The 144,179-nt window shown below is 46.3% G+C and overlaps 1 protein-coding gene across 1 annotated transcript; it reads right to left on the reverse strand.

Annotated features, from left to right (window-relative positions):
• Window positions 1–2,649: 2,649 nt before the first annotated feature.
• LOC134908898 (cytochrome P450 2K4-like) lies at window positions 2,650–95,432 on the reverse strand. The gene is made up of 9 exons (XM_063915123.1): window positions 95,256–95,432; window positions 76,914–77,076; window positions 61,695–61,844; window positions 56,162–56,322; window positions 46,563–46,736; window positions 22,985–23,126; window positions 19,600–19,784; window positions 4,775–4,916; window positions 2,650–2,985 (listed from the first exon to the last, which is right to left on the reverse strand). Exons 1-9 carry the CDS (start codon window positions 95,430–95,432, stop codon window positions 2,804–2,806), a joined length of 1,476 nt encoding a protein of 491 aa, XP_063771193.1. The 3' UTR covers window positions 2,650–2,803.
• Between the last annotated feature and the right edge of the window lie 48,747 nt (window positions 95,433–144,179).

Here is a 144,179-nt window from a genome sequence, read left to right on the forward strand (position 1 = left end):
AGGTGAGGAGGTTAGGGTTAGGCCAGAGATGGGGAACCTTCGGCCCTCCAGCTGTTGTTGAACTACACATACCAGCATGCCTTGCTACAGTTTTGCTATTTGGCCATGCTAAAACTGTTGCAGGGCATGCTGGGATGTTTAGTTCAACAACAGCTGAAGGGCCGAAGATTCCCCATCCCTGTTTTAGGCTATGTGAGGGGAGGATTAGGAGTTAGACTGTAGGAGTAAAGGTTAGGGTTAGGTTGCAGGAGGGGAGGTTAGCCTTAGACTAGGGGACAGGAGGGTTAGGTTTAGGCTATGGGATGGGAGGTTTAGGGTTAGGCTATGGGAGGGGAGGATAAGGAGTTAGGCTGTAGGAGTAAAGGTTAGGGTTAGGTTGCAGGAGGGGAGGTTAGAATTAGGCTACAGGAGGGCAGGTTAGCCTTAGTCTAGGGGACAGGAGGGTTAGGATTAGGCTATGGGATGGGAGGGTTAGGGTTAGGCTATGGGAGGGGTGGGTTAGGGTTAGGCTATGGGGGTGGTCAGTTAGGGTTAGGCTACAGGAGGGGAGGCAGGATTAGGCACTAGGGAGAGGGTTATATGTTAGGGATCCCCACCGACAAAAGCATTGCAGGGTCATCCAGAAGTCCTCATAAGCTGACAGCCAGATCAAGAAGACACTACTGGAGCCACCGGACCTGCCAAATGAAGTAACTTGAAAAAAGTGTAAGGCGCCCTCTGATCAAATACCCGTTAATAAGCTTATTTTGCTGCTCTCAATAAAGGGGCCTTAGCAAACCCCTAATTGACCAGAAAAAAGAAAGAAATAGAAAGCACAAAACAGACTTATATTTAATATTTCAAATATATTTATTTGATAACACTCTTATAAAACCATTCATGAAGTTAAAACCATAGCATACTTCAAATTGGAAACAATCAGCATATAAATGTAACACTTGTTAATATATAACAAACTGTTAGGAAACAACTGGATAGTGTATCATGTAGATATCTATCACAATTTGGTATTTTATTGTGCATTGAATTATCGATGTATCTTCCAATTCTGATATATATATCCAGTAAGTTGATAAATGCACTGGTTAGCAAAATTGAGCTGTAATCACTTACTGCACTAATCATCAGGCTACACAGACACATAAGTATAGGTAATGTTTCCCAGATGGTTAGATTTATCCTATATCATGAAAAAGTTTCTTAATGCCGGCCAGCAATATAAACTGATTCATGATATAGGATAAATCCAACCAAACTTACTGGATATATATATATATATATATATATATCAAAATTGGAAGATACAGTACATCGATAATTCAATGCACAATAAAATACCAAATTGTGACTGATATCTACATGATACACTATCCACTTGTTTCATAACAGTTTGTTATATATTGGGGGTAATTCCAAGTTGATCGCAGCAGGAAATTTTTTAGCAGTTGGGCAAAACCATGTGCACTGCAGGGGGGTTAGATATAACATTTGCAGAGAGAGTTAGATTTGGGTGGGTTATTTTGTTTCTGTGCAGGGTAAATACTGGATGCTTTATTGTTACACTGCAAATTAAATTGCAGATTGAACACACCACACCCAAATCTAACTCTCTCTGCACGTTATATCTGCCTCCACTGCAGTGCACATGGGCCCTCATTCCGAGTTGTTCGCTCGCAAGCTACTTTTAGCAGCATTGCACACGCTAAGCCGCCGCCTACTGGGAGTGAATCTTAGCTTCTTAAAATTGCGAACGAAAGATTCGCAATATTGCGAAAAGACATCTCTGTGCAGTTTCTGAGTATCTCGAGACTTACTCTGCCAGTGCGATCAGTTCAGTGCTTGTCGTTCCTGGTTTGACGTCACAAACACACCCAGCGTTCGCCCAGACACTCCTCTGTTTCTCCAGCCACTCCCGCGTTTTTCCCAGAAACGGTAGCGTTTTTTCCCACATGCCCATAAAACGGACTGTTTCCGCCCAGAAACACCCACTTCCTGTCATCACATTACGAACACCAGAACGATGAAAAAACCATGAGTAAAATACCTAACTGCATAGCAAATTTACTTGGCGCAGTCGCAGTGCGGACATTGCGCATGAGCACTAAGCGGAAAATCGCTGCGATGCGAAAAAATTTACAGAGCGAACAACTCGGAATGACCACCCTGGTTTTGCCCAACTGCTAAAAAATTTCCTGCTGCGATCAACTTGGAATTACCCCCATTAACAAGTGTTACATTTATATGCTGATTGTTTCCAATTTGAAGTATGCTATTGTTTTAACTACATGAATGGTTTTATCAGAGTATTACCAAATAAATATATTAGAAATATAAAATATAAGTCAAGTCTGTTTTGCACTCTCTATTTCTTTCTTTTTTCAAATTAAGGAACTACTAGCCAATAGGAACATTTTTGTCCACGTGCTAATCATGTCAACAAGATGAATATTGATGAGGTTAATGCCAATCATGATGACATGCTGCATGTCGGCATTACAACCATTTTCTTATGTTGACATAATGAATGCCATGAAAGTATGCAGAACCCCACAGAATACAGCATTAGTAATATCAGTACTATTAGAGGTAATACAACTTTCAAATGCTATGAAACTGACTCAGTCAGGCATTGCATAGGCCCGATGGGTGCGATTCTCTCGGAGATAGATGGGAATGATTATGCAGCTATTGATGTGATGGGGAAGATGTAAAGTGTCAGTGATCAGTGATGTCATGGTACTGTAACATTATATCTGATGTCATGAAACATGTGACTTAGTGTTTGGTGCACATGTAATGGATTTTAGAAGCGAGGCACAGCGCATATCATCTGCTTCTTTGGTACGTTTGTAAATCCAACTACAGAGGTCAGATCCACATGACTGGCGCCAGGGGGTAAGCGGAATGTGAATCTCTGTAACAGGCTTGTAAAGAAGATGAAGAGCTCCATCCTTGCGAGATTCTCCCCAGCACAGGCTCTGCGGCCTAAAACACAGAAGACAAATATATGTCATAGGGGGAGATTTATATGAGGCAGCGCAATCTCTGTAATGAATCCTGCAGATTTAAAGCGGCAATATTTTAAAAGGCAAAACCAGGCTGGTAATTAGTAGCTGTGGATGTTTACACCGCTACGGTTTCTAACTGCTATTGCTGGTGCAGGGCTGGAGAGGGTGGCTCCTAAGAAGGAGTGGGGCCCCGGGAACCAACTCCTTCTGAAGGTACCATTGAGTGAGGTCCCTTAACTAGGTAATGGGGACTGTGGCCAATATCTGGGCTGCAAGGTTAGCAGCATTTATCCATGATATCTCATGTTGTACCTGTATAGTGAGGATCCAGTCAGGATACCAGTGTTCCGGATACCGGCAGTGAGAATACTGACCCCAGAATGCCGACAATCCCGAATGAGGAGCTGCCGGGACAGCACTCTGATATGCAGGGGGGAGGATTAGGTATAGGCTATGGGCAGGGCCGTTTCTTGGGGCAGGCGAGCAGTGCAACCACACTGGGTGCCCGCCGCGGCACTAACTGTGGCTCCCTGCTTCCCCCTCCTATTTCTACCCTAGTAACCCGCTCGGGGGGCGGAGTTTCATGGAATGATGCGGTTGTGTCGTTACATCACGACGCAACCCCGTCACTCCGCGAAACCCCCCCCCCTCCGAGCGGAGTAGAGAGGGGGATCCAAGTTAGGAAGAGGGAAAGGCCGGCGCGAGGAGCGACTGGTGAGGCGGCCCGAGGAGCGGTAATCGCCTCTGTAAGTATTCTCTCTCTCTCTCTCAATGTGTAAAATGGGGACACCTGCCGTAATGTGTGAAATGGGGACTCTTGCCTGCCGTAGTGTGGGGATTTAATGTATCAAGGGCATTGCGGTGTGTGGCATAATATGGTGCAGGGTGCATTACTGTGTGGGGCTTAATATGGTAGAATTTTTTTCCCCTGTGGTGGTCGTGATCTGTTGGAGCAGGGTCACAAACTGGATTGTGAGGTAGTCTTTTCAGACGAGGCCACACCCATTTAGATGAGGCCACGCCCCCTCGGTGGGTGCGCGCGCAAGTTTTTTTTTTTTATCTAGGTGTGTGTGTGTGGGGGGGGGGGCACATTTTTTTTATGTCATGGGGGGGCGCATTTTTAAATCTCGCACTGGGAGCCAAATTGGCTAGAAACAGCCCTGGCTATGGGAGAGGGAAAGTTAGTTTTAGGCTGCTAGGGGAGGGGTTAGGGTTAGGCACCACTGGGGAGGGTTATGGTCAGGCTGCCAGCAAGGAGGGTTAGGGTTAGTGGGTTGGGTATTAGGGCTGGTATACTAACCAAGTTGGTGTCAGGATCCTGTGCAGTGTCGGTCTGGGGCATGGAGGAACCACCGTGGGAACGCAGTGGTAGAGTCCCATGCTTAGGGGTGTAGATACCACAGAGGCTTGGCTAGCCATGGTATGGGCTCCATGATAAATATATATAGTAAATACTGCTAGTGCATGCATGATAATGTACCAGATGAATAACTGCAATGCACTGTAGATAGTATGTATAATGTACAATTCAAGTGCACAGTCTGGAACCTGATCCCTAGAGGAGGAAGTGGGCCCCCTGGCAGTGGGGCCCACCGGTGGTTTCCCCTGTTCCCCTGTGGGCCAGTCCAACCCTGATCCTGTGCACCGGGATACCCCTGTTGATATTCTGAGTCTGACTGCCGGCACCCAAAGCACCGTGATCCCAATACCAGCGGGATCAGCAAGTAATTTTTATACGTCACAAAGGCCGGGCACACAGTACATACCTGCAGAGAATGGCAGAAACGCATCTTTCTTGATAAAATTTCCTTTGGCATCAAGGAAATGATTTGGGTAGAACTCATCAGGTTTCTCAAATTGCGTCTTGTCTCTCAGTACAGATGACAGTAATGGGATTATATAGGTTCCCTAGGATGAGAGACACTTGTGTATAAAGGCTGCACAGCCGGGACAGTGAGATATCAGCCAGTAACTATCCTGAAAGCTTCTAGTTATTAGTTGGACTATTTCCTGCAAGTCACATGACAGATGTTATTATTGTGTATTTATATAGCACCACCATATTACACAGCGCTGTACAGAGACTGACTAATCAGTCACATGACAGATGTTATTATTGTGTATTTATATAGCACCACCATATTACTCAGCGCTGTACAGAGACTGACTAATCAGTCACATCAGTCCCTGATCCACTTGTGCTTACAGTCCATATTACCTAGAGTGCCGTTTCTTGCGGCGGGCGAGCAGTGCAAACAGCACGAGGCACCCGCAGCGGCACTTTGCGAGGCCTTGTTTCCCCCTTCTCCCTCTTCCCGAGTACTCCTGCTCAGGGGGCGGAGTTTCATGGAATGACGTGGTTGCATTATGACGTCACGACGCAATCGCGTTATTTCATGAAACTCCGTCCCCAAGCAGGCGTACTGATGACAAGAGGAGGGGGAGCCAAGCTAGAAGGAGGAGGCGGCCGTCGCGAGGAAGGAGAGGCAGCCCGAAGAGTGGGAAGATCCTCTTCAAATGTAAGTAGTCTCTCTCTCTCCCCTCCTTCTCCCTACCCTTTCCCCCACTTGACACGTACCTGCCGTACTGTATAAAATGGGGACAATTGCCTGCCGCACTGTGTAAAACGGGGACACTTGCCTGCCGTACTGCGTAAAATGGGGACTCTTTCCTGCCATACAGTGTAAAATGGGTCTCTTGCCTTCTGTAATGTGTAAAATCAGGACTCTTGCCTGCGTAATGTGTAAAATGGGGACTTTTTTTTTTCCTGTGGTGACCGTGATGATGAGATCAGATGAGACCACGCCCATTTTAACAAGGCCACACACCCTTGCCGGGAGCGTGCGCATGCTTTTTCTTTTTCTATCTATGGAGGGGGGGGGGGGGTTAATGTCAATGGGGGGGGGGGGCGTATTTTGAAATCTCGCACTGGGAGCCAAATTGGCTAGAAACAGCCCTGATTACCTACCACATAAACATACACACACGGGATCCATTGTATTAACACCAAAGTAAAACACAGGGAGATTTTAAAAATTAGTACATAAGAGTATAAAGAAAAGCCATCAATGAGGTATACAACCACATTTCCAAAAATGGTATTTAACAGATTTTCATAAATAACCATGGGACAGATTTACAGTATTTGGGGGCTAATTCAGGTTGGATCGCAAATCGCCTTCAGGACGAAATTTTTGCAGTGGTGGGGCCGCAGAAAATGTGTTCGCCTTTTGCCTGCCTGTCAATCAGGCAGAGGCGGTAGCAGGGCGGGAGGGGGGCGGCAATGTCTCATTTTCAGGGAGGAAACGGAGCATTGCGGGGGCGGGGAAACCCGAACGGTGGGCAGTGCGGCGCGAATGGGGGCGTGTCGGGGGCCGCGACAGGTAAGATGGCGCCGGGACTTCTGCGGCTGCAGCTAAGTTGCGCCGGCAGGAGTCATCCATAGTTTCTGCTGCCAAGCAGAAATTGTGAGGCGTTCGCAATTTCTGCTTGTTGCAGGGGGGGGGGGGGGGGAGGCGCCGGTCAGCATGCCGGGCGGCCTTTTCCAGTGCTGGACGGCCCCCAGCATGCGTGCAAAAGGATAGCAAATTCTGCTGATTAGCAGCAACCGCTAACCTTACTGAATTAGGGGGTCATTTCCGAGCTATGGATTTTCGCAGTGCAGCAATCATGGCAGAACGGGGCTAATCTGCACATGCGTATGCGCTGCAATGCGCACGTGCGTCGTACGGGTACAAAGAGCATTGTGGTTTTGCACAGGTTCTAGCGAGGCTTCCATTCGCACTGTCAAGCACAAGGAGATTGACAGGAAGTGGGAGTTTATGGTTGGCAACTGACCGTTTTCTGGGAGTGTTTGGGAAAATGCAGGCGTGGCCGGGCGTTTGCAGGGCGGGTATCTGACGTCAATTCCGGGACCTTTATCGCAGAAATCATCGCACAGAATAAGTAACTACAGGGCTGGTCTTTTTCTGCACAAAATGTGTTTGCTGCCGCGCGGCTGCACAGGCGTTCGCACTCCTGCAAAGTAAAAATACACTCCCCTGTGGGAGGGGACTATGCGTTTGCACGGCTGCTAAAAGTATCTAGCGAGCGATCAACTCGGACTGAGGGCCTAGCCCCTTAGCCTGGAGAAGTGATACAGCAGTGATAAGAGCAAGGTGATAATGCACCAGCCAATCAGCTCCAATATGTAAATTGACAGTTAGGAGCTGATTGGCTGGTGCTTTATCACCTTCCACTTATCACTGCTTTATCACTTCTCTAGGCTTAATACATCTGCCCCCATATTATTTACCGTTATAAAAGAAGGAAAGGAGAATGAAAAAAGAGAGAGAAAGAAAAGGTGAAAGCCCCAATCTGTAGGGAGGGAATAAGATAATAATTAAAGAATGTTAATTTAAGGGCTTGGAAAGGAGCCTAACACAAGAGTGAACCAAGGGTCCCAGACCTGGTCAAACCTATCTACTTTACTATGGAGAGAGGCAATAATTTTTTCCATATTAGCAATAAACTAGACTTTTGCTTTAACCTTCTGCAGAGATGGAAGAGAGGGCTGTTTCCACAATCTGTATGGCTAGGGAGCATCTAGCAGCTTGAAGAACATAAAAATTAGTTTGTTTGAAGTACTGCTACACCCTATAACCGGGAGACCTAATAGAGCTACCCACAGACTCACAGTTACTGACATTTGTAAAATGTCACTCAAAGGGTTCCCTATCTTAGGACAGGTCCACTAGATGTGTACAAAGTCACCCACTAGACCACATCCTCGCCAACAAAGTGAAAAGGAAGAGGAGGGAGAAATGTTCCGAAATCTAGTCAGTAGAAGATACCATCTAGACTACATTTTATGAGTTCTCTTTGATCAAAGAGGACATACAGTAGATGACTTTGCCCGTTTTTCTCTAATAATACTCTATGGATCCTTACCTGGAGGTGGGCCCAAATCCTCCTCTCAGCTATGTTCATGTTTAAGAACAAAGGGGGTCATTCCGAGTTGTTCACTCGTTGCCGATTTTCGCAACGGAGCAATTAATGCGAAATGCGCATGGTACGCAGTGCGCATGCGCTAAGTATTTTAGCTCAAAATTTAGTAGATTTACTCACGTCAGAACGAAGATTTTTCATTGTTGAAGTGATCGGAGTGTGATTGACAGGAAGTTGGTGTTTCTGGGTGTAAACTGACCGTTTTCAGGGAGTGTGCTAAAAAACGCAGGCGTGCCAGGATAAAACGCGGGAGTGTCTGGAGAAACGGGGGAGTGGCTGTCCGAACGCAGGGCGTGTTTGTGACGTCAAACCAGGAACGAAACGGGCTGAGCTGATCGCAGTGTAGGAGTAAGTCTCGAGCTACTCAGAAACTGCTAAGAATTTTCTATTCGCAATTCTGCTAATCTTTCATTCGCAATTCTGCTAAGCTAAGATATACTCCCAGAGGGCGGCGGCCTAGCGTGTGCAATGCTGCTAAAATCTGCTAGCGAGCGAACAACTCGGAATGACCCCCATTATACAAAACCAATATAATGCCGTTCTTACAGGAGACAAATAACATAATTTTTCATAAGGAGTCAATAGCCAAATAAAAACTCTGGGTAACGAGTGCGGATAAGATCGAATTTGCAGATACTCATAGAATATAGGTCTAGGCAGGGCCGGTGCTAGGGTGCTCGGCGCTCCCTAGCAAACTATAAATTTATGCCCTCCCATACTTTACAAAGGGACAGCACACGCCTTTGGACCACACCAAAAAAGGGGTGTGGTCTTACAAGAAAGAGGAAAGGCCACACAATAGTATCACTATTTCAAATTCTGCCACACTGTAGCACAATCTTATTCACATTACACCACACGTAGTAGTGATGCTTATATATAAAAGGGATATTGGGCCGTATGATCCTGGGAGGGAAAGATCCCTCTCAGGCTTGGGAAGGACTTTAAGAATAGCAGTGTTGAAGTGAATGGGGAGGGTGTCAGAAGCCAATATTGCATTCAAGACTCGAACTAGGGTATCCCCCAAGCGAGGGAGGAATAGTTTGTAAAAATCAGCACTGAAGCCGTCCGGGTCTAGTGCCTGTCAAAGTCAGAAAAATGTCTCTATACACGTTGCCATATTTGCACCGCACACTGGTCCGCGCTGCGCATGCGTACGATCTCCCGTGAAGGCGCATACCCGCAATAGCGTGCACCCGCGGGCGCACGGTATGCGTATTTACGGTAGAGTTTATGTAGTCGTAGCGTGCGACTCATTCGTTACACATTTTCATAATTAATGTAGTTTATAGATCATGATCCCTTTAATAGTTCCTGAAAGTTTGGTTAATATAGAACGTCCCTGAACGGAGGGATCCCTCTTTGTATTATAGGAAGGGTCTAACAGGAGTCATACAGAAGTGTTTGGTACCCATCGGAAGAGTATTTAAATAGCAATATTCCGGTGTTGGTTTGGAGCGTATTAATCGCTCGTGCGAATAGTTATGGACATAAGAAGTTTATGTCCATTACTATTATTTACTCTTACTCAGGTATGCGGCGGGAAACCCAGTTTCCCACCCACCTGAGCTGTTTGAAATCGTCACAGCCCACCTGTATGAATTACCCAATGACCTTTTGTTATGATGCGAAGCCGAATTCCTGTGTCCAATGGACGACAAGATTGTAGGGACCATTAGATTGCATTGTGTGTGGGGCATAAATAGGCAGGCCGACCACATCCAGCTCTCACTCTTCAACGGTTCTCATTGCTGAAAATCGGGTGCTGGATGTCCAGGCGCATGCGATCGTTTCCCCTTATGCGTAAGTTTTTCTCCGTGATCATATTGTCTTACTCTGAGCCATCTCTCTCATCTCATCTCTCTCTCTCTCTCTCTCGCTCTCTCTACTCTTTCTCCCATATTTTTCCTTAAAGTATCTCTAATTGTATTGTATTGTATTTTATAGTGTAGTTATTTGGTTAGGAAGTCTCTGTTATATTGTAGTGTATCATTTGTACTGTGATTCCTTTTTACAAGTATATTAGTTATAATACAGTTAATAGGCTTTGGACCCTAAACCAGTATCTGTGTATTTCCTATAGTGTTGTGTTCACTTGAGCGTCGGTGACGCTCAAGCAGCTTTGTAGTTAGTCAGGTTACACAAGGTTGCACTTACACCCTGTATTCACATTAAGGTATTCTGTGTATCTCATTGTTAAAGGCATAGATATCAAGGTATAGCGTTGTGAGCGTCTGCGCCGCTGGTGATCTCCTCGTGGTCTCTAGTGTCCGCTACGCCATAGCGAATCATTACGTTTGTCTGTAGCCACTAGTGTGTCAGTCTGGTGATCTCTGGGCCGTGAGCGAACGCGACGCTTGAGCGTCTCGCCTACGGCTGAGCGATCGTTACGCAACTTACGTACCCTTACGGTACTTCTTAAGTAAACAGCGTATAGTGTTCTTAGACCTCATAAAGGGTTGTTTATACGACAAAAGAATTTAGTATTGTCAATTGGAGGCTCGTCCTGTCCTTCACATATCTGCACTAGGTAGATCAGCAGACATTATCCCCCAGCAAAGGGTGGGAGGTTGTCTCGCAGTGCTGACGGGATAAGCGTCTGCTTCACTTAGATAAAGAGTGCTGAAGGAATCCGGGAACCGGAGGTAAGAACAAAACGTTTGTGTCTTTAAAAAAAAAAAAAACTGTTTATTTGTCTTCTGTCTTGCGTACACACGCACGCATACATATATCTGCATTTCTTTTTCATTTTCGTATATCACTATCCTGTTTGCCAATTTTATAGTTGATAGAAAAGTGCTAAAAGAGACTTGCTGTTATTTTATAGTTTAAGAATAGAGGTAATAGTTAAAAGTGTAGAGAAACACACAGGTTTGCCTGGGAGATAAGGCAAAGCCAGTGGGGTACGCGGTAGATGATCAGGGATCGTCTACATTGATAAAAGTATATTGTGTTACGGTGGATCTTTGCATTGCGTACACGTGTCTCTAACAAAGACTAGCGTACGCAATCCAAAGGCCGACGCACGCAGCGTGCATTACGCAACGGAGCGTCCGGTTACGCCCACGTAGCTCAAATCACGAAAAGTTGAAATTTTAGCGCAAAGCGATAATTAACGCAAAGGCGATAGTTAGCGCTAAGCGGTAAATAGCGCAAGAGGCGGTAAATAACGCAAATCTATTTTTGGAAAATCTGAAATTTAGTTTAATAGATCCTGCTCCTAATTGGTAACACAGCTGGGCTGAAGAAAAATTTCTGCGCAGAAATAGATATATAAATGAAAGTGTACATGTGTTGAGTGAGTGTGTTTTTGTATACAAGTTTATACAACTTAGAGGTTGAACCAAAAGAAATCGGGTAGGACATACGTGTAAGTGACATACACGGTGGCTAGGGAGGCATCCCTGGTTAAACATAATATTTGAGCATTAGAGTATAGCGGACCAGTACAAGACCAGGAGGTCAGACCAGGAGGTCGTACAGACAAGACCAGGAGGTCATAAGGAGACAAAGAGGTCCGCTATAAAGGTAAGAGGCACAACCCCGGGGGTTGGTGCAGAACCCATATAGGCCATAAGCTCTTGCTGAAGGAATCGCGGCCGGAAACATCGATTCCACTGATCTCTCAGTACATAACAGGTAGTGCTTATGTACTGAACGATTGTACCGCACGTAATTGTGTGCAGTAGTTAGTAATCTGACCTAATACCATTAGAGTAAAGTGGTCACAAACGCTATTTGTACATTCTGACGTGATTTGTGTAATTTTTTATTTTTAAAGGGAAGTTCGCTGGTCACTCAGGAACTATCTAACAGCCCCACCTTTACTGGAAAGAGTAAGTGTCCTGCGGGTAACCCTCATATGTTCCAGTAAACAGAAGGTTCTTTCTGGTAGGGCCCTGTATCGAGTACGCCAGCACCATGTCGGTGTGATCAGGTCGTATTGGTCGAGGTGGGCGAGTGAGTGGGGTACTCGGTAAACCGCCACCGCCGGCCTATTCTGAATAATTTGGTTTGCTGTAAGGGTTCGCTGAAGACCGTGATATAAAGATCAAAGGAGTAGTAAGCAACACCTGCAGATTATGGGGGCCAGTTGTTCAGGTAGGGGGCGATCAACCTCGGTTCGGGTTGATTCAGAGAACCGACCAGTTGGGTCGGCAAGGTACATCATGTGTGAGAAATATGGAAGTCACACAGAGGTTTTATGTGATGAATGGGAGAGAATGACTGTACGAGACAGGGAGAAATTCCCAAGAATAGGTAGCTTCAGTCCAGAAGTGTTACAAAATTTAAGGAGGAGGATATGTCTCATAAAATCAACAAAGAGACGAATTCAGCATCATGATTATTTACAGTTATGGCAACAGGAAGGTGAGATACAGAGAGGTTTGGCTCTGGCGGCGGGATCTGGGGCAGTCAGGAAACTGATAGCCACAGCCCCGCCTCCACCATACATTGCAGGAGAGAAGTTGATTGCGGAGAAAAACGCACTGGGGCGTAAAACACAAACTCTTAGCAACCATATAAATGTTAATGATGTTAACCAAGTAACCCATGCAATTATTGACCCGTGCAAGTTGTACCCTGTTCTGAACTTTCCTCAGGAGTGTGATCAAGAAGACGATTCGGCAACAATTTCAGCGCTCTCTCTAGCGGCCACCATATCAGAAACCACAGTAGGAACTGCACCACTCACGAGATTAGTGAAGGCCCCTAGCGGAGGGATAGGTGAGGTCGTGTCAACGGGTAAGTACGGCACCATGCATTATACCGAAACAATTTCACCACAAGCTGTAGAATCTACACAGAATGAGGTTGTTAGAGTTAACCCTGTTAGAGTAATAGCAGTCCCCAATGGGAAAACAGATGCATCAGGAGCCACTCCCATAAGGAACATTGCCATGTACACTCCATTTTCCCGAATGGAATTAAGAACCATAGTGTCCGAATTTCCTGACCCCAGGAAAGACTTAGTTGCTAGCCAAAAATACATCAGGGATCTAGGGAACACTGTAGAACCCAACCACAAAGATTGGCAGATACTGCTAAGAGCTTGTTTACCTTCAAATGTCGACTCAGTTCAATTCTTGGCTGATTGTGGACTAGATAAAGATGTACCGCTTTCAGATGTGTACAACAAAGATAACGTAAAAAGGATAAATTTACAGCTAAAGGAGTATTTCCCAGCCGTTGTTAAATGGAACAAAATATTCTCCATTAGACAAAAAGAGTCCGAAACGGCAACAGAATATTTTCACCGGGCACTATTAGAAATGGCAAAATACACTGGTATAGAAGACATTAAGACCAACCCAAACCACCAAGAAGTAGCAGTATCTGTACTGATGGATGGTTTAAAGGAAACATTAAAGGCTAGGGTTCAGACCACGCAACCATGTTGGCGAGGTCTGTCGGTGTCCACATTGAGAGAGGCTGCTATTGATCACGACAGAAACATCACTAGGCACAGGGAGTAGCAAAGTGATAAGTTGATGTCAGTAAGTATACAGGCGCTGACCACAAGGCAGCCTGCGTATGTACCACCGAATCCTGTGGATAACAAGACCCCCTTGGACGAGGAAGTTGACGAGACGCTATACTGACAACGGATGGACCAAAGAAAGAGTTTTGACCACTTGAGAAATGGACACTTGATGAACTTTGCCATGGATCCCCAGTTTCCCTAGTATTTTTAAACTCACGCTAGCCCAACATTTTTTGTAAATCTGATGGCACTGACAAAGCTTGTTGCTCATGCCTAAGGAGCAAAACAGCGCAAAGAAGACGACTTTCAACTGATACCGAACAAAACTTCGACGACAGATGTACATTTACCTGACATAGAATATCATTGCATTTTCCATAAGTGTTCTTCATCTTCATCCCTACAACCCTCAGGTAATAACACACATAGTATAGGGAATACAGGCACAGATATCAGCAATCACATATTCCCCCATTCATGTATCATCAACTAAAATGTGCTCCCCATTTTGTTCAAAAATCCGAAAAGAGCTCGGTAAAGTTTGACAGCCCATCCACAGACCTGTACCACAGGATAAGAAGGAATTCAAATGTATACTTCGCAATACCTCGAAGCTTGATTTACCACACGTACGGCACGATGATACATGACCCTCCAAACATGGACTCATACACACATGCTTCTGCTTTCTCACTAGGTCATACCCTCTTCACACCTACTCCACTCTTCTTCCTTACCCCACCATGAAAATCAATTAACCCCTGACTTACATTTTTCTCCTTTTGAAATGTTTTAGAAGGTGGCAGTTATTATTGACTGCCAAAGGGTGGACTGTCAAAGTCAGAAAAATGTCTCTATACACGTTGCCATATTTGCACCGCACACTGGTCCGCGCTGCGCATGCGTACGCTCTCCCGTGAAGGCGCATACCCGCAATAGCGTGCACCCGCGGGCGCACGGTATGCGTATTTACGGTAGAGTTTATGTAGTCGTAGCGTGCGACTCATTCGTTACACATTTTCATAATTAATGTAGTTTATAGATCATGATCCCTTTAATAGTTCCTGAAAGTTTGGTTAATATAGAACGTCCCTGAACGGAGGGATCCCTCTTTGTATTGTAGGAAGGGTCTAACAGGAGTCATACAGAAGTGTTTGGTACCCATCGGAAGAGTATTTAAATAGCAATATTCCGGTGTTGGTTTGGAGCGTATTAATCGCTCGTGCGAATAGTTATGGACATAAGAAGTTTATGTCCATTACTATTATTTACTCTTACTCAGGTATGCGGCGGGAAACCCAGTTTCCCACCCACCTGAGCTGTTTGAAATCGTCACAGCCCACCTGTATGAATTACCCAATGACCTTTTGTTATGATGCGAAGCCGAATTCCTGTGTCCAATGGACGACAAGATTGTAGGGACCATTAGATTGCATTGTGTGTGGGGCATAAATAGGCAGGCCGACCACATCCAGCTCTCACTCTTCAACGGTTCTCATTGCTGAAAATCGGGTGCTGGATGTCCAGGCGCATGCGATCGTTTCCCCTTATGCGTAAGTTTTTCTCCGTGATCATATTGTCTTACTCTGAGCCATCTCTCTCATCTCATCTCTCTCTCTCTCTCGCTCTCTCTACTCTTTCTCCCATATTTTTCCTTAAAGTATCTCTAATTGTATTGTATTGTATTTTATAGTGTAGTTATTTGGTTAGGAAGTCTCTGTTATATTGTAGTGTATCATTTGTACTGTGATTCCTTTTTACAAGTATATTAGTTATAATACAGTTAATAGGCTTTGGACCCTAAACCAGTATCTGTGTATTTCCTATAGTGTTGTGTTCACTTGAGCGTCGGTGACGCTCAAGCAGCTTTGTAGTTAGTCAGGTTACACAAGGTTGCACTTACACCCTGTATTCACATTAAGGTATTCTGTGTATCTCATTGTTAAAGGCATAGATATCAAGGTATAGCGTTGTGAGCGTCTGCGCCGCTGGTGATCTCCTCGTGGTCTCGAGTGTCCGCTACGCCATAGCGAATCATTACGTTTGTCTGTAGCCACTAGTGTGTCAGTCTGGTGATCTCTGGGCCGTGAGCGAACGCGACGCTTGAGCGTCTCGCCTACGGCTGAGCGATCGTTACGCAACTTACGTACCCTTACGGTACTTCTTAAGTAAACAGCGTATAGTGTTCTTAGACCTCATAAAGGGTTGTTTATACGACAAAAGAATTTAGTATTGTCATGCCTTATCCCTACTAAACTGACCAATTATGCGTTGAACTTCTTCCAACGAGACACGGTCAAGCAGTGTTTGGGCCATGGAGGGTTGAAGTTGAGGAGTAGAAAGGTTGTCCCAGAACGTAGCTGGCCAGGGTGAAGAAATGGGGTCAGTAGAGGATGACGAGTGTGAAACCTTGGAATATAGATCTTGATAAAAGGATTTCATTACATTGGATATCTCTATATTACTGGTAGTTAAGGTGCCGGAGGAGGTTCGCAATGGGCAGGTGACCATAGGAGGGCGTGAACCGTTAAGTAAGTTTGTTAATAATTTCCCGGTCTTATTACCAAATTTATAAAATCTATAGTTCACTGAGAAAGAAAATCTGTTGCCCATGGAGGACATGAACTCATCAAAGTGCTTCTTAGTGTGAATATATAAAAGACGATTATGATGGGTGGGATGAGATTTGTATTGCTGATAGGCTGCCGACAGGGGTCTTTGAAATTCCAGATATTGAGAGGCATATTTCTTATTAGTGGCCGAAACATATGATATAATATCATCTCGGGGAACCGATTTCGCGGTCATCCAGAATAATATGGGGTCTTCATCTAGATGGGGCTCATTATGAACTTTGAAGGTCTCCCAAGAAGCATCTAGTCTCTGTTGGAATTTTAACGATTTTGCAAGATATGAGGGGAATCTCCACAACTTAGGGGAGGAGGAGGTGTCTGGAAAGAGAAGGGTCGCGGTCACTAGGACATGGTCCGAGAGGGCAATCGCCTCGATATGGTAATCCGATACCTGTGGCAGTAGGGAATGGGACAATAAGATATAGTCTATCCTGGAAAGCATATGGTGAGCCGCAGAGAGACACGTGTATTTTTTATCCGTGGCGTGTAAGGCTCTCCAAATATCTACTGCCTGCAACCTCTCTGCCAGGAGGGGGATTCCTAATTTGGGTAATGTGAGAGGTCTCCCTGGTATGTGGGATCTGTCTAGATAAGAGGATGAAATAAGATTTAAATCACCACAGAAGATCAAAGGGTTAGTGAGTAATGGGCTCAGTTTAGCCAGCAAGGTCTGAAAGAAAACTTTAGAATAAACATTAGGAGCATATGCATTGCATAATGAATAAGTTCGACCATTAATTTTTGCAGACATAATCACATAGCGGCCGTTAGGGTCAGTCACAGTAGACAATACCTCCGTAGGTATATGACGTTTGTTCAATATGACAACACCCCTGGCTTTCGAGTTATAGGAACTAAAACCCAAAACCCGCCAATGGTATTCAATTTTGCAATCTCCTCAGGAGTCAGGTGTGTTTCCTGCAAAAACGCCAAGTCGACATGTTGTTTACTGTGGTAGAGGAGTATCTTCCGCCTCTTTGCCGGGGAATTGAAGCCCCCGACATTCCATGATCCCACTATCAGATCAGGCATACTTCAGAGGAGAATGTAAAAAGAAGGTACCAACTAAAAGTTTACTCAAGAATTTTTATTACAAATTTTGACAACCCATAAACAGTTTTCATGTTTTTTGTAATATATTTTTTGTGAGGCTGTTTTGCAGTGTGCACAGTTTGGTCTACGCTTTTGGTAGCTCACCAATGAAGGGTACACACTGTCTAATTTTTTGGTCATCTCAACAAACGGGGCAGTACGGATGGTGTAATGGTTAGCATTACTGCCTCACAGTACTGAGGTTATGGGTTCGATTCCCACCATGGCTCTACCTGTGTGGAGTTTGTATATTCTCCCCATACTTGCGTGGGTTTCCTCCGGGTACTCTGGTTTCCTCCCACAATCCAAAAATATACTGGTAGGTTAATTGGCTCCCAACAATATTAACCCTAGCGTGAATGTGTGTACATGTGATAGGGAATATAGATTGTAAGCTCCACTGGGGCAGGGACCGATGTGAATGGGCAAATAGTCTCTGTAAAGCACTGCGGAATATGTGTGCGCTATATAAATAACTGGTAATAATAATTTTCCAGCAAATTGATGGTCCCAATACCTGAGCTACAAACTAAGTGAATTTTCTCTCTGTAAGTAACCGATTTCCTGCCACGCCACACTAAATCTGCATATGTCCGGCCATAGAAGGATGACACGGAAAAATGTGGTAAATATGTTTATCAAGAATTCCCACACACTGCACAATGGGGGTCATTCCGAGTTGATCGCTAGCTGCATTCTTTCACTGTGCAGCAATGAGGCAAAAAAAAAGGCACTTCTGCACATGTGTATGCGGCGCAATGCGCACGCGCGATGTACTATTACAACGAACGATGTTGTTTCACACAAGGTCTAGCGAAGCATTTCAATCGCACTGCTGTCCGCAGAGTGATTGACAGGAAGTGGGAGTTTCTGGGTGTCAACTGGCCATTTTCAGGGAGTGTTCGAAAAAACGCAGGCGTGCCAGGAAAAACGCAGGCGTGGCTGGGCGAACGCAGGGCGTGTTCGTGACGTCAAAACAGGAACTGAACAGTCTGAAGTGATCGCAAGCGCTGAGTGGGTATTGAGCTACTCTAAAACTGCACAAAAAAACTTTGTAGCCGCTCTGTGATCCTTTCGTTCGCACTTCTGCTAAGCTAAAATACACTCCCAGTGGGAGGCGGCATAGCGTTTGCATGGCTGCTACAAACTGCTAGCGAGCGAACAACTCGGAATGACCACCAATATCAGGAAACTGAGGCTGATATTTTCTGCCTTGACTGAATGATGTGGCATGTTTGTCACCATGAATTCCCTGGTTTATTGGTGTAGTGTGTACATACTGTAGCTTAAAGGTGCATACACACTAGTAGATTTCTGAGCTCAAAGCAGCTCACTTTTGGCGTTTAGAGCTACTTTGAGCTCAAAGCCTCCTACGGCCGGGTGGTGAGCCTGTTTTACCGGCCGAGTGAACCACTTTCCACAGTCTCCTACTGTGGAAAGGGATTCACCCCTGTGAACATCGCTGGGTCGGGAAAAAATCGCTCAGTGTGTATGCACTGAGCGATTTTCCTGCCAACAATGTTCACTGATCATGCATACGATTATTGCTGCGCATACAGATGGGTCCATGTTTATCTTGGCCTTTAATAGGATTAATTGAGTCAGGTCAGTCAGACTTAATCCCCTGCTGTAATGACTTAATCCCCTGCTGTATTGTTCTCTGTATTGTATTGCAGCTGAGAACCATAGATGAAGGGTTTATGTAAATAAACCTTGGTGTGCCTAGGCGCAGAAAACTAGTCAAGATAACTGTGGATCTATCTGCACACACTGGGCAAAAATACCCAGTGTGGATGCACCTTTACAGTAATATATTGCCTCTGGCAGTTTAATCTTAATTAGGATAAGAAATCTACACTCCATGAATGAAGAAACTGATGATAAAAAAAGTTAATATTATTACAGTAATTTAAAAAAAAAATTCTATTATATTTGCTACACAATGAAAATGAATGAATAGATTTAGTTATTTATCTATGTAGATTAAAGTTCAATTTATCATTTTCTTTCCTTTTCGAGTCTTTTTTTTTGTATTTATTGTTATGTTAGATTTTTCTTTTCTGGAGCATATTTTCTTGAACATTATATTTTAATTACTGCATCAGGGAAATTTCCCCTTAAATAAATTGCTTAAATGATTCAATCATTTCATACTGAAATCACATTTCCCATTATTAACAATAATCCATAAAATATTGGAAATGAAAGTTGTCCTCACATTATTAGCTATCACAGGAAAGCACAAAGATTATTTGTATAATAATAAATAGAATAATAAGGATTAATTGAGCATTGCAACACTTTTGACATAAAAGGCTGCAATTATACATATAATATAAACTGTGCAGATGATGCAAATGTAAACGCAACACAGAAGAACATATAAAATACTCACTTTCGGAATAAAATATCCCTTGAAGGTCACATCTGTAGATGTCTCATGGGTCAAATTGAGAGGGAGAATGTCAGAAAACCTCTGGATCTCATGTATGACTGCGTATGTAAAAGGCATCTGCCCCCGGTGGCTGTACAAAGGTTGTGCGGATCCAACAACTCTGGAGATCTCCTCTTGGACCTTTTCTAATTAGTATAAATGATAGATAGACATGTATGAGATAATATAGATTTTTTTATATTGTCATCATAACCCAATGGTTCTGAGTGATCGGTAACAACCAGTGGTGGGACTGCAGGACTGCAGCCACCCAATGTAAAACCCACCACCTCAGCTCAATGAGCCAGATGCAGTCTGTGAGACCACACTGGCTTCACTGTGTCAGGTAGTGCTTGACTACCTATTGGAACCAGGCCCGGCGACAGGGGGGGTCAAAGGGGACACCCATCCCGGGCCCCAACATTGTGAGGGGCCCCAAGGTCCTGCTGCGGCAGTGCGGCAGCTGTAGCATGGATGTAATTGTAAATAGGTTGCTCGTACAGGCTGCGCCCACTCCCCTGTGGTAACCCCACACTGCTCCCAGCCCCTCAGGTCAGCTGTCCGGCACTCTTGATGTGCAGTGACGTCGCGCTCTACTACGCACGACGCCGCTGCATTCTCCCCTTCATTCCTCCCGCCCACCCTGTGTCTCTGGCATCTCTGCTCTGTGAGGAGCCACCGAGCAGGAGAGGGGACTGCAGTACGGCTATAGAAACCGCAAGGCCGGCCAGCGCGCAAACATATTGAGAAATAAAACAGCCTCAGGCAGGCTGTCATCTTGTGGGGACTCGGAGCCTGGTCTGGAGATCGTCGGGCGCCTGTGTATATTGGTAAGTGTGCGCTCTTTAATCGATAAAATAAATCCCACATAACACACCCTGGATAAGCAGTGTCTTATGCAATTTCGGACAGCATTAGTAGAGGAGTGTCCATTCCTATGATTGCCATAAGCTACTGGACTTGTGCTATTGATACAGGAATACATATCCATTAACTGCTAAACCTCATTTCTAATAAGTGGCAGTCATAGGAATGGACACTCCTCTACTAACGCTGTCTGAAATTGCATAAGACACTGCTTATCCAGGGTGTGTTATGTGGGATTTATTTTAATCATTAATGCCATTGATGTTTTTACAATGTTTTGTATATTAAACAAACCTGTATAATTCTTTTAATATTATTCTATCTAGTCAAGAAATCATTTATCAGCGCCACCATCTCTTTGGTTTTATATATTGTTTATTGTGGGTCTGACTACCCCCTTTTTTATTGTGGCAGCTTTAAAGCGCCTGGACTGTATTAATTTACCATTTTGGCTTCTAAAAGTAGCTGTATAAATATGGACTGTTTCCCACAGAATGTACTTGTGATCCCGGCATTTGGGATCCCAGCAGTCAGAATGCCGGCGCTGAAATTCCGACATCTGTCAGAATGCCAATGCCGGCATCCAAGCTGTCGGAATACTGAACGTAAGTATGACAGGGAGGATTAGGGTTAGGCTGTGGGGGAGGGTTAGGTTTAGGCTGTGGGGGAGGGTTAGGTTTGCATGGAAGGATGTGTGGGTCTCAGGTCAAGGGGGGTGGGGGGCCCCGCAGAGATATCAGTGTACCGGGCCCCACAATTTCTGTTGCCGGCCCTGATTGGAACTGTCATTCACCCGCAGGTCAGGCAGTCCCATTCGGAGGTGTTTCCTTCCTCTAGGATGGCCAGACCGGGCTGTGATTAGCAGAGAGCTGACTTCCTGTAGGAATAGCAAGCCACTCCCTGCCCCATCAGCCCTAGCTGGCTTCTATGACCCGCAGCTGATGCAGTCCATAGAAGCCGGGGGTTTGTACATGCGCAGTACCGCTGCCGCTACTGTGCGTGTGCCGGTCCTGGAACCTGTCAGCTACGTTGCACAGGTGCCAGGACCTAGACGGCAGCGGAAGCAGGCATCGTGGACAAAGCAGCAGGGACCCCGCAACACAGCCAGCTGCAGCCCACTTCCTCTATCAAGGTAGGAGAAACGTTGGTAACAACGCTATGAGAGGGACATAAACTGTAAAGTGGTCTGTGTGTGAAATGGGACAGGATTCCAGAGCACTGCAAAAGTGTGTCTCTACTCTTTAAATGCATAACCAACATGGCCCCCACAACACTGGCATAATGCAACTTCAGCACGGTGTTTGGTTAGCATCACTGTCTCACAGCACAGAGGTCTTGGTCTTGATTCCCACTAGGGCCCAACTGTGTGGAGTTTATATATTCTTCCCGTGTTTGCGTGGGTTTCCGCTGGGTGCCCAGGTTTCCTCCCACAATCAAAAAATATACTGCTAGGTTAATTGGCTTCCGACAAAATAAACCCTAGTGAGAGAATGCAGGGCCGGTAGGAACCGAAACAGCTACAAATTCCACAGTTTTATCTCTTTTTGACCATATTTAATGAAACCTAAAACAAGAACGCAACGCTTACTAAACCTCCTAATGCTAATGTGTGGACCTCCATTCTAAAAGGAAAACATTCTATACCCTTAATACCAAGAAATAATGACACGGAGACTTGAATTTGGCAGAAAATTGTTAGCTATTTATTGTACCCTAACCACTAGAAAAACCTGTTAAGGAAATATTAAGTTAGCATGTCGTATCAACCGAAATATGGTGGCAGAAAAAAGAACGGCTACAACCCACTGAAGATAACCTCAGAAACATTAAAACTCAAACAATCCTAATCTACCACAAAAACCATACATAGGTAATAGGTGCTCGACTCATACCTCCACACTGACTACCCACCCTGATGGGTGATGACGCTGCCCCCTGTTGGGTGATCTAGCGGCCTTAAAAGTCAATGGACGTGAGTGCACCTAAACCACACCAATACTGTAAAAACTGTGACTAACAAGTCAAACTAGAACCTGCCGTTCTTTTCCGCCAACAAATAGCCAACAAGAAACCACAACTAACAACCTAAAGCCAAAACACTCTGTGTCAAACAATCTACATATTGGGGTGGGAGGGCGGGAAGGCAAACTAACAGAGACCCCTAGATGACCTATACATCCCTATATATGCTGATCCCTCCCCTATATACCATTGGCTGTAACCTTTCATAACAATTTGGTCCACACCCATCACAGGAGGTTTAACTCTCTCCATTCCCATGCCTGTCATTTCGTTCTCCATATAATGTATCTCTGTGTTTGCAGTGAATGAGATATGCACCGATTCTCAGCATTACCCAATAATAATATAATAATAAGTCGCACCATGTGTATACAATTTTTACTTCCCATATTTCACACATAGATCATGGCTGGAACATGTTATTCATTGTGCTAAAGGTAATAAAGAATTGCTGTACCTTGGATATTTGGATATTTTACCATCAGCAGAATAGCCCAGGAAAGTGTTGTTGATGTTGTCTCCATTCCTGCTGTAAACAGGTTTCTCACCAGTGTTCTTAGATTGTCATCATGGTAATATGTCTGAGAGTTCTCTGCCTCCTGCAAATCACAGTCATAGGGGTAAATTTACTAAGCTACGTGTTTGCTCAAGTTGGAAAACATGGGAGTGTTAGGGCTTTTTTTAAATCACGGAAATTTATTAAAGAACAAACATGGGGCTATATTTACTAAAATTCGTATTTTCCCGACTGAGGTTAAAGTTCAATCACGAATGACATCAAAAGTGTAAAGTTGCAACTTTTGAATTTATTACGACTAATTTACTAAGCTGTCGTAATCTGCATTTTCGTATTTACCGATGTCGATGTCATTCGTTTTTTTTTTTTGCAGTGTTTTACGTGAGTGACTTGTAAAACACTGCCGACTTTAACACAATGAATCTCGGCCGGATCGGAGAGATCCGTGCTGGGCTTCATTGTGCACCTTTATTAAAATAGAAATCATTGTTAAAATCTAAAAAAAAAAAATGCGTGGGGTCCCCCCTCCTAAGCCAAACCAACCTCTGGCTCTTTGAGCTGGTCCTGGTTGAAAAAATATGGGGGGAAAAATGACAGGGGTTCCCCCATATTTAAACAACCAGCACCGGGCTCTTCGCCTGGTCCTGGTTCCAAAAATATGGGGGACAAAAAGCGTAGGGGTCCCCCGTATTTCTGAAACCAGCACCGGGCTCCACTAGCCAGATACATAATGCCACAGCCGGGGGACACTTTTATATTGGTCCCTGCGGCCCTGGCATTACATATCCAACTAGTCGCCCCTGGCCGGGGTACCCTGGAGGAGTAGGGGCCCCTTCAATCAAGGGGTCCCCCCCTCCAGCCACCCAAGGGCCAGGGGTGAAGCCCGAGGCTGTCCCCCCCATCCAAGGGCTGCGGATGGGGGGCTGATAGCCTTTTTGTCAAAAGTTGAATATTGGTTTTAGTAGCAGTACTACAAGTCCCAGCAAGCCTCCCCCGCAAGCTGGTACTTGGAGAACCACAAGTACCAGCATGCGGTGGAAAACCGGGCCCGCTGGTACCTGTAGTACTACTACTAAAAAAATACCCCAATAAAAACAGAAGACACACACCTTGAAAGTAAAAGTTTAATACATACATCCACACCTCCATACACACATACTTACCTATGTTCATACGAGGGTCGGTCCTCTTCTCCATGTAGAATCCATGGGGTACCTGTTGGAAAAATTATACTCACATAATCCAGTGTAGATGGCTCCTCTTCTTTTCTATTTGTAATCCAGGTACTTTGCAAAATAACAAAACGGACACCCGACCTCGCACTGAAAGGGGCCCCATGTTTTCACATGGGACCCCTTTCCCCGAATGCCAGGAACACCCCCTGACTTCTGTATAAGAGGGTTCCATCAGCCAATCAGGGAGCGCCACGTTGTGGCACCCTCCTGATTGGCTGTGTGCTCCTGTAGTGTATGACAGGCAGCACACGGCAGTGATACAATGTAGCGCCTATGCGCTCCATTGTAACCAATGGTGGGAACTTTGTGGTCAGCAGTTGACCGAAAGTAACCTCACCGCTGACCACAAAGTTCCCACCATTGGTTACAATGGAGCGCATAGGCGCTACATTGTAACACTGCCGTGTGCTACCTAACATACACTACAGGAGCACACAGCCAATCAGGAGGGTGCCACAACGTGCCGCTCCCTGATTGGCTGATGGAACCCTCTTAGACAGAAGTCAGGGGGGTTCCTGGCATTCGGGGAAAGGGGTCCCATGTGAGAAAACATGGGGGCCCTTTCAGTGCGAGGTCGGGTGTCCGTTTTGTTATTTTGCAAAGTACCTGGTGCTTGCAATCAAAGTACCTAGGTGCTTGCAATCAATGGTTAGGGGGGTAAGTCACACCATAATGTATGTTCACCAGACGGGTTCACAAGCTGCTAACAACACAATCAAACCTGCTATTTCTTCCTTATCAGGGCCAGACTGGCACACAGAGGCCCCACTGCCCGAGTATAATGAAAATTTTGTACAGTGGTTTTTAAAGGATAACCATAAGGCAGTGGCATCACAAGGTGGGTGCGGCCCGCACCCCGGTGTCACCCGCCGAGGGATGACACCAAAGTGCCGGCTCTTGCTCAGTGACAGGAGCCGGGTGCTGCACTGTAACATTACGTACAGCAACCTGGCTCCTGTCACCATGTAGGAGCTGGCTGTGCAGACACGCGAGTCTCCAGGGGCAGGCCACAACTCCCGGGCCCCCGGAGTGATGAAAATGCGGGTCGGAGCGCTTAGCCACACCCCTTCTGTGAAGCCACGACCCTCCCGTGGGTTCACCCCGTGAAGCCACTCCCCCCCACCACCACGAAGCTACGCCCCCTGCCACACCGGGTACAAAAGAGGTGAGTGACGCCTCTGCCATAAGGCAGTTATTGTGTTTTTTATAGACCGGTGGTGTTTATCTGTTAAGCCCAGGGAAACCAGGATAAGCAATGTGTGTCTTACCTGCTTGATTAAATTCAGTATATTTTGTACCGGGCTAATTAACTTTGATATATTTCTCCCCTGCAGTTTGGTGCAACTGAAGACATGTGACTAAACAAACAGAGCAGCTATGAGGAGCTTCCTTTTTTTATCATATAGTTTTTATTGAAAAAATTAGCAAACACAGGGCTGTTCTACAGGGAAGAACCAACAATGACTATGAATCAAAGTAAACAGCGAAAGTGGTTCAACATATATGAGATAATATTTTTTTAAAAACAGCAATTCCATGAATAACATCTCTGGACAAAAAGAAAGTATAATCCCTCCAGTTGGGAAAAGAACTGAAAGCAGTATTGTAAAGAGATCGTAGGCATGGAGTTATGTCAGAGAGGAAAAAGAAGTAGAAGGGGAGGGGTGAAGGGAGAGGGTGAAGGGAAAAGTGCCCCCGACAAGTCAGGATAAAAAACAAACAAAAAATAACATGGGGAAGTAGAATAGGGTAAGAGAGGACATGTGGGTATCTGGATTTTAACTAAGGCCCGGGAGGGGAGTATTGTGAAGCCTATACCAGGGGAGCCATGTGGAGTGGAACTTTAATACCGTATTGTTTTGTAGACTCGTGATATATTCCATCTTTGAGATTAACCAAATTCTATTCAGTAGTTCCTGGTGTATATGGGGATTAATAGCTTTCCAATTACGCGCCATTTGATAAATAGCGGCACACGAAATATGGAGAATTAATTTGTTCGAGTCCTTGGATACGTTTTTGACCGGGGCACAAAGGAGTAGATTTGCGGGAGAAGGGGGGTTTACGAGCTCAGCGAGAGTAGAAAAAAGGGAGCTAACCATACTCCAGTAACGGGTAATCACTGGGCAAGACCACCAAATGTGGTAAAATGAGCCCACTTGTCCACATTGTCTCCAGCATAATCAGAGGTGCTTGGATACATGCGATGTAATTTCTCAGGAACTAAGTACCATCTAGTAAAAACCTTCTAGGAGTTTTCACGTATAGCCACGCTTATAGTGCATTTGGATATCTCTGTACGAATTGAATCCCAGTCCTCTTCGTCGAAATGTGAGCCTAAATCTGTTTCCCAAGCCCGTTCGTGAGGTTTAGTAGGGGGAGGGTGCGGTGTCAAAATAGATAGTGCCTTTATTGGTGGTCCCGTACATACATGTTCTTTCTAGAGGGGTAGGGAGTTGCAGAGGATAGGACAAACGTAGGAACAGAATAAAATGACGGAATTGTAAGTATTGGAAATGTAAGGAGTAAGGGATTCCATATTTGTCTTGCAAGTCAGCAAATGAATGTAGAGCGTGTGTGCCTGTAATATGATGAACTCTAGTGATTCCCGCTGAAATCCAGGGAAGAGCCATCGAGGGAGAAAGTCCTGGTGGAAAAACGGGGTTAGACCAAAGAGTGGTGAGGGGGGAAGGGGAAGTGGTAAGCTTCAATTTCTGATTGAGGGATGCCCAAGTTTGCAGAGTTTACTCCACTGTGGGGGAGGAGGAGAAATCTTGTGTATAATGCTTGCGGGGCAACTATGGTAAATAAGAAACCGAAGAAACACCAGTCAAATCACTTTCCAGGTCAACCCACCTCTTAGTATGTCGAGGGGAAGTAGCGCAAGAGAATGGGCAAGCCAAGACATCCGCTTTGGGCGGTTCTATCTAGGATGTTTCGCCTAATCCTTGCTTTTTTGTGATTGAGGAGCTCCCTTTTAAAGGCAAGGTGGGAGTGCCATCTGCCTGTCAGTCTGGGAAGAGGAGGAGGAGTCTAAGGTATAAAAAGACTATCTGGGGGATTTATCTTGATGAAAAGGCCTTTTGAAAGTTACTGAGAGGAGCTGGGATTTTTGTCAGTGCCTTGTATGAACACTAACTTTATGATGGATAACTTTATCAAATTATCAATGTTTCCCAGTATAAGAACAATGTTGTCAGGGGATGCGGTCAAGAACCCGCCAGATGGAATCCCGGCAGTCGAAATACCGACACCGGGATCCCGACTGGCACAATCCCGACATATTCTCCCTCTGTGGGTGTCCACGACACCCACAGTGAAAGAATAAATTAGTGTGCCGAGCGTAGCGAGCGCAGTGAGACCGCAAGGGGCTGCATTGCGCTCGCTCCCTGTTGGGATTGTGCCAGTCGGGATCCCGGTGTCGGTATTCCAACCGCCGGGATCCCGTCCGGTTGGATTTCGTACTGATCCCGTTGTCAGAACAGAGAAAAGAACAAATAAACTATAATGAAGTCGCATTGATATGGTGATTAAATGCCTGGGTTGAAGTTAATGTCAGACTGACTCTGGCTGTTTTTTTTTTTTTTAAATCACAAAAGTTTATTGACAAGAGGAATACAATGACATATGAAAGCAATGGGCACTCTTGAAGCATAACAAAACTAGTATACATAGCAGGTTGAGTGCAAGAGTGTGTCCTCATGTTATCTGTTCTATTATATTTACTTTATTATTTTATTTTATTTTTTTATTTTTTATTTTAGACAAATCCAAAAACAGTCGAGAGTTAAGAACAAGATTAGGAAATAGTATAGAATATTCCAAAGGGACAAACATTGGGATCCTTGAGAGGATTTGTAGGAGGTTACCGAAAGGGTTATGTGGAAGAAGAAGGAAGAGTAGAGTAAAGAATTAAGGAAGAGAGAGAGTAAGAGGAAGAGAGAAAAAGGAAAAAAAAAAAAAGGGGGTAGAAAAGCAGAAACAAGTCACGAACAGGGGGGGAGGGAGTCGGAAGAAGAGTCTCGTGGGGAAAAAAAAGGGTAAGGCGAGCTAGGAGAGACCTGGGAGAGGTACCTGGAATTTAGTGTACCAAGGTGTCCATACGCCGTGGAATTTATCCACTGTGTTGTTCATCAAGGAGGAAAGATATTCCATTTAAGCCACAAACCAAACGCGGTTCATGAGTTCCAGACGGGTTGGAGGAGTGGAGAGTTTCCATGCTTTAGCAATCTGGAGTTTAGCTGCACAGGCTATATGCATAGCTAGCTTGTTTTCCGGTTTGGATAGCTGGCAGGCCGGGGCACACAGGAGCAACGTCTCAGGGGACAAGAGGGGGCAGTCCGGAATAAGCGACTGGATAAGAGTACGGACCATAAGCCAAAAGGAGGCTAATCTCGGGCAGTTCCACCAGATGTGAAAATACGAGCCTACTTGACCACATTGGCGCCAGCAGAGGTTAGAAGTGTTCGGATATATTTGGTGTAGGCGCTCGGGGACCAGATACCATCGCGTGTAAACTTTGTAGGAGTTCTCCTTAATGGAGACGCTAATAGAACATTTAGAGATATTCAGTCGGATAGATTCCCACGTGTCATCTTCCAGGGGTGTCCCCAAGTCGGTATCCCAAGCAAGTTCATGTGCCATGCGGGGTGACGCAGCTGGAGACAAAATAGAGTGATACAGATTAGATATAGTGCCTCGGTCCGTGGGGCAATACATGCAAAGGCGCTCCATCGGAGTCGGGATATTAGGGATAGGCGTTTTCCTGGTTGAGGACATAACGAAATTTCGAATTTGAAGGTATTGATAGAAATATGACGTCGGGAGAGAGTGCTTTGTTTGAAGGTCTGCGAATGAGTACGGTACATTGTTGTGAAGTAGATGATGATAGCGGGAGACTCCTGCTCTGGTCCATTTGGAGGCAAGTTGGTGGGATCGGCCCGGTGAGAAGGAGGGGTTGTTCCAAATGGGGGTTAGGGGAGAGGGAGTTGTGTGAAGTGAGAGTTTAGATTTTAGCGAGTCCCACACCGATAAAGTTAGGGATATTGTTGGCACTGGCTGAATGGTTTTAGGTCTGTGCGGACGGGGGAGCCATGGAAGGTGAGATACAGAGTCGACCTGAGCCAAATCACTCTCCAGGTCCACCCATCTTCTTGTGTGCCGTGGAGAGTGCCAGGCGACAAGCTGACTGAGTGCCGTGGCGTGGTAGTATCTTGACAGCGAGGGAAGGCCTAGACCTCCACATGAAGAGCTCTGCTGGAGGGTCTCCCTACGCAATCGTGGCTTCTTGTCATTCCATATGAATTTACCATATTGGGTCTGGAGGGAGGATAGAATCCGAGGAGGGACCGGGACAGGGAGAGTCTGGAAGAGGTATAATATCTTGGGAATGACGTTCATCTTAATGGCTTTAATCCTGCCGATCCAAGAAATGAAATGTTTTTTCCATCCTAAGATGTTTTGAGATATTTCCTTAAATAAGGGTGGAAAGTTGGCGTCATAGAGAGAGTGGTAGGATTTGGTGATTTGAACCCCCAAATATTTAATGGAGGTATGACGTCATGCATAAGGGAAGTTGGCCTTCAAAAGGTTTAGGGTATTGAGAGGGATGTGTAGCGGCAGAGCCTCTGACTTGTCGTTATTCACCCTATATCCAGAGAGATCCCCGTAGAGAGTTAATTCCTTGAAAAGATTGGGTAAGGAAATTAACGGGTTAGTGAGGGTGAGGAGGACGTCATCCGCAAAAAGGGAAAGTTTGTATTGTGAGTCTTTGATAGAAAAGCCCGTAATGTCCGGATTAAGACGGATGTGACAGGCGAGAGGCTCAATTATCAGAGCGAAGATGAGAGACGACAGTGGGCATCCCTGTCGCGTACCATTGGTGATGGCGAAGGTGTCCGAAAGAATTCCATTTGTTAGCACAGAAGTGGAGGGGTTGTGATAAAGTGCCGATATTGCTTGGAGAAATTTCCCGCGGACACCAAAGCTGCGGAGTGTTTGATCGAGGAAGGCCCACGAAACCCTATCGAAGGCTTTTTCCGCGTCTAATGCCAATAGAAGAGAGGGGAGCTTGACTGAATTAGCATGATGGATCAAGTTGATGGTGCGTCTGGTATTGTCTAGAGCTTGGCGTGTAGGGACAAATCCGACTTGGTCGGGGTGTATAAGGGACGGGAGAAGAGGGTTCAGGCGTAGGGCTAGAATTTTTGCAAAAAGTTTCAGGTCTGTGTTGAGAAGGGATATAGGGCGATAATTAGAGACCTGCTGGTGATCCTTACCAGGTTTGGGAATAACAGTGATTAGTGCTCTAGTAGTTTCGCTGTGAAATAGTTCCCCGTTAAGGATTTTATTAAAGGTAGACGTCAAGTGGGGGACTAGATCACAATCGAATGTTTTATAGTACGCGAAGGGTAGGCCGTCCGGTCCCGGGGCCTTAGAGGGTTTCTGAAGTTTAAGAGCAGCCGATACTTCCTCGTCGGATATAGGCTTACATAGTGCAGTGGTTGAGGGAGCATCCAACTGTGGGAGAGAGCATGAGGTCAGGAAATCGGAAATTCGCATATTTGAGTCAGGTAGGGAAGACGAACTGCCGGGGGAGTTATATAAACGGGCGTAATAATCTTTAAAAATAGAGTTAATGTCTGAGGGTTTATAGTGGGTGTTGCCATTAGAGTCCTTAAGTGAGACTATGGAGGAGAGGGCTTTTCGTGCTTTTAACCTATTTGCCAAGAGGGCGTCAGCCTTGTTGCTTTTCTCATAAAATCGCTGGTTCAGCCAACGGAGGGATTTATCTATCTTTTCTGTGATTAGTGCATTGAGGGCTGCCCTGGCTGCCATAAGCTGTTTGTAGTTCGAGTCCGTGGGACTGCGCTTATGAAGAGAGTCTAGGTTTTGGACCTGGTCAGTGAGATCCTTGAGTAATGTCTTATGTTCCCTATTGCGATGAGATGCATAGCTGATTACATGGCCTCTGAGGACAGCTTTGTGGGCTTCCCAGACTAATGGGGAACATCCTGATTCAGGATTGTTAAAAGAAAAATATTCCCTGAGCAGCCCGGCCATCTTGGATTTGAAGGAGGGGATTTTAAGAAGTGTCTCGTTTAGGCGCCAAGATGGGCGGGAAGTTGGGGTGTCTAACAGATCAAATGCGGACGCGATGGAGGAGTGGTCCGACCAGACATTGGGGATAATCGAAGAGGACAGAATGTGGTTAGAGGCCGGGGGGCTGCAGAAGAGATAATCTAGTCTGGAATAAGATTGATGGGGGCAGGAAAAAAAAGTATAGTCCTTGGAGGATGGGTTAAGAGCACGCCAAGTGTCGAAGAGAGATGCCTCTTTAATAAGTTTGGAGAAGGTGTCGGATATGTGACAGGTGCGGGGGTGCTTCTGGGGAGCGGATTTATCTAGCAGAGGGTCTAGAACTGCGTTGAAGTCCCCTCCCAGGAATACATAGCCCGCTCTGTGTTTCTGGAGGGCTTTGAAAAATGATCTTAAAAACCGTTGTTGGCCCGTGTTGGGTGCGTATAGGTTGGCTATAGTTACGTCCAGGTGTCCCAGCCTGCCAACCAGAATGATATACCTCCCCTCTGTGTCAACATGAACCGAGCTTTGGGTGAAGGGAAGTTTATTGCTTATCAGGATAGCAACTCCGTTGTGCTTAGATTCACTTGAGGAGTACAACACAGTGGAAAATTGTCTGGAAGATAGATTGGGGTGGCCATTACGCTTAAAATGTGTTTCTTGAAACAGAACTATATCTGCGCGTAGGGTGCGGATTGTACGGAACAAATGAGAGCATTTATGGGGCGTGTTAAGGCCCTGGACATTCATAGAGGCAATGGTGAAGGGCATGGTGCTGGAAGCAGGGAGAGTTTGGGTGAGGTAATGAAAAGGGAGATCAGTAGGAGGCCAACTCGCTCGCTCGGGAGAGTTTAGGAAAAAGAATAAAAAAGGGGAAGAGAAAGAAAAAGAGGAGAGAGGGAGAAAAAGAGGAGGTGGGAAGAAAAAAACCCAAAAGACCCGAGAGAAAAAATTATAGACGGGTAGGAAAGAAAAAAAAAAAAAGTAAGAGTAAAAACAGGTTACTCAATACAGAGGAGATTGGTACTCCTGTAGTTAGGACTTAGTGGTCCGGAGAGGCGAGGGAACCAAGGTTCCGTGTCGCCAAAAAGGAGTAAGAAAAAGTAAATAAAATTGGGGGGTGGTGGAGATCTAAATGAGTAGAGAAATATCACACGTAAGGAGGAGAACAGAGAATATACGCACAATCCGAGAAGAGAGGGGGTAAGGCGACAAACAAAATGTGCACTAGAGTGTAAGAGACACGAGGTGGGGCGGTGTCCCCTGGGTGAGGGGGGGTAGGGGGAGAGAGACGAGGGGGGAGGGGGAGGGAGGGAGAAAAAAAAAAAAAAAGGGGCGAGGGTGTATGGGAGGAGGAGAGAGACAATCAGCACCTGAAAATACATTGAATACTTATTGTCTGGAGATACCAGAAATTTTACGGCATACATCTATACACACTTGTCTTAACCTGCAGGATCGACCAGCACAGGGGGCCCACAGTGCAACTTGTGAAGTCTAGGAGGGAGCCAGCGGTGAAGCTGGTTAAATATGTGAGACCCCTGTGCCCGTGGACCGCACCAGAAACCATAACAGATAAAACTTGAAAACGTGAAAACGTTGGGACTGCAGGAGAAAAGAGACCTAATAATGCATGGTGCTGTCATTATAACCGTGAGCAACTAAGAGAGAGATATTAAGTCCCTGAGCTGAGAACAAACTAACAATAGGAGGCAAAATGGGGCGTAGTGGAGCGGTAGAATCTAACCTCAATTGAAAGTAGCATGAGGGGCCAGGGGCGGTTGCCAAGAACCAGAGATTGGCCACCCAGGCTACTATAAACATATGGGGTCTAGTGAGTTTGAACTGCTTCAAGGAGTGACCTCGAGGTAATTCCAGAAAAAGAACAAAAGGCATCATGGGGTAGGGGTGGGAGAGGGATGAGAAGGGAGGAGAAAGAGAAAAAAAAAAAGGGGTGGGTGGGCGGGGAAAGGGGTATGTGGGGGGAGGTGTGAACACATGCATTACATGAACACAACATTGAAATCCTTGCAGTCATATCATCGTATAACAGTGTAACAGTATAACAAGGGGTGTGATCCCCCAACAACAAACAGTCAATGAAAAGTTATACAGATGTCTGAGGGGGGAAGTATGCATATTGATGTAGACTATTCAAGGGCTGAAGTAGTTATCGACGGATAGGAACAAGGGCTTGTTGGATAACAACCAGCCTAACGCATCTTCCAATTTTAAGTTGAGTGGCCTGCTCCAGCGGGGGGGCCAGCCTCCTCTATATGTGAGAGCAGGTCCCTGCCCTCACGGGGATCTCTGATGATGACCGTCTTTCCCTGGAGGTCGACGATTAGCTTGAAAGGGAAGCCCCATCGGTATCGGATGTTCCGGTCCCGTAGTGCCTTGTGAGATCACGGAGTTCTCTCCGTTTAGCTAAGGTCAGAGGGGCCAGATCTTGGAAGAACTGTAGTTTAGAAGAATTGTAGAGTACATAAGGCTTTCCACGGGTGGAGTTGAGGACCCTTTCCTTATCCTTAAACTTGAGGAAGCGGAGGACCACATCGCGAGGAGGTTCGCCATCCCTAGGCTTAGAACGAAGGGCACGGTGAGCCCTCTCTAGAGGGATCTGTATAGCCCCCAGGTCCGGGATCAGGAAGGAGAAGAGGTCGTGGAGATAAGGTTCGAGGTTATCCATACTGACGGATTCCGGGATGTTGCGAATGCGTATATTGGATCTGCGTTCGCGGTTCTCAAGGTCCTCGTTTTTAGTGCGAAGCTCTGACAGTTCTGAGGCAATGTGGTCCAGATCGCGCCCCGTATCATTTAGAGCTTTTTGGAAATGGTCCTGACGGGTTTCCATTTTTGAGGCTCTGGAAGCAAGGGAAGAGATGTCCGTTTTGATGGAGGCCACCGCCTGGTCAAGTTTGGACTCCAAGGAGTCCTTAAAGTCCGAAATAAGGGAGCGGAGAGCTAAGATATCATCTTTAGTGGAAGGAGCGGAAGGCGGAGTGACGGAGTTATCCATAGAATCGTGAAGGGGGGAGGGGAGACCCCTAGGTTGGGTATTCTTGGTGCCCCTGGTAAAGTGTTGAGAGATATCAGCACCCCCTTGTTTAGGAGTCTTGGACGAAGATTTCTGCATGTGGATCGTACCAGTGTAGGATATTATACTATGAAATGTGATCCGTCAGGGGAGATAGGGAGTCAGATGCGAAACAAAACAACAACAACAAAAAAGGGGGGGGGGAGACACCCAGGGGGGGACCGCGCTCCTCACTTTCAGGCGGTCATAGCGCCGGGGACTGGCAAGGCGGGAATGTCTGCAATAAGGATTCCGCGTCCAAGGTAGTAGGGAGTCCCCTGGTCAAGGACCCCTCCGTCGTTGCGGACCGGGGGGTGTGAGTCCTGAGTAATGAAGCAGACCAGGCAGTGGGGTCTTCAATGCAGGTCAGGTGACAGTGGAGTCCCGCCGGGGACAAGAGTCGGAGTCACCGGGGTCAGGGCGGAGCAGGACGAGGATTCCAGCACCCGGAGTGTGATGTCCGGGGCCACTGGTGGCTCTGCAGTCCCCCGGGAGCAATCAGACCTGTTTATGGGGTCGGTGCGCGCAGAGGTAGGGACCAGCAGTTTACGTCCTGGGACGGGGGGGAAGCAGAGGCTGGACTGTATTATAATGTGGTGGGAGAGTGCCACTGAGGACTTATGGCAGTAGCCGCTCACTAATCTCTTGATGGTATTGTGGCTCCCCGTTGTTCTGCTGCGGACCCACAGCCCCCTCCGTGCGCCCCTGTATCCCAGTGTCGGCAGAGGGTCCCCTCCAAGATGGCCACCGGGCTTCACTAAGCCCCACCAATCCCCGGCGGCCCCAGCCAAGCCAGGTACCCGTAGCAGTGAGCACCGGCAGGAGAAGCCCCTCCAGCTGGCCCTCCGATGGAGAGCTCCAGGGGGCAGGGGAGAGGTGTGTGCTTCCTCCCCGCGGCTCCGGAACTGTGCGTCGGCCCGGGTGTAAAGCTGTCAGTAGGCCTCCCGTCCCCGCTGCAGAGGGGAGCGGGAGGATAGCGGGCCCAGGCGGCCGGCCGTGCGGCTCACTGCGTCCCAGGCTATCAGGCGGATGGAAGAGGCGGGGGAGGGAGGTCGCGTCTGACGGCACGGCGGCCTCCGCAGCTCCGGGGGACAGCGGGCGCGGCGGCTAGCAGGGAAGCTCCGATCACGGAGCAGACTCACCCACTTAGCGGGGCACGATTCTCCGTCCACCGGGGGGATCTCGGAGGGTCCAAACAGGGCGGCAGTATGCTGAGGAGGAACCATCCACGGCAGGGCTCTTCTCTCCAGCGGCCAGTCCAGGCCGTCTCTCAACTCAAGGCCCCGGCTTCACCTTGGGGGGAAAGTGCTCCCCGACTCCGCGGGTCCCCCCAAACAGCAGCAGCAGGATAGGTGTGGCCACCTAGGGGCGCCTGGGGCCGACAGGAACCGGCTAGGAGTGTGAAAAAGTGCTTTTATTAGCTGTGCTTGCAGGAGCTGAGGAGATGCACAGCTACTCTCCACAGCAGCCAGGCCACACACCCCCGACTCTGGCTGTTTTGAGTGGTTTTGTTTATGAACATCCAGTCTATGGCAATTTATATTTGTTATGGATCCACATGGAAATAGAGATGTGCGCCGACCCCTGGGTTTTGGTTTGAAGTCGTCATTGGGTTTTGGTTTTACTGCCCTCACTGATTTTGGATTTCGCTAGGGACCTGTATTTTTTTATTATTTTTATAAAAACAGCTAAAATCACACAATTTGAACCTTTTTTGTTCCTACCATATTATTAACCTCAATACCATTAATTTCTAGTCATTTCCAGTCCATTGTGTCTACTTCACAGCTCACATTTTATTTTTATCACATTCAAGAACTGCTGCCACTGGTGGCTGACTTACACAAACAACATTATTAACATCCTCATCAGTAGTGTCATATAGTATAGAAATATCCCCCTCATTCTGTTTCACATCCACACTAGCCTCCTCAATTTCTATTATGTCATCATCATCATTTTTACTAGTTCTGCTCATCCCCACATTTGCAGATGGGGGGTGATTCTGAGTTATTCGCTCGCTAGCTGATTTTAGGAGCATTGCACACGCTAAGCCGCCGCCTACTGGGAGTGTATCTTAGCATAGCAGAATTGCGAACGAAAGCTTCGCTAATTTTCTCGTAACAATTACCCCGCAGTTTCTGAGTAGCTCCAGACTTACTCTGCCATTGCGACCAGCTCAGTCCTTTTCGTTCCTGGTTTGACGTCACAAACACACCCAGCGTTCGCCCAGCCACTCCCCCGTTTCTCCAGACACTCCTGCGTTTTCAACTAGCACGCCTGCGTTTTTCCGCACACTCCCATAAAGCGGCCAGTTTCCGCCCAGAAACACCCACTTCCTGTCAATCACACTACGATCAGTACAGCGATGAAAAAGCTTCGCTATGCCGTGAGTAAATCTACTAAGTTTTGTGCTAAAATACTTAGTGCATGCGCACTGCGTGCCATGCGCATGCGCATTTTCGCATTAATCGCTCCGTTGCGAAAATCGGCAACGAGCGAACAACTCGGAATGACCCCCATGGTGCAGAAATGGTGGAAGGAGGCTAAGGATGCTTCTCCATGAGCACAGTTTGAGAAATGTCAGACACCCATAAAGTGACTAACGTGGACACCCCATGGCACCTTCCTGTTGAACAAAATCTGGAATTAATGCAACCGGAGGCCTGTGTTGGTGGGCCATTTCTATGCCCACACAGAACTAGAAGGCAATGAGGTTACAGATGCAATGATTTAAGTTAGAATAGTACTAATGGTACTGGAATAGAATAAAGGCCTGTCAATCTTGTACACTGATAGTTGGGTAGTGTTTCAAGGACTGTATGTGTGGATGCCCACCTGTCACAAAAATGACTGGAAAAATCTTGGTCATCTGGGGAGGAACAGCAATGTGGAACACGATTTGGATCTTCTGCAGTGAGCGGCCTGTGTCTGTGGGTCATGTCAATGCCCTCATAGGTTTAGAAGGCAATGATATCACAAATGCATTAGTACAGATTCAAACAATAAAGCTGACCTCCCAGGATAAGATAGGACTATATATTCTTTGTGAATGGGCTCATGCCCAATGTGAACACAGATGAGCAAAAAGAACTGGAATTCCCATGACATAGCAGACGGCAAGAAAAATGGTGTAAATAAGTGAAACATGTCAACTGTTGAATAACAGGAAGAAATTGACTGGAGACCACAGGCGAGAATGCTGGGCAGGTATGGCAGATAGACTTTATTGAACCTTTGTCCACTGGACCTGGGGGGGTTCATTAAGTTTAATGGGAGCCAGCAGCGATGTGAATGGATGTGGCATGTGTGCGTTTGCATTGCGGTCCCACTACATCACACTGCTATTCACAGCAAGGCTGTAGCGGGACACATCTGTATTTATCTGAACGCAGTGGAGTATGGCACCTACAGCACACACAAGCTGTATGAAAAAAAAAATCTTGAAAAACTTTTTCCGTAAATGTCAACTCACACTGCGGAGTCCCAGTGCTTACAGTAATGCAGTAGTGTACAGCCTGCAGAGTCCCAGTGCTTATATTTATCTGAATGCAGTGGGGTACAGCACCTACAGCACTCACAAGTTGTGCCCAATTTTTTTTTCTTTTTTTCGCAAATAACAACTCACACTGTGAAGTCATAGTGATTATATTTTTGTTGTGTATAACCAGCACTGATGCTGTGGACATGTGTATAAGGGGCACTGCTACTGTGGACATTATTATGTGTATAAGGGGCACTGATACCATGAGCATTATTATGTGTATAAATGGCACTGTTACCGTGGGCATTGTGTATAAAAGGGGCACCACTGTGTAGCATAATGCAAATTTGGGGCAGAACTGTGTGTTGTAACTAGTGATGAGCGGGTTCGGTTCCTCGGAATCCGAACCCGCCCGAACTTCAGCTTTTTTTACACGGATCCGAGCGACTCGGATCTTCCCGCCTTGCTCGGTTAACCCGAGCGCGCCCGAACGTCATCATGACGCTGTCGGATTCTCGCGAGGCTCGGATTCTATCGCGAGACTCGGATTCTATATAAGGAGCCGCGCGTCGCCGCCATTTTACACGTGCATTGAGATTGATAGTGAGAGGACGTGGCTGGCGTCCTCTCCGTTTAGAGAAGAAATAGATAGGAGAGTGAGAGTGAGACAGTGACACTTCATTTACTGGAGCTTAGGAGGAGTACTCAGACAGAGAGTGCAGAATTTTGCTGATAGTATTAGTTAGTTATACTAGTGACAGAGTGAGACAGTGACACTTCATTTACTGGAGCTTAGGAGGAGTACTCAGACAGAGAGTGCAGAATTTTGCTGATAGTATTAGTTAGTTATACTAGTGACTGACCAGTGACCACCAGTGCAGTTTTATATTATTTAATATAATCCGTTCTCTGCCTGAAAAAACGATACACAGTGACTCAGTCACATACCATATCTGTGCTCAGCCCAGTGTGCTGCTGCATCATCTATGTATAATATCTGACTGTGCTCACACAGCTTAATTGTGGGGGAGACTGGGGAGCAGTTAGGTTATAGCAGGAGCCAGGAGTACATATTAAAATTAAACAGTGCACACTTTTTTTCTGCAGGAGTGCCACTGCCAGTGTGACTGACCAGTGACCTGACCACCAGTATATAGTATACTATATTGTATTGTGAATGTCTGCCTGTAAAAGTTAAACACACGTCGTGTGACTTGTGTGGTGTTTTTTTATTCTATAAAATAAAAAACTCATTCTGCTGACAGACAGTGTCCAGCAGGTCCGTCATTATATAATATATACCTGTCCGGCTGCAGTAGTGATATATATATATTTTTTATATCATTATTTATCATCCAGTCGCAGCAGACACAGTACGGTAGTTCACGGCTGTAGCTACCTCTGTGTCGGCACTCGGCAGTCCATCCATAATTGTATACCACCTACCCGTGGTTTTTTTTTCTTTCTTCTTTATACATACTACATCTCATTATCATCCAGTCTATATTAGCAGCAGACACAGTACAGTACGGTAGTCCACGGCTGTAGCGACCTCTGTGTCGGCACTCGGCAGTCCGTCCATAATTGTATACCACCTACCCGTGGTTTTTTTTTTCTTTCTTCTTTATACATACTACATCTCATTATCAACCAGTCTATATTAGCAGCAGACACAGTACGGTAGTCCACGGCTGTAGCTACCTCTGTGTCGGCACTCAGCAGTCCATCCATAATTGTATACCACCTACCCGTGGTTTTTTTTTCTTTCTTCTTTATACATAATACATCTCATTATCATCCAGTCTATATTAGCAGCAGACACAGTACAGTACGGTAGTCCACGGCTGTAGCTACCTCTGTGTCGGCACTCGGCAGTCCATCCATAATTGTATACCACCTACCCGTGGTTTTTTTTTCTTTCTTCTTTATACATACATACTACATCTCTTTATCAACCAGTCTATATTAGCAGCAGACACAGTACGGTAGTCCACGGCTGTAGCTACCTCTGTGTCGGCACTCGGCAGACCATCCATAATTGTATACCACCTACCCGTGGTTTTTTTTTCTTTCTTCTTTATACATACATACTACATCTCTTTATCAACCAGTCTATATTAGCAGCAGACACAGTACGGTAGTCCACGGCTGTAGCTACCTCTGTGTCGGCACTCGGCAGTCCATCCTTAATTGTATACCACCTACCCGTGGTTTTTTTTTCTTTCTTCTTTATACATACATACTACATCTCATTATCATCCAGTCTATATTAGCAGCAGACACAGTACAGTACGGTAGTCCACGGCTGTAGCTACCTCTGTGTCGGCACTCGGCAGTCCGTCCATAATTGTATACCACCTACCCGTGGTTTTTTTTTCTTTCTTCTTTATACATACATACTACATCTCTTTATCAACCAGTCTATATTAGCAGCAGACACAGTACGGTAGTCCACGGCTGTAGCTACCTCTGTGTCGGCACTCGGCAGTCCGTCCATAATTGTATACCACCTACCCGTGGTTTTTTTTTCTTTCTTCTTTATACATACATACTACATCTCTTTATCAACCAGTCTATATTAGCAGCAGACACAGTACGGTAGTCCACGGCTGTAGCTACCTCTGTGTCGGCACTCGGCAGTCCGTCCATAATTGTATACCACCTACCCGTGGTTTTTTTTTCTTTATTCTTTATACATACATACTACATCTCATTATCAACCAGTCTATATTAGCAGCAGACACAGTACGGTAGTCCACGGCTGTAGCTACCTCTGTGTCAGCACTCGGCAGTCCGTCCATAATTGTATACCACCTACCCGTGGTTTTTTTTTCTTTCTTCTTTATACATACATACTACATCTCATTATCATCCAGTCTATATTAGCAGCAGACACAGTACAGTACAATAGTCCACGGCTGTAGCTACCTCTGTGTCGGCACTCGGCAGTCCATCCATAATTGTATACTAGTATCCATCCATCTCCATTGTTTACCTGGGGTGCCTTTTAGTTGTGCCTATTAAAATATGGAGAACAAAAATGTTGAGGTTCCAAAATTAGGGAAAGATCAAGATCCACTTCCACCTCGTGCTGAAGCTGCTGCCACTAGTCATGGCCGAGACGATGAAATGCCAGCAACGTCGTCTGCCAAGGCCGATGCCCAATGTCATAGTACAGAGCATGTCAAATCCAAAACACCAAATATCAGTAAAAAAAGGACTCCAAAACCTAAAATAAAATTGTCGGAGGAGAAGCGTAAACTTGCCAATATGCCATTTACCACACGGAGTGGCAAGGAACGGCTGAGGCCCTGGCCTATGTTCATGGCTAGTGGTTCAGCTTCACATGAGGATGGAGGCACTCAGCCTCTCGCTAGAAAAATGAAAAGACTCAAGCTGGCAAAAGCAGTAGCACCGCAAAGAACTGTGCGTTCTTCGAAATCCCAAATCCACAAGGAGAGTCCAATTGTGTCGGTTGCGATGCCTGACCTTCCCAACACTGGACGTGAAGAGCATGCGCCTTCCACCATTTGCACGCCCCCTGCAAGTGCTGGAAGGAGCACCCGCAGTCCAGTTCCTGATAGTCAGATTGAAGATGTCAGTGTTGAAGTACACCAGGATGAGGAGGATATGGGTGTTGCTGGCGCTGGGGAGGAAATTGACCAGGAGGATTCTGATGGTGAGGTGGTTTGTTTAAGTCAGGCACCCGGGGAGACACCTGTTGTCCGTGGGAGGAATATGGCCGTTGACATGCCTGGTGAAAATACCAAAAAAATCAGCTCTTCGGTGTGGAACTATATCAACAGAAATGCGGACAACAGGTGTCAAGCCGTGTGTTCCCTTTGTCAAGCTGTAATAAGTAGGGGTAAGGACGTTAACCACCTCGGAACATCCTCCCTTATACGTCACCTGCAGCGCATTCATAATAAGTCAGTGACAAGTTCAAAAACTTTGGGTGACAGCGGAAGCAGTCCACTGACCAGTAAATCCCTTCCTCTTGTAACCAAGCTCACGCAAACCACCCCACCAACTCCCTCAGTGTCAATTTCCTCCTTCCCCAGGAATGCCAATAGTCCTGCAGGCCATGTCACTGGCAATTCTGACGATTCCTCTCCTGCCTGGGATTCCTCCGATGCATCCTTGCGTGTAACGCCTACTGCTGCTGGCGCTGCTGTTGTTGCTGCTGGGAGTCGATGGTCATCCCAGAGGGGAAGTCGTAAGACCACTTTTACTACTTCCACCAAGCAATTGACTGTCCAACAGTCCTTTGCGAGGAAGATGAAATATCACAGCAGTCATCCTACAGCAAAGCGGATAACTGAGGCCTTGGCATCCTGGGTGGTGAGAAACGTGGTTCCGGTATCCATCATTACTGCAGAGCCAACTAGAGACTTGTTGGAGGTACTGTGTCCCCGGTACCAAATACCATCTAGGTTCCATTTCTCTAGGCAGGTGATACCGAAAATGTGCACAGACCTCAGAAAAAGAGTCACCAGTGTCCTAAAAAATGCAGCTGTACCCAATGTCCACTTAACCACGGACATGTGGACAAGTGGAGCAGGGCAGGGTCAGGACTATATGACTGTGACAGCCCACTGGGTAGATGTATGGACTCCCGCCGCAAGAACAGCAGCGGCGGCACCAGTAGCAGCATCTCGCAAACGCCAACTCTTTCCTAGGCAGGCTACGCTTTGTATCACCGGTTTCCAGAATACGCACACAGCTGAAAACCTCTTACGGCAACTGAGGAAGATCATCGCGGAATGGCTTACCCCAATTGGACTCTCCTGTGGATTTGTGGCATCGGACAACGCCAGCAATATTGTGTGTGCATTAAATATGGGCAAATTCCAGCACGTCCCATGTTTTGCACATACCTTGAATTTGGTGGTGCAGAATTTTTTAAAAAACGACAGGGGCGTGCAAGAGATGCTGTCGGTGGCCAGAAGAATTGCGGGACACTTTCGGCGTACAGGCACCACGTACAGAAGACTGGAGCACCACCAAAAACTACTGAACCTGCCCTGCCATCATCTGAAGCAAGAAGTGGTAACGAGGTGGAATTCAACCCTCTATATGCTTCAGAGGTTGGAGGAGCAGCAAAAGGCCATTCAAGCCTATACAATTGAGCACGATATAGGAGGTGGAATGCACCTGTCTCAAGCGCAGTGGAGAATGATTTCAACGTTGTGCAAGGTTCTGATGCCCTTTGAACTTGCCACACGTGAAGTCAGTTCAGACACTGCCAGCCTGAGTCAGGTCATTCCCCTCATCAGGCTTTTGCAGAAGAAGCTGGAGACATTGAAGGAGGAGCTAACACGGAGCGATTCCGCTAGGCATGTGGGACTTGTGGATGAGCCCTTAATTCGCTTAACAAGGATTCACGGGTGGTCAATCTGTTGAAATCAGAGCACTACATTTTGGCCACCATGCTCGATCCTAGATTTAAAGCCTACCTTGGATCTCTCTTTCCGGCAGACACAAGTCTGCTGGGGTTGAAAGACCTGCTGGTGAGAAAATTGTCAAGTCAAGCGGAACGCGACCTGTCAACATCTCCTCCTTCACATTCTCCCGCAACTGGGGGTGCGAGGAAAAGGCTCAGAATTCCGAGCCCACCCGCTGGCGGTGATGCAGGGCAGTCTGGAGCGACTGCTGATGCTGACATCTGGTCCGGACTGAAGGACCTGACAACGATTACGGACATGTCGTCTACTGTCACTGCATATGATTCTCTCAACATTGAAAGAATGGTGGAGGATTATATGAGTGACCGCATCCAAGTAGGCACGTCACACAGTCCGTACTTATACTGGCAGGAAAAAGAGGCAATTTGGAGGCCCTTGCACAAACTGGCTTTATTCTACCTAAGTTGCCCTCCCACAAGTGTGTACTCCGAAAGAGTGTTTAGTGCCGCCGCTCACCTTGTCAGCAATCGGCGTACGAGGTTACATCCAGAAAATGTGGAGAAGATGATGTTCATTAAAATGAATTATAATCAATTCCTCCGCGGAGACATTGACCAGCAGCAATTGCCTCCACAAAGTACACAGGGAGCTGAGATGGTGGATTCCAGTGGGGACGAATTGATAATCTGTGAGGAGGGGGATGTACACGGTGATATATCGGAGGATGATGATGAGGTGGACATCTTGCCTCTGTAGAGCCAGTTTGTGCAAGGAGAGATTAATTGCTTCTTTTTGGGGGGGGGTCCAAACCAACCCGTCATATCAGTCACAGTCGTGTGGCAGACCCTGTCACTGAAATGATGAGTTGGTTAAAGTGTGCATGTCCTGTTTATACAACATAAGGGTGGGTGGGAGGGCCCAAGGACAATTCCATCTTGCACCTCTTTTTTCTTTTATTTTTCTTTGCGTCATGTGCTGTTTGGGGAGGGTTTTTTGGAAGGGCCATCCTGCGTGACACTGCAGTGCCACTCCTAGATGGGCCCGGTGTTTGTGTCGGCCACTAGGGTCGCTTATCTTACTCACACAGTCAGCTACCTCATTGCGCCTCTTTTTTTCTTTGCGTCATGTGCTGTTTGGGGAGGGTTTTTTGGAAGGGCCATCCTGCGTGACACTGCAGTGCCACTCCTAGATGGGCCCGGTGTTTGTGTCGGCCACTAGGGTCGCTTATCTTACTCACACAGTCAGCTACCTCATTGCGCCTCTTTTTTTCTTTGCGTCATGTGCTGTTTGGGGAGGGTTTTTTGGAAGGGACATCCTGCGTGACACTGCAGTGCCACTCCTAGATGGGCCCGGTGTTTGTGTCGGCCACTAGGGTCGCTTATCTTACTCACACAGTCAGCTACCTCATTGCGCCTCTTTTTTTCTTTGCGTCATGTGCTGTTTGGGGAGGGTTTTTTGGAAGGGCCATCCTGCGTGACACTGCAGTGCCACTCCTAGATGGGCCCGGTGTTTGTGTCGGCCACTAGGGTCGCTTATCTTACTCACACAGTCAGCTACCTCATTGCGCCTCTTTTTTTCTTTGCGTCATGTGCTGTTTGGGGAGGGTTTTTTGGAAGGGACATCCTGCGTGACACTGCAGTGCCACTCCTAGATGGGCCCGGTGTTTGTGTCGGCCACTAGGGTCGCTTATCTTACTCACACAGTCAGCTACCTCATTGCGCCTCTTTTTTTCTTTGCGTCATGTGCTGTTTGGGGAGGGTTTTTTGGAAGGGACATCCTGCGTGACACTGCAGTGCCACTCCTAGATGGGCCCGGTGTTTGTGTCGGCCACTAGGGTCGCTTATCTTACTCACACAGTCAGCTACCTCATTGCGCCTCTTTTTTTCTTTGCGTCATGTGCTGTTTGGGGAGGGTTTTTTGGAAGGGACATCCTGCGTGACACTGCAGTGCCACTCCTAGATGGGCCCGGTGTTTGTGTCGGCCACTAGGGTCGCTTATCTTACTCACACAGTCAGCTACCTCATTGCGCCTCTTTTTTTCTTTGCGTCATGTGCTGTTTGGGGAGGGTTTTTTGGAAGGGCCATCCTGCGTGACACTGCAGTGCCACTCCTAGATGGGCCCGGTGTTTGTGTCGGCCACTAGGGTCGCTTATCTTACTCACACAGTCAGCTACCTCATTGCGCCTCTTTTTTTCTTTGCGTCATGTGCTGTTTGGGGAGGGTTTTTTGGAAGGGACATCCTGCGTGACACTGCAGTGCCACTCCTAGATGGGCCCGGTGTTTGTGTCGGCCACTAGGGTCGCTTATCTTACTCACACAGCGACCTCGGTGCAAATTTTAGGACTAAAAATAATATTGTGAGGTGTGAGGTATTCAGAATAGACTGAAAATGAGTGTAAATTATGGTTTTTGAGGTTAATAATACTTTGGGATCAAAATGACCCCCAAATTCTATGATTTAAGCTGTTTTTTAGGGTTTTTTGAAAAAAACACCCGAATCCAAAACACACCCGAATCCGACAAAAAAAATTCGGAGAGGTTTTGCCAAAACGCGGTCGAACCCAAAACACGGCCGCGGAACCGAACCCAAAACCAAAACACAAAACCCGAAAAATTTCCGGCGCTCATCTCTAGTTGTAACATGAGTACGGGGCACTACTCTGTGGTGTAATATGAAATAGGGGCACGGAGTGCAGTGTAATGATAATAAGACTGCGCTACTGTGTGGGTACTATTGTGTGGCAACATCGCCCCTTCCTTGTGATACCACACCCCTTTTTTGTGATGCACTGTTCCTTTAAACAGTTTGGGGATTAGGCCACAAATTTTTAGTTGGCAGGGGGGCACCGAACACCCCACCATCAGCCCTGGCTCCACCTAATGAGGGGGGGGAGTAGATGGCAGGTGAAGTGAGTTCCACCACCTCTTTAGGACCACTTAAAGCCCTGCAGATAGGTCAGCTCAGCACTGGAGCGGAGTCAGCACAGACCATCAACACACAGCTCTCCGGTGGTCCTGTGTAAAATGTCACCAAAATCACCACTGCTGGGACTTATATAGAATCCAAAACCTGCAAGATCTGACACCGGGATGATGATATTTTGAGTCAATTAGGAATCCGAGTCTGGTGTGAAAACCTGAGCCATGTCAAATTCCCTCCGATCCCGGAAGTTTGGACGGGAAACTCAGTCCATTCAGCTCTACAAATAAAAAACAGATGACAATGTTTGTTACCGTACCTCTTTTTGTCGTACGAGGAATGCATCAATGAAACTTCTCTGATCATTCTCATCTAAGTCCTTTAGATGCTTCACAAATGTCCTTGTTACAAATCTCTGGAGTTCGCCCACATTTTTTCTAATAGTTTTGTGACTGCCAGGGAGGAATCCCAGGATTGGATAAACATTATACATCTGTAAAACAAAGTTCAGACAACTAAATGAATTCACGATATTATAGAATATGGGACTACCCATGTGTCTTTCCATTTCTACATAATTATTTGGCAGATTAGTTTAAGTCACCCAGAATACTTTCTGCAGCTTAGTACACTGGAACATACTGTGGATAGTGGGGGAGATATATCAAAGCTTAGGAAGAGATAAAGTTGAGTGAGATAAAGTACCAACCAGTCAGCTACTAACTGTCATGTTACAGGCTGTTCTATATAATCACTCTTGGCAACATTGCACCCTAGGACTGCAGCTCAGTCACCACTCTGGAGCACCACCCCGCTCAATAAGACCACAATAAGCGAGCCCCCAAGCGCTTTACAGGTATAGGGTGTATTAATCCTGTTATATCTTTCTGAGCATTCCTCCCAAGAGATAAGAGAAAGACAGATTCAATTAAACCACTGTATATTAGGTAGTGATGAGCGGGTTCGGTTCCTCGGTATCCGAACCCCCCCCGAACTTCACCCATTTTACACGGTTCCGAGGCGGACTCGAATCTTCCCGCCTTGCTCGGTTAACCCGAGCGCGCCCGAAATTCATCATCCCGCTGTCGGATTCTCGCGAGATTCGTATTCTATATAAGGAGCCACGCGTCGCCGCCATTTTTCACTCGTGCATTGGAGATGATAGTGAGAGGACGTGGCTGGCGTTCTCTCAGTTTCTGTGTTCAGTGTGCTGCAAATATCTGTGCTCAGTGTGCTGCAAATATCTGTGCTCAGTGTGCTGCAAATATCTGTGCTCAGTGTGCTGCAAATATCTGTGCTCAGTGTGCTGCAAATATCTACGTTCTCTGCCTGAAAAACACTCCATATCTGTGCTGCATTGTAGTATATAGTAGGAGAACAGTGCAGAATTTTGCTGACCAGTGACCATCAGAATTATATCAGTACGGTACAGTAGTCCACTGCTCTACCTACCTCTGTGTCGTCAAGTATACTATCCCATCCATACCTGTGGTGCATTTAAGTTTTGCGCAGTATATATAGTAGGAGGACAGTGCATAATTTTGCTGACCACCAGTATATAATATATAGCAGTACGGTACAGTAGGCCACTGCTCTACCTACCTCTGTGTCGTCAAGTATACTATCCACATCCATACCTGTGGTCCATTTAAGTTTTTGTGCGCAGTATATATATAGTAGTAGGACAGTGCATCATTTTTCTGACCACCGGTATATAATATATAGCAGTACTATATAGCAGTACGATACAGTAGGCCACTGCTCTACCTACCTCTGTGTCGTCAAGTATACTATCCATCCATACCTGTGGTGCATTTAAGTTTTTGTGCGCAGTATATATATAGTAGTAGGACAGTGCATAATTTTGCTGACCACCAGTATATAATATATAGCAGTACGGTACAGTAGGCCACTGCTCTACCTACCTCTGTCGTCAAGTATACTATCCATCCATACCTGTGATGCATTTAAGTTTTTGTGCGCAGTATATATATAGTAGTAGGACAGTGCATAATTTTGCTGACCACCAGTATATAATATATAGCAGTACGGTACAGTAGGCCACTGCTCTACCTACCTCTGTGTCGTCAAGTATACTATCTATCCATACCTGTGGTGCATTTAAGTTTTTGTGCGCAGTATATATAGTAGTATGCCATTGCTATTGATATATTACTGGCATATAATTCCACACATTAAAAAATGGAGAACAAAAATGTGGAGGGTAAAATAGGGAAAGATCAAGATCCACTTCCACCTCGTGCTGAAGCTGCTGCCACTAGTCATGGCCGAGACGATGAAATGCCATCAACGTCGTCTGCCAAGGCCGATGCCCAATGTCATAGTAGAGAGCATGTAAAATCCAAAAAACAAAAGTTCAGTAAAATGACCCAAAAATCAAAATTAAAAGCGTCTGATGAGAAGCGTAAAATTGCCAATATGCCATTTACGACACGGAGTGACAAGGAACGGCTGAGGCCCTGGCCTATGTTCATAGCTAGTGGTTAAGATTCACATGAGAATGGAAGCACTCATCCTCTTGCTAGAAAACTGCAGTGCCACTCCTAGATGGGCCAGGTGTTTGTGTCGGCCACTTGGGTCGCTTAGCTTAGTCACACAGCTACCTCATTGCTCCTCTTTTTTTCTTTGCATCATGTGCTGTTTGGGGACTATTTTTTGAAGTGCCATCCTGTCTGACACTGCAGTGCCACTCCTAGATGGGCCAGGTGTTTGTGTCGGCCGCTTGGGTCGCTTAGCTTAGTCACACAGCTACCTCATTGCTCCTCTTTTTTTCTTTGCATCATGTGCTGTTTGGGGACTATTTTTTGAAGTGCCATCCTGTCTGACACTGCAGTGCCACTCCTAGATGGGCCAGGTGTTTGTGTCGGCCACTTGGGTCGCTTAGCTTAGTCACACAGCTACCTTATTGCACCTCTTTTTTTCTTTGCATCATGTGCTGTTTGGGGACTATTTTTTTTTAAATGCCATCCTGTCTGACACTGCAGTGCCACTCCTAGATGGGCCAGGTGTTTGTGTCGGCCACTTGTGTCGCTTAGCTTAGCCATCCAGCGACCTTGGTGCACCTCTTTTCTTCTTTGCATCATGTGCTGTTTGGGGACTATTTTTTGAAGTGCCATCCTGTCTGACACTTCAGTGTCACTCCTAGATGGGCCAGGTGTTTGTGTCGGCCACTTGGGCCGCTTAGCTTAGTCACACAGCGACCTTGGTGCACCTCTTTTTTTTCTTTGCATCATGTGCTGTTTGTGGACTATTTTTTTAATCTGCCATCCTGTCTGACACTGCAGTGCCACTCCTAGATTGGCCAGGTGTTTGTGTCGGCCACTTGGGTCGCTTAGCTTAGTCACACAGCTACCTCATTGCGCCTCTTTTTTTCTTTGCATCATGTGCTGTTTGGGGACTATTTTTTTAATCTGCCATCCTGTCTGACACTGTAGTGCCACTCCTAGATGGGCCAGGTGTTTGTGTCGGCCACTTGGGTCGCTTAGCTTAGTCACAGAGCGACCTTGGTGCACCTCTTTTTTTCTTTGCATCATGTGCTGTTTGGGGACTATTTTTTAAATCGGCCATCCTGTCTGACACTGCAGTGCCACTCCTAGATGGGCTAGGTGTTTGTGTCGGCCACTTGGGTCGCTTCGCTTAGTCACACAGCTACCTCATTGCACCTCTTTTTTTTCTTTGCATCATGTGCTGTTTGGGGACTATTTTTTAAATCGGCCATCCTGTCTGACACTGCAGTGCCACTCCTAGATGGGCCAGGAGTTTGTGTCGGCCACTTGGGTCGCTTAGCTTAGTCACACAGCTACCTCATTGCACCTCTTTTTTTCTTTGCATCATGTGCTGTTTGGGGACTATTTTTTTTTAAGTGCCATCCTGTCTGACACTGCAGTGCCACTCCTAGATGGGCCAGGTGTTTGTGTCGGCCACTTGGGTCGCTTAGCTTAGCCATCCAGCGACCTTGGTGCACCTCTTTTTTTCTTTGCATCATGTGCTGTTTGGGGACTATTTTTTTTAAGTGCCATCCTGTCTGACACTGCAGTGCCACTCCTAGATGGGCCAGGTGTTTGTGTCGGCCACTTGGGTCGCTTAGCTTAGTCATCCAGCGACCTCGGTGCAAATTTTAGGACTAAAAATAATATTGTGAGGTGTTCAGAATAGACTGGAAATTAGTGGAAATTATGGTTATTAAGGTTAATAATACTATGGGATCAAAATGACCCCCAAATTCTATGTTTTAATCTGTTTTTGAGGGGTTTTTGTAAAAAAACACCCGAATCCAAAACACACACGAATCCGACAAAAAATTTTCAGGGAGGTTTTGCCAAAACGCGCCCGAATCCAAAATACGGCCGCTGAACAGAATCCAAAACCAAAACACAAAACCCAAAAAATGTCCGGTGCACATCACTAATATTAGGCCACACCAATCGTAATGGGACCAGTTCTTAAACTCACCAAATATCAGTGAGAAACGTTCACATAAAGGTATCTTTTGCAATTCAGCCGGCCAACATTGTCATATCGTATTTCATCATTATCCAGTGTAGATGCCTTTTGGTTACTGACTCACCTTGGAACATGTATTAGCATTCCTCAAAAGGTTTCTTTACACCTCCGGTCAGGCTGTTTCAACCAAATTATTCCTCATACCGAGATCACAGAGATAATAATAATAATAATAATAATAATTTTATTTATATAGCGCTCTTTCTCCAATAGGAGTCAAGGCGCTTCACAGATACATAGCATAATATAGTACAGAAAATAATGAAGTACATTTTCATAAAATACAGAAGCATGAAGATACTAAAAGGGACACTATGGAAATGCTTGAGTAAACAGGAAAGTCTTGAGTCTACTTTTGAAGGATTCTATAGTTGGGGCCTCACGCACTGTGCAGGGAAGTGAGTTCCATAGAGTCGGAGCCGCATGACTAAAAGCTCGACCCCCAGATGAATTACGGTAGATTCTAGGTACTGCTAAAAGTCCTTCATCTACAGATCGCAGTAATCGAGTGGGGCAGTATGGGGTCAGAAGCTGTTTCAGGTACCTTGGGCCCTGGTCATGTAATGCTTTGAAACTCAGTAAGCCAATCTTGAAGATGATTCGCCATCTTACAGGCAGCCAGTAAAGGGAGTAGAGGATGGGTGTTATGTGGCTAGAACGGGGCTGGTTGGTTAACAGCCTGGCAGCTGTGTTTTGCACCAGCTGTAAGCGTTGCAATTCTTTTGCTGGGAGACCAAGGTAGAGGGCATTACAGTAGTCCAATCGAGATGATACAAATGCATGTATGACCTTTGGCATATCATCTGAGGGAATTAAGTGCTTGATTCTGGCTATGTTCCTCATGTGAAAGAATGAGGATTTGATTGTGGCTGATATTTGATGTTTAAGTGTCAAGCCACCATCCAGGACAACGCCAAGATTCTGCACACGATCACTGGTCTGTAATTTTGAATCCCCGAGTGTAAGTCCAGTTGATTGGCTATGCTGCAGTCTTGTCTTTTGATGTTGCGGTCGTATCATAAGGACCTCTGTTTTATCCGGGTTTAGTCGCAGCCAACTGGCGCTCATCCACTCCTGTAGCTCAGCTAGACAGCCATTTAGGGTTGCTATTGGGTTATCAGTGCCCGGAGCAAAGGACAAGTACAGTTGTGTATCATCTGCATAGCAGTGGTAGACCAGGCCATGGCGCCTGATTATTTCGCCCAATGGGAGCATGTATATTGCAAAAAGCATGGGGGATAGTATACAACCTTGTGGGACACCACATGGCAATGGCACTGGTGGTGATGAGTATAATCCAGATGATACTCTTTGTGACCTGCCTGTGAGAAATTATTTGAACCAGCTTAGGACTGTGCCATCCAGACCACAGAAATGTATCAGTCGCTCAATCAGAAGCCCATGGTCCACGGTATCAAATGCTGCCGAGAGATCCAGAAGGATTAATATTGAACAGTCACCTCTGTCTCTTGCCATCAGAAGATCATTTAATACACACACCAGGGCTGTTTCAGTGCTATGTCTTCTCTTGAATCCTGATTGAAATGGATCATAAATATCATGGGTTGTCAGGCGGGTTTCCAGTTGATTTGCAACCACTTTCTCAATAACCATTCCTAGGAAAGGAAGGTTTGATACCGGTTTGTAGTTGGTCATGCAGTCGGGATCTAAATTAGGTTTTTTAAGAAGCGGTCTAACAATTGCTTCCTTTGGGGGTCCAGGAAAAATGCCTGTCTGCAAAGAGCATTGAACAATTTTTCCTCAAAAAAGGATGTTTTTATTAATAATCCAAACAATACCAAGGAGCAAAATTTGGAATGAAAATGGATATTCCAAGCAGCAAAATTTCATTCTCAGTGTAAAAATAACAAATATTTTAAAAAGATGTTTTCAAAACATTAAAACCCTAATGAACCTCAAATATAAAGATGGACTTGTAAACCACACAAACACCCTCTCACCCGGACTGAGTAGGATCTGAATAGTTCAGGAGATGAAAAAGTTATGTGGGTCCACTGTCAAGGAGAGTCCATGTCCACCATATATATCCTTATATCTAAGAAGTTAACCTCTCTTTTGCTGATATTAAAAGTAAGTACAATGTTGTCTGTATTGTTATTAAGATGTTAACAAAAAAGATTAATGGATTCCTGATCCCCACAGATAAAAATAATATAATTTACTGTATAAAACATCGCCATTTCAACAGGCTGGCTCCAAACGTGTGGCCACTCCATACGGAGCAAGCCTCCCACCACACCATAAATAAATTGGCATAGCTTGGAACCAGTCTGATGCCCATGGCAGTGCCCATTAACTGCAAATAAAATGCATCACCAAACCAAAAAAAAAGTTTATTCTGTAGAATAATAGCAATACTTTATAGAACAAAGTTTTATAGTCCTCTGTAACCTCCTTTTTATACAGAAAAAAATATAACTGCCTCCATGCATAATTGATGTTTTATAATCTTATATAATGATGTAGCATCTGCAGTGATTATTTTGTATCCTGGTTTCCATTTTATTTGAGATAGAGCCCTGATGGCTGCAATTGTTTTCTGCACCAATGGCTGTAGTAAATGATATGGATATTTTCGATAATATAGACTTTGTATCTGCCACAATTGGGTGTCCAGGTGGGTGATCTGTGTTTTTGTGAATCTTTAGTATTATGTATATTACCAGTATGGACGGTTGATTGATTTATGTAGTATTGTACCTGTTCTGTGATTACCCCTTTGGATGTGTACAGTCCAATAAAGGTATGTCATTTCTTGGTGATAGCATCTGTGGGTTTGCCTCTCAATTTTTTGTATGTGTTTTTATCCATCAATTGACTTATGATCTCAACATTGTATTGCTCTACATCCATAACCACAATACTGCCCCCTTATCCACTGGCTTAATTACTATTTGTTTGTTATCTCTTAGTGTTTTTATGGCTGTTCCTCCTTAGAAATTTTTTTATTTTTGACTAGTTGTAAATCCAGTCTCTTCAAGTCTTCTTTTACTAGATGCTCAAAAGTTTCTATAAAACAGCCCTTTTTGTGCCTGGAAAGAACGTGGATTTCTTTTTAACAATAAAAAAAAAAAACTAAAATCTTCAATTTAAACCAATATGAGCTAACTACCCATGAAAGGGCAATACTGGAAAGAGGTCTTAAATTTGCCCCATCAAGCCATGCAGATGATTCGGAAATATTTATAAACCTCTAGAAACTAGTACAGAGATTAACCTTAAAGAGATTCTTTAATGAAAAACTAGTTTAAAAAAAAGGTCAGTATGGAAGGGGAAACTTACTCTATATTTAAAAAGAAATCCATGTACTTTCCGGCCCACAAAAAGGGCTGTTTTATAGAAACTTTTGAGCGTCTAGTAAAAGAAGACTTGCAGAGACTGGATTTAAAACCAGTCAAATATATGAATCTTGTGGTTTAATTGAATACTCTGTCTTTCTCTTATCTCTTAGGAGGAACGCTCATCCCACCAGCAAGATCTAAGAAGATCAATACCCCCTATACTTGGACAGCGCTTGGGGGATCGTTCACTGTGGTTTATTATGTTACGGGCTGTGTTTGCAAAAAAATGACAGTCAGGGGCTGATTGGTTGGTAGTATCTCTCTCCACTTTATCTCTCCAAGCTTTGATAAATATCCCCCAGTATTTTAGATAATATCCAGCTTCATAGCTGAAACACTCCACGTGGACTACGATTAGGAATAGTAACCTGTGCCAAGCGCAGCGATAGCGGAGTGAGGCACCTTGCCCGTACACTAATTGGGGCCCATGTCCTGTGATGGTGAAAACTACACCAAAAAAATGAACAAATGTTTTGTCAACTTTTTTTGTGTCGAGTATTTGTCATGTCAACCTTTCCCAGTGTCAAGCTTTTGTCCCTGTCAACCTTTTCCGCTGTTGACCTTTTGACAATGTCGACCTTTCACATCATGTTGACCTTTTCATCATGTTGAACTTTGCCATGTTGACTAATAGTGGTTGACTTAATGTCTGTGGACCTTGATGTCCCAGCTTTTTCTCTAACTGAGCATGTCCAAAACTAAACTCATCATCTTCCTCCTTCCAGGACTCCATCCTCTTCCTGCTTCTATCTTTTGGTTACATTTCCCTCCTTACCATCTCCAAAGTCCACTGCTGGGGTGTTATGGTTTGATGATTTTAGTGCCATGTTATATTTGCTTTAAGGTAATTCGTATGTGTATTTCACATTTCTGATATAGAACCATCTAGTGCGTATGGATGATCAACCAGCGAGATGTAACTGCCCAGCAGACCACCAACACCATAAAAGTAAGAGTGGTTTGTAGTGGTTGCACCCAAAATGGCATGTTATCCTCCACTGTTGTCTTACATATTGCACCTTCATGTGTGTTTCTTGTCTGCTGTAAGGAAATACACTGGGAAGTCTCTCGTAAAGTGACTGTACACAGTATCTGCGATTCACTGAAAATAGTCACTGTTCCACCGTTACTGCACCTGTCTAGGAAATGTGGTTAAAACTGCCAGACATGTATTTGCCCACGAGTCCAGAGGTGGGGCTGCAGTGCCTGTCAGCATTTACATGACAACCCTTGACTTTCTGAGCACCCACCTCTTTGTGAGGGCTTACCCTACTCACACCTGTACCAGTTGTTTCTCACCCAATCCCTCCTCTGAGTGGCACTGCCTACTGTAGTCTTAAGTTTCCTACTTCCTTGCAAGTTTTCCCATATGTCTGTCCTCCCTGCTCTTTGTCTGCACTTATCTTGTCAACCTTACAGGTCCGATTCCGAGATGGATGATCATCGCACGCAACGACTATACGCAAGTAGCTGGCCGATGTACGTACTGTGCATACTTCCTAATGGTGATTGCACCGCAACGCAGAGTAAAGTTGGACATAGGGAGTGTGAATTTTAGTGGGCGTTGCTGGGAGGTAACAGGGGGGTAGGCGGATGCGCACGTTTCACGGGCTTTACGCTGACAGCGGCTGCAGCTAAAGACGCAGAACTACTCACACAGTACGCCATGTTCAAAAGGGGGATCTGCATCTGCCATAGAGCTGGTAATAGTTTTAATGATGCATTGAAAGATGCACCAAGATGTATTTGCACCACTACAAGTGGGCATCTCACCAGGAACAAAACCGCTTCTGTGTGTCGACATTGCCATGTCGAAATAATGACCATGAGTCGACCTTTCATGCCTGTCGACCTAGTCATGTGTCGACCTTCAGTTAGTGTCGATCTACTTACTGTCGACCATCAGTGGTCGACCTAGTGACTGTCGACCTAGACAGGGTCGACCTAAAGACCGGATACCAGCACTCAGGTGCCTTCTAATCAATAATAATGATAATAATAATGATAATAATAATAATGATAGTAATATTACCGAAACCATCGGAGCTCCCAAAAGTCGAACATTCTCATTTATCAGGCTTAATAGTCTTTGAAATTGTGGGTCTTCGTAGCTCATGCGATGTCCCAGTATTATCGCCACAATGATATTGGCCACAGCAGCGTTCAAGATCATTAGGTCATCAAATTGCTTTCCTAATTTGAAAATTAATAAACAAAAGTAATAAGAATGACACAATACAGGTATACAGTGTAACACGTCAGGTGACAGAAGAGGACAATGGACCATTATGAATATTTATCATTTACGATCTATTTCCCAGTCGTAAATGTTTTAACAATTGTTTCTTACCCATCAGTAATTCAGGCAATGTGATTAGCCGGATTGTTGGGAAAATATTAATTTAGCCTTTTGATTGGATTATTTTGCTAAGTGACTGACAGGAAAGGGCCATTTGGGGGAGGGAACTGGGAGTGGTGGCAGAAATACATACTTGTCACGGGCCATTTTGGGGTGTGTAACTGACGTCAGCTGCAAGCTGTTACATACAAAAACATGACACCAGCGTCGCCGCCGCCATATCCAATCTGCGAATCCATAGGGCTACCATTAAGCCCAGTGTTCCCTGTTTTAGCATTTAGGTTGCGTATGTGTACGTAATTGCGAATGAGTTGCGGCAGCTCCGTTGGCATCATTTTTCATTTCTGGGCGGCAGCTTCACTTGCTGATATCTGAGTTGCAAAGCCGGAAAAAACGCACTTGCAATTGCATTAGCATCCATTTCTGAATCAGGGCCTGAGTGTGAGTCTGTGTAAGAAGTGCTACAGTGCAGCGTCCGTGGCTTTTACTCATGATAAGTTCCGTTGTGCTCCATCTGTGGCTTTGTATGTGTTTGAAAGAAATTCCTATATGGTTAAAGCTGAAGCCTACTTCGAGTGGTGTTTTGCTGCATCTGCGATGCGACTAAAGTGCAAACTAAAGAAAGAGAAGGCATGTTACACATGATGTATAAATGTTAGGTGTATGCGGACACATCTGTACATTTCTCTGTCTGTTAGCATACACAGGACTGGGAGTTGTTGCTGTGCTAGAGATGTTAGTAGTAGGAATGATGCCCAATAGCAAATGCATTTGTTACATGGAAAGGAATGGTGGTCAACATGGGCACAAGTGGGGTATAAGTGCCAGCGTTGCACACCTGGCCTAAATCGGGCACATATGCTGCAGTTGCAGAACAGAACGTGTCTTGTTGCATTCTCTGTAGGGATGAGCGGGTTCGGTTCTCTGAGAACCAAACCCTACCGAACTTCATGTCCCGAGCCCGAATCCGAGTCCGGCTCGGGTTTTCCCGCCAGACTTGGAAACCAGAACAAGGCAAAATGTCATCATCCCGCTGTCGGATTCTTGTGGGTTTTGGATTCCATATAAGGAGCCGCGTGTCACCGCCATTTTCACTCCAGTCCTGGAGAGTGTAGCGAGAGGACGTATCTCTCTCCTCAGTGTCTGTCTGTGCGGGAAAGTGGTGTAGCGACCTGCTCTGTCTTATGTGTGTCATTCCAGTGCTGTCTTGTGCTGCATCAGTCTAGTGGTGGTGTCTTGTGCTGCATCAGTCCAGTCACAGTGGTGGTGTCCTCTGCTGCCATGTGTCCAGTGCTGCTGTATAAGTCCAGTCCAGTGCATTGGTGCTGTGTTGTCCTGCATCAGTCCAGTGGTGGTGTCCCTGTGCTGCCATAAGTCCAGTGATACTGCCATATAAGTCCAGTAGTATTGCCATATAAGTCCAGTGATACTGCCGTATAAATCCAGTGGTACTGCCGTATAAGTCCATTGGTACTGCCATATAAGTCCAGTGGTACTGCCGTATAAGTCCAGTGGTACTGCCGTATAAGTCCAGTGGTACTGCCGTATAAGTCCAGTGGTACTGCCGTATAAGTCCAGTGGTACTGCCGTATAAGTCCAGGGGCACTGCCGTATAAGTCCAGGGGCACTGCCGTATAAGTCCAGTGGTACTGCCGTATAAATTCAGTCCAGTGGTGCAGCCGTATAAGTTCAGGGGTACTGCCATATAAGTCCAGTGGTACTGCCGTATAAGTCCAGTGATACTGCCGTATAAGTCCAGTGATACTGCCGTATAAGTCCAGTGATACTGCCGTATAAGTCCAGTGATACTGCCGTATAAGTCCAGTGATACTGCTGTATAAGTCCAGTGGTACTGCCGTATAAGTCCCGTGATACTGCCTTATAAGTTCAGTCTAGTGGTGCAGCCGTATAAGTTCAGGGGTACTGCCGTATAAGTCCAGTGGTACTGCCGTATAAGTCCATTGGTACTGCTGTATAAGTCCAGTGGTACTGCCGAATAATTCCAGTGATACTGCCGTATAAGTCCAGTGATACTGTCATATAAGTCCAGTGGTACTTCCATATAAGTCCATAGGTACTGCCGTATAAGTCCAGTGATACTGCCGTATAAGTCCAGTGGTACTGCCGTATAAGTCCAGTGGCCATATAAGTCCAGTGGTACTGCTGTATAAGTCCAGTCCAATGGTGCAGCCGTATAAGTTTAGGGGTACTGCCATATAAATGCAGTGGTGCTGTCCTGTGCTGTATATTATTTACTCCAAATAAAGGGGTTATTAATATTTAATCCAAATAATTTTTACAGGGTTTGCCCTGTGTGGTTTAGGGGTATGCTCTTCTGTGCCGCATATTGGCCCTCATTCCGAGTTGTTCGCTCGCTAGCTACTTTTAGCAGCATTGCACACGCTAGGCCGCCGGCCTCTGGGAGTGTATCTTAGCATAGCAGAATTGCTAACAAAAGATTAGCAATTCTGCTATTAATAGCAGAATTGCTAACAAAAGCAATTTCCTACCAGTTTCTGAGTAGCTCCAGACCTACTCCTAGATTGCGATCACCTCAGTCTGTTTAGTTCCTGGTTTGACGTCACAAACACGCCCAGCGTCCGGCCAGCCACTCCTCCGTTTCTCCAGCCACTCCTGCGTTTTTACCTGGCACGCCTGCGTTTTTTAGCACACTCCCTGAAAACGGCCAGTTTCCGCCCAGAAACACCCACTTCCTGTCAATCACACTACGATCAGCAGAGCGATTGAAAAGCTTTGTTCACCCGTGAGTAAAATAGCATAGTTTTGTGTAAAATTGCTTAGCGCGTGCGCCCTGCTGTGCATACGCATGCGCAGAACTGCCGAAATTTTAGCCTTAATAGCAATTCTGCTAAAATTAGCAGCGAGCGAACAACTCAGAATTTTTACAGGCTTTGCCGTGTGTGTGTGGTTTAGGGGTACACTCTCCTGTACCAACAATATTGTGCGTGTATTACATCTGGGCAAATTCCAGCACGTCCCATGTTTTGCACATACAATTAATTTGGTGGTGCAGAATTTTTGAGAAATGACAGGGGCGTGCAGGAGATGCTGTCGGTGGCCCGAAAAATTGCGGGCCACTTTCGACATTCAGCCACTCCTAGATGGGCCAGGTGTTTGTGCCGCACACTTGTGTCGCTTAGCTTAGCCATCCAGCGACTTTGGTGCACCTCTTTTTTTCTTTGCATGATGTACTGTTTGGGGACTAGTTTTTTTAAGTGCCATCCTGTCTGACACTGCAGTGCCACTTGATGGGTCAGATGTTTGTGCCGCACACTTGTGTCGCTTAGCTTAAGGCCCATACACACTGGGCGATTTTGAGCTGAAACAGCTCACTTTTGGAGTTTTGAGCTGCTTTCAGCTCAAAACCGCCCAGTGTGTATGTCCCGGTCATAAGCGCTGATGCGCGCCTCCGCTTCATCGCCGGCATCCGCCGTTCATCTGCTGGTATTACCAGCAGATGAACAGCGTGGTGGATGGCTTTCCATAGCGTCCTGCTCTGGAAAGCTGTTCACCGCTGCTGACATCGCTGGGCAGGGGGGAAAATAGCTCAGTGTGTATGCACCTGTAGTCATCCTGCGACCTCGGTGCAACTTTTAGGCCTAAAAACAATGGCCCTCATTCCGAGTTGTTCGCTCGCAAGGCGATTTTAGCAGTATTGCACACGCTAAGCCGCCGCCTACTGGGAGTGAATCTTAGCTTCTTAAAATTGCGAACTAAAGATTTGCAATATTGCGATTACACACCTCGTAGCAGTTTCAGAGTAGCTTCAGACTTACTCGGCATCTGCGATCAGTTCAGTGCTTATCGTTCCTGGTTTGACGTCACAAACACACCCAGCGTTCGCCCAGACACTCCTCCGTTTCTCCAGCCACTCCCGCGTTTTTTCCGGAAACGGTAGCGTTTTTTCCCACACGCCCATAAAACGGCCTGTTTCCGCCCAGTAACACCCATTTCCTGTCAATCACACTACGATCGCCTGAGCGAAGAAAAAGCCGTGAGTAAAAATCCAAACTTCATAGCAAATTTACTTGGCGCAGTCGCAGTGCGGACATTGCGCATGCGCACTAAGCGGAAAAACGCTGCGATGCGAAGAAATTTTCAGAGCGAACGACTCGGAATGACCTCCAATACTGGGGGTAATTCCAAGTTGATCGCAGCAGGAACTTTGTTAGCAGTTGGGCAAAACCATGGCCCTCATTCCGAGTTGTTCGCTCGGTAAATTTCATCGCATCGCAGCGATTTTCCGCTTAGTGCGCATGCGCAATGTCCGCACTGCGACTGCGCCAAGTAAATTTGCTATGAAGATAGGATTTTTACTCACGGCTTTTTCTTCGCTCCGGCGATCGTAATGTGATTGACAGGAAATGGGTGTTACTGTGCGGAAACAGGCCGTTTTATGGGCGTGTGGGAAAAAACGCTACCGTTTCCGGGAAAAACGCAGGAGTGGCCGGAGGAACGGGGGAGTGTCTGGGCGAACGCTGGGTGTGTTTGTGACGTCAAACCAGGAACGACAAGCACTGAACTGATCGCAGATGCCAAGTAAGTCTGAAGCTACTCTGAAACTGCTACGAGGTGTGTAATCGCAATATTGCGAATACATCGTTCGCAATTTTACTATGCTAAGATTCACTCCCAGTAGGCGGCGGCTTAGCGTGTGCAATACTGCTAAAATCGCCTTGCGAGCGAACAACTCGGAATGAGGGCCCATGTGCACTGCAGAAGAGGCAAGTTAACATGTGCAGAGAGAGTTAGATTTGGGTGTGGTGTATTCAATCTGCAATCTAATTTGCAGTGTAAAAATAAAGCAGCCAGTATTTACCCTGCACAGAAATAAAATAACCCACCCAAATCTAACTCTTTCTGCACATGTTATATCTGCCTCCCCTGCAGTGCACATGGTTTTGCCCAACTGCTAAAAAATGTCCTGCTGCGATCAACTTGGAATTACCCCCACTGTGAGGTGTTCAGAATAGACTGGAAATGAATGTTATTGAGGTTAATACTACCGTAGAATCAAAATTACCCCCAAATTCTATGATTTTAGCTATTCTTATGGTGTTTTTTTTTTAAAAGTCATCCAGATCCAAAACAAAACACAAAACACGAAAAGTGCCTGCGCGCATCTCTAATTCTCTGCATCTGTTTCCATACATGGGGGCTCTATGACAATCATACTGTACTGTACCTTTAAAGGACGCAATATGGTCAGTTAGGTGGACACTTTCTTCTGCAATCTTATCTTCAATCGTACTTTTCCCCATCCCGAAGTCACGTAACGTGGTTATTGTAAATCTTCTCATTACTTTCCAGTTTTCACCATTTGACAAAGTAAGTCCTGAAATGTTCACAGGTTTCAGTGTTTGTATTGTTATAGACATTCACACATACGGTATGTCATTCTAAGCAGAGCCACGTGTTTTTCCTGTATATATAAACCAGGTTGATGTTCCTGCACCAGCTATGTCTACATGCTGAATGTGTGCGTCGTGCATGTTTGTATGGGCAAGACAAGCTCGGACTGCCCATTTGGCAGTTCTGGCAAATGCCATGTATTGGGTGACACAGACTAGCCGCTGGTGCGAGGAGCCAAGGACGTGTGGGCAGTGTTATAACCCTCCCAGTGCTGGAGAGCACTCCCACCCCTCTCTCCCTTCTCCCCTATTCCTCCTCTCTCTCTCTCCTGTCTCCCCCTTTTCTCCTCTTTCTCGCTCCTGTATCCACCTATTCCTTCTATCTCTCCCTCTCTTTCTCTCTCTCTCTCTTTCTCTCTCTCTCTCTCTCTCTCTCTCTCTCTCTCTCCTATCTCCCCTTATGTTTCCTCTTCCTATCTCTCTGTCTTCCCATTCATCTTCTCTCTCCCATCTCCCTATTCCTTATCTCTCTCCCATCTCCCCCTATTCCTCCTCTCTCTCCATCTCTCCATTTTACTCCTCTCTCTCTCTCTCTCTCTCTCTCTCTCTCCAATATCCCCTTAACCTCCTCTCTCTCTCCCATCTCTCCCTATTCTTCCTCTGTCTGCTGTCCCCCCTATACCTCCCCTCTCTATCTGCCATCTTCCTCTAGTGTTCCTCTTTCTCTCTCCCATCTTTCACATTCCTCCTCTCTCTCCCCCTATCCCTCCTCCTCTTTCGCCCATCACTCCATATTCCTCCTTTCTCTAACGTCCTAAGTGGATGCTGGGGACTCCGTAAGGACCATGGGGAATAGCGGCTCCGCAGGAGACTGGGCACAACTAAAGAAAGCTTTAGGACTACCTAGTGTGCACTGGCTCCTCCCACTATGACCCTCCTCCAGACCTCAGTTAGATTTCTGTGCCCGGCCGAGCTGGATGCACACTAGGGGCTCTCCTGAGCTCCTAGAGAGAAAGTATATTTTAGGTTTTTTATTTTACAGTGAGATCTGCTGGCAACAGACTCACTGCAGCGAGGGACTAAGGGGAGAAGAAGCGAACCTACCTAACTGGTGGTAGCTTGGGCTTCTTAGGCTACTGGACACCATTAGCTCCAGAGGGATCGACCGAATGGAACCGGCCATTGATGTTCGGTCCCGGAGCCGCGCCGCCGGCCCCCTTACAGAGCCAGAAGCAAGAAGAGTCCGGAAAATCGGCGGCAGAAGACATCAGTCTTCACCAAGGTAGCGCACAGCACTGCAGCTGTGCGCCATTGCTCCTCATACACACTTCACACTCCGGTCACTGAGGGTGCAGGGCGCTGGGGGGGGCGCCCTGAGCAGCAATAAAAACACCTTGGCTGGCAAATATATCACAATATATAGCCCCAGAGGCTATATATGTGATAAATACCCCTGCCAGAATCCATAAAAAAGCGGGAGAAAAGTCCGCGAAAAAGGGGCAGAGCTATCTCCCTCAGCACACTGGCGCCATTTTCTCTTCACAGTGCAGCTGGAAAACAGCTCCCCAGGCTCTCCCCTGTAGTTTTCAGGCTCAAAGGGTTAAAAAGAGAGGGGGGGCACTAAATTTAGGTGCGATATTGTTTATACAAGCAGCTATTGGGGGAAAAAATCACTCAGTTATAGTGTTAATCCCTGCATTATATAGCGCTCTGGTGTGTGCTGGCATACTCTCTCTCTGTCTCCCCAAAGGACTTTGTGGGGTCCTGTCCTCAGTCAGAGCATTCCCTGTGTGTGTGCTGTGTGTCGGTACTGCTGTGTCGACATGTGGGATGAGGAAGGTTACGCGGAGGTGGAGCAGAGGCCGATAAATGGGATGTCGCCCCCTGTGGGGCCGACACCAGAGTGGATGGATAGGTGAAATGTATTAACCGACAATGTCAACTCCTTACATAGAAGGCTGGATGACGTAAAACAGATGTGGGACAGCCGGCTTCTCAGCCCGCGCCTGCCCAGGCGTCTCAAAGGCCATCAGGGGCTCAAAAAAACGCCCGTTACCTCAGATGGCAGACACAGATGTCGACACGGAGTCTGACTCCAGTGTCGACGAGGTTGAGACATATACACAATCCACTAGGAACATCCGTTACATGATCTCGGCAATGAAAAAATGTGTTACGCATTTCTGACATGAACCCAAGTACCACATAAAAGGGGTTTTATTTTTGGGGACAAAAAGCAGCCAGTGTTTTGTTCCCCCATCAGATGAATGAATGAAGTGTGTAAAGAAGCATGGGTTCCCCCGATAATAAACTGGTAATTTCTAAACAGTTACTGATGGCGTACCCTTTCCCGCCAGAGGATAGGTCACGCTGGGAGATATCCCCTAGGGTGGATAAGGCGCTCACACGTTTGTCAAAAAAGGTGGCACTGCCGTCTTAGGGTACGGCCACCTTGAAGGAGCCTGCTGATAAAAAGCAGGAGGCTATCCTGAAGTCTGTATATACACACACTCAGGTTCTATACTGAGACCTGCAATTGCCTCAGCAAAATAGTGCTGCTGCAGCGTGGTCTGATACCCTGTCAGATCATATAATACCCTAGACAGGGATAATATTTTGCTAACATAGAGCATTTTAAAGACGTCGTCTTATATAGGAAGGATGCACAGAGGGATATTTACCGGCTAGCATCCAGAATTAATGCAATGTCCATTCTGCCCGGAGGGTATTAGAAACCCGGCAGTGGACAGGTGATGCTGCCTTTAAAAGGCACATGGAGATTCTGCCATTATAAGGGTGAGGAATTGTTTGGGGATGGTCTCTGGGACCTCGTATCCACAGCAACAGCTGGGAAGAAAAATTTTTACCTCAGGTTTCCTCACAAAAGCCTAAGAAAGCACAGTATTTTCAGGTACAGTCCTTTCGGCTTCAGAAAAGCAAGCGGGTCAAAGGCGCTTCCTTTCTACACAGAGACAAGGGAAGAAGGAAAAAGCTGCTCCAGGCAGCCAGTTCCCAGAATCAAAAATCTTCCCTCGCTTCCTCTGAGTCCACCGCATGACACTGGGGCTCCACAGGTGGAGACAGGTGCGGTGGGGGCGCGTCTCGGGAACTTCAGGGACCAGTGGGCTTGCCCACAGGTGGATCCCTAGGTTCTGCAAGTAGTATCACAGGGATACAGGCTGGAGTTCGAGGCGACTCCCCCTCGCCGTTACCTCACATCAGCCTTGCCTGCTGCCCTCGGAGAAAGGTAGTACTGGCGGCAATTCACAAGCTGTACTTCCAGCAGGTGAAATCAAGGTACCCCTCCTTCAACAGGGCCGGGGTTACTATTCCAAAATCTTGTGGTACCGAAACCAGATGGTTCGGTAAGACCCATTCTAAAATTGAAATTCTTGAACACTTATATACGAAGGTTCAAGTTCAAAATGGAATCGCTCAGGGCGATTATTGCAAGCCTGGAGAATTTCAGGGTATCACTGGACATCAAGGATGCTTACCTGTATGTCCCTATTTACCCTCTTCACCAGGTGTACCTCAAAATTGTGGTACAGGATTGTCATTACCAATTCCAGACGTTGCCGTTGGTCTGTCCCCGGCACCGAGGGTATTTACCAAGGTAATGGCCGAAGTACTTATCCCGTACTTGGACAATCTCCTTAAAAAGGCGAGGTCCAGGGAGCAGTTGTTCGTCGGAGTAACACTATCTCGGGAAGTGCTACAACAGCACGGATGGATTCTGAATATTCCAAAGTCGCAGCTGGTTCCTACGACGCGTCTACTGTTCCTGGGTATGGTTCTGGACACAGAACAGGATAAAAAGGGTTTCTCCCGGAGGAGAAGTCCAAGGAGTTGGCGTCTCTAGACGGAGACCTCCTAATACAAATACAGGTGTCGGTGCATCAATGCACGCGAGCCTTGGGAAAGATGGTAGCTTCTTACGAAGAAATTCCATTCGCCAGGTCCCATGCAAGGATCTTCCAGTGGGATCTGTTGGACAAGTGGTCCGGGTCGCATCTTCAGATGCATCGGCGGATAACCCTGTCTCCAAGGGCCAGGGTGTCGCTGTGGTGGTGACGGCAGAGTGCTCGTCTTCTAGGGGGCCGCAGATTCGGCATACAGGACTGGGTCCTGGTGACCACGGATGCCAGCCTTCAAGGCTGGGGGGCAGTCACACAGGGAAGAAACTTCCAAGGCCTGTGGAAAAGTCAGGAGACTTCCCTACACATAAATGTTCTGGAACTATGGGCCATTTACAATGCCCTAAGTCAGGCTAGACCCCTGCTTCAACACCGGCCGGTGCTGATCCAGTCAGACAACATCACGGCGGTCGCTCAGGGAAACCGACAGGGCGGCACAAGAAGCAGGATGGCGATGGCAGAAGCCACGAGGATTCTCCGATGGGCGGAAAATCATGTGTTAGCACTGTCAGCAGTGTTCATTCCCGGAGTGGACAACTGAGAAGCAGACTTTCTCAGCAGACACGACCTCCACCCGGGAGAGTGGGGACTTCATCCAGAAGTCTTCCAAATGATTGTACACCGTTGGGAAAGGCCACAGGTGGACATGATGGCGTCCCGCCTCAACAAAAAGCTACAAAGATATTGCGCCAGGTCAAGGGACCCTCAGGCGATAGCTGTGGACGCTCTGGTAACACCGTGGGTGTACCAGTCGGTGTATGTGTTCCCTTCTCTGCCTCTCATACCCAGGGTAATGAGAATAATAAGAAGGAGAGGAGTAAGAACTATACTCATTGTTCTGGGTTGGCCAAGAAGAGCTTGGTACCCAGAACTCCAAGAAATGATCTCAGAGGACCCATGGCCTCTGCCGCTCAGACAGGACCTGCTGCAGCAGGGGGCCTGTCTGTTCCAAGACGTACCGCGGCTGCGTTTGACGGCATGGCGGTTGAACGCCGGATCCTGAAGGAAGAGGGCATTCCAGAGGAAGTTATCCCTACGCTATTTAAAGCTAGGAAAGAAGTGAACGCAAACCATTATCACCGCATATGGCGGAAATATGTTGCGTGCTGTGAGGCCAGTAAGGCCCCAAAAGGAGGAATTTCAGCTAGGTCGATTTCTGCACTTCCTACAAGTCAACGGTGACTATGGGCCTAAAATTGGGTTCCATTAAGGTCCAGATTTCGGCTCTATCGATTTTCTTCCAAAATAGAACTGGCTTCACTGCCTGAAGTTCAGACTTTTGTTAAGGGAGTGCTGCATACTCAGCCCCCGTTTGTGCCTCCAGTGGCACCGTGAGATCTCAACGTAGTGTTGGATTTCCTGAAGTCGCATTGAGTTGAGCCACTTAAATCCGTGGAGCTACAATACCTCAAGTGGAAAGTGGTCATGCTGTGGGCCTGGGCGTCGGCCAGGCGTATATCAGAATTGGTGGCTTTGTCATGCAAAAGCCCTTATCTGTATTTTATATGGATAAGGCGGAATTGAGGACTCGTTCCCAATTCCTTCCTAAGGTGGTATCAGTTTTTCATGTGAACCAACCTATTGTGGTGCCTGCGGCTTCTTGGGACTTGGAGGATTCCAAGTTTCTGGACGTAGTCAGGGCCCTGAAAAATATATGTTTCCAGGACGGCTGGAGTCAGAAAGACTGACTCGCTATTTATCCTGTATGCACCCAACAAGCTGGGTGCTCCTGCTTCTAAGCAGACTATTGCTCGCTGGATCTGTAGCACGATTCAACTTGCACATTCTGCGGCTGGACTGCCGCACCCTAAATCTGTAAAAGCCCATTCCACGAGGAAAGTGGGCTCTTCTTGGGCGGCTGCCCGAGGGGTCTCGTCTTTACAAATTTGCCGAGCTGTTACTTGGTCGGGGTCAAAAACTCTTGCAAGAGTCTACAAGTTTGATACCCTGGCTGAGGAGGACCTAGAGTTTGCTCATTCGGTGCTGCAGAGTCATCCGCACTCTCCCGCCCGTTTGGGAGCTTTGGTATAATCCCCATGGTCCTTACGGAGTCCCCAGCATCCACTTAGGACGTTAGAGAAAATAAGATTTTACTCACCGGTAAATCTATTTCTCGTAGTCCGTAGTGGATGCTGGGCAACCATCCCAAGTGCGGATTGTCTGCAATACTTGTATATAGTTATTGCCTAACTAAAGGGTTATTGTTGAGCCATCTGTTGAAGCTCAGTTGTTATTCATACTGTTAACTGGGTATAGTATCACGAGTTATACGGTGTGATTGGTGTGGCTGGTATGAGTCTTACCCGGGATTCAAAATCCTTCCTTATTGTGTCAGCTCTTCCGGGCACAGTATCCTAACTGAGGTCTGGAGGAGGGTCATAGTGGGAGGAGCCAGTGCACACCAGGTAGTCCTAAAGCTTTCTTTAGTTGTGCCCAGTCTCCTGCGGAGCCGCTATTCCCCATGGTCCTTACGGAGTCCCCAGCATCCACTACGGACTACGAGAAATAGATTTACCGGTGAGTAAAATCTTATTTTCTCTCACCTGTTTCCTCCTATTCCTCCTCTCTCTTCCATCTCTCTCTATTACTCCTCTGGATATCCAGTATAACACATAGGGGTCTATTCATGATGCAGTGAAAAGTGTGGAGAAGTGAGCCAGTGGAGAAGTTGCCCATGGCAACCAATCAGCATTGAAGTGAAATTTATAATTTGCATACTATACAATTTTACAGAGTAGATGATTGGTTGCCATGGGCAACTCCTCCACATGTTGACTTCTCCACTCTTTTCACTGCTTTATGAATAGACCCCTGAGTATGGTCGTAAAATCACTTACATCAATAAACAACACAACCTAGTTAAATTCTCTCTACTTGTGCCCTGGATTAATTACAACTCTGCTGTGTATATTGTACCGCTTTCACATCGCTAACCCGGTAAAGAACCGGCTTTTGAACACGCTTCCGACCCGGGTCTGAACACGCTATACCCCTTTCACATCGCAGTTTGGAGCCGTGTTATTACCGGGTTATTCCCGGGTTGGTGCCTTTCACACTGAACCCGGTTCACCCTTTGAAAACATTTGTGATGTCATTATAAATGGACTTTTCTGTCTCCTATTGATGAGGTTTGAAAGGTATTACAAGGAGGGGCTGGGGAGTGCTCAGTAGTGCAGCAATCATGGCCGACACAGCACATGTCTCTATAGACTTTGTGATAGTCTCAGCTGTACTGCTCTTGGATTCAGCCTGTGAGAGGATATTTGAGCTTCTCACATTCTGTAGCTTGTTCAGCAGCTATGTTATGAGGAGGAGGAGGCTGCAGTATTTGAGAGACACCGCCATTCGTCGCCGGCAATACCTGCGCAGGAGGAGATCGTTTATATCTGCTTCTGTGACCACCATACTCAACCTTAACCTCACTACTCAACGAAAATTGTGGTCTAGAGAACGGCAGCATGGGCAAGTTTTTATGCAAAGTGTGCTGAACTTTCAGGATGTTCAGTGGAAGTGTCACTTCAGAATGTCACGTCACACATTCCACTATCTTTTGGATTTAATGTCCCCAGCACTCTCTAGACAGACCACAAACTTCAGGTCACCAATAGAGCCAAGCAGGAGGCTAGCTATAGCATTGTGGTGGTATGCCACTCCAGGTGAATATCGCACAATTGCTTGCCTGTTTGGTGTGGGGATATCTACCGTTTGCACCATTGTACATGAAGTGACCAAAGCATTGGTGGACAACCTATACCACAGATTTATTTCTCTTCCGCATGGCCAGCGTTTGGATGAAACAATTAAGGGATTTGTGGAGTCTGGATATCCGCAGTGTGCAGGTGCAATTGATGGTACCCACATCCCTATAATCGCACCTCATGATAATCATGCCGACTACTACAACAGAAAGGGATGGCATTCCATTGTTTTGCAAGCTGTGGTGGATCATAAGTATTGGTAATGTTCTTCTCATTGTGTTTTCTTAATGCTAATTGTTTATAATTAATTTACAACTTAATATATATTTTTATATAGTTTCACAGACGTATTCATCGGTTGGCCGGGGCGGTCACATGACGCTCGAGTGCTTGCAAACTCTGATCTGTACCGGGTAGCAGAGGACAAGCAAGGGGGCTACCTTTTTCCAAGAGAGGTGATTTTGTTTAATAATTTTAATACTTTTGAAAACATGCCCAAGAAAAGATGTGTTAAAATGACGCAATGTTCATGAATCAAGCAGGTAATAGATGACTGCAATTTAATTTACATTGGGACCAATTAGTTGGCGTTACCTTCAAACATGCTTCCTATGTGCCCACCAGCCTGCCCATCATGGAGGAGTCTGCTCATATTTGTATTCCAATTTCTTATTGCTAACGTACATTTTTTTAAATCTATATTCCTACTAGAAATCCAAATTTGTGGACGGAGTGGAGATCCCGGTACATATAATTGGTGATGCAGCCTACCCGTTATGACGATGGCTCATGAAGGGGTTCACCCAACATGTCCAGCTGAGCCCCAATCAAATTACATATACGCACACCCTGAGCTCGGCAAGAATGGTGGTCGAAAATGCCTTTGGACGATTAAAAGGACGTTGGCGCTGTCTTATGAAGCGCAATGATGTAGACATTAATATCATGCCTAACATTGTTGCAGCATGTTGTATTCTGCATAACCTATGTGAGTTTCAGAGGGAGGAATTCCTACCAGAGTGGACAGTGCAGGCCTCTGCTGCCGTACCCTGCACTTGATTGTGAGGCCTATTTGGGCGACCATTCTGGAAGTGCAGAACAGATGAGGTCTGCTATAATGGCCAACCTTCCCTCATTACTCCGTTAATTTTTTTCAGTTTGTATATTCTGTTAATTGTTGTTGCTACAAAAAATAAACCTGTTTAGTTGACATTCTGCTACTGTGTCGATAACAAATGTACAACATCAATATCCAATTTGAAATGGATGTATCAAGCATTTTGTTTGTTTGTAAGTAAAAATAGGACAAGTCCAAAGATTAACAAAAGGTCAGAGACCTTAGAATTTTAATTTGTATAAAACTTTGGTAAATAAAGTAGTGCAATCTTTACAGTAATAAAAGTCAAACCAGTAATAGTGTAGGAAAAACAGTCCTATGATTTTAAAACCAACCTTTTTTTAAAAACAATAACTATTTAAGGTAAATTACGATAAACAGGAGACTCTGTAGTTGTCTCCGTTTCAGTAGGTGATTGGGTGTGTTGAGGTTGTGTATGTCGAGGATGGGTATAGTGAGTTGGAGTTAGTGGAGGTGGGGTTTGTTGGGGTTGGTTATGTCGAGGATGGGTATGGTGTGGCGTTGGTTGAGGTGTGGTATGATCATAGTAGGGGGGTCCAGGGTAATATTGGGTATATGGTTGAGGGTGGTTTGGTGGCACTGTGTGCAGCCCTTCAATGCATTGGAACATTCGGTCAAATATGGACATTTGAAATTCCTGCATTTCTCTCTGACGTTCTCTTGCATCCCTATTATAGGTTTCCTGCATAGAGATCAGCTGCGTCATAAATGTATTGTTCATGTCTTGCTCTGCCTGCAGAAATCGCTCGAGACGTGCATCTTCTCGATCAGCCATGGCAGCGTCCATCTGCTCTAATTTTTCCACCAGGACAGTGGTCATAATTCTTGCAGCTTGCTCCGTTTTGTTTGGCCGGCGCCTCCTTGGCGGAACAGTATATACTGCAGACACAAATCAAACAATATGTTATTGGAATTTGCAAAGAGCTTATATAAAATAGCAGTGTTTGCAAACGTGTTTGTGGCCTCCTTCCACCTACACACTGCATATACTCTGCAACATTTACCATTTTTAATTGTATGCATTTTTGGTTCAGATTTAATGACGTTAATGTTTAGAGTTGTTAGTTTGTGTTTAGTTTACGTTAATTGTTAATGTTAGTTATTATGCTTTTAGGATTGTTGTACTTACTGTTTCCACGCAAAGGCTGCGTTTGTGCAATTGGGGCCATTTGACTTGGCCCAGCTGCTGTGTCTTCTGGCGCATCAGTGGTTTCAGTCCTGCTGGGCTCCTGTACAACTGGGTCAGGCATAGTGGTTGCCATCGGTTGCGTATCATCCAGTACGAGTAGTGGAGATGGTGGTGGTGGTGATCGGGTGTCTGGATCCTGTGCTCGGGTGTCTGGGTCCTGTACGCTGCAGGTGGAAGCAGCACAGGCCTGTCTTGTTTCTGCTGCTGCTATGCTGGAGGATAAGCTAACCGGTGTTGCAAGTGCTGTGTGGCCAAATATGGTGGCACACTGCTCATAATATTGCCACTCCATACGGGCAGCACCACTTCTGTTTCTGTTGTGGTCGTGGACCTTATGGAAATTCCTTTTAAGGGCCTTTAGTTTATTGATTACCTGCTGGGAGGTACGGTGGAATCCAGAGGCTGCAAGCATCTTCGTTATGTTTTTGTATGTGATTGCATCCTTAACAGTCCCTGTCATTTGGTGGGTGATTTCCGACTCCCCTCTTATCCGTAACAGCTCCCTAACCTCATCCTCACTCCAGTTTGCCATATTCTCCAAGCACTGTAGCAATGCAGCACTGTGAATGTAGTATGAATAAAAACACACTGTTTAAAGCGTGCTGCCTGTTTATTTCCGGGTTCAGACAGGTGACATCATGCAGGGAGACAACCTATCATCTCCTTTTTAAGATTACCGGGTTGAATATAGCGGGTCTGAGGCTTCACACTGCCAAATGAACCGTTTCTGAACCGTGTAGAATCCTTCTTTTTACACGGGTTGAAATACCGGGTTGTTTGACACGGTAAATTCATAATGGCGCTTTCACACTGCACCTCAAACCGGGTTGACACGGCTCAAACTCGGCAATATACCGGGTTATTTTTGCGATGTGAAAGGGGTATAACTCTGCTAAACAACCAAACTGTACACTCATTCCCAACAGGACCTACCTCCTGGTCTTTGATGCCACCACAGAGACCTCACATTGAGAGCTCTAGGATCAAACTTACTGTTCCCCAGACAGCTTGAGGAGGCAGCACGATGTGGAGCGTGAAAATCAGGAACCACAGGAAGAACAGCACATGGAGACTCCAACAGAGGAAGGATCTGACCAAGTAGAGACCAGATAAGTGGCCTGTATGTGTGTCTATTCTTGTAAGCCCCTAGGCCACAATCAACATCTCCTACAGTAGGCCCATCATTCATTAGCTAGTCCCCAAGCTATAGCCATTGCTCTCACCAAGGGCACAGATTCTGGTCTTAGACTGCGCCCCTATCCCAGTCCCAAGTCTTATATGCCAAGTCTCCTAAGTCACTGCCTTAGACCCCTGCAAGGCCTAACTATGCCTCCACCCCAGCACTAGAGCCCTGCCACAGGCCTCAGCCCCAAAGACCCCATGCGCAGGCCTCTGCTCCTAGGCTCCTTTCTAACTATATAAAGCTAAGTTCATGAATGTTGTATAGGTATTAGTGTTAGTGCCGGAAGGGGTGGGGGAAGGAGACATGGGTGGTGAGGAGATGCTGGGCTTCAAAAAGGGGGGAAGCTGCAAGTTAAAGTAATTAAAACAGATAATTGACAAGTGCTGCTAACAGCGCCCCCTACCCTGCAGTGCTATGTGCGGTGCACCCTCCGCACACACCTAGTTATGGCCCTGCATCCCAGCATGACCTGCCACAGTTTTGCTACTAAGGCATGCTAAAGCTGAGACAGGGCATGCTGTGATTTCTAGTTTCACAGCAGCTGGAGGGTCGCAGGTTGAAGACCCATGGTCTACATAGTGTAGTTTGGTTTATCATAAAGAAGTAACACAATTGTTTGCTTGTGTCGGTTTTCCCAAGTCAGGCCCCCAATAAGCTTATTGTACCTCTTACTGGAAATGGGGGGATGGAGGTGAGGAGGTGGCACATGATCATGTTTTCATTCCCCATCGCATTGCTGGTGGAGAGTTTAACACTGTCAGTGTGTTAAAATCCCTAAAAACTCCTACAGTGCATGAGTCCCACCGAATGTACACATGAAGATGCAGATGACATTGAGATGCGTTATCGGAGATGTCTTGAAGAACTGTTGAGTGGCGACTGGGAGGTGGCTAAACAGACACACAGATGTGTCCATCTTATGGGCGTGTTATGGAAGTGTCGCGGTTGTGTCACTGATAGTGTTTGCATATTCATAAGCTCAATTGCTCACCTTGGAGGAAATACTCAGACAGTAAATCTGTACAGGGCACAGGGCTGGCCTCCAGCCACCTCTGTATTAGGCGCTTAATTATTATTTGTTATTATCTTTTTTTATATGGCGTCACACGGGATCCGCAGCGACGCCATATAATCATCTTGCGGTGTACCTGACCGCGAGGTGAATCTCCGTAGGGTGAACATACGCGCAGTAAGCCGGTCCAAGAAAAAACCCATGTGGAAGGTCACTGGAAGTTTTTACACAAGGTCCCGCTGTGTTCGCAAGGCTGTACAATAAAGCCTGGGTGCTTCTCTGAAACGTAGGCACACACTAATACTATTGACTCTTGTAGCTGAGGCAGTGTGTCTCGCTACAAGAGTCAATAGTATTAGTGTGTGCCTACATGTCGGGTACAGCCTTGCGGACACAGCGGAACCTTGTGTAAAAACTTCCAGTGACCTTCCACATGGGTTTACTCCACACAGACCGGCCAGTCTGACAGGTGATTTTTTTACCCGTTAAACTATTCCCTGAACTGTTTGAAGTGTTTTTCCAAAGAGATTCCACTCGGAATAAGACTGTCAATCTAGATCACAGTAGGATTTGAAACCTATTAACATTATCCAACAAATAGTGTTTTTTTCACTAATAAGTGCTGTAAAAGATTAGGATTTTTGTGTTTTTTTACTGGAGACATTTAAATTTGTTCTTTCTGGAATGTCATAAAAGGTATATCCCAGCGATATGCTAATGCTCAATTTTATATTGTTTTATTGATGTCAATTATATGTCATATATCTGCTGAATAAATATATTTAATTACTCTTGCGCTCTCCCTCTCTTTTTGGTTTGTATTTTCACATTAGGGGTTGGCAATCTCCCCCCTTTTCAGTGCGAGCTGCATCAGTAATTGATTCTCCAGATTCACAGGTGGGGAGGTGCTTTTTTCTTTTGTTGTTTAGCCGCTCCAAGAGCCGCAACTGTTCACATATCTCCCCCAAGACAGGACCTACTTCCATGGCCGACAAGCTCCCGGGGATTAGCTGAAAACAGTCAAACCTCTGGCAGCTGGGGCAAAGGGGAGGTAGCCAGTCCGGAGCCCCAAACTTTCAACCTTAGCCCACACTGTGTCTAAATGACACGGTGAAGACCCTTATTACTTTTGAAAGAAATTAAGTGCGCACATACGTAACAGACGAGCGGGACCCCGCAGTCTGATTTTGAACATAAGGATACTGTTTGGAATTTTCTTATTTTTTTTTGCATTTTTGTATTTTCATGTGTGGACCATTTACTAGAAGCACAACTATTAATGTGCATTTTATCTGACAAACAGATTGGACGCTTTAAGGGTATATTCAATTGAAGTCGGATCCATTCCGACAATAATTTGTCGGAATGGATCCGACCTGGACTATTCAATGCAATCTTTTTTTTTAAATTGAGATGCGGGAGCTGAGACGGGGGAGAGCCACGGGCAGACGGGGGAGAGCAGTGATACAGCAGCTGCTATAAAGGCACTGCTGTAGCGGTGCTTTCCCCCGTCTGCCCACGGCTCTCCCCCGCCTCCTCTCCCCCCCGTCTCTGCCTCTCACCGTCCCTGCATCATAGCCGCCGCTCACGGCAGCGTCCACCTGGCTCCAGCAAGCGAGGTCTCGCTTACTGGAGCCGGGTGGACGATGCTGTGAGCGGCGGCTGTGACACATCCTCCGGCGCTGCTTTCCATGTCTCTGGCGTGGCTCTCCCCGTCTCTGGCGCGGCTCTCCCCGTCTCTGGCGCTGCTCTCCCCGTCTCTGGCGCTGCTCTCCCCGTCTCTGGCGCTGCTCTCCCTGTCTCCGGCGCTGCTCTCCCTGTCTCCGGCGCTGCTCTCCCTGTCTCCGGCGCTGCTCTCCCTGTATCTGCTCCCGCATCTCACTTCGACTTTTTTTAAAGTCGAATTGAGATGGTCGAAAAGGGGGCCCGTTTTTGACACAAGCACACGGATCGGCAGCTATTCCACTGATCCACGTGCTTTTCGACAAGTCGAATTCCTCGACTTGTCGAATAATTTGGGGTTAGATTGAATAGGTCGGAACCCTTTACAACCTAAAAAAGTTGAAAACTGCCATCTTTTCTACAGACGGCAGCTTTCGACTTCAATTGAATATACCCCTAAGACTTGATAACACTCAGACCCCTGGGGGTTGGTGCAATTTATCACTCACAGTAAAATTTATCACTCATTGATAAATGAGCCCATAAGTTTTATTTGTAGCTGTCACTCTCTTTAGTGCCCAGCTATTCTAAATTATTACGTATCCAAAATTTATACGCAGTTTCCATCTTTAATCCAAATTTTCATTAATGGGAAAAGCATGAATGTTAGACTAGCTAATTAAGTAGGATTTAGGAAAAGTAACAAGAAAAGAACTGTCACAATAAGAGCAGGACCTTATCATTTGATGATGGTGTAGGGCAACATGTAATATTGGGGGTCATTCCGAGTTGTTCGCTCGTTATTTTTTTCCGCTACAGTGACGTCAAACCAGGAACAAAACTGACTGAACTGATCGCTATTTGTGAGTAGGTCTGGAGCTACTCAGAAACTGCTAAGAAATTTCTATTCGCAATTCTGCTAATCTTTCGTTCGCAATTCTGCTATGCTAAGATACACTCCCAGAGGGCGGCGGCTTAGCGTGTGCAATGCTGCTAAAAGCAGCTAGCGAGCGAACAACTCGGAATCACCCCCATTATACGATAAATTGGAAAAGCAAATGGCCTATTTATACAGGAACAGACTGGTATACTGTATATTACCTGGTACATATAGCGTGGCCTTGCAATTTACCCGGGCCTGGGTAATTAGTACCTGCTCCTCCCCTCCCGGCACCCCTGAGTGGGGTCAACACTATTCTTAAAATTGCTAAATTGTGCATTAAGGAAACACAATAAATGATAACAATGACTCACCCTTTCCATGGTCCATGTCCTTGAATATTTTAAGTATCGCCCTCTCTCCAAACTCTTCAGCATGATTGACAAGAGCGTCTTTTACGGTCTCATATCCGGCTAGGACCACCATCTTTTTCATGCCCATCTGAACGCTAAACACTGAACCGTAAGTCTTTGACAGCTGTAATACAAAGCATTTAATAAAACAAAACACAAATGTCAAAAAACCACTTACTAGTACTATGAGTAAAAGCAGCAACTGGTGATACACCATCGGGTTCTCCTCCCTGTAGAACGGTGCACAATTACAACAGATGATTTCCAGAGAAAGTTTTAAGTATAAGGAATAGTTGTTTTTATTTTATTTTAATCCTAATTAACTTTACTGTAACTTAATATTTATTAGGTTCACAGTATTACTGTCATAGATCATGGCTTTTTATGGCTGAAAACATCCTACAAGATCCTCTAGGTTCCCTTAATGAGTTAGTTTTTTTTTTTTTTTTACTATAGACATAAGAGGCAGTAATAACTAATATTATTTAATAACATATACTGTGGCAGTAATACATAACACTTGTCCTGCGTGTCTCAAAACAGCTATTTATTACTATGGCAGCCAATAATGTATTCACCCGCCCTTGTGATACTGGCAGAGGCACACACCTAAGAAATGATATATGTATGACGTGCGGTGAGGTAAAATACAAAGAATATATTAGAAATATCTTTTTTTTTATTATTCTAATCATTTTTATAGTCAGAATGTCTGTGACAGGTGAGGTAATGCCTCCCACCCCTCCCCCCACCTACCGTATCCGCACATCTCTGATCAACACTCACCAATTTACTGCTGCACCTGTGTATAATGCCCACATGTATATACTGCTGCACCTGTGTATAATGCCCACATGTATATACTGCTGCACCTGTGTATAATGCCCACATGTATATACTGCTGCCCATGTGTATAATGCCCACATGTATATACTGCTGTACCTGTGTATAATGCCAACATGTATATACTGCTGCACCTGTGTATAATGCCCACATGCATATACTGCTGCACCTGTGTATAATGCCCGCCATAGGCGTGCACAGACCCCGACATTCGGGTGCCGCTCCAGATTTCCCCCCCCCCCTCCGCCGGGTAACTGACTATGTCCTCCACCCCTTCCACTGAGACATAAGACTGCTCACCTGGGCCGCCCAGGTAAGCAGTCTATATCCAGGACAGGGGAGGTGAGAGAAGACTATAATGCTGCGAAGGGGGGAAGTCCGGAGTGGCACCCGCATGTCGGCGTCTGCGCACATCTATGATGCCCACATGTATATACTGCTGCACCTGTGTATAATGCCCACATGCATATACCGCTGCACCTGTGTATAATGCCCACATGTATATACTGCTGCACCTGTGTATAATGCCCACAGGAATATACTGCTGCACCTATGTAAAATGCCCACATGTATCTACTGCTGCACCTATGTATATTGGCCACATGTATATACTGCTGCACCTGTGTATAATGCCTACATGTATATATTGATGCACCTTTGTATAATGCACATATGTATATACTGCTGCACCTGTGTATACTGGCCACATGTATATACTGCTGCACCTGTGTATAATGCCCACATGTATATACTGCTGCACCTGTGTATAATGCCCACATGTATATACTGCTGCACCTGTGTATAATGCCCACATGTATATACCACTACACCTGTGTATAATGCCCACATGTATATACTGCTGCACCTGTGTATAATGCCCACATGTATATACTGCTGCACCTGTGTATAATGCCAACATGTATATACTGCTGCACCTGTGTATAATGCCCACATGTATATACTGATGTACTTGTGTATAATGCTGACGTGTTTACACTGCTGCTCCTGTGTATACTGCCCATGTGTATATACTGCTGCACCTGTGTATAATGCCAACATTTATATACTGCTGCACCTGTGTATATTGCCGGTATGTATATACTGCTACACCTGTGTATAATGCCCACATGTATATACTGCTACACTTGTGTATAATGTCCACATGTATATATACTGCTGCACCTGTGTATAATGGCCACATGTATATACCTCTGCACCTGTGTATAATGTCCACATGTATATATACTGCTGCACCTGTGTATAATGGCCACATGTATATACCTCTGCACCTGTGTATAATACCCACATGTATATACTGCTGCACCTTTTTATAATGCCCACATGTATATACTGCTGCACCTGTGTATAATGCCCACATGTATATACTGCTGCACCTGTGTATAATACCCACATGTATATACTGCTGCACATGTGTATAATGCCCAAATGTATATACTGCTACACCTGTGTATAAAGCCCACATATATATACTGCTGCACCTGTGTATAATGCCTACATGTATATACTGCTGCACCTTTGTATAATGCCCACATGTATATACTGCTATCTTTTATTAAGAAAAATTGCAACATACAATACATAAATATGGTACAACTCATAAAAATAGGACATACAATATACATTGAATTGTTGCCCAATAATCCAAACCAAAAAGCAACAAAGCTTGTATAACTATACGCAGTGTCAAAATTGCTTAACATCTAAGCAAAAAACAACCTACTCTATTCGAACAATACATATCATAACCATAAGCAATGAAAAGATGAATGAAGTCTTTTAGTCACATGCAAACCGCTTTAATTAAAAAAACAGAAAAAAGAAAATCTACGGGAAGGTGAAGGATAGGAAGCCATAAGATGAACAAGAAAAGGACTTCTGTTACTCACTCAAGGGGGTTTCAGGTGGCGCCAGAGCCTGGACCACCCGACAGCATCCAACCTCTTCCTATCCATATCCATCATCCTCTTAACCTTGTGCAGAATATTTCCCACCACCTCCTCACAGGGGAGGACCTTTGCTCTGAGGGAAACCTGACACTGTGCACCCCATGTGTGAAACCTAACTGCTAAACTAACTATAAAAATTGTGGTTAAATCAAACCTTCTATACCCTTTGAACGCCCCATAAACCCACTCAGGGTAACTAAGCCCCGAAAGGCACGGGATGCGTAAGGCCCTTGATACCGCTCTGTAAACCTTTATATTGAAGGGACACTCAAGGAGGAAATGGTCCATTGTCTCCACCTTCCCTAGACATTCCTCACGTGGGCAGCCACGATCATTGGCACTTCGATACTTGAGGTTACCCCGCACATAAAGCCTCCCTTGGAAAGAAAGCCAGGCAATATCTCTGAACTTCAGTGGGATTCTTTGAGAATTAATCAAAGACAACCCATCTGAGCAGACACTGCCTGGGCAGTCCCTTAACGACAGCGGAGCATAAAAGTGAGTCCGCAAAATTCTTCTCTCCTTCTCCCTTCTAGAGAAGTTTTTGACTTCACCCACCTCCAGCCCCCAAAGCCTCGTCATCTTCAAGCACAGTATAACGTAGATCGGGAGGTAGCCATGCCGGACTCGAAAGGTTTTTACTTGGCCACCATCCATCCATAACCTGAGGAAGGGAAACACCCAGGCCCTAAAACTCTACCCATCGAGGGGGAGTTCTTAGAAACAAACTCCCTAGATTCAGTTTTAAAAACGTTGCAGCAAAAAACACCACAGGGTTGACCATACTCAGCCCCCCCTGTTCCCTCGATCTGTAGGTGATCCCTCTCTTGACCAGATTCATTCTATTCCCCAATAACATCAGGAAGAATAAAGAATTCATCTTGGTCCACAAAGACTGTGGCAAGAAGCACACATAACTGACATACAGAAAAAGCGGAATCAGATAGGTTTTGCATAAGTCAACCCTCTCCCTGAGAGAAAGTTGCCACCTTCTCCAGGACTGCACCTTCCTGGTAGCATCTTCCAGCCTCTTCTCCCAATTCTGAGTGGCATAATCACCACGGCCAAATTTGATACCTAGAATTTTTATCTCTGGACTGGCGCGGGGGAGGCTATCCAGAAGGGTAAATTTATCACCTTCCTCCCCCATCCAGAAAGCTTCACACTTATCCTGATTGATTCGGGAGCACGAAGCCTCAGAGTACTCACAGATAAGATGTTCCATGCCACGTGCCTCTGCCACAGACGACAGGACCACAGTAACATCGTCTGCGTAGGCCACCACCCTCAGCGGCAACCCAGGGCCCAGCTGAACCCCTGCCACAGCACCGCTCTCAATCCTCCGCACAAAAGGATCAATTGCAAATACATATAGAAGGGGGCTCAGGGGACACCCCTGACGGACACCCGAGTCGACCGCAAAAGCAGGGCCTACCCAGCCATTGACAAGTGGGAAGCTCTCAGCCTGATTGTAAATGACACGTAGCCAATCTACCACCCTCGCTGGAAGACCATACCTCTCCAGCACAGCCCACAGGTAATGATGATTAACTCGGTCAAAAGCCTTGGACTGATCCAATGCCAGCAAATACTTGCCCCATTTTTCAGCACGACAATGCTCCACAGCCTCCCGGATGCCAAGGACAGCACTAAAGGTGCTTCGGCCTTTTACAGTGCAATGCTGAGACGGAGAAAGTAACAGCCCGGAAACTTCCATCAGCCGATTAAAAAGTACCTTTGCCAGAATCTTTCTGTCCGTATTGAGAAGAGCGATGGGGCGCCAGTTCTCAACACGCACCAGGTCCCTACCTTCAGACAATAATATGAGAGCAGAGGATCTCATAGAGGGAGGGAGTGATCCCTTACCCAGGCTTTCATTAAATACCTCCATGAGATGAGGAGCCAATATGTCTGAAAAAGCTTTAAAAAATTCAGATGTTAACCCATCTGGGCCCGGAGATTTTTTTATAGACAAACCGTCTATGGCTCTCTTGACCTCCTCCACTGTCACATCACTGCCCAAAGAGTCAAAAGAAGGATCAAGTTGCTCAAGTCCAGGTGTCTCCCTCAGAAACTGATCCATCCTCTCTCTGATGAGTGGCTGCTCAGACAAAAGGCTGGAATAATAGGACCTGATGACTCCCAAAATACCCTCCCTGTCTTCATGAAGAGTACCCTGGTCATCAAACAGGCCCCGGACCTCCCTCAAATCAACTGATTTTCTGCAACTCTGGTAGGGATCAGGCGAGTGGTACTTTCCATAATCCCTCTCCAGAATCAAAGAAGCCAGGCGATCGTACTGATATTCCTTCATCTGAGCCTTCACCCGGGAGATTTCCCCACTACCTCCACGCTCAGAGATCAAGAAATCCAGTTTCTCAGGCTCTGGTAGATACATCTTTTTTTCAAGTTTTTCCTGGCTACCAGCCTTTGAAAAAGCCTTCGAGTCCTCTTTTTACACTCCTCCCACCACTCAGACCTACTCCAACCAGCCTCCAGAAGTGTTTCCTGTAGTTGAAGAAAGTCTCTAAAGGACTGACTAACTCCCTCCTCCTTTAGGAGCTCGGAATTCAAACGCCAAAGGCCCGCCCTTTCTGAGGGGTTTCTGAGACGTTCAAAGCAACACACAGAAAAACGTGATCAGAGAACTCTACTGGCTTTGTCTCAGGAGGCAAAGTTTTCGAGGACTCCTTAACAAAAAACCTATCTATCCTAGACCTACGACTACCACAATGATAGGTGAAACCTGTGAGGTCTGGGAAATGGCGAACGTGCACATCCACCAGACCAGCCTCTCTAACCATGCTAACTAGAAAATTGGAATCATAGCCCAGGGTCGCCTTTGTGTCCCCTCTGTCTTTTGGCCTAATGACGGTGTTAAAATCACCTCCAAAGACAATCTGCTGGGCCGTAAAAAGAAACGGTTTTATCTCCCTGAAAAGACATTTCCTGTCCCACTTTGAATGGGGCCCATAGATGTTTATTAGCCTCAGGTCATGTCCTCTCAGGTTGACATCTAAAATCATGCACCTACCTACCTGTAAATCTATAATCCTGTGCACGTTTACCATATCAGTAAAAAGCACTGCCAACCCACTGGACGCCTCGGCCGCAAGAGACCAGAAGGAAGGCCCCCGCTTCCACTGACACTTGGCCCGATGGAGTGTGGCCAAGTCACCTACCCTGGTCTCCTGCAAAAATAAAAAGTCAACATCAACCGTGTTGAAAAAATCGAAGGCCAAGAAACGAGCACGTTCAGAAAACACGGAAGCCACATTAACGGTGGCACATCGTATAGGTTGGGGATCCATGTTTCTTGGATTATAGAGGTAGGACCCCATTCACTTTTTCTTTGCTTGTCTTTTAGAATCCTCATCCGAGGATCCTACTCTTTTACACGTAACCCCGAAGGGAAGAACATCCTCATCGGACAAAGATTTCTTCCACCTCCCCCTCCTCCACCCCACCAACAACTGAGACCGCAGTCTCACAGAACAGACCCTTAGATCCCTGTACAACAACACCCTCCCTAATATCACACCCCTCCCCATTTGCAACCCTCTCTGGGGGAGGATCCGGATCAGGGACTTTTGGGGCAATAATACAAGAACCGCCCCCAGGATCATCCCCCCCAGAGGACGCCAAAGGAGAATAGGTAAGGCTCCCTGCCTCAAGGCTAGGAGTCTCCACCACCATCACCTCTCCCGGAGATTGAGGGGCCTTCCCCTCTGAACTCTGCACTACCTCAACCTTATTTAATAACGGTACCAAGGCCTGGCTTAACTCTGTCCCTGTAGGATCCCACTCTAGATCCCCCTGAGAACTATCTAAGTGCTTGGTTTTGCTCTGAACTTTACCACATCCCCCCTTTTCCTGTTTAGCTTTGACCGTAACTGCCACCCCATCAACAGACAGATTAGAGGCCTGTTTTGGCTTTTTACTTTTAGAAGTATTCGGAACAAACACTAGCTCTTTTCCCCCAACCATGACTACCTCCCCCTCATCCTCATCATCAGCAGAGGACAAAACGTCAAACCTATTAGAGCATACAACGTCCACCCCCTTCTTTTTCAGCTTCTTCCTCCTGCCTTTACTCACTGCCTGAAAAGATGCTTCCCCCCTTTTGACCTGGACTTTCCCTACCCCACCAGCTTCTAGTTTCCTCAACATATCTTGATGCTGTAAAGCAACCACCATGTTATCCTCATAACTGGGCCTGATTTCTAGTGCCTCCTCAACCACCCCTGCATCATGATTATGCAATGCTTTAGGGCACCGACTATAGGGATGGCCATCCGCTCCGCAGAGATTGCACCTCACCTTATTACACTCACGGGACCCGTGCCCCATCTGGCCACACAAAGCACATTTAACAACCGTACAATCATTACTAAGGTGGCGAAAGTCACCACACTTGTGACAAGTTCTGGGCTGCCCAGGATAGAAGCACTGAAGCCGGTCACGGCCAATATAAGCAGCAGATGGTATGTGCTTAGTCTCAGCCCCTACCTGGTGCAACCTCACAAAGGTCGAATAGGCACCACCCCAGACCCCCTTAGTGTAATCAAATTTCTCAAGTGGGGGCAACACTGTGCAGGACCTGGACAACCAATATACGATATCCGCAGACGGTAGTGACTCATTGCGCACCAGAAAAGTAATCTTTACCCTATCCTGCCTGGTGATGGTGTTGGTTTTAAAATGGCAGTACGGCTCCTTGGTCTTGTTCTTCTCCCATTGGGAGCCAAAAGCTTGCAAGCCATTCAGGGAGAGGAAGCTCAGATCAAAGTCAGGAGTTCTCACCGGATGGATGCACGCAAAAAGGTCTGCGGCCCTAAAACCCAGCGAGAATACTATATCCAAGAACTCCGACTTTGAAGGAGCCTCCCCTTCCCCTACCCATCTAAACTGAACCACATTACGCCTTTTTATAGGCTGACCCCCACTTACCCCAAGCTGAGGACCAGTACTAGCCCAACCAGAACCCTCCAAAGTTTTGGCATATGAACCAGATCCTGGTCTAACCACAGGAGAGATTACAGGGAGACCCTTGGGTGCTTGAACATTTACCTTCTTACTGACCTCTATACCCGCACTACCAGCCCCACCAGCCATCCTAGTTTGGTTTGCCTGGATCAAGCCTACGGCCGCTAAAGCCCTCACAGGCATATCCATATCTCCGTAAACTGTTTCTACTAGTGTAGTCTCCTCAGGGGTTAAGCTGCTTTTATCAACTGCCGGCAGTCTTTGGGCCAATCTTTGCCCAGTTTTTAATATGGCTTCATACTCCGGAATTCCCATTGATGCAGTTAATGATGTCACTCGTGATGTCACACATGATGCGTCTTTGGCCCCGCCCCCCTCAGCCACCACAGCGACTAAGCCAGAGCCAGGCGCTGCTGGCTTACAGGGAGAGCCAGCCTCAGCATCTACCACGGCCCGCGCCGTCCCCATATCCGCAGCTTCAGAGACAAGTGCATCGGGAGCAAGTCCACAGGAAGCAGTAGCAGCCACCAGAGCTCCGGCAGCCGCCGTCACCCCGGCAGCCACCATGCCCCCTGCACTGCCACCACCCAGCACTCTCTCTGGGAGAGACGCCTCCCCCTCATGGAAAGCACAGGATGACATCATCGCAGGGTTCCCCTCGGTATCCACGGCACCAGACGCAATCCCAGAGGTTTCACCTCCATCATGGCCCACGATATCCACCACTTCTTCCGCAGTCTGGCTGCCCACTTCCATGTCTTCCACTGGAACTATGAGCCCAGATGCCGCCACAGAACCCGCCGGGACCAGGCCGCCATCACATCCGCCATCTTGTCCTGGTATGAACTCTAGCAGTGCTTTTTCCTTTTGCAATAGAGCCTGATCCTGCAACATTTTAATCCTCTTTTTAACTGCAGCCAAAGTGTCATTCAGCTCCCAAAGTTCATCTTGCAGGGCAACTCTCTCCCATCTGCTGCTACAGTTACGCCTTCTTTTTTTATAAGTAATGCGGGAGTATATACGGTTCTGCTCCATTCTTAATTCCTCTAGACTCATATTCATGTATTTATCACTAGAGGATGTTGAATCCTCCAGGCTGCAATCAGAAACCTCAGCATCTCCACCTGCAGCACTAAACCCCGCCCCACCACAGGCAAGCTCATTCACCTTATCATCACCTCCCTGGGTTACCTCACTCAGAGAGCCGGCATCCTGCGGTTTGGGGGTCTCCAGCTGGGGATCCTGTTTCATCACTGGACCCACAATCACTGGAAACGCTGTACTGTCCAAATCCTCCAGCACTGAGGCTTCCACTGCAATCGGTAGGTCAGAATTCCCAGGGCCTCCCTCAGGCCTTGCAGCCTGGGACTCTCCGTCATCCTCCTCCCCAGGAGGATCCATCCTCCCCTGGGATGCTCCCAGGGGAAACACTGCAGGCTTTTAAGGAGAACCAGGGCCTAGGAGCTATACACTGTGCACCTGTGTAGAATGCCCTCATGTATATACTGCTGCACCTGTGTATAATGCCCACATGCATATACTGCTGCACCTGTGTATAATGCCCACATGTACTGCTGCACCTTTGTATAATGCCCAAATGTATACACTGCTGCACCTGTGTATAAAGCCCACATATATATACTGCTGCACCTGTGTATAATGCCCACATGTATATACAGCTACATCTTTGTATAATGCCCACATGTATATACTGCTGCACCTGTGTATAATGCCCACATGTATATACTGCTGCACCTGTGTATAATGACCACATGTATATACTGCTGCACCTGTGTATAATGACCACATGTATATACTGCTGCACCTGTGTATAATGACCACATGTATATACTGCTGCACCTGTGTATAATGACCACATGAACCCTCAGGCTCATATATTGTGTGTAAATCTGGCTCTGGTACTAGCCAGTGCCTCCTGAGCCATCTACCTCCCCGCACGTCCCTGATAGATAGATAGATAGATATATATATATATATCTATCTATCTATCTATCTATCTATCTCTTAGTATTGAACAAAGAAACTGCGGCACTCCAAATGCAAAATTTTTTATTGGTTTAAAATATCATGACAGCAATGAATACAGCAACGTTTCGGTACTCTCAGGTACCGTTTTCAAGCCTCATGCTGTCTGGCAAACAATCAATGGTTTGTTTTGCACATTGATTGTTTGCCAGACAGTTTCTTTGTTCAATACTGCATTATTCATTTGCTGAGGGCACCCTTCCACTGATTATTTTGCTAGCATCGAGTGCGGGTTCATAACTTGGAAATATATATATATATATATATATATATATATATATATATATATATATATATATATATATATATATATATATATATATATATATATATATTCTGCAGAAACGCAATGGGCAGCACTCAGCAGACTTCTTGTAGTCAGTGACATCCTCCATTGGACCTGCATGCATGTCTGACTGGCGACATAGCCAGCAAGAATTATGCTACCTAATGCAGCATGGCTTCTGCTCCCCCCTGCTGTTGTTCATCGCTGCCAGCATCCGTGTGTATTCACTTGCCGATGCCGGTACCCCTGCCGGGTCCCATTGCTGACAACATCATATTATTTGTGAGTCATCTACTGTGTACATAGCATTAGAGGGATTTCCTATATCCTAAGAAAGGTATCTTTACTCTTGAACTAACTTACTCCTTTCACTGCGCTTAGGTGGTCATTCCGAGTTGATTGCTCGCTAGCAGTTTTTAGCAGCCGTGCAAACGCTATGCGCCGCCCACTGGGAATGTATTTTAGCTTAGCAGAAGTGCGAACGAAAGGATCGCAGAGCGGCGGCAACGTTTTTTGGGCAGTTTCTGAGTAGCTCAAAACCTACTCAGCGCTTGTGATCACTTCAGACTATTCAGTTCCTGTTTTGTCGTCACAAACACGCCTTGCGTTCGCCCAGCCACGGCTGCGTTTTTCCTGGCACGCCTGCGTTTTTCCGAACACTCCCTGAAAACGGTCAGTTGACACCCAGAAACGCCCTCTTCCTGTCAATCACTCTGCGGCAACCAGTGCAACTGAAAAGCTTCGCTAGACCCTGTGCAAAACTACATCGTTCGTTGTGCCCATACGTCGCGCATGTGCATTGCACCGCATATGCATGAGCAGAACTGCCGTTTTTTAGCCTGATCGCTGCACAGTGAACAACTGCAGCTAGCGATCAACTCGGAATGACCACCTTAGTTTTCTCTTTGTGACCACAACAACAACTATTATTTCAGCAACTTCTATATATTGATGCCAATGTCCATGTTCCTTCTTATTTAGCAATACATAAATAAGGATTGATAATGTCCTTGAACTGTTCTTCACTCAGATTGCTGGTAGGGACTTAACTAATATATTCATGCAATATGAGTTTGGCAATCAACCCTCAACAGTACTGCTGTCTACTTTGCTAGCCAATCAGTGTACAGTTAGTGGCAATCAGGGACATGCAGTCAGGGGAGGCAGAGGAGGCACAGCCTCACTAAGGCCTGCCATCAGGGGGGTGCTGTGGGCACAGCTGTCCCGGGCCCTGCCTCTCTAAAAAGAGAGGAAAGGGCCCGGGCCGTTCATGCCACCGTCCGCGATGCTCCGCCCACTTTTCATAATCGAGTTCTGGCACAAGAGGGGAAGAGGACACTGTAATCTTCTATTGTAAACGTCCCTCCAAAAATGGCCGCCGCCTCAGAGGAGACAGTTATTGAAGATACTAGAGAAGGCTCCTGTAGTATCTTTAATAACTGTCTCCCCTGGGGCAGCGGCCATTTTGGCAGAGACTTTTCAATAGAAGTTTGCAGCGTACTCTCCCCCCTCCTGTGACAGTGCCAGATCCCGGTCATAAAAAGGGGGCAGAGGTACACGAAATGGATGGGCGGAGCTTCACGGGACTAGGCTGCTACCACAACTGCTACAGCTCCGGCCAGCCTGTGATAGGTAAGTTGAGGGAGAGTGAGCGGAAGAGAGAAAGGTGTGTGTGTGTGTGTGTGTGTGTGTGTGTGTGTGTGTGTGTGTGTATGTGTATGTATGTATGTATGTATGTATGTATGTATGTATGTATGTATGTATGTATGTGGGGGAGGGGGCTGCCAATTTTGTTAGTCCAGGGCCCAAGAATTTCTGATGGCAGCCCTGGCCTCATCTGTCATGCTCCCTGTCATTCTAAATCTTAACTAAAACAAAGCAAAAGAAAAGTGACTAAGACTAAAACTAAATTTAAAATCCTTGTCAAAATTAACACTGGAAGTAGGAATTTACATTTTTAAAGAACAATTGTGTGTTCTAGATATTTGCAGAAAAAAATATATAGCCTGCTGTGAAGGAAATATGATTGTTTATTGCATTTTTTTGTCCTAACAAACTTAAGGCATTAATTTGTATATGATATATGGAAGCATTACGGTAAGCCACATTCCCAGCCTACTGAGCCCAGATTACTATACACATAGTTAAAGGTATGATAACTTCTCAAGGGAATTTTAGATAAATGTTCTTCAGCAAAATCTATTACAGTATCACTAAACTGCTTTCAAAAGTTATGAGTAAAATAATAACTAAAATTAGACTAAAATGAAAACTGAGCTCCACTGATTAAATATTGACTAAAACAAAGTAAAAGAAAAAGTAAAATGCAGTGTCATGCGATGAGGTGAATGGCTGGGGAGGAACGCATGGGGATGGGTCTGAATTCTGGGTGCCTACCTCACCCCTCTACTCACTGTAACTCTCCCCTCACTACATAAGCTACAGTGTCCATTGAGCCTCCTATATGCATCCCTGTGTCTTTTCTTATTGCTGATGACTGAGATCCGACTACAGTGCACTTCCTTGTCACATGACACATCCAAGTGTCCATCAGTGCACAAGGCCCGCCCCCACATTCAGAGGCATGCCTCTATTAGCTCCCTTTGTGTGCAGCTTTACTGTTCAATGTGTTGTCCTGACCCCAGCTCTGCAAAGCAGTGTCTGACTGTAGAACTGAGGCAGAGATGTTGCAGCTTCATCTCTCATCTCCCTGCAACTTCCGGGGATCTCCACAAAGCTGGTGAGTGTTAGCTATAAAAGGATTACACTAAGCAAAGAAGATGTTTATGTTATAAATATTTTCTTTGTATTATTCTAATCGTTTTTATATAAAATCTCAGGAGTTTGACAGAGAGAATGACAGGGATACCTACCCTGACTGCACGCCCCTGTTAAAATCTGACTTTAAACCAACTACAATTATAAGTAAGCAAATAAGACTTAAACTAATTTGAAAATCCTTGTCAAAATTAGCACTGAGATGGCACTGACCTAGGACAGGAGGAGAAAGTAGGGTGGTACGGTGGAGTAGGGGAGGCGGCAGGACGAGATGCAGCAGTGGAGAGGTCAGATAGAGCAGAAGACAGTCCTAAGTTTTTGAATGTGCAGTGTATAGGTAGAATAGACACAATCAGACTGTCTGGTTGTGAACTGTAATCTCTGTTTAAAGTTCTTGTGAAATGTCAAGGCACAGAACCGTATGTAAGCAGCACTGCACACTGAAGAAGTCAGCATTTTAATTTCTTTCACAAACCTGTTATGGAGCTCCACAAAAGCCACCGGAGAACCATAATCTTCTATGACTACAAGAGTGGTCTGAGACAGCAGGAGAGCTTTGGCCAACTGCGAGCTGCATTTGGGGAGGAAGCCCCATTCTGAACCATGGTGTTTGAGTGGTTTGCAGAATTTGGGCGTGGGAGTCAGTCCCTGGAATATGAGGAGTGCTGCAGGTGACCTGTGCCCACCATCACAGAGGACAACGCTGCTGCCACATGGGCCAAACTTGAGGTGGACACCAAGGTGAGTACGACATTGGGCCTAATTCAGACCTGATTGTAGCAGAAAATTTGTTAGCAGATGGGCAAAACCATGTGCGCTGCAGGTGGGGCAGATATAACATGTGCAGAGATAGTTAGATTTGGATGGGTTATTTTGTTTCTGTGCAGGGTGCTTTATTTTTACACTGCAATTTAGATTTCAGATTGAACTCACCCCACCCAAATCTATCTCTCTCTGCACATGTTATATCTGCCCCCCCCCCCTGCAGTGCACATGGGGGGTCATTCCGAGTTGTTCGCTCGCAAGCTGCTTTTAGCAGCTTTGCACGCGCTAAGCCGCCGCCTACTGGGAGTGAATCTTAGCTTAGCAAAATTGCGAACGAAAGATTCGCAATATTGCGAAAAGACTTCTCTGTGCAGTTTCTGAGTAGCTCGAGACTTACTCTGCCAGTGCGATCAGTTCAGTGCTTGTCGTTCCTGGTTTGACGTCACAAACACACCCAGCGTTCGGCCAGACACCCCCCCGTTTCTCCAGCCACTCCCGCGTTTTTCCCAGAAACTGTAGCGTTTTTTCACACACTCCCATAAAACGGCCAGTTTCCGCCCAGAAACACCCACTTCCTGTCAATCACATTACGATCACCAGAACGAAGAAAAAACCTCGTAATGCCGTGAGTAAAAAACCTAACTGCATAGCAAATTTACTTGGCGCAGTCGCACTGCGGACATTGCGCATGCGCATTAGCGACTAATCGCTCCGTTGCGAGAAAAAAATAACGAGCGAACAACTCGGAATGACCCCCATGGTTTTGCCCATCTGCTAACAAATTTGCTTCTACGATCAGGTTTGAATTAGGCCCATAGTTAGGGAAGGAGATAGTGGGGAGGGCGGCCTGGACTTCACATCCTAATGATAAAATTGTATTCAGCAATTGAAAAGATATAAATTAAGTGATAGCTAAATAAAAAATACACAACGTCAGTTCTGCAATTGTCTCATGGAAGGATGATAACTATGAGTGTATGGGGGAACGGCATCCCGGTCTCCGGTTTACTCACCCCAGTGCCAGTCTATTTCTTTAATGCCCCTACTCTCTACCTTCTTGCCAGGAGTGTCTTCTGGGGAAGATGGGTAAACAGGGCTCAAAGTCAGTTGTCCTAGGTGCTGCTGTTCCTAGTTATGGTGTGTTCCAGGTTACACACTGTTGTGATCTCCTGGGCAGCGCAGGACTTCCGGGTCCCGGGTCTTGTGAGTGGTGTCGCTTTGTAAGTAAAGCCTGGACTCCGCTCCTTACGGTCGCCAGAAGCAGTATGAGGTGCATGGGGCAAGCTCACCTAATACATTATAAAGGTGCCTTGGCTCCTAGTTAGGGTGTGCTTGGAGATGCCCACCAGCGTGGTTCCGTGGTCTCGCAGGTTTTGGTACTTTGTGATGCAGACTTCTGTCTGTGGGCAACAGCAGGTGGCCTCACAGGTGCTTCAGCACAGCGTGACTATTCAGCATGTCTAGCGCACCCCCAAGCCACCGCGAGGTCTGCAGGAGCTATTGCTATGCCACTGGATACAAGGTAGTGCTATCCAGCTGGGGAGCTGTGTAATAGATCTAATGCTATGAAGGTTTTTTGGCACTCAACATCCATGATAACCTCTGCAGACTACTGATATTTATAATATTTTACATAATGTTTAGTTCAATTTATGTAATATTACCTGTACTTTGGGGGTAACTCAGAGTTGTTAGCAAATCAAAAAGTTAGCAATTGGGAAAAACCATGCTGCACGGCAGGTGGGGCAGATGTAACATGTGCAGAGAGATTTAGATTTGGATGGGTTATATTGTTTCTGTGCAGGGTAAATACTGGCTGCTTTATTTCTACACGTCAATTAAGATTTCAGTTTGAACACACCCCACCCAAATGTAACTCTCTCTACACATGTTACATCTGCCCCACCAGCAGTGCAGGGCTGTCTTTTCGTATGGGCTCAGTGGACCGTTGCCCATGGGCCCCAGGAGTATAAATCGGCCCTGGGGAACCGGAGATATCTGTCTTCAAAGCAGTGGTCCCCAACCAAGCCTGTTAATTGCTCTTCAAAGCCAGATATCTTGGGATCTGTCTGACTTTGAACTTTTTGACGGTATACTCCAAAAGCTGGGACTCTCCCCTTTCGGTGGATATTGGCAGCTTGTCTCTACTATGCCCAGAACCAAAGCTATCAGCCTTCCAGCAGCTGGTTCCTACTCCAGCTCCACACGCCTGGTATGCAGTTTTATATTCGTCTGTGGTTTGCTCTGTCTCCTGATCCTGATCCCCAAGTTCCTGCAGTCAAGCAAGCTGCCCTCACCGCTCCCTGAGTATTAAATACCCCCTACAACCCTAGAAGTCATGTACCAGGGCCCCGTCATCCAGCCCAATGCCCCCTTCTACAGTTTTAGTGTTCTCCCTTCTGCCCCATCTCCCAGCAACTGTGCAGTAATGGAGTAATTAGCAGAAATTACTGCTCCAGGTCCTACATGCTGAGTGGAAGATAGAACACCTCCTACTGCCCGCGGGACATCAAAGCTGCCACTGATAGCACCCCGCACCACTACCGCTGGAGGATGGGCAGGGGCCCCAGTGCATTGCTTTGCCCAGAGGCCTACACTGATGTTAAGACGGCCCTGCTGCAGTGCAACATGGTTTTGTCCAATTGCTAACTTATTTGGTTTGCTAATAACTCTGAATAACCCCCTTTGCCAGGTTCCAGTAAATAAATAGTGGCTGCTATGGATGAACGACATGTCAACTATCTGACATTGTTTATTTACAGGGCTATTCATTTTAAAATAGACCATCATGCCAAAACTTATTAACCAGCATCTTATTAACCAGAACTGAAATGGAATATCTGCAGGAATCTTATCTATCTATCTATCTATCTATCTATCTATCTATCTATCTATCTATCTATCTATCTATCTATCTATCTATCTATCTAGGCCCGTACACACTGGCCGATATATCGATATATTGTTCTCTTGTCGCGGGTCCGTCGGCCAGTGTGTACGGCCGATATGTCTGTGAACTCCATCGTTCACAGACGTATCGTGTCGGCCCCGCAGCACAGCCGACGGCCAATATATCTACCGATATATAGGCGCGTCGCTGTGCATGTACGGGCGGTCGGCCGACCGCCCGTACACATGCTACTGCGGCCGCCGGTGATTGACAGCTGAACTGGGCGGGCGTATGTACACGCCCGCCCAGTTCATGACGTCAGTCCCCGACGGAGCGGCCAGTGTGTATGCTCAACACACTTCCCAATCCGTCCATAGATATATCTGCCGATCAATTGATCGGCAGATATATCTTCCAGTGAGTACCCACCTTTAGTTTGTGGTCTCATCCTTGTAGTGTTTGTTCCAAGTGAGGGTAGTAACCTTATAATTCTTCAACAGTCAGAGTCACTGCCCGTGTACTATATGTTGCTCTCCTTTAATTGTCAGATTATTACTTTCCTTTGGGTAAGAGATAACCTGTGTCCCCCGACATCCCCAGAATGTGAGATAAACACCATAGTACATTATATTAAAAGTCGCCTCTTTCGGAATCTCAGAACAACAGAACACTGACACCGGGGTATCAGCTAAATCAAAGGTTGCCGCCAGCATATTGTTCAGCGCAGAAAGTTACCTATCATTGCAAAAAAATGGCCTATTTTATAAATTTCTTTGTCTTTTGGTAATCATAAATACCTATTTAGGAGCCGCAATTACATTAATTCATCAGTATAGAATCTCTGGTTTAAATAAAAAAATGTTTTGGATCCCTTGCGCCCGACAGAACAATTAAGTTGTTGCTCCGTTTGGGCGCCAATACGGAGGGCGCCCATTTATTTCTGTTCTCCCCCTCCTTAAGGGGGCGAGCAGAAATGCGCGAAAGCCCTTGTCGCTCCAAATAGTTTGGACAGGTCAGCTTATTTGGGTGCAACCAGCGAGATAAAGGAATGGGCGCCCATTGCCGGAACAACAATTGCATACTACCCCATCTAACGTAATGGGCAATACGGAGGCGACGGGATGCACTGAAACAATTGAATCGCCTCCATTGGAGATTGCTAATTAATCTGAACCTGGAAATTGTCTAATTTAGGTTTAATTTGTGAAATAAGCAATCACATTGGCTAGCTTGGGTTATAATGCAGTACAGATGGGTCCACATTTATCTTGACCTTTAATAGGATTAACTGCGACTGGCCAGTCGGACTTAATCCCCTGCTGTAATGACTTAATCCCCTGCTGTATTGTTCTCTGTATTGTATTGTAGTTGAGAACAATAGATGAAAGGTTTATGCTAATAAACCATGGTGTTTCTACTTTCTAGGCGCAGAAAACTAGTCAAGATAACCCGTGGACCCATCTGTATATGAAGATTAGTAGTAATATTATTATATGTAAGCAAACTCTAGTTTCTGTACAATGTATTTACTTTAAGTGGTTGGAAACCTCTTTGGAATCAGAAAAAAATATCTTGAATCCCAGCGTTAGCTCTGTACTGCAGCCCTCTCTATATATAGATATTAACTCACAATGATATTTTAGTATTACAATCTTATGGTGTATATAGTGCCATTAAAAGCACCTCCATATTGTAGCATTTTATGTCACATAAACACTTGCTATAGCATGACGTTCTCTTACCTCTAAATACGTCAGGTGCGGTTTGCTTAAATTCATGATATGTAAGTTCCCGATCAGTGGCCAACATTTAGGTCCTGGAGGAAAATTTGCTGAGCTTGTTTTACTCCACCGGTGCAAAATATATAACAGCACTAATATCAGCACAAAGTACGTAGCGACAGAGAGCCCCAAATCCATTGTGTTATCAGCGTACCTGAGACGGACTGGATCTGGCAGCTGTAAGGCAGCTGTATATAACCCTTGTGCTTCACCTTTGTCTCATTGACACTGACTGTGTGATGCAGATTAACTAAAATAAACAGCATTGGAAAATATCTAATTATAATAACTACTAACATAAAAAGTTTTAAAGGGAACAATATCACCAGCAAAAGCTCTAATGCAGAAATGAGCAAAGTGATTACAATGAACATATTACTTAGTAGGAGTCTTTGTGAATGAGAATTAAGGAAACCTCATATTCTGGTTAGAGATGAGCGGATTCGGTTCGTTGAGATCCGAACCCCCCCAACTTCACCTATTTTACACGGTTCCGAGGCAGCCTCGGATCTTCCTGCCTTGCTCGGTTAACCCGAGCGCGCCCGAACGTCATCATCCCGCTGTCGTATTCTCGCGAGATTCGTATTGCATATAAAGAGCCACGCATCGCCGCCATTTTCACTCGTGCATTGGAGATGATAGCGAGAGGACGTGGCTGCGTTCTCTCAGTTTCTGTGTTCAGTGTACTGCAAATATCTGTGCTCAGTGTGCTGCAAATATCTGTGCTCAGTGTGCTGCAAATATCTGTGCTCAGTGTGCTGCAAATATCTACGTTCTCTGCCTGAAAATGCTCAATATCTGTGCTGCATTGTAGTGTATATAGTAGGAGGACAGTGCAGAATTTTGCTGACCACCAGTATATATATAGCAGTACGGTACAGTAGTCCATTGCTCTACCTCTGTGTCGTCAAGTATACTATCCATCCATACCTGTGCTGCATTGTAGTTGTGCGCAGTATTTAGTAGGAGGACAGTGCAGAATTTTGCTGACCACCAGTATATATATATATATATAGCAGTACGGTACAGTAGCCCATTGCTCTACCTCTGTGTCGTCAAGTATACAATCCATATCTGTGCTGCATTGTAGTTGTGCGTAGTATATAGTAGGAGGACAGTGCAGAATTTTGCTGACCACCAGTATATATATAGCAGTACGGTACAGTAGGTCATTGCTCTACCTCTGTGTCGTCAAGTATACAATCCATATCTGTGCTGCATTGTAGTTGTGCGTAGTATATAGTAGGAGGACAGTGCAGAATTTTGCTGACCACCAGTATATATATAGCAGTACGGTACAGTAGTCCATTGCTCTACCTCTGTGTCGTCAAGTATACTATCCATCCATACCTGTGCTGCATTGTAGTTGTGCGCAGTATATAGTAGGAGGACAGTGCAGAATTTTGCTGACCAACAGTATATATATATAGCAGTACGGTACAGTAGGCCATTGCTATTGATATATTAGTGGCATATAATTGCTATTGATACTGGCATATAATTCCACACATTAAAAAATGGAGAACAAAAATGTGGAGGGTAAAATAGGGAAAGATCAAGATCCACTTGCACCTCGTGCTGAAGCTGCTGCCACTAGTCATGGCCGAGACGAAGAAATGCCATCAACGTCGTCTGCCAAGGCCGATGCCCAATGTCATAGTAGAGAGCATGTAAAATCCAAAAAACAAAAGTTCAGTAAAATGACCCAAAAATCAAAATTAAAAGCGTCTGATGAGAAGCGTAAACTTGCCAATATGCCATTTACGACACAGAGTGGCAAGTAGCGGCTGAGGCCCTGGCCTATGTTCAAGGCTAGTGGTTCAGCTTCACATGAGGATGGAAGCACTCATCCTCTCGCTAGAAAAATGAAAAGAATTAAGTTGGCAAAAGCACAGCAAAGAACTGTACGTTCTTCTAAATCACAAATCCCCAAGGAGAGTCCAATTGTGTCGGTTGCGATGCCTGACCTTCCCAACACTGGACGGGAAGAGGTGGCGCCTTCCACCATTTGCACGCCCCCTGCAAGTGCTGGAAGGAGCACCCGCAGTCCAGTTCCTGATAGTCAAATTGAAGATGTCACTGTTGAAGTACACCAGGATGAGGATATGGGTGTTGCTGGCGCTGGGGAGGAAATTGACCAGGAGGATTCTGATGGTGAGGTGGTTTGTTTAAGTCAGGCACCCGGGGAGACACCTGTTGTCCGTGGGACGAATATGGCCATTTACATGCCTGGTCAAATGACAAAAAAAAAATCACCTCTTCGGTGTGGAATTATTTTAACAGAAATGCGTACAACATAGTGTCAAGCCGTGTGTTGCATTTGTCAAGCTGTAATAAGTAGGGGTAAGGACGTTAACCACCTAGGAACATCCTCCCTTATACGTCACCTGGAGCGCATTCATCAGAAGTCATTGACAAGTTCAAAAACTTTGGGTTACAGCGGAAGCAGTCCACTGACAACTAAATCCCTTCCTCTTGTAACCAAGCTCCTGCAAACCACACCACCAACTCCCTCAGTGTCGCCAATAGTCCTGCAGGCCATGTCACTGGCAAGTCTGACGAGTCCTCTCCTGCCTGGGATTCCTCTGATGGATCCTTGAGTGCAGTGACGTGCGGTGAGGTCAATGGCTGGGGAGGCACCAAGTGAAGCCCCATCCTCAGGGCCAGAATATAGGATGGGGGGTGAATGGAGTGGGCTCCCAGAGGCCCTCACATATTGGAGTCCGGCCTGCAATCTAAATGGGAAAAAATGCTGTATCGTCTGAGGGGGAATGCAGTTAATTTCCCGAACGATGGGATCCCGGTGGTTGAAATACCGACGCTGGAATCCCGACAGCTGGGGAAATGCTGTCGAATTCCCGACCAAAGGCCTGTATTCTTACTCGGATGGTGGTCCACACCACCACCAGAGGGGGAATATAATAGTGTGGTGAGCAAAGCAAAGCTCGCCACCAGGCCCAAAGCACAGCGAGCTCGCGAGGGGATCACCGCGCGCAGCTACACCTGGCTCTGCCCCCGGCAGGAGGATGGGAGACCAGGGGCAAATGCAGAATTTTAAAAGGGCGGTTTCCAGATATATGATTTTACATATATGATGATTATTATTATTATTTACATATAGATCAAGTTAACGTTTCAGTTGTATTTAACTTACGGGGTTCTGACGAAAGTTAAATAACTGAAACGTTAACTTGATCTAAGGGCTTAATCTTTTTCTTTTTCCGCTGCTGTTCCAGTCCCTATTGAGTGCCGCCTTTCTACCACTATATATATATATATATATATATATATATATATAGCAAGATGGCGGCACTCAGCGACTCCAAAAAGGTTATGTTTATTGTAATAAACGGCACCTTTTTGCACTTTATCAAGTCTACGAGAGCCGCCATCTTGCTGGATATTTTGGGGGTCATTATTCCATGGAGGGCACCAGAGCAAGTATATACTGCTGATGAGCACAGCGAGAGAGAGAGCACACAGAACCAGAGCAGGGGAGACAGAAAGAGAGAGATGGGAAGGGAGAAAGAGATAGATGTGGGGAGGGAGAGAGAGACATAGAAAGGGAGGAATAGAAAATAGAAAAAGAGACTTGGGGGGCGGGAGACACATGGGAAGGGAGGAAGAGAAAGAGACATGGTGAAAGAGAGAGACGAGGTGAAAACAAGGCGAGAGAAAGACATGGCGAGAGTGAGAGAAAGACATGGCGAGAGTGAGAGAAAGACATGGCGAGAGTGAGAGAAAGACATGGCGAGAGTGAGAGAGACATGGCGAGAGCGAGAGAGACATGGCGAGAGCGAGAGAGACATGGCGAGAGCGACATGGCGAGAGCGAGAGAGACATGGCTAGAGCGACATGGCGAGAGCGAGAGAGAAATGGCGAGAGCGAGAGAGACATGGCGAGAGCGAGAGACATGGCGAGAGCGAGAGAGACATGGCGAGAGCGAGCGAGACATGGCGAGAGAGGCATGGCAAGAGAGAGAGGCATGGCAAAAGAGAGACATGGCGAGAGAGACATGGCGAGAGAGACATGGGGGGTAATTCTGAGTTGATCGCAGCAGGAAAGTTTTTAGCAGTTGGGCAAAACCATGTGCACTGCAGGGGAGGCAGATATATAACATGTGCAGAGAGAGTTAGATTTGGGTGTGGTGTGTTCAATCTGCAATCTAAATTGCAGTGTAAAAATAAAGCAGCCACTATTTACCCTGCACAGAAACAAAATAACCCACCCAAATCTATCTCTCTCTGCACATGTTATATCTGCCTCCCCTGCAGTGCACATGGTTTTGCCCAACTGCTAAAAAATTTCCTGCTGCAATCAACTTGGAATTACCCCCATGGTGAGAGAGACATGGTGAGAGTCTGAGAAAAAGACATGTAGAGAAAGAGAGAGCAACATAGCGAGAAAGACAGGTTTATCAGCAGCAGAAAGATTGAGCACTTAGAGCTGTGAGATGCAGGGGAGAGCAGTTACCTGGTGGTCTCTATGTGGAGGGCGAGTCGCTTCTCCTGCTAGACGCCCTGGCACGTGCCACAGCTCGGATGGGGTCCCGGCCGAGTCACCCACGTGCAGACAGCAATCCGTCGGGGATGGTGGGCAAAGACCGGGTGGCCGGGTCACCTAACTGTAGGAGGTAGTTCGGGGAAGTGGGTGGGGGCAGTCCGGGGAGGGGGTGGATGTTAGACCCTGTGCAGGATTGTGTGAGGAGAGGAGCCTGCACGCATGCTGGTAGTATTATAATCATTAACATATGCATCTGGGTGCTGGTGGGGTTTTGGGACTAGAACCCAGATGATAAGGAGAGTCGTCTGTTATTTTATTTTACAACAGACGCCTGTCCTCCTCATGTGCTTCGTACAGGGGGAATAAAAATTAGGGATGAGCGGGTTCGGTTCCTCGGAATCCGAACCCGCCCGAACTTCAGGTTTTTTTACACGGGGCCGAGCGACTCGGATCTTCCCGCCTTGCTCGGTTAACCCGAGCGCGCCCGAACGTCATCATCCCGCTGTCGGATTCTCGCGAGGCTCGGATTCTATCGCGAGACTCGGATTCTATATAAGGAGCCGCGCGTCGCCGCCATTTTCACACGTGCATTGAGATTCATAGGGAGAGGACGTGGCTGGCGTCCTCTCCGTTTATAGAGAAGAGTGAGACAGTAGAGAGAGACACAGTAGTAATTTTGGGGAGCATTAGGAGGAGTACTAGTAGTTACTTGCTGAAGTGATAGATAGTGTGACTGTATTATCTGACTTGTGGGGGAGACACTGACAGTGGGGAGCAGTTAGAGTCTGAGAGCAGGACTCAGGAGTACATATAACGTACAGTGCACACTTTTGCTCCCAGAGTGCCACACTGCCATTGTGACCACACTGACCACCAGTATAATATATATTGTGATTGTCTGCTTAGGAGTACTACTTGCAAGTTGCTGATAGTGTGACCAGTGACCTGACCACCAGTTTAATAATCACCACCAGTGAGTTAATATATATATATATATATATATATATATATATATATATATATATATAATTGTATATAATATATATATATAATATTGTATACCACCTACCCGTGATTTTTTTTTCTTTCTTTCTTCTTTATACATACTACTATAGTAGCTTACTGTAGCAGTCTGCGGTGCTGCTGAGCTGACAGTGTCCAGCAGGTCCGTCATCAGTCATTACATAATAAATATATATACCTGTCCGGCTGCAGTACTAGTGATATTATATATATATATATATATATATATATATATATATATATATATATATATATATATACATATATTGATTTCATCTCATTATCATCCAGTCTATATTAGCAGCAGACACAGTACGGTAGTCCACGGCTGTAGCTACCTCTGTGTTGGCAGTCGCTCGTCCATCCATAATTGTATACCACCTACCCGTGTTTTTTTTTTTTTCTTTCTTCTTTATACATACTACTATAGTAGCTTACTGTAGCAGTCTGCGGTGCTGCTGAGCTGACAGTGTCCAGCAGGTCCGTCATCAGTCATTACATAATAAATATATCTACCTGTCCGGCTGCAGTACTAGTGATATTATATATATATATATATATATATATATATATATATATATATATATTGATTTCATCTCATTATCATCCAGTCTATATTAGCAGCAGACACAGTACGGTAGTCCACGGCTGTAGCTACCTCTGTGTCGGCAGTCGCTCGTCCATCCATAATTGTATACCACCTACCCGTGTTTTTTTTTTTTTTTTTCTTCTTTATACATACTACTATAGTAGCTTACTGTAGCAGTCTGCGGTGCTGCTGAGCTGACAGTGTCCAGCAGGTCCGTCATCAGTCATTACATAATAAATATATATACCTGTCCGGCTGCAGTACTAGTGATATATATATATATATATATATATATATATATATATATATATATATATATATATATATATATATATATATATATATATATATATATATTGATTTCATCTCATTATCATCCAGTCTATATTAGCAGCAGACACAGTTCGGTAGTCCACGGCTGTAGCTGCCTCTGTGTCGGCAGTCGCTCGTCCATCCATAATTCCTTCCCAACACTGGACGGGAAGAGGTTGCGCCTTCCACCATTTGCACGCCCCCTGCAAGTGCTGGAAGGAGCACCCGCAGTCCAGTTCCTGATAGTCAAATTGAAGATGTCACTGTTGAAGTACACCAGGATGAGGATATGGGTGTTGCTGGCGCTGAGGAGGAAATTGACAAGGAGGATTCTGATGGTGAGGTGGTTTGTTTAAGTCAGGCACCCGGGGAGACACCTGTTGTCCGTGGGACGAATATGGCCATTTACATGCCTGGTCAAATGACAAAAAAAAAATCACCTCTTCGGTGTGGAATTATTTTAACAGAAATGCGTACAACATAGTGTCAAGCCGTGTGTTGCATTTGTCAAGCTGTAATAAGTAGGTGTAAGGACGTTAACCACCTAGGAACATCCTCCCTTATACGTCACCTGGAGCGCATTCATCAGAAGTCATTGACAAGTTCAAAAACTTTGGGTTACAGCGGAAGCAGTCCACTGACAACTAAATCCCTTCCTCTTGTAACCAAGCTCCTGCAAACCACACCACCAACTCCCTCAGTGTCGCCAATAGTCCTGCAGGCCATGTCACTGGCAAGTCTGACGAGTCCTCTCCTGCCTGGGATTCCTCTGATGGATCCTTGAGTGCAGTGACGTGCGGTGAGGTCAATGGCTGGGGAGGCACCAAGTGAAGCCCCATCCTCAGGGCCAGAATATAGGATGGGGGGTGAATGGAGTGGGCTCCCAGAGGCCCTCACATATTGGAGTCTGGCCTGCAATCTAAATGGGAAAAAATGCTGTATCGTCTGAGGGGGAATGCAGTTAATTTCCCGAACGATGGGATCCCGGTGGTTGAAATACCGACGCTGGAATCCCGACAGCTGGGGAAATGCTGTCGAATTCCCGACCAAAGGCCTGTATTCTTACTCGGATGGTGGTCCACACCACCACCAGAGGGGGAATATAATAGTGTGGTGAGCAAAGCAAAGCTCGCCACCAGGCCCAAAGCACAGCGAGCTCGCGAGGGGGTCACCGCGCGCAGCTACACCTGGCTCTGCCCCCGGCAGGAGGATGGGAGACCAGGGGCAAATGCAGAATTTTAAAAGGGCGGTTTCCAGATATATGATTTTACATATATGATTATTATTATTATTTACATATAGATCAAGTTAACGTTTCAGTTGTATTTAACTTACGGGGTTCTGACGAAAGTTAAATAACTGAAACGTTAACTTGATCTAAGGGCTTAATCTTTTTCTTTTTCCGCTGCTGTTCCAGTCCCTATTGAGTGCCGCCTTTCTACCACTATATATATATATATATATATATATATATATATATATATATATATAGCAAGATGGCGGCACTCAGCGACTCCAAAAAGGTTATGTTTATTGTAATAAACGGCACCTTTTTGCACTTTATCAAGTCTACGAGAGCCGCCATCTTGCTGGATATTTTGGGGGTCATTATTCCATGGAGGGCACCAGAGCAAGTATATACTGCTGATGAGCACAGCGAGAGAGAGAGCACACAGAACCAGAGCAGGGGAGACAGAAAGAGAGAGATGGGAAGGGAGAAAGAGATAGATCGGGGGAGGGAGAGAGAGACATAGAAAAGGAGGAATAGAAAATAGAAAAAGAGACATGGGGGGCGGGAGACACATGGGAAGGGAGGAAGAGAAAGAGACATGGTGAAAGAGAGAGACGAGGTGAAAACAAGGCGAGAGAAAGACATGGCGAGAGTGAGAGAAAGACATGGCGAGAGTGAGAGAAAGACATGGCGAGAGTGAGAGAAAGACATGGCGAGAGAGAGAGACATGGCGAGAGCGAGAGAGACATGGCGAGAGCGAGAGAGACATGGCGAGAGAGGCATGGCAAGAGAGAGAGAGGCATGGCAAAAGAGAGACATGGCGAGAGAGACATGGGGGGTAATTCTGAGTTGATCGCAGCAGGAAAGTTTTTAGCAGTTGGGCAAAACCATGTGCACTGCAGGGGAGGCAGATATATAACATGTGCAGAGAGAGTTAGATTTGGGTGTGGTGTGTTCAATCTGCAATCTAAATTGCAGTGTAAAAATAAAGCAGCCACTATTTACCATGCACAAAAACAAAATAACCCACCCAAATCTATCTCTCTCTGCACATGTTATATCTGCCTCCCCTGCAGTGCACATGGTTTTGCCCAACTGCTAAAAAATTTCCTGCTGCAATCAACTTGGAATTACCCCCATGGTGAGAGAGACATGGTGAGAGTCTGAGAAAAAGACATGTAGAGAAAGAGAGAGCAACATAGCGAGAGACAGGTTTATCAGCAGCAGAAAGATTAAGCACTCAGAGCTGTGAGATGCAGGGGAGAGCAGTTACCTGGTGGTCTCTATGTGGAGGGCGAGTCGCTTCTCCTGCTAGACGCCCTGGCACGTGCCACAGCTCGGATGGGGTCCCGGCCGAGTCACCCACGTGCAGACAGCAATCCGTCGGGGATGGTGGGCAAAGACCGGGTGGCCGGGTCACCTAACTGTAGGAGGTAGTCCGGGGAAGTGGGTGGGGGCAGTCCGGGGAGGGGGTGGATGTTAGACCCTGTGCAGGATTGTGTGAGGAGAGGAGCCTGCACGCATGCTGGTAGTATTATAATCATTAACATATGCATCTGGGTGCTGGTGGGGTTTTGGGACTAGAACCCAGATGATAAGGAGAGTCGTCTGTTATTTTATTTTACAACAGACGCCTGTCCTCCTCATGTGCTTCGTACAGGGGGAATAAAAATTAGGGATGAGCGGGTTCGGTTCCTCGGAATCCGAACCCGCCCGAACTTCAGGTTTTTTTACACGGGGCCGAGCGACTCGGATCTTCCCGCCTTGCTCGGTTAACCCGAGCGCGCCCGAACGTCATCATCCCGCTGTCGGATTCTCGCGAGGCTCGGATTCTATCGCGAGACTCGGATTCTATATAAGGAGCCGCGCGTCGCCGCCATTTTCACACGTGCATTGAGATTCATAGGGAGAGGACGTGGCTGGCGTCCTCTCCGTTTATAGAGAAGAGAGTGAGACAGTAGAGAGAGACACAGTAGTAATTTTGGGGAGCATTAGGAGGAGTACTAGTAGTTACTTGCTGAAGTGATAGTGTGACTGTATTATCTGACTTGTGGGGGAGACACTGACAGTGGGGAGCAGTTAGAGTCTGAGAGCAGGACTCAGGAGTACATATAACGTACAGTGCACACTTTTGCTGCCAGAGTGCCACACTGCCATTGTGACCACACTGACCACCAGTATAATATATATTGTGATTGTCTGCTTAGGAGTACTACTTGCAAGTTGCTGATAGTGTGACCAGTGACCTGACCACCAGTTTAATAATCACCACCAGTGAGTTTAATATATATATATATATATATATTTGTATATAATATATATATAATATTGTATATAATATTGTATACCACCTACCCGTGGTTTTTTTTTTTCTTTCTTCTTTATACATACTACTGTAGTAGCTTACTGTAGCAGTCTGCGGTGCTGCTGAGCTGACAGTGTCCAGCAGGTCCGTCATCAGTCATTACATAATAAATATATATACCTGTCCGGCTGCAGTACTAGTGATATTATATATATATATATATTGATTTCATCTCATTATCATCCAGTCTATATTAGCAGCAGACACAGTACGGTAGTCCACGGCTGTAGCTACCTCTGTGTCTTTTAGTTGTGCCTATTAAAATATGGAGAACAAAAATGTTGAGGTTCCAAAATTAGGGAAAGATCAAGATCCACTTCCACCTCGTGCTGAAGCTGCTGCCACTAGTCATGGCCGAGACGATGAAATGCCAGCAACGTCGTCTGCCAAGGCCGATGCCCAATGTCATAGTACAGAGCATGTAAAATCCAAAACGCCAAATATCAGTAAAAAAAGGACTCCAAAATCTAAAATAAAATTGTCGGAGGAGAAGCGTAAACTTGCCAATATGCCATTTACCACACGGAGTGGCAAGGAACGGCTGAGGCCCTGGCCTATGTTCATGGCTAGTGGTTCAGCTTCACATGAGGATGGAAGCACTCAGCCTCTCGCTAGAAAACTGAAAAGACTCAAGCTGGCAAAAGCACAGCAAAGAACTGTGCGTTCTTCGAAATCCCAAATCCACAAGGAGAGTCCAATTGTGTCGGTTGCGATGCCTGACCTTCCCAACACTGGACGTGAAGAGCATGCGCCTTCCACCATTTGCACGCCCCCTGCAAGTGCTGGAAGGAGCACCCGCAGTCCAGTTCCTGATAGTCAGATTGAAGATGTCAGTGTTGAAGTACACCAGGATGAGGAGGATATGGGTGTTGCTGGCGCTGGGGAGGAAATTGACAAGGAGGATTCTGATGGTGAGGTGGTTTGTTTAAGTCAGGCACCCGGGGAGACACCTGTTGTCCGTGGGAGGAATTGGGCCGTTGACATGCCTGGTGAAAATACCAAAAAAATCAGCTCTTCGGTGTGGAAGTATTTCACCAGAAATGCGGACAACATTTGTCAAGCCGTGTGTTGCCTTTGTCAAGCTGTAATAAGTAGGGGTAAGGACGTTAACCACCTCGGAACATCCTCCCTTATACGTCACCTGCAGCGCATTCATAATAAATCAGTGACAAGTTCAAAAACTTTGGGCGACAGCGGAAGCAGTCCACTGACCAGTAAATCCCTTCCTCTTGTAACCAAGCTCACGCAAACCACCCCACCAACTCCCTCAGTGTCAATTTCCTCCTTCCCCAGGAATGCCAATAGTCCTGCAGGCCATGTCACTGGCAATTCTGACGAGTCCTCTCCTGCCTGGGATTCCTCCGATGCATCCTTGCGTGTAACGCCTACTGCTGTTGGCGCTGCTGTTGTTGCTGCTGGGAGTCGATGGTCATCCCAGAGGGGAAGTCGTAAGCCCACTTTTACTACTTCCACCAAGCAATTGACTGTCCAACAGTCCTTTGCGAGGAAGATGAAATATCACAGCAGTCATCCTGTTGCAAAGCGGATAACTGAGGCCTTGACAACTATGTTGGTGTTAGACGTGCGTCCGGTATCCGCCGTTAGTTCACAGGGAACTAGACAATTTCTTGAGGTAGTGTGCCCCCGTTACCAAATACCATCTAGGTTCCACTTCTCTAGGCAGGCGATACCGAGAATGTACACGGACCTCAGAAAAAGACTCACCAGTGTCCTAAAAAATGCAGTTGTACCCAATGTCCACTTAACCACGGACATGTGGACAAGTGGAGCAGGGCAGGGTCAGGACTATATGACTGTGACAGCCCACTGGGTAGATGTATGGACTCCCGCCGCAAGAACAGCAGCGGCGGCACCAGTAGCAGCATCTCGCAAACGCCAACTCTTTCCTAGGCAGGCTACGCTTTGTATCACCGGTTTCCAGAATACGCACACAGCTGAAAACCTCTTACGGCAACTGAGGAAGATCATCGCGGAATGGCTTACCCCAATTGGACTCTCCTGTGGATTTGTGGCATCGGACAACTCCTAGATGGGCCAGGTGTTTGTGTCGGCCACTAGGGTCGCTTAGCTTACTCACACAGCTACCTCATTGCGCCTCTTTTTTTCTTCTTTGCGTCATGTGCTGTTTGGGGAGTGTTTTTTGGAAGGGCCATCCTGCGTGACACTGCAGTGCCACTCCTAGATGGGCCAGGTGTTTGTGTCGGCCACTAGGGTCGCTTATCTTACTCACACAGCTACCTCATTGCGCCTCTTTTTTTCTTCTTTGCGTCATGTGCTGTTTGGGGAGTGTTTTTTGGAAGGGCCATCCTGCGTGACACTGCAGTGCCACTCCTAGATGGGCCAGGTGTTTGTGTCGGCCACTAGGGTCGCTTAGCTTACTCACACAGCTACCTCATTGCGCCTCTTTTTTTCTTCTTTGCGTCATGTGCTGTTTGGGGAGTGTTTTTTGGAAGGGCCATCCTGCGTGACACTGCAGTGCCACTCCTAGATGGGCCAGGTGTTTGTGTCGGCCACTAGGGTCGCTTAGCTTACTCACACAGCTACCTCATTACGCCTCTTTTTTTCTTTGCGTCATGTGCTGTTTGGGGAGTGTTTTTTGGAAGGGCCATCCTGCGTGACACTGCAGTGCCACTCCTAGATGGGCCAGGTGTTTGTGTCGGCCACTAGGGTCGCTTAGCTTAGTCATCCAGCGACCTCGGTGCAAATTTTAGGACTAAAAATAATATTGTGAGGTGTGAGGTATTCAGAATAGACTGAAAATGAGTGGAAATTATGGTTTTTGAGGTTAATAATACTTTGGGATCAAAATGACCCCCAAATTCTATGATTTAAGCTGTTTTTTAGGGTTTTTTGAAAAAAAACACCCGAATCCAAAACACACCCGAATCCGACAAAAAAAAATTCGGTGAGGTTTTGCCAAAACGCGGTCGAACCCAAAACACGGCCGCGGAACCGAACCCAAAACCAAAACACAAAACCCGAAAAATTTCAAGTGCACATCCCTAATGAAAATGAGGAGTGGCGTCTGTTATAAAATAAAATGCTAACTGGTGGCTAACACAACACCCTCCCCCCCCCCTCCCATCCTGTAAAGGAGCATCATTTAATATTGAAAACCGGCACAGGCACCGTCAAACCCCCCACCCCCTGCACTCACGCAGGTCAAGGAGCACAATATTATATTGAATACCGCCACCCGCTCGCCCCCGGGCATATTCTGCTGCACAGGAGGTCAGGGCTGCGGGGAGTGAACACAGTTGCCGCTACCATCCCCATTTCACCCCTCACGCTGCGGCCGCACCACGCGAGAGCTAACTGAGAGGAGCTGCTCACCTTACATGCCAGCAGCAAGCCTCTCGCTTTCAGTGGTTTGCAGTGTAACGGAGGCGGCTGCTGCAGCGGTCATCAGTCAGCAGCGATGCGCGTATGGGGGAGATCACCGCGTGGCTGCAGCTACTGTCAGGCTCTCGGCCACCACCAGCGGCGAGGCATCAGGGGAATTAGAAGAGGTAATTATCTACACTTCTGTCTTGTCCCGCCGCTGCGTGTGGGTGATTGGACCAGCGGATCCTGCGCTGGATCCGCTGTCCAATCACATCTGCCTCGCTGACAGGGGCATGGTGTCCCTGTCAGCGAGGCACTTATACTAGTGCCGCTTTCACTGCTGTTTTCAATGGGCTTTTACAGCCCAAGAGTTTAGCCCCGCCCCCCGCTTTATCCCCGTTTCCAGTATCGACAGGAGGCACGGCTATCGGTGCCTCCCAAACTGATTAAATATACTAAAATAATTAGAATAATTTAAAGAAGATACTTATGACACAGAATATGTGTCATAAGTATCTTCTGTGTATTATTTTAATTATTAATAGCAGGGGAGGCACTGCCTCCCCTGCCTCCCCTGACTGCACGTCCCTGCTTGAGTGTAACGCCTACTGCTGCTGGCGCTGCTGTTGTTGCTGCTGGGAGTCGATCGTCATCCCAGAGGGGAAGTCGGAAGACCACTTGTACTACTTCCAGTAAGCAATTGACTGTCCAACAGTCCTTTCCGAGGAAGATGAAATATCACAGCAGTCATCCTGTTGCAAAGCGGATAACTCAGGTATTGGCAGCTGCGGTGGTGTTAAACGTGTGTCCGGTATCCACCGTTAATTCACAGGGAATTAGAGAATTTATTGAGGTACTGTGTCCCCGGTACCAAATACCACCTATGGTTCCATTTCTCTAGGCAGGCGATACCGAGAATGTACACAGACCTCAGAAAAAGAGTCACCAGTGTCCTAAAAAATGCAGTTGTACCCAATGTCCACTTAACCATGGACATGTGGACAAGTGGAGCAGGGCAGACTCAGGACTATATGACTGTGACAGCCCACTGGGTAGATGTATTGCCTCCCGCTGCAAGAACAGCAGCGGCGGCACCAGTAGCAGCATCTCGCAAACGCCAACTCGTTCCTAGGCAGGCTACGCTTTGTATCACCGCTTTCCATAAGAGGCACACAGCTGACAACGTCTTACGGAAACTGAGGAATATCATCGCAAAATGGCTTACCCCAATTGGACTCTCCTGGGGATTTGTGACATCGGACAACGCCACCAATATTGTGCGTGCATTACATCTGGGAAAATTCCAGCACGTCCCATGTTTTGCACATACATTGAATTTGGTGGTGCAGAATTTTTTGAAAAAACGACAGGGGCATGCAAGAGATGCTGTCGGTGGCCCGAAGAATTGCGGGCCACTTTCGGCATTCAGCCACCGCGTGCCGAAGACTGGAGCACCAGCAAACACTCCTGAACCTGCCCCGCCATCATCTGAAGCAAGAGGTGGTAACGAGGTGGAATTCAACCCTCTATATGCTTCAGAGGATGGAGGAGCAGCAAAAGGTCATTCAAGCCTATACATCTGCCTACGATATAGGCAAAGGAGGGGGAATGCACGTGACTCAAGCGCAGTGGAGAATGATTTCAACGTTGTGCAAGGTTCTGCAACCCTTTGAACTTGCCACACGTGAAGTCAGTTCAGACATTGCCAGCCTGAGTCAGGTCATTCCCCTCATCAGGCTTTTGCAGAAGAAGCTGGAGAGCTTAAAGGAGGAGCTAAAATGGAGCAATTCCGCTAGGCATGTGGGACTTGTGGATGGAGACCTTCATTTGCTTAACCAGGATTCACGGGTGGTCAATCTGTTGAAATCAGAGCACTACATTTTGGCCACCGTGCTCGATCCTAGGTTTAAAGCCTACATTGTATATTTCTTTCCGGCAGACACAAGTCTGCAGAGGTGCAAAGACCTGCTGGTGAGGCACTTGTCAAGTCAAGCGGAACGTGACCCGTCAACAGCTCCTCCTTCACATTCTCCCTCAACTGGGGCTGCGAGGAAAAGGCTAAGAATTCCGAGCCCACCCGCTGGCGGTGATGCAGGGCGGTCTGGAGCGAGTGCTGACATCTGGTCCGGACTGAAGGACCTGCCAACGATTACTGACATGTCGTCTACTGTCACTGCATATGATTCTCTCACCATTGAAAGAATGGTGGAGGATTATATGAGTGACCGCATCCAAGTAGGCACGTCAGACAGTCCGTACGTATACTGGCAGGAAAAAGAGGCTATTTGGAGGCCCTTGCACAAACTGGCTTTATTTTACGTAAGTTGCCCCCCCTCCAGTGTGTACTCCGAAAGAGTGTTTAGTGCAGCCGCTCACCTTGTCAGCAATCGGCGTATGAGGTTACTTCCAGAAAATGTGGAGAAGATGATATTCATCAAAATTAATTATAATTAATTCCTCCGTGGAGACATTCACCAGCAATTGCCTCCAGAAAGTACACAGGGACCTGAGATGGTGGATTACAGTGGGGACGAATTAATAATCTGTGAGGAGGGGGATGTACACAGTGAAAGGGGTGAGCAATCGGACAATGAGGAGGAGGTGGACATCTTGCCTCTGTAGAGCAAGTTTGTGCAAGGAGAGATTGATTGCTTCTTTTTGGTGGGGGCCCAAACCAACCAGTCATTTCAGTCACAGTCGTGTGGCAGACCCTGTCGCTGAAATGATGGGTTTGTTAAAGTGTGCATGTCCTGTTTATACAACATAAGGGTGGGTGGGAGGGCCCAAGGACAATTCCATCTTGCACCTCTTTTTTCTTTAATTTATCTTTGCATCATGTGATGTTTGGGGCCAATTTTTTAAATCTGCCATCCTGTCTGACACTGCAGTGCACCTCCTCTCTACTCTATTTACTTACCTTAGCTGTAGTTGGTAGCTCCCCCATAAGCAATGGTAAATACCTGCAACTAATAGGCGTCAATTTTGGAGCTTCTTGTTCCAAATCTTGTATCAATAAATTGTGTGTGTGCAGATACAACTCCATTTTCCATCCACTCCTAGATGGGCCAGGTGTTTGTGCCGGCCACTTGGGTCGCTTAGCTTAGTCATCCAGCAACCTCGGTGCAAATTTTGTGAGGTGTGAGGTGTTCAGAATAGACTGGAAATGAGTGGAAATTATGGTTATTGAGGTTAATAATACTATGGGATCAAAATGACCCCCAAATTCTATGATTTAAGCTGTTTTTGAGAGTTTTTGAAAAAAAAAACATCTGAATCCAAAACACACCCGAATCCGACAAAAAATTTTCAGGGAGGTTTTGCCAAAACACGTCCGAATCCAGAACACGGCCGCGGAACCGAATCCAAGACCAAAACACAAAACCCGAAAAATTTCCGGTGCACATCACTAATTCTGGTTCATATCTGTGCATGGAGAGGCGGGGAAATTGAAAAGATTACAAATTTGTCATGTTACCCCCTCCCCGCTTCCTAGACAACTGTAAATAAGGAAAGAACATATACCCCTTTCACATCGCACATATTGCCTGTGTCGAAACAGGTCAGTGTGCGATGTGAAAGCTCCTTTGGTGAATTAGCGGGTCGCCTGACCCGGTAATTCAATCCGGTAAAAAAGAAGGGTTATTACCGGGTTGAATACCGGGTCAGGTGCAGTGTGAATGGGAGCCGTTCCGATGCGACACGGCTCCCATTCACAGCATAGGGAGAGGTGGCGCAGGAGATGAGCTCATCTCCCAGCGCCGCCTCCACCCCCGCCCCTGCTGCTGCTGCGCGCCCCGCTGCTATGGCAACCGACCCGGTATATTGCCGGGTCGGAAATCCAGCAAAGGAGCGCAAATGCCGGATCCCACCCGGTAAGGACACGTTTCTCTTACCGGGTGGGATATGGCATCTTCGACCCAGATTGGAGTAATGGAGGTGTGAGGTGTGGTGCCTCTGGACTGGCTGAGCTGGATGGCCTTAGTGTGGCATACCTTTACATTCTATTAACACTTTTCACTTATTAATTTTTTTAACACTATTTCTCTATTTTAATTGCATTTCATTTTTGTATCACTTTCTCTATAGCTTCGGCTTCCTAAATACTAATTTATTAACACTATAGTTTTTTCACTGGTATGCTACGCTGGGCTTTCTGGCTTATGCTGGTGTTTTGGGGTGCCACACCCTGCACCTAGATATAGCGTTAGGGACCCCAAATATACAGAGACGCCTTGATGCGGCTTTGGGGCTTATTCACACATTTGCACAAATATGTGTAACGAAGATCTCTGAATTCTATTATTATGTGGAATTTATATCTGGTTAAGGTTATCATTCAGGGTGCTGGGGGAAACAAATGCCTTTTTTTCTTGCTTAGAAATACCCCTCCCTTTCGAGCACCTGAATGATATCACTAAGCTAATTGAGCATCTACCAATATATATGTTTGTTGTGTGAGGCAGAGAGGTTCCTGCATTAGGAGGAGGTGCAGGCCCTGACATGCCACATGGAGCATTATGGGGTTGCTCCAAGGTAGGTAGCTCTTAGCTTAGACATATTGTAGTAAGGAGCCATTATCATGTGGCTCCTTGCTGGTTAATCTTAGACCCAGATTGGGGTAATGGAGGTGTGAGGTGTGGTGCCTCTGGACTGGCTGAGCTGGATGGCCTTAGTGTGGCATACCTTTACATTCTATTAACACTTTTCACTTATTAATTTTTTTAACACTATTTCTCTATTTTAATTGCATTTCATTTTTGTATCACCCTCTCTATAGCTTCGGCTTCCTAAATACTAATTTATTAACACTATAGTTTTTTCACTGGTATGCTACGCAGGGGCTTTCTGGCTTATGCTGGTGTTTTGGGGTGCCACACCCTGCACCTAGATATAGCGCTAGGGACCCCAAATATACAGAGACGCCTTGATGCGGCTTTGGTGCTTATTCACACATTTGCGCAAATATGTGTAACGAAGATCTCTGAATTCTATTATTATGTGGAATTTATATCTGGTTACGGTTATCAATCAGGGTGCTGGGGGAAACAAATGCCTTTTTTTCTTGCTTAGAAATACCCCTCCCTTTCGAGCACCTGAATGATATCACTAAGCTAATTGAGCATCTACCAATATATATGTTTGTTGTGAGAGGCAGAGGGGTTCCTGCATTAGGAGGAGGTGCAGGCCCTGACATGCCACATGGAGCATTATGGGGTTGCTCCAAGGAAGGTAGCTCTTAGCTTAGACATATTGTAGTAAGGAGCCATTATCATGTGGCTCCTTGCTGGTTAATCTTAGACCCAGATTGGGGTAATGGAGGTGTGGTGCCTCTGGACTGGCTGAGCTGGATGGCCTTAGTGTGGCATACCTTTACATTCTATTAACACTTTTCACTTATTAATTTTTTTAACACTATTTCTCTATTTTAATTGCATTTCATTTTTGTATCACTTTCTCTATAGCTTCGGCTTCCTAAATACTAATTTATTAACACTATAGTTTTTTCACTGGTATGCTACGCTGGGCTTTCTGGCTTATGCTGGTGTTTTGGGGTGCCACACCCTGCACCTAGATATAGCGCTAGGGACCCCAAATATACAGAGACTCCTTGATGCGGCTTTGGGGCTTATTCACACATTTGCGCAAATATGTGTAACGAAGATCTCTGCATTCTATTATTATGTGGAATTTATATCTGGTCACGGTTATCATTCAGGGTGCTGGGGGAAACAAATGCCTTTTTTTCTTGCTTAGAAATACCCCTCCCTTTCGAGCACCTGAATGATATCACTAAGCTAATTGAGCATCTACCAATATATATATTTGCGATCTGAAAGCAGCAAGAAAGAAAACCATCAGTAGTTACTAATGTTTTCACAATTGTCATGAAACATTGATTAGTCCTAAGCACTGATTCAAGAACAGCAATGGTTTCCAGTAAACTAACTACTTGAAAAGACTCCAAACCTCCTATGACACATTCTTACACCAAACTTGTGAGCTTTCAGTAACAGTGTTATTTATATGCACCTTGACCATTTTGTCCCCCTGTATTTAAAACACACATTTCTCAGAAAGCCATGCACAAGACTTGAACTCACAACCACATACACTGCAGACAGACACCTAACACATTGAGATACAGTATTTGCCCTTGCATATGAAGCCTGGTAAGCTAAAGAGAACGGAGGACATTTTATATGGCTGTAGTGACATAAAATTCTGAATAGCAGGCTGAATGAAGCAGCTGGAGAAGTGGTAGTATCCATGGTAACGATGGGCCTATGAGGTGACTGAGGAGTCTGGTGATGGGAGGGGCTTAGGCCTTATAAGGAGAGGACTGATTAGGTTCTCCCTCCCTTTTTCCTCAGTGAAAATTGAACAGTGAAGTGCTCTGCATTTGTTGTACTGTATTGTGTATTATTTGTGATTTTGTGGTGTTTTTCTTCTCATTTCCTTTCCATCTTTACTAATCTTTAAGCTTTTCATCCTCCTTTTATTCTTGAACTTTCTCTTATTTATCTTTCCTATCTTTTAACATGCCGAGGCCCAGTCGTGCTGTGCGTCCCCCTGTTCGTTTTATCGACAGTGGGGTAAGGGATGCTGCTGGCTTAGTGTCAGGTAGTGGGCAGCAGAGGTCAGTACAGACAAGAAGTCAGGTTAGAAATAATGTGGGGAATGTCGCCACCAGGGGTCGGGCTCGACCGCCTGAGAGGCTTTTGGCGGGCGAAGGTGCGTCACGCAGAGGCCGGGTCAGTAGCGAGTCTGTGACACGAGCTGCTGTTGGGAGTGACAATTCTAGAAACTTCTCAAAGGAACCAGTTTCCGTGAATAACATGTCGCGAAGTGTGGGAGCTATGGGGGAGTCGTCGAGCGGGGTGTTAAGGAGAATATTAACATCCCGAGGTGTTACCTCAGGAGTTCATGTGCCGGAGGTACGCCGCGGTCGCCCCGTGGGCCCGCGGGGGTCCGTGGCTGCCAGAGGTGGTCGAAGAAGTTCGATTCTTAATAGAGGTGAGCACATTGGGAGATGTACAAGATTTCATGAGTCGGTGCAAGGAGAGGGGGCACCCAATAGTGGCATTACAATGGGATCGGTTAGTGATATAAACATCAGCGCTGACACGGTTGTAGCGGGACAGGGCGCGAGCACATTGGGTATTAGTAATGCGGGAAGACAGCTTGTAAGGCCCTCCACGGGTAATATTAGGAGTAAAAAAGGAACAGGGGAGCTACGTGGTATGAGGGGCACAGTACCGGGGAGATCTGATGCTCATGCGGTATGCTTGGGAGGTAATGGAGCTGGATTCAATTCGTCTGAGGTAGCGTCTATATGCACCTCGGTTATATCAGCGCTGGTTCCGGTGCTGAATGCCAATAATGCTGAAAGGAATTTTTTGTGGGGGCAGAATCCTGCCGATTTGCAGAGGGATGGAGTTGATGAATCAGGGGCGGCTGTTTTACAGGCCAGATCGGGTGGAGGTAATAGGGGCAATATGAATGTTAGTGAATTTTGGTAGATGTTTCTCCTTGCTTTTCTACAGAGGAGTCCCTTGCAGCACCTGAGGTGCAGGACGATTCTGGGGAATCAGCTGCGGTGGTAGAATCTGCCCTGGACGAGGGTGGTCTTTATGGTGAGTCGATGGTGCACCCTGCAGCGCGCCAGAATGATTCAGCGGTAGGGTCAGGTAACAGGGGAGCAGTCACAGATAAAGTATGTGGTAAAAAAGCGTCAAAAAAGCGTAAGCATAGGCGCAGAGGGCACAGGGACTCATCTACTTCTTCCTCTGAGTCCACGGGTTCATGTGATAGCAGATGCAGGGGTTGCAAGGGAAAAAATAAAAGGAGGCGCAGACATAGTAGCTCCAGTATGTCCTCGGAGGAGGGTCCTGAGGATTCTTTGCAATGCGCTAATACTGCAGTGTTGAGAGGAGTTCGACCTAGAATTAGGGAGCGTATTAGACTAGGAAAATTCGTTAATATATTTGCTTTAACCAGCAAAGGGAGAAAAGCATTAGAAGAGGCGAAAAAGAAATCAGGTATAGGTGAGGAGGCTTATAAGTCTTACTCTAACTGGCAGAAGGGCATGCTTATCTTTGCAGCCTGTTATTTGGAATACAGGCCTCAGGAGCACATGAACATTATTAAATATATGTATTTGCTACACGAATTGGCCAGATCCGGGCGCGGGACAGCTTGGAGGTCCTATGATGAGGAATTTCGGAGAAAACAAAATGGGAAGGAGATTATGGATTTTGGTAAAAAAGATGTGGAGATTTTTGTAGATGTTACCCAGCCTCTTAAGAGTGGTTTAGAGGGTCTGGTGGTCAAACAAGGTAATTCCAGCAATAAATGGTTGTTGGGTAAGAATCGGGCAGGCAAGTGCTATGCCTTCAATAATAGTCAATGTACCCTAGGGTTCAAGTGTCGTTTTCGTCATGCTTGTATCCGCTGTGAAGGAACACATCCCATAAAAAACTGCCAACAAACAGTTAGTGGAAGAGGTAGTTGGCAAAAGCAGGATCAACGAATCCCAGCCGCGGCAGTGTCCAAGTAAGGCAATTGCTTCAGTTAAGTTAACAGGTTTACAATTTAGCATTCATCATTTCCAGTAGCATGTTTTAGGGAGATTGTTCTCTGCCCCATGGCAAAAAATTTTGGGTGGAAAGGGGTCTCACTAGTAACTTGCGTTAAGCATGTTCCGGGCATTGGAAACGAAGTGGCAGAGGCGCGATCGCGTTTTAGTGTCACAGGTTTAGGGTGCTAGCTCCGGATGCGAAGGTATCTGGTGACCCTTGCCCGTTTTATGCCTGGCAGGTTATTCGCCCGGATTGGAGGGATTAGCTTTTCGAGCCCTGGCTCCCTCCACTCTTCGAGGGTACAAAAATGCCATGGGAGAGTGGGAAAGATATGTGCGCCTGCATCAAGATCAAGGTAAGACCGATTACGCAATGTTATTGGATTAGGTGTGGGAATGTTTTAGAGCAGGCAGACCAAGAGGGTTCGTAACACGTTTACTGTCTGCTCTTTCTTATTTCTTGAGACTTTATGGCCGGCATGATTTTACTAAATCTTTCTTTCGAGCAAAGATTTTTAAAGGTTGGACTCGAGTTATGTCCCCTGTACAAGAGGCACGTAGACCAAGAACTATTTCAATATTGCGGCGCATGGCGGTCGTGTTGCAGGATGTCTGTGCATCTGATTACGAAACACTTTTATTTACATTGTGTTTCGGCATGGCCTTTTTTGGGGCCTTTAGAGTCAGTGAACTGGTGGCTGCTTCGAAATCAGCAAGGTCACCTATGCTTCGTGAACACGTGTCATTGGAAGAGGGAAGCTTATGGTGCAAAGTACAACGTTCCAAAACGGACCAATTGGGCAAAGGTTGTTGGGTTGTTTTGAATTGTGTTAATAACATAGAGATTTGTCCTGTGTCTTTGGCGAGGATTTATTCGAAGACAAGGTCTGATGTGCCAGGTCCATGGTTGCAGCATTTGGATGGTATGCCGGTGACTCAATTTCAATTTAGACGGGTGATGGAACGTTGTATTTGCGCGATGGGTTTGCTGGTATCGAGATATGGTACCCATTCGTTTCGAATAGGTGCGGCGACAACAGCAGCTGCGGAAGGCTGTTCGAACGGGAAAATTAGAGCCTTGGGAAGGTGGAAGTCTGATGTATTTCGGAAATATATCAGGTTTTGACCTGTTTTTAAAAAAAAAAAAAAGAAAGAAAATCAGACTTGAGGTTTCAGCCACTCGCCATATTTGGGGGTCTTGAGGAATTTTTTATCCTGTCAGGTGCCTTAAGCCTGGGGGATTCAAACCCGCCTGGCAGGTGTGTTTTTCGCCTCTCGTCAAGTCTGATTCCCCCCCCCCCCCCCCTTATCTAACTCCCCTTGTAAAAGGAGAACAATTCTCTTCAAAAAAAAAAAAAAAAAATCACATTAGAGGCCAAATTAAAATATGTAAAAAAAAATAAAAAAAAAATGTTAAACCATTTTAGCAAGATTTTAAAGGGATGTTTTTGGGGTAATATTGTTGCAAGATTTTGTTTTAGGGGTTTTTTGTTCAATAAGATTTGTGAATGCTTTTGTATTTTCAGATTTGCGCTTGGATGGGTGTCCGATTTGGATCATGGGGCACTCATACATTTATTATGGTGAAAGGTCTGGTGTTGAGTGCCTTCAGTCCCCGGAAGCTAATCTGGTCAGATGGATTGGAGTGAGGGGACTTCGGTGGGAGCAAGTCATCCCGCTTTTTTGGCAGCAAGTGGAGAGGTCGGGATACCCCCTGAGGGTGGTGTTCCATGTTGCTGGGAATGATCTGACCAGGAGGTCTGGTTTAGATCTTCGGAAAACCATAGTTAGGGATGTAGTTAGTCTTCAGAACAGGTTGTGTTTTTTGAGTGTAGGTTGGTCGGAGATAATCCCTCGTTTAGTGTGGAGGGGTGCAGACAGACCTGCTGCCATTGAGTTGATCCGGCGCCGGATCAATTCTGTGGTTGGCAGAGCTGTTAGCGAGAATTGGGGGTTTGTGGTCCCACATCCCTCAATTTCAGTTTCTGCTCCTCATCTTTATATGGCCGATGGTGTCCATCTGAATTTGAGGGGCATTGAAATTTTTATGGGTGATTTGTGGTTAGCAATTTTTTCTCAGGATTTTTATTGATAGGTTGAGGGGTTTTAGGAATAGTTAAGGTTAGTTGTAAGGTAGAGGTATGGTGGCGGGGTTTCGTTGAAACTGTGGCGGGTTGGGACGGCCTTAAATTGTGGCTGTAATTTAAAGAGTTTTATAGGTGCTCAGGAGATGTGAAGGTGGTGGAGTTTGATACATTACGGGGCCGGAGTTCCATCGGACCAGGTGGGCTTCGGTCTCCGGTGGAGTTTGTACACACCTGAGCACCTTTGGGTTGAAGTTGGGGAATACCTTGAGTGGAGAGTTGGCCACGGTATTCCCGATAAGGAGAAAGAACACAAGGGGTGGCAAATGGCCCATGGTGGCCCCTTGTGATGAGTGGGGGGCTGGGCTGAAATTGGGCCCCTTAAGAGCCTCCCCTTGGGATGTATGGGGGCTGGGCTGAAATTGGGCCCTTAATAACCCCCATTTGTTATGCGATGGAGGCCGGGCTGAAGTTGGGCCCTTGCCTCCTCTTGTGTTGTTATCAGCCACAGTTAAAAGGGTAGAATAAATAGGGACATTTAAATAGGCCGTCCCTCCTTGCCACCATACCATTTGGTTAATAAAAGCTGACAATTTTATTGGCAAACATATCCTGGTGTCAGTGTCAGTTATTTATTTATGGATGTTGGGGTATGCGCATGAATGAAGAACAGTCTATGATAGACATTTTAAGAGAACGGAGGACATTTTATATGGCTGTAGTGACATAAAATTCTGAATAGCAGGCTGAATGAAGCAGCTGGAGAAGTGGTAGTATCCATGGTAACGATGGGCCTATGAGGTGACTGAGGAGTCTGGTGATGGGAGGGGCTTAGGCCTTATAAGGAGAGGACTGATTAGGTTCTCCCTCCCTTTTTCCTCAGTGAAAATTGACCCACCCACCCGCCCTTGAGGAGTTTATTATTGGTGTCGGCTTGGCGGGTTGGGACGGCCTTAAATTGTGGCTGTAATTTAAAGAGTTTTATAGGTGCTCAGGAGATGTGAAGGTGGTGGAGTTTGATACATTACGGGGCCGGAGTTCCATCGGACCAGGTGGGCTTCGGTCTCCGGTGGAGTTTGTACACACCTGAGCACCTTTGGGTTGAAGTTGGGGAATACCTTGAGTGGAGAGTTGGCCACGGTATTCCCGATAAGGAGAAAGAACACAAGGGGTGGCAAATGGCCCATGGTGGCCCCTTGTGATGAGTGGGGGGCTGGGCTGAAATTGGGCCCCTTAAGAGCCTCCCCTTGGGATGTATGGGGGCTGGGCTGAAATTGGGCCCTTAATAACCCCCATTTGTTATGCGATGGAGGCCGGGCTGAAGTTGGGCCCTTGCCTCCTCTTGTGTTGTTATCAGCCACAGTTAAAAGGGTAGAATAAATAGGGACATTTAAATAGGCCGTCCCTCCTTGCCACCATACCATTTGGTTAATAAAAGCTGACAATTTTATTGGCAAACATATCCTGGTGTCAGTGTCAGTTATTTATTTATGGATGTTGGGGTATGCGCATGAATGAAGAACAGTCTATGATAGACATTTTATTGTAATGGTCAGTTTAAGCCATTGCAGCTAAGCAAATTTATCATCTGAGTACCTGTGAGTAAACCACACTCAGCTGGGATGGTGGTTACCATTGGTGGGAGTCAACACCACAAACCAGATTCAGCCACATGGTAAAGTTGGCTAATTCATGTACAATGGTAGAATATTTGACTGGACACCCACGGAGGAAGAATATGTTGGAATTGTGCCGGTCGGGATTCCGGCGTCGGTATTTCGACCGTCAGTATTCCGTCTGGCGGGATCTTGACCGCGTCCTGTTTTCAGTTCACAGATTCTTCAGAGTAACGTCACCTGCCTGCTGCGGCTTCTGATGTCATTCATGTGTTTCCAGTGGGCAGGTTGTCTGTGTGGCGTCTCCTGCCCTCTGCGGCATCCGCCGCCATTATTACTGAAATCCCATATGGTTTCTCCAAACTAACTTTCCCTCCATGTACTACATGGGCGCAGCCATGTTGGTTTCAGTCACGTCTTAGTTTACACCAATCCACTGCTCCACTGGAACCTGCTTAATTGCTTGGCCAATGCCTTCCTCCCTGCAGATATAAATATCCTGTGCCTGAACCAGGAAATTGTCAGTGCTTTGGTTGTCAAACTTTGTGTTACCAGTCTCTCCTTACTGTGGTCATTTCTGCTTCAGGTTTCCAGCTCCTGCTTCCAAAACTCCACTAGAGACCAGCACCAGCCTACCACCTTGCGGTGCAGCCTAACTCCACAATGCTCTGTGAGTGCATCTCACTCCTGGCTATTATTACACCAGCTTCCAGCGCCTATCTTCCAGTGGTGTTCAGCTTCTAAGCATTACCGGTGCTCCGCCATCGATTATCTACAAAAAACCATCGATCTCCATATTCATCGAACTCTAGCATCATTCAAGCACCATATTCTATGGTTCATCACCTGGTTGGTTCCGCCCGGCATACTCAGCAGTCTACTACATTGTACAGTGTTGCCAGCTTCCAGTGAACACCTGCTGGTCCGTTCCTCATCTTTTCAATACTCTGCGGGTTTCTGGTTAAGGACATTCCAACTCCTGGTCCATTAGAACTGTACCCGATAAATACTAGTACCCTGAGGCATCTGCCAACCAGCAGCTTTCTAAGGAACTGTTACTGTATTACTTGCTCAATTCATTCCTGAAAAGTACTGCTGTTACTTTCTAAGAACTGTGCTTAATAAAAACCATAGACTTTTACTTCAGTTGTCGTGGTCACGCCTTCGGGCATTTGTACTGCATTCCACCTGCATGTCTAAGGGTCTGATTCAACCCTCTAAGTTTAATTACATCTCAGCCCCTACACCTGAGGCTTTCTCTCGTCAGCTCCAGCCCTCAGTTGTGACAGATCCCTTCTCATTAAGTACAACACAGATTCTCACAACACAGATTCTCTAACACAGACAATCTACAGTACTGTGTTGCTCGAATAGTTAGTTGCATCAGAATACACTAATTTATATTTACTGGTATGTCTACAGGAGCCTTCATCGCTAGCCCACGACACTGCATGGAAGATTCACAAGTTCACGTGTAAAAGTGCTGCAAAGAGCGATTCCTTCCCATTGGTGTTCGTTTATGCCGTTAGGGGACTCGGACGCTTATTTTGTGCACTGTACATACTGTAAAGTCAATGAGCTAAATTATTCCTTTCACACATTAGTTGCGTCTGCATACACAAGTGTTCTAACACATTCATTTGCTTCTGTATAAACTATACACTAGTGATGTGCACCGGAAATTTTTCGGGTTTTGTGTTTTGGTTTTGGGTTCGGTTCCGCGGCCGTGTTTTGGATTCAGACGCGTTTTGGCAAAACCTCACCGAAAATTTTTTGTCGGATTCGGGTGTTTTTTTCAAAAAAACCTAAAAAACAGCTTAAATCATATAATTTGGGGGTCATTTTGATCCCAAAGTATTATTAACCTCAATAACCATAATTTCCACTCATTTTCAGTCTATTCTGAACACCTCACAGCTCACAATATTATTTTTAGTCCTAAAATTTGCACCGAGGTCGCTGGATGGCTTTGCTAAGCGACACAAGTGGCCGACACAAACACCTGGCCCATCTAGGAGTGGCACTGCAGTGTCAGGCAGGATGGCACTTAAAAACAATTGTCCCCAAACAGCACATGATGCAAAGAAAAAAAGAGGCGCACCAAGGTCGCTGTGTGACTAAGCTAAGCGACACAAGTGGCCGACACAAACACCTGGCCCATCTAGGAGTGGCACTGCAGTGTCAGACAGGATGGCACTTCAAAAAAATAGTCCCCAAACAGCACATGATGCAAAGAAAAAAAGAGGCGCAATGAGGTAGCTGTGTGACTAAGCTAAGCGACCCAAGGGGCCGACACAAACACCTGGCCCATCTAGGAGTGGCACTGCAGTGTCAGGCAGGATGGCCCTTCAAAAAAATACTTCCCAAACAGCACATGATGCAAAGAAAAAAAGAGGCGCAATGAGGTAGCTGTGTGACTAAGCTAAGCGACCCAAGTGGCCGACACAAACACCTGGCCCATCTAGGAGTGGCACTGCAGTGTCAGGCAGGATGGCCCTTCAAAAAATACTCCCCAAACAGCACATGATGCAAAGAAAAATGAAAGAAAAAAGAGGTGCAAGATGTAATTGTCCTTGGGCCCTCCCACCCACCCTTATGTTGTATAAACAGGACATGCACACTTTAACGAACCCATCATTTCAGTGACAGGGTCTGCCACACGACTGTGACTGAAATGACTGGTTGGTTTGGGCCCCCACCAAAAAAGAAGCAATCAATCTCTCCTTGCACAAACTGGCTCTACAGAGGCAAGATGTCCACCTCCTCCTCATCGTCCGATTCCTCACCCCTTTCACTGTGTACATCCCCCTCCTCACAGATTATTAATTCGTCCCCACTGGAATCCACCATCTCAGGTCCCCGTGTACTTTCTGGAGGCAATTGCTGCTGGTGAATGTCTCCACGGAGGAATTGATTATAATTCATTTTAATGAACATCATCTTCTCCACATTTTCTGGAAGTAACCTTGTATGCCGATTGCTGACACGGTGAGCGGCTGCACTAAACACTCTTTCGGAGTACACACTGGAGGGAGGGCAACTTAGGTAGAATAAAGCCAGTTTGTGCAAGGGCCTCCAAATTGCCTCTTTTTCCTGCCAGTATACGTACGGACTGTCTGATGTGCCTACTTGGATGCGGTCAATCATATAATCCTCCACCATTCTTTCAATGGTGAGAGAATCATATGCAGTGACAGTAGACGACATGTCAGTAATCGTTGGCAGGTCCTTCAGTCCGGACCAGATGTCAGCACTCGCTCCAGACTGCCCTGCATCACCGCCAGCGGGTGGGCTCGGAATTCTTAGCCTTTTCCTCGCACCCCCAGTTGCGGGAGAATGTGAAGGAGGAGCTGTTGATGGGTTACGTTCCGCTTGACTTGACAATTTTCTCACCAGCAGGTCTTTGAACCTCTGCAGACTTGTGTCTGCCGGAAAGAGAGATCCAACGTAGGTTTTAAATCTAGGATCGAGCACGGTGGCCAAAATGTAGTGCTCTGATTTCAACAGATTGACCACCCGTGAATCCTGGTTAAGCGAATTAAGGGCTCCATCCACAAGTCCCACATGCCTAGCGGAATCGCTCTGTTTTAGCTCCTCCTTCAATGTCTCCAGCTTCTTCTGCAAAAGCCTGATGAGGGGAATGACCTGACTCAGGCTGGCAGTGTCTGAACTGACTTCACGTGTAGCAAGTTCAAAGGGTTGCAGAACCTTGCACAACGTTGAAATCATTCTCCACTGCGCTTGAGTCAGGTGCATTCCACCTCCTTTGCCTATATCGTGGCCAGATGTATAGGCTTGAATGGCCTTTTGCTGCTCCTCCATCCTCTGAAGCATATAGAGGGTTGAATTCCACCTCGTTACCACCTCTTGCTTCAGATGATGGCAGGGCAGGTTCAGGTATGTTTGCTGGTGCTCCAGTCTTCTGTACGCGGTGCCTGAACGCCGAAAGTGGGCCGCAGTTCTTCGGGCCACCGACAGCATCTCTTGCACGCCCCTGTCGTTTTTTAAATAATTCTGCACCACCAAATTCAAGGTATGTGCAAAACATGGGACGTGCTGGAATTTGCCCAGATGTAATGCACGCACAATATTGCTGGCGTTGTCCGATGTCACAAATCCCCAGGAGAGTCCAATTGGGGTAAGCCATTCTGCGATGATCTTCCTCAGTTGCCGTAAGAGGTTTTCAGCTGTGTGCCTATTCTGGAAAGCGGTGATACAAAGCATAGCCTGCCTAGGAACGAGTTGGCGTTTGCGAGATGCTGCTACTGGTGCCGCCGCTGCTGTTCTTGCAGCGGGAGGCAATTTATCTACCCATTGGGCTGTCACAGTCATATAGTCCTGAGTCTGCCCTGCTCCACTTGTCCACATGTCCGTGGTGAAGTGGACATTGAGTACAACTGCATTTTTTAGGACACTGGTGAGTCTTTTTCGGAGGTCTATGTACATTTTCGGTATCGCCTGCCTAGAGAAATGGAACCTAGATGGTGTTTGGTACTGGGGACACAGTACCTCAATCAAGTCTATAGTTGGCTCTGAATTAACGATGGATACTGGAACCACGTTTCTCACCGCCCAGGCTGCCAAGGCCTCAGTTATCCGCTTTGCAGCAGGATGACTGCTGTGATATTTCATCTTCCTCGCAAAGGACTGTTGTACAGTCAATTGCTTACTGGAAGTAGTACAAGTGGTCTTCCGACTTCCCCTCTGGGATGCCGATCGACTCCCAGCAGCAACAACAGCAGCGCCAGCAGCAGTAGGCGTTACACTCAAGGATGCATCGGAGGAATCCCAGGCAGGAGAGGACTCGTCAGACTTGCCAGTGACATGGCCTGCAGGATTATTGGCTTTCCTGTGTAAGGAGGAAATTGACACTGAGGGAGTTGGTGGTGTGGTTTCCAGGAGCTTGGTTACAAGAGGAAGGGATTTAGTGGTCAGTGGACTCCTTCCGCTGTCACCCAAAGTTTTTGAACTTGTCACTGACTTATGATGAATGCGCTGCAGGTGACGTATAAGGGAGGATGTTCCGAGGTGGTTAACGTCCTTACCCCTACTTATTACAGCTTGACAAAGGCAACACACGGCTTGACACCTGTTGTCCGCATTTGTGTTGAAATAATTCCACACCGAAGAGCTGATTTTTTTTGTATTTTGACCAGGCATGTCAATGGCCATATTCCTCCCACGGACAACAGGTGTCTCTCCGGGTGCCTGACTTAAACAAACCACCTCACCATCAGAATCCTCCTTGTAAATTTCCTCCCCAGCGCCAGCAACACCCATATCTTCATCCTGGTGTACTTCAACACTGACATCTTCAATTTGACTATCGGGAACTGGACTGCGGGTGCTCCTTCCAGCACTTGCAGGGGGCGTGCAAATGGTGGAAGGCGCAAGCTCTTCCCGTCCAGTGTTGGGAAGGTCAGGCATCGTAACCGACACAATTGGACTCTCCTTGGGGATTTGTGATTTCGAAGAACGCACAGTTCTTTGCTGTGCTTTTGCCAGCTTAAGTCTTTTCTTTTTTCTAGCGAGAGGATGAGTGCTTCCATCCTCATTTGAAGCTGAACCACTAGCCATGAACATAGGCCAGGGCCTCAGCCGTTCCTTGCCACTCCGTGTCGTAAATGTCATATTGGCAAGTTTACGCTTCTCCTCAGACGCTTTTAATTTTGATCTTTGGGTCATTTTACTGAACTTTTGTGTTTTGGATTTTACATGCTCTCTACTATGACATTGGGCATCGGCCTTGGCAGACGACGTTGATGGCATTTCATCGTCTCGGCCATGACTAGTGGCAGCAGCTTCAGCACAAAGTGGAAGTGGATCTTGATCTTTCCCTATTTTTTTAACCTCCACATTTTTGTTCTCCATATTTTAATGTGTGGAATTATATGGTGGACACTGTCAGCAAACTGCTAAACTAGTCTAAAATGCCCCACAGGTATACAATGTAGATGGGTAGTAAACTTAATGGATGACGAGTGACGACACAGAGGTAGGTACAGCAGTGGCCTACCGTACTGCTATATATAGTATACTGGTGGACACTGTCAGCAAACTGCTAAACTAGTCTAAAATGCACCACAGGTATACAATGTAGATGGATAGTATACTTAATGGATGACGAGTGACGACACAGAGGTAGGTACAGCAGTGGCCTACCGTACTGCTATATATAGTATACTGGTGGACACTGTCAGCAAACTGCTAAACTATTCTAAAATGCACCACAGGTATACAATGTAGATGAATAGTATACTTAATGGATGACGAGTGACGACACAGAGGTAGGTACAGCAGTGGCCTACCGTACTGCTATATATAGTATACCGGTGGACACTGTCAGCAAACTGCTAAACTAGTCTAAAATGCACCACAGGTATACAATGTAGATGAATAGTATACTTAATGGATGACGAGTGACGACACAGAGGTAGGTACAGCAGTGGCCTACCGTACTGCTCTATATAGTATACTGGTGGACACTGTCAGCAAACTGCTAAACTAGTCTAAAATGCACCACAGGTATACAATGTAGATGGATAGTATACTTAATGGATGACGAGTGACAACACAGAGGTAGGTACAGCAGTGGCCTACCGTACTGCTATATATAGTATACTGGTGGACACTGTCAGCAAACTGCTAAACTAGTCTAAAATGCACCACAGGTATACAATGTAGATGGATAGTATACTTAATGGATGACGAGTGACGAGACAGAGGTAGGTACAGCAGTGGCCTACCGTACTGCTATATATAGTATACCGGTGGACACTGTCAGCAAACTGCTAAACTAGTCTAAAATGCACCACAGGTATACAATGTAGATGGATAGTATACTTAATGGATGACGAGTGACGACACAGAGGTAGGTACAGCAGTGGCCTACCGTACTGCTATATATAGTATACTGGTGGACACTGTCAGCAAACTGCTAAACTAGTCTAAAATGCACCACAGGTATTTAATGTAGATGGATAGTATACTTAATGGATGACAAGTGATGACACAGAGGTAGGTACAGCAGTGGCCTACCGTACTGCTTTATATAGTATACTGGTGGACACTGTCAGCAAACTGCTAAACTAGTCTAAAATGCACCACAGGTATACAATGTAGATGGATAGTATACTTAATGGATGACGAGTGACGACACAGAGGTAGGTACAGCAGTGGCCTACCGTACTGCTATATATAGTATACCGGTGGACACTGTCAGCAAACTGCTAAACTAGTCTAAAATGCACCACGGGTATACAATGTAGATGGATAGTATACTTAATGGATGACGAGTGACGACACAGAGGTAGGTACAGCAGTGCACTCTGCACTGTACTCCTCCTATATAATATTAATTATACTGGTGGTCCCCAGTCCCCACAATAAAGCAGCACACTGTGAGCACAGATATGGAGTGTTTTTCAGGCAGACAACGTATACTGGTGGTCACTGTCAGCAAAACTCTGCACTGTACTCCTGCTATAGCTGCTCCCCAGTCCCCACAATTAAGCAGTGTGAGCACTTAGCACAGATATATCATGCAGCACACTGAGCACAGATATGGTATGGAGCGTTTTTTTCAGGCAGAGAACGGATAAAAACTGGTGGTCACTTATCAGCAAAACTCTGCACTGTACTCCTAACAGCTGCTCCCCAATCCTCCCCACAATTAGTAATAAACAAGTAATCAACTGTCTTCTACAATAAATAAACGGAGAGGACGCCAGCCACGTCCTCTCCCTATCATCTCCAATGCACGTGTGAAAATGGCGGCGACGCGCGGCTGCTTATATAGAATCCGAATCTCGCGAGAATCCGACAGCGGGATGATGACGTTCGGGCGCGCTCGGGTTAACCGAGCCATACGGGAGAATCCTAGTATGGCTCGGACCAATGTAAAAAGGGTAAAGTTCGGGGGGGTTTGGTTTCTCGGAAATCGAACACGCTCATCACTACTATACACACTGTGATTTGGCATCCAGGAACTTAGGGAGGAGCTTTTATCTCTCCCCATTATACTTAATACTACAGGATTTGGATGCTCACATATCCCTAACATCAATAGACCATACTGTACCTGTAACACCTTCGTTTGCATCTGTATATGCTGTACTATTTGCATCTGTACTGTATATACTGTTATATACTGTAGCATTATGTAGCATAATGAGACGCACCAGTAAAGTAGTTCTTACGCTGTAGTTCAGAATTGTATTTTAATGGAGACCATACCCATGCACATTGGTGATTCTAAAAAGCGACATCTGGTGGATGATCTTAGGTATTACACTCAAAGGTAACGCCAAACGCTCTGTGCACCTCCCTTCAACTAGGCGCACCTCCTTGCGCCCAGGCACGCTGCGTATGCCTGATCGCGACTAACGCCTCAGTCAGCCAAGATAGTGGAGGACCCATCTGTACCTGCAGGGTATGTTATAAATGTGTCCTTCGTTATAAAATTTCCTTTGGTAACGAGAAAATGCTTTTGGTAAAACTCATCAACACATTTTATAGACATTTGTGAATAAAGGAGGTTGATGGGGATCTGAGAGATATTAGTAACTCTCCGGAACACTTCATGTTCTCATCTATTTTTTGTATAAATGACCAATATTAAACAGCGACACTTATTAATCAAAGGATATTTGTACAGCTGGGTCCAGCGCATAGATGGCGAAATGTGAGCACTCCTGCCAAATGTATCACAGGATAATACAGTAGGTTGCTCCAAGTTCTAATGATCCTATGTCCTATTCATAAATTATAATCTAGCCAAAAAGTAATTTAACGTATGACATTAACTCACTAGTTAGCAGAAAAACACACATTTACTTTATTAAAAAATGTTCCCTTGGCTCTCAAAGATTCTTAGGGGCAGATGTACTAAAAGCCTTGGAGAGTGATAAAGTGAAGAAAGATAAACTACCAGCCACTCAGCTCCTAACTGTCATTTTCTAACCTAGGGGGTCATTCCGACCCGTTCGCACGCAGCGGTTCTTTGCAGCAATGCGAACAGGTCAGAACTGCGGCTGCGCAGTGCCCGCATTGCCAAGCAAAGACGCCAGGACCGAAGAAAGCTATTGCAGGTCCGATCGCAAGAATATTGAAAGCAGGAAGGAGGATCGAGGTGTTGGTGTCTACTCACCGTTTCCCGGGCGTGGTAAGGCTAATGAAGGCGTGTCGAGGCGTTTGGAGGGCAGATGTCTGACGTCACAGCCGGGACCTTCATCGCTGGATCCGTCGCACTGGGTAAGTAGGTGCAGGGCTGGTCTTGTTCTGCACAAAACTTTTTTTAGCATAGCAGGGCTGCACAAGCGATCGCAGCCCTGCTATGCTAAAATACACTCCCCCATAGGCGGCATTAAGTTGATCGCATGAGCAGCAAAAAGTTTCTACATGCGATCAACTCGGAATGACCACCCTAGCCTGTAACATGGCAGTTAGGAGCTGATTGATTGGTACTTTATCTCTCTCCACTTTATCAGCCTCCAAGGCTTAGTACATCACCCCCTTAGTCACCAATCATGTTGTATTCCGAAATGAGCTCTGACCTTAGTTGTAAAACAAAAATTCTAATAAAAAATATATATTATTTGCTCCTCTAATATGTGCTGCTATTTTTATGTCTTTTCCTCTGTTTATCTTTAAAAGTGTAAAAAAATTATTATATGGCATTTGTGTTACTGAATATATGATATTGAAAGTTGTCTTAATTTGTTGTCTTGTTTGTTTTCTGTGTCTGTCTACATCTTTGTCCGGTGTCTTTTTTGTTTGGTCTTGTCAGTACTTGTGTGTGTTAGTGTACTGTATGTGTGAGGAGTGCGTGGTTAGTGGTAGAGTAGGGTTTATTTAGTGTGTTATTTTGTCTGTGTTTTTTGTTTTGTGTTGCAAGGGAGGAGGACAGTGGGGGGTCATTCAGGCTTGATCGCATGCTAGTTTTTTTCACTGCGTTGCAATCAGGTCAGAACTGCGCATGTGTATGCACCGCAATGCGCAGGTGCATCGTACAAGTACAAAGCAGATCATTGCTGAGCGATGGATTTAACGAAGAATCCATTTGAACAGCCGATCGCAAGGAGATTGACAGGAAGCGGGCGTTTGTGGATGTCAACTGACCGTTTTCTGGGAGTATTTGGAAAAACGCAGGCGTGTCCAGGTGTTTGCAGGGCGGGTGTCTGACGTCAATTCTGGTCTCGGACAGGCTGAAGTGATCGCAGCGGCTGAGTAAGTTCTGGGCTACTCAGAAACTGCACAAAATTTTTTGAATGTTGTGCTGCCAGATGTAACACCCTGGAGGAAGGGAGTACTACAATACCAGGACTAATGCTGCCCATACACTTGTGCGATTGCTTTCGACGCGAGATCGGTCCCTTGAAGCTCACCTTGAGACAAATCTCATCGAAAGTGCATTTTTACTGCATTCGATGCGCATACAATCCTGAGATTTATCTCATGCCCCTTACGACCGGAAATCGGGTGGTATCGAATGATCGAATTCGAGCGCATCGCATGCTGCCCAAAAGCACACCCGATTTATCTGCCAGATCAAGAAAAATGTAAATAGTGGGCTGGCCTATATGGCGGATATATAAACCTTTGAGGACCTGAAGTATGGGACCCGTATCTCTGCGCAGGCTTTGGGACACGTCATACCTGAAACCCGCAAGGCTATTATCAAAGTGCTTCAGTACAAGTACTGTAAGGTAAGAAAATGACACCACACATTGCTTGTCGTGTAACAAAATGTTTTATTTTGCAAACTGAATTTGCATAGAAAAATATATGCTTTTTATTTCCAGACATAATTGTATATGTAGCCAACATGGCTGAACTTTTTAACAACAAAATAAAGGTTTCATTATGCATCATGCATTATGCATTCGGACATGATAACAAAATGCTATCTATAGCAACAGATGTGGTGCATTGTGATACTACACCGTTGAGTGGCACCGCAGGCAGGGGCACAATGCACACATGCAACTTGGTGCAGGTTGATGGGTCCCCGGTTCCATCAACCTGCACCAAGTTGCATGTGTGCATTGTGCCCCTGCCTGCGGTGCCACTCAACGTTGTAGTATCAAAATGCACCACATCTGTTGCAATATATAAGTGCTGTATGATATACTGTGCAGTATAATATACATTGTTTTTAGAGTGGCAGCGCTTTCAGGGGCATAATGCACACATGCAGGTAGGACCGGCTTCAGGCTCCTCGGCACCATCAACCGGACCCAAGCTGCATGTGTGCATTGTCCAACTGAAAGCAGTGCTACTAAAATGCCGTATATCATAGTGCAACAGATCTATAACAGTATATACCAGGGCAGCAGGAATGTTATATATACCAACAGATGTGGTGCATTCTGATACTGCGGTGTTGAGTGGCACCGCAGCCAGGGGCTCAATGCACACATGCAGTTAGGGGCAGGAAGATGGGTCCCCAGTACCATCAACCAGTCCCTAGCAGCATGTGTGCATTGTCCGCCTGATGGCGTTGACACTCACCGTAGTATCAGAATGCACCACATCTGTTGGTATGTATAACAAGGGCACCAGTAATTGAGAATCACCCTACATTTGAAAGAGACTTGGCTCCTCCTCCTCGTACACTTGTCCCCCCTGTGACATCAAGGAGGTCATAATTGCGGAGGAGACGGTGGATGTGTGGCTGGCTTGGGAAGGGTAACAGGTTTGAGGAGGAGATTGGAAAGTGAGGGAAGGGTGCGTGGATGGGGCCTGTGGTTGCGGATACCCGGAATGATAGCTGGGAGGGGGAGTAGTAGATGTAGGGTAGGTGGGTGGTGGTGAACAAAATGACAATGGGAATTGAGGAGCAGGTGCTTTAGGGTTAGGGCTATGGACTCTCCACTCCGGTGTCAGATGCCCTGATAGGGTTTCGTACAACACCTGCGACACCAGGCGCTGGCACTCGACCTGCTGCTGCGCAGAAACCTTCCACATTGTTTTGCTGACATAAGCAGCAAAGTCGTCAAACTCGTCAGGTTTATGCAGCAGTTGTGAACGTGCCTCCGCTAGGAGAGAGTCCTCTACAAATTTTGTTTTCTGCTGCTTCCTCTTACCAGTAGGTTGCGGCGGAGAGGTAGGTTCCTCAGGGGATATATTGATGAGGACAGTGGTCCGGCTGAGGTCTTCTTCAGGTGTCTGTAGGGTAAAGAGAAACATATTTAGTTGATAGTCTAACTTATTTTATTTCCTCCTTGGGACCACCTGCAGCAACTTTACGCGGCACTGCAAGGGCAAAAGAGGTCAGGGAAAACTATAATGCATTCTTCAATGGGGAGGGAGCTGTGGCATGGCAGGAGGAATGTATTAGGTAAAACTATATAAAAGGCAACTTACCCCTTCGGCCTCGTCCAGATTTCCCCCTCGAACTCGGCCATCACCACCATGGACTCCTTAGCAGACCTTTTCTCAAGGAGGAAGTTGAGATCCTTAAAGTACCACAGCTGCAGCACATACACGTTGTCTGCGCTGGCCCCTGACCTCTTGGACTCCTCCACCTTGCGATTTTCCTTCACAAAGACTGTCCGTAGATTGGCGATCTTCTTACAGACCCAGGCCACCGAGGCAGCAGAGAAGGTGGGCTTGGAGTAGTCCACCATCCGTGTATTAGCAGCCTCCCTCTTCTGCTTATTGCTGTAGTCCGGTGAGGACGTCAGCCACAGACACTCCTCCTCACGGTACAGGCTGATTGAAGCCAGAGAGGAACTCACGGTTCTCAAAGGACATCTACAGAATGCAAAAAAAAGGAAAATTAAAAAACATGAAAAAAGTTCCACTATTCTGGTTAAATAAAGTTTGTTTTCCAGTTACTGGTGTGATTTATCTGAAATATGTAGTGAGAATACATTGGTGTGCAGGGTACAGCAGCATAACGGTGGGATGTGGGTTGCAGTGGTGCAGTATAATGGCATTTAGGGCGCGGTCACATCGGCTTGCAGTGGCGTAGCATTTTGGGCAGGGGGTACTGTATAATCCTGGGTAGAGCAGCAGAAACGGTGGGCAGTGGTGTTAAATAATAATAAGCATTGGTACTCAGTGGCACAGTATACAGTATAATGGCGTTTAGGGCGCAGCCACATGGGGCTTGCAGTGCGCAGCATTTTGGGCAGGGGGGCCTGTATAATCCTGGGTAGAGCAGCAAAACGGTGGCCAGTGGTGTTAAATAAGAATAATAAGCATTGGTGGTCAGTGGCACAGTATACAGTATAATGGCGTTTAGGGCGCGGCTGGATGGGGCTTGCAGTGGCACAGCATTTTGGGCAGGGGCCTATATAAATGTGGGTAGAGCAGCATAATGGTGGGCAGTGGTGGTAAAAAGGAATAATCATTGGTGGCCAGTGGTGTAGCCTGCCTACCTTGTGCAGTGTTTGGGAGCTCAGCAGCGTGCTTGCAGCCTCCTCTCCAGTCATGTGCGCAGTGAGGGGAAGAGGAGTGGCCAGGAAGTCTTCTCCTGTCTTCGCACATCGCAGTGTGGTACATCGAAAGTGGTAAAAAAACACATGCGATCACGCCCCAATTCGATAAATATTAAGTGTAGCACATAATATCTTGAGACGCGATATTCGACCAACGTGCCCGCGCACCGCATCGAAAGGTACCTTAAATGTGCATACAATCCCCCGATTTCTCTCACAGATGTGGTCGAAATCGAAGGATAGTTCTGATATCTCACAAGTGTATGGGCACCATTACTTTCTTTTCTTCAAAGCTATTCTTCCTCCCAATTTAGGTTTGGTTGATAGGAAAATGAATATGGGTGACAGAGGGCAATGGTACTGGCAAGGCTTACTCCAAGCTCAATAAACGATAGAAAGAACCTTTAAACTTTTAGGATTTATCGGATTTATGCTCAAACCCCCAGAGGGGTACGAGAAGAAATCTCTGGTCAGGGACAGCATCACTCTGAAATGTATATTATTTATTTATTAACCGTTTCTTATATAGCGCAGCATATTCCGTTTGTGCTTTACAATTATAACAAAACTGGGTAAAAACAGACAGACATAGAGGTAGGAGGGCCCTGCTCACAAGCTTACAATCTATAGGAAAATAGGCATTGATATACACAAGGATAGATGCTACCTATTGCATAATGGTCCATCAGATTGCTAGGTTCTTAAAGGGTTGTATGATATGATCACCCAGCAATGTTGGCCAAGGGTCAGGAGGGTGTGAGAGTAAAGAAAGACAAGATATGTGATGTTATGTGTACTGTACAGAGAGGATGTAATTAGATAGGGAAGCACTGAAAGTTATGTGGGTGGGTCTGGAATTTGATAGGCTTGTCTGAAGAGGTGAGTGTTTAGGGAAAGTTTAAAGGTTTGCATACTAGAGGAGAATCTAATTGTGCATGGGAGGGCATTCCACAGAGTGGGTGAAGCCTGGAAAAAGTACTGTAATTTTGAGTGGGAACAAGTAATACGTGTGGATGAGAGATGCAGATCTTGTGCAGAGTGGAGAGGTCGGGTAGGGAGATATTTTGAGATGAGTGAAGAGATATACTGTACAGTACGTCACCTGGAGCGCATTCATCAGAAGTCATTGACAAGTTCAAAAACTTTGGGTGACAGTGGAAGCAGTCCACTGACCACTAAATCCCTTCTCCTCTTGTACCCAAGCTCCTGCAAACCACACCACCAACTCCCTCAGTGTCAATTTCCTCCTTAGACAGGAACGCCAATAGTCCTGCTGGCCATGTCACTGGCAAGTCTGACGAGTCCTCTCCTGACTGGGATTCCTCCGATGGATCCTTGAGTGTAACGCCTACTGCTCCTGGCGCTGCTGTTGCTGCTGCTGGGAGTCGATCGTCATCCCAGAGGGGAAGTCGGAAGACCACTTCTACTACTTCCAGTAAGCAATTGACTGTCCAACAGTCCTTTGCGAGGAAGATGAAATATCACAGCAGTCATCCTGTTGCAAAGCAGATAACTCAGGCCTTGGCAGCTGTGTTGGTGTTAGACGTGCGTCCGGTATCCACCGTTAGTTCACAGGGACTTAGAGAATTTCTTGAGGTAGTGTGTCCCCGGTACCAAATGCCATCTATGTTCCACTTCTCTAGGCAGGCGATACAGAAAATGTACACAGACGTCAGAAAAAGAGTCACCAGTGTCCTAAAAAATGCAGTTGTACCCAATGTCCACTTAACCACGGACATGTGGACAAGTGGAGCAGGGCAGACTCAGGACTATATGACTGTGACAGCCCACTGGGTAGATGTATTGCCTCCCGCAGCAAGAACAGCAGCGGCGGCACCAGTAGCAGCATCTCGCAAACGCCAACTCGTTCCTAGGCAGGCTACGCTTTGTATCACCACTTTCCATAAGAGGCACACAGCTGACAACCTCTTACGGAAACTGAGGAACATCATCGCAGATTGGCTTACCCCCCAATTGGACTCTCCTGGGGATTTGTGATATCGGACAACGCCACCAATATTGGTACTTGTAACTGCCACCAAGTGAAGGTACTTGTACCTGCCACCACACTTAGTGAAGGTACTTGTAACTGTCACCACACTAAGTGAATGTACTTGTAACTGCCACCACACCAAGTGAAGGTACTTGTAACTGCCACCACACCAAGTGAATGTACTTGTAACTGCCACCACACCAAGTGAAGGTACTTGTAACTGCCACCACACCAAGTGAATGTACTTGTAACTGCCACCACACCAAGTGAAGGTACTTGTAACTGCCACCACACCAAGTGAAGGCACTTGTAACTGCCACCACACCAAGTGAAGGTACTTGTAACTGCCACCACACTTAGTGAAGGTACTTTGCCACCACACTAAATGAATGTACTTGTAACTGCCAACACATGAAGTGAATGTACAATGAGATAGGTAAATGAGGGACTGTTGCCTTTCCAATGCAGTTTTAAAGTTGCTATTATGGGTTACAGCTGAGGGGGTTGCAATACTCAGTAAGTACAGTAATATGTGCGGCATCTCAAAAACACACCTTTAAATATGGTAATTAAAGTAATACTTGAGAATTTTTTTTAAACCAGAAACACATTTTTCTTTGGAGTGCTGCTCACTAAGACGCAGCACAGTATTACATGGTAAACTAAGCTTGCAATCACCGTACTGCCTCTATTTCTAAAGTACAATCTATACTGCAGTGTAGTTGATAGCGATACCTTTGTGATGCCCACTTCAACAAGCAGGAGCCTGTATTGCTGATTGCTTGCTATTGCCTGATCCTCACAGACAAACAGACTAAGGGGGATATTCAATTAGCTAATTGTCCCAATGGGGGCTATTCTATTAGCCTTGATACAGTAAGCTGGCACGAGTGGTGGCTTATCAGGGGTTACCTGTTGCTGCATCGGGTGACAGCTGCTGACAGCTCCCGGTGCCGCGCTGCACCTCTGGCTCCCCCCGGTCACATGACTGCTCCCCTGTCATGTGACCACTGCCAGGGGCTGGGGAAGATGGGGGATACCGGTCACAGCGCTGCTCCGGCTTCCCCGCAAAGAGTCACAGCACCTAGTGCCAGTTCCCTGGCCGCGGTGCCCTCCCCGCAGTCCCAGCCTGCTACTGCTGCAAGCTGGTCAGGTTCACTGAACCTGTGTGTTTTCGGGAGATAATGATGTTGTTTCACTTCTAATTGAATAACCCCCTAAAGAAGCCTGCTTTCATTTACTGTACCTACAGTAGACTTTCTAATTATAGCACAGCTACAGACCACTACAGCCCACTACCGACCTCACCCAGAAACCTTCTCCAGGCACTCTCCTGTGTGTAATGGCATATCAAATAATGAGGGAGGGGCTTATATGTAATTCAAAACATGCGAGACCATAGATTTCTGGTAAAATTATGTTTTGCCTCATTTTGAGAACCAACCTTGACGGGAGGACCCAAGTCCAGGCAATGTTTTACTTAAAACCTTAAAGTCAGTTCTGTTGGATTCTCCCTAATTTGATCCACTAATCTCTAAATTAGTCCCATAATTGTAGGTAGTAGAGAAAATAAGCGCTTGTGAGTGAAGTAACAAATATAAAGGAAATAATCAGGTGGGTATAATTATAGCAAAGGGCACTTATCTGGTTAATAAGAACTTCCAACGGGGGCTCATCATTTAGGATTTACATGTAAAAAGAGAAATACAGTTCACTAAGATTAAGTCTGACCTGGCGAGATGGATGTCCCATATCATATCCTGGCTGGGTAGGATCGTTGTTCTTAAAATGACAGTCATGCCGCATCTTCTCTACCTCTTTCAAACTTTACCTGTCAAGGTTCCAGAGAAGGTTCTTAGGGATGCCCAGGCCTCATTTGTGAAGTTTGTCTGGAATGATAAACCTCCAAGAATAGCCTTTACAGTGCTTCGGTTCTTAGGGTGGCCGGGGTTTCCCTGATGTTAAATCTTATTACTTGGCTAGCCACTTGAGCCAAATGGTGACTTCCTTTGTACCCCGAGGCTCTATTGCCTGGGTGGACATTGCGGCCCTTTCCTTGGGGATCCGCTCATTGGCTTCACTTTGGGGCCTGGGCAAACCGAACCAGCTCACGCTGACGAATTCCTCTCCTCTCAAATTCCATCTTTCTATCTGGCTTCACTCCCTCATGAAATAAAAATTGTCCTCCCCCTGCTCTCCCTTCACCCCTCTCTGGGATAGCCCTGCATTTCCCGCTGGGGTTTCACACCTTTGTTTCACTCCTTGGTATGGCGCTGGGATTCATGTGGTACATGATCTCTATCGCCGAGATCACTCGATGACATTAGATGACATCAACTGTCAGTTCTCCACTTCCCCCCCCTCCCCCCTTTTTTGAATACTACCAGATCCGACATTTCCTATTCTCCTTACCTCAATCCGACACTCAGCGGGATCCTACCCCCTTTGAATCTCTATGCATCAAAAAACCTATCTGTAGAGGGCTAATTTCACTAATATACTCCATGCTAGTTGGGGCTTCCTCTGGTCCGCAGACTCACCATGAACGGGAGTGGGAGAGGGACTTGGGCCCCCCGCCGGACGATGCCTGTTGGGGAGAGGTGCGAGAGGGCATAGCCAAAAGTTCTATCTCAACTCGACTCAAGGAAACATCCTATAAACTGTATTATAGATGGTATTACACCCCGGATAAATTGTCTAGGATGTTCCCTTCGACCACCCCGGTTTGCTGGTGAGGATGTGGACATCGGGGAACTCTCCTCCATATATGGTGGACCTGTCCCCGTATAGCTCACCTCTGGAATAAGGTGCTCAATTTATTGAAGTCCCTCTCTGGCCTTCCCTTAGTGTTGGACCCTTGGGTATTTTTGTTGGCACGTCCATATCCAGATCTTGACCCGCTCCTGAATAAACTGTTTTCCCATATTGTGGTGGCCGCTAAATCCTTGATAGCCAGTAACTGGAAGTCCCCTGCTGCCCCTACTGTCTCGGCAATAAATAATTACATCTGGTTCGTTGCTAATATGGAAAGGATCACTTATTATCTGCATGACTGTCCCCACAAATTTGAACTTGTCTGTAGTCCCTGGCTGCTTAAGATGTCCCCCTCTACTTGATTCTCTAACTGCCCCTCTGTTCAGGCCTTCTGGTACTATTCGCCACACTGTTCCTGGATCCGCCCTCCTGCCTCTCCTAGCAGTCTCTTGGTTATGGAGTAGTAATTTGTCTACATGCCTATATGTATACTGCTATGTTTATACAATGAACATTGTTACGTTTGGTATAACTCCCTCTCCATGGCTTAGATCGGCCTGGTCTGTCTCAAGTCTATCTGTTTTTTTCTCTTCTCCCCTCCCCGTCTCTTCCTTTTCCCCTTCCTCTGTTCCTCTTCATTTCCTTCCTCCCCGTTTGTTGTCCCCTCTTCTGGGACTCCCCTGCTTCTTAACTGTAAAATTTATACTTGAAAATCGTCTAGGAGAACTTTCTGTACTTTTTGTTGTATATCTGATCGTATTCTGTGCACCTGTTTGGCTCTCCTAGTACAAATAAAGAGTTTAAAACCCCCCCCAGAGAAATACAACAAAACATAGTGTGTTCCGTTCTCAAATTCAAATAATGTAATTTGCAATAAAGGGCAATAAATTAGGGAACGTGCTTATTCCCAATAAGATATATTTTGTAGCCCAGACTTGACAAAATAAATATAAATTTAATATACAGAAACATACAATAGCTAGATTTTAGATTTAACAGATTCTTATATATTTTCCAATATTCCAATAATTTCCACATTGTCCCATTTCATGGACAACCTGTTCTGGAGGTGCTCAACGTGTATAATGATTTGGAGACTCCTAATCCAACTACATAATAATGTTATTGTAGGTGTAAGAAATGACAATTGTACAATGGACACAACTAGGGAGGCCAATCCTGGGATCGGCGGGATCCCAGGATTTGGGCCCAAAAATGCCGGGATTTGAATCCCGGGATTGGAGCATCCAATCCCGGGATTCACTGGATTATACTGCACATGCGCGGCGGCGGGAGGGTGGGTGTGTAAGTAATAGTACTTACTCATTTAGGCGGGCAGCAGCCATGAACAAGTTGAACGCGCGCGGCACTTCAAATGTAGCGCCGGCCGCCAGCCAATCAGAGCTGGCGGACCGGCAGCCAATCAGGGAAGCTGCAGCGGCAGCCAATCAGGAGCGACTGCTGCGGCCGCTTCCCTGATTGGCTGCCGGTCTGCCAGCTCTGGTTGGCTGGCGGCCGGCGCTTCATTTGAAGTGCCGCGCGCGTTCAACTTGTTCATGGCTGCTGCTCGCCTAAATGAGAAAGTACTATTACTTACACACATGATCCTCTCTCCCTCCGTGCAGCCTTCCTCCCTCCCTGCCGCGACCTACACCCTCTGTCCTGAGTCCCGCACCGCTACCTACACCCTCCCTACCTCCCGCACCACTACCTACACACTCCCTACCTCCCGCACCGCTACCTACACCCTCCCTACCTCCCGCACCGCTACCTACACCCTCCCTACCTCCCGCACCACTACCTACACACTCCCTACCTCCCGCACCGCTACCTACACACTCCCTACCTCCCGCACCGCTACCTACACCCTTCCTCCAGCGCTGCTCCCTACAACTTTCTCTAATCCCTACTGCAATCCCGGGATTGACCGTTTTTCAATCCCGAATCCCGGGATTGAAAAAACGGCCCGGGATTGGCCTCCCTAGACACAACATTTATTACCATTAACACGGAGGAGCAGTAACGCTGCGGGGGCTTCTGAACGGGAACGTGGTGGCGGCGCGTTATCGGGGCGGCTGCATGATGTCACGCGCAGATGATCCAATCAAAAATATGGCGGCCGGCCACCTGTCACTGTGCCGGCAGGAGGCTTCTCTAATTACTGTGACCGCGCACTAATTGCGGTGTGATCGTAATTAGTGCGGGTGGCAGATGAGGGGGGCAGCAGTTAGCATGCTGGGCGGCCCCCAGCATGCGAAGCAAAGGATTGCAATCCTTACTGGATAGTGTCCTAAGTCTCATCTCTGCGGTGAGTTACATCATTGCGCCTAAGGGCTTAATTCAGACCTGATCGCTCCTCTGCAAATTTGCGATCAGATAGTCACTGCCCAGGCAGAATGACAACCCACCCCATCCAAGTCTGTGCACGTCGTGTGAAATCTCTACGAATGCCGGTCAGCTGCAAATCCGTTCGCAACTCACTCACCATCGAATGATTTTTCCAGTCTGTGTAGTGTGTGCGCAGCCCAGGACTTACTCCTACAGTGCGATAGAAACAGGCTGACCGGGGCCGGAGCTGATGTCACACATCCACCCTGAAATCGCTTGGGAACACCTGCGTTTTTCCTGACACTCCCAGAAAACGCCCAGTTACCACCCACTAACACCCGCTTCCTGTCAATCAACTTGCGGAAGCATAGAGATCAAAAAAAGACGCTGGATTTTTTCGCAGTTTGGCCTCGCGCGTGCGTATTACGATTCATACGCATGCGTAGTCTATCGATAAATGGCCGCCTTGCGAATTCACACAACAGCGATCAGGTCTGAATTAGATAAATTACCACTACTAATCTTCTTTCTTCAAACCACACACAGTGAATTATCTCACTTCACTCAAGTTCCATCTTCTAGATCACAGGTTCTCAAACTCGGTCCTCAGGACCCCACACAGTGCATGTTTTGCAGGTAAGCCAGCAGGTGCACAGGTGTATTAATTACTCACTGACACATTTTAAAAGGTCCACAGGTGGAGCTAATTATTTCACTTCTGTGAGGAGACCTGCAAAACATGCACTGTGTGGGGTCCAGAGGACCGAGTTTGAGAACCTGTGTTCTAGATACTCCTCCGTATCTTCTTTGTGGTTCCTGGACTCCTCCTCTTTTGTGATGCTTCCACAGTAAGTCAAAGTATCGTAACACACAGATTCTGTGCACACCCTGGTTACTGAGATTTTACTCATTTAATTTATATTCATTTTATTAATTTTTTATATTTATAGTTATTCATACACATTTATATTCATTGCAAGTAAAACATAGGCCCTCATTCCGAGTTGTTCGCTCATTATTTTTCTTTGCATCGGTGCGATTAGTCGCAAACTGCGCATGCGCAACGTTCGCAGTGCGCCTGCGCCAAGTAAATTTGCTAAAAAGATTGGTATTATACTTAACGGAGAAATTTCTTCGTTCTGGTGATCGGAGTATGATTGACAGGAAGTGGGTGTTTCTGGGCGGAAACTGGACGTTTTATGGGTGTGTGTGTGTGTGTGTGAAAACGCAGCCGTTTCTGGGAAAAACGCGGGAGTATCTGAAGAAACGGGGGAGTGTCTGGGCGAACGCTGGGTGTGTTTGTTACGTCAAACCAGGAACGAAACAGACTGAACTGATCGCAGTGGCAGAGTAAGTCTCGAGCTACTCAGAAACTGCAAAGAAATTTCTATTCGCAATTCTGCTAATCTTGCGTTCGCAATTCTGCTATGCTAAGATTCACTCCCAGTAGGCAGCGGCTTAGCGTGTGCAATGCTGCTAAAAGCAGCTAACGAGCGAACAACTCGGAATGAGGGCCATAGTTAAAATCATCTTTTCATATACGCAGGAACACACCTGTGTGTACGCAACATTTTCCTATTGTTATCAGTACAATCCTACACTTGATGTCACTGATAACACAGAATGAGAAGATGTAAAAATGTTGACAGATATAATGATGACATTGTTAAAATGCTGATATGTGGCTTGACCACATCTGCAGAGTGCCGACATATGAAATGTTGAATTTTGCATGAATCAGAGGGTTAGTGTTAGGCTGTGTCAGCAGAGGGTTAGGGTTAGGCTGTGTCAGCAGAGGGTTAGTGTTAGGCTGTGTCAGCAGAGGGTTAGTGTTAGGCTGTGTCAGCAGAGGGTTAGGGTTAGGCTTTGTCAGCAGAGGCTTAGGCTGTGTCAGCAGAGGGTTAGGGTTAGGCTATGTCAGCAGAGGGTTAGGGTTAGGCCATAGGGAAGGGTTAGATTACAACAGCTGCAGGATAGGGTTAGGCTACAGCAGCAGAGAGTTAGTCTATGGGAGGGGAGGGTTAGACTGCAGCAGCAGAGGGTTAGGATTAGGCTATGAGAGGGTTAGGCTATGGTAAGAAAGGGTTAGACTGCAACAGCAGAGGGTTATGGTTAGGCTATGTGAGTCGGGAAGGGTTCGTGTTAGGCTGCAGGAAGGGAGGTTCGGGTTAGGCTGTGGCAGCAGAGGGATAGGGTTAGGCTATGGGAGGGGTGGGTTAGGGTTAGGCTGCATGAGGGCAGGTTAGGGTTAGCCAGACCCAACAGACACTGCTGGAGCTGCCAGCCTGCCAATTCAGGTACGTCACTACTAGACCCCAGGTCTGTTTTTTCCACATTTTAATCACGTCAACATTTTCACTGTGTCAACATGATGAATATCAATGGGGTTAATGTTAATGCCAAATATGATGACATTCTGCATGTCGGCATTACAACTATTTTGAAATTCTTATGTTGACATAATAAAAGCTGGCAAAATGTGCAAAACACTGCAGAATACAGCATTACTGTTATTAGTACTACAGCATATGGAGTAATACATCTTTCAGATGCTATGAAATTGAATGAGTCAGACATTGCACAGGGGATGGGGTGCGATTCTCTCAGAGATAGATGTCATTGTACTGTAACTTTATCTCTGATGTCATGAAACATGTGACTTTCTCTTAGTGTTTGGTGCACATGTAATGGATTTCAGAAGCGAGGCACAGCGCATATC

This window comes from Pseudophryne corroboree, chromosome 4, assembly GCF_028390025.1.
Source record: "Pseudophryne corroboree isolate aPseCor3 chromosome 4, aPseCor3.hap2, whole genome shotgun sequence".
In the NCBI taxonomy this organism is placed as follows: Eukaryota; Metazoa; Chordata; class Amphibia; order Anura; family Myobatrachidae; genus Pseudophryne; species Pseudophryne corroboree.

Bases quoted from the DNA above. Each gene is read 5' to 3' on its own strand.
- LOC134908898 (XM_063915123.1), bottom strand. From the start codon at position 95,432: ATGGATTTGGGGCTCTCTGTCGCTACGTACTTTGTGCTGATATTAGTG. The intron at 56,323-61,694 runs GTACAGTACAGT...TTTTCAAATTAG, and splicing joins CCATATTGCGTCCTTTAAAG to GAAAGCAATTTGATGACCTA. The intron at 4,917-19,599 runs GTGAGTATTTTA...CTCTCATCCTAG, and splicing joins AGGGATATTTTATTCCGAAA to GGAACCTATATAATCCCATT.